General features: G+C 40.0%; 3 protein-coding genes and 1 long non-coding RNA gene across 7 annotated transcripts in view; 3 read left to right on the top strand and 1 right to left on the bottom strand.

The window, feature by feature from the left end:
* The window catches only part of LOC117661222 (dimethylaniline monooxygenase [N-oxide-forming] 2), a 23,983-nt gene extending 18,367 nt beyond the window's left edge, over positions 1-5,616 (top strand). For both annotated transcript variants that reach the window (XM_034409843.2, XM_034409841.2), the window contains exons 8-9: positions 3,699-3,771; positions 4,650-5,616. In XM_034409843.2, the coding sequence (XP_034265734.1) occupies positions 3,699-3,771; positions 4,650-5,001 (425 nt within the window). In that variant the 3' untranslated portion in view covers positions 5,002-5,616. The remainder of the gene's footprint in view (positions 1-3,698; positions 3,772-4,649) is intronic.
* A 42,281-nt stretch (positions 5,617-47,897) lies between these two features.
* LOC117661221 (flavin-containing monooxygenase 1) lies at positions 47,898-90,522 on the top strand. Of its 2 annotated transcripts, none has more exons than XM_034409839.3 (10): positions 47,898-48,327; positions 50,010-50,085; positions 59,116-59,252; positions 62,054-62,242; positions 62,521-62,683; positions 73,122-73,264; positions 79,998-80,197; positions 84,580-84,935; positions 86,370-86,442; positions 88,957-90,522. In XM_034409839.3, exons 3-10 carry the CDS (start codon positions 59,121-59,123, stop codon positions 89,297-89,299), a joined length of 1,599 nt encoding a protein of 532 aa, XP_034265730.1. In that variant the 5' UTR covers positions 47,898-48,327; positions 50,010-50,085; positions 59,116-59,120; the 3' UTR covers positions 89,300-90,522. The 2 variants fall into 2 exon arrangements, with proteins under 2 accessions (XP_034265730.1, XP_034265731.1); XM_034409840.3 differs by lacking the exon at positions 47,898-48,327 and adding an exon at positions 49,119-49,188 and having other exon boundaries at positions 88,957-89,495.
* Positions 55,300-61,066, bottom strand: LOC148114747 (uncharacterized). The gene is made up of 2 exons (XR_015733212.1): positions 59,628-61,066; positions 55,300-56,120 (listed from the first exon to the last, which is right to left on the bottom strand). It is a non-coding gene; the product is annotated as an uncharacterized LOC148114747 (long non-coding RNA).
* A 4,689-nt stretch (positions 90,523-95,211) lies between the features above and the next one.
* LOC117661220 (dimethylaniline monooxygenase [N-oxide-forming] 4-like) lies at positions 95,212-141,658 on the top strand. Of its 2 annotated transcripts, none has more exons than XM_034409837.3 (9): positions 95,212-95,690; positions 98,617-98,824; positions 102,376-102,564; positions 103,152-103,314; positions 109,311-109,453; positions 112,745-112,944; positions 114,347-114,699; positions 137,088-137,160; positions 140,818-141,658. In XM_034409837.3, the coding sequence occupies exons 2-9, from the start codon at positions 98,693-98,695 to the stop codon at positions 141,182-141,184; spliced, it is 1,620 nt and encodes a 539-aa protein (XP_034265728.2). In that variant the 5' UTR covers positions 95,212-95,690; positions 98,617-98,692; the 3' UTR covers positions 141,185-141,658. The 2 variants fall into 2 exon arrangements, with proteins under 2 accessions (XP_034265728.2, XP_034265727.2); XM_034409836.3 differs by having other exon boundaries at positions 95,425-95,690; positions 98,655-98,824.
* Positions 141,659-144,179: the final 2,521 nt, after the last annotated feature.

Raw genomic sequence — 144,179 nt, 5'->3', positions numbered from 1 at the left:
ATATGAACTCAGACACTAATCCTAAATTACTCAGTGAGCTTCATAATTTTCCCTGGTTCTCACCCAACAAGATTTTAGCCTAGGAAGCTAGTAATGACAGACTAGTGAATTTATGGCTGAAATCTGAAACATAATTATTGCTACTGTCAGGTGTGCTTCCTTCAAAGTCCAGGAAAGAATGACCCAAACTCCATTCTTTATAGAAAAAGGTACTTTTACTAGAAGATGAAGGGAACGCAACCAAAGGAAAGCAGAATCTAAGGCAATACGTGCGAAAATTGCATATAGAAAGCATCCCCTCCCACTGTCCACCGTAAATCATCCAATCCAAAGGTCTCCCAGGGGTCAGGTGGAAGCACACGTCTGGCAGCGTCATCAATCAGGAATGCCACGACCGTTGGCCCGACGGCAGCTTCAAAGATACAGTCCGGTGGCTTAACTATCGGTTTCGTTTTCCTCCAGCACGCTTCCCCCCCCCCCCATGCTACCCAGCTCTCCCCCTCCCGTTACTATGGCAGCCAAAGCAGAAAAGGTGGAGGCTGACAGCTACTATATGCCAGATTTTGGGTGATTTTGTATGTTCTAAAACAATAAGGGCAAAGAAGATAGAACAATAGGGATTCTTTCCATATTTTGATATCTTGGAAATAATTATCAGGAAAAAGAAAGGAAAAAGAAAGATACATAAACATATGACATACATAAAGAAGGAAAGGAAAAGGAAAGATATATAAACACAGAAACATATTAACTCCTTCCAATCATAAGCACTGAGTAGGTTTTAGCCAATAATAATGCAAGGCATGACAAAATTCTTGATAAGAAAGAGGCCTGTTTCTTTATAAAACAGTGTATACTGAAGCTTTGCAGAAGTTACCTTTATATATTCCTTAAATCAAGAAACATGAACTCTGGCTAAGATAAAAGAATAGCTGGTTAGAACAAGTGATGGCTTTTGCTTCCCTTTGTAGCCTGCCTACTTCACACAGAAGTCTATATTTCTCTCAGTTTTGTGCATCTTTAAAAATAAAAGAAGATGGAGAAAAAGAAAAGTATCACAATCTTCCAGGTCTACAACTTTTAAACTTTTTCAAGCTCTGGAACTTGTTAGATAAAAGAAAAAAACTTGATATGGTAGTAAACAAGGTACTAGTGATAGAAAACTGGCTGAATTTGAGTGAACTATTTTTTAAAATCCTTAGACTCACAGAATCCCAAGGTAATTTTGCACTAACACACTTTACATTTGCAAACAAGGGTTTGTGTACTGTGGAATACTTAACAATTAAGTATCCTATGGTTTCTATGTGAGTAATTCTTCAATATGCTCTTTCTTGACCAAATCAGAATAACTTATTCATTGATCTGATTGATTCTTCTAGTATCTTTTGCAACAATCCCAACTGTCATTTTTAGAAAATCCTGAGGTATAGCAATTTCAATACTCAGCATGTGGTCAATGGAATTACAGCCACTGCAATAGGGTATCCCAAGGTTCTGTCTTTGGCCCAGTTCTCTTCGACATCTTCATAAATGACCTAGATGAGAGAATTGAAAGGGAGATCATCAAATTTGTGGATGACACTAAGCTGAGGGAAATTGGTAACACTTTGGAAGAGAGACTCAAGATTTGGGATGATCTTGACAGACTTGGACTAACAAGTTGCAAAAAGTGAAAAAAGTAAGGGCCTGCACAGGTACAGAATAGGCAATATCTGGCTCAACTGTAGTACTTGTGAGAAGGATCAAGGAGTTCTAGTGGATCACCGCTTCAGTATGAGCCAGCAGTGTGCTGCAGCTGTCAAAAAAGTCAATTCAGTTCTAGGCTGCACCAACAGAGGGATAGCATCAAGGTCAAAAGAAGTGATAATAACTCTAAATAATAAGGCTACAGTTACTGTGTCCCGTTCTGGCCACAATATAAAAAAGATGCTGAGACCCAGAAAGAATGCAGAGAACAGTAACAAAGATGATAAGTTTGTCTAGAGCCGTGATGGCGAACCTATGGCACGCGTGCCACAGGTGGCATGCAGAGCCATATCTGTGGGCAGGCAAGCGTTGCCCTAGCTCAGCTCCAGCGCACAAGCGTGCTCTGGTCAGCTGATTTTCAGGCCTTCTGGGCCCACCGGAAGTCAGGAAACGGGGGTTGGGGAAGGCTGTTTTCGCCCTCCCCGGGCTCCAAGAAAGCCTCTGGAGCCTGGGGAGGGTGAAAAACGGGCCTATTGGGCCCACTGGGCCATTGTGTGCCAAAAGCGGGGGAAGCGCGGGGTGTGTGTGTGTCATCCGCGCATGCACGGGGACGGGGCACATCGAATTATGAATGGGGGCAGATGCATGTGTGACCCCCCCTGCATTCCCCCCCACACTTTTGGCATGTGACGGCAAAAAGGTCACTGGTCTAGAGCCTAAAGTGCAGGATGAACAGCTAAGGGTATGTTTAGCCCAACGAACAGAAGGATTAGGGTTGATAGCTGTCATCCAGTACTTGAGGGGCTGACATAGGGGCTGAACTTATGCTCCAACATATCTGAGGGTAGGACAAGAAGTAAAGGACAGAATCTCATTCAAGAGAGATCCAATCTAATTTCCTGATAGTGAGAACAGTTAATCAATGAAACAGCTTGCCTTCCAGAATTGTAGAATTGTGGATGCTCCATTGCTGCAGGTTTTCAATAAAAGATTGAACAATCAATCAGGATGGAATAAGGTCTCCTACCTTGGCCAAAAAGATACATTTAGGAAGCTCAAGAATGGATTGGACTCTTCTACTGTTGCTCCCTAATATTTATGGCTGTGAAATAGGAAGTTTAGGATTAGAAGCCATTGATAACCCAATCCATCACAAATCTGGTCCACTTTTAAAACCATCTAAACTGCTGACCACCACCCAATGCAAGTGAATTTGACAGGTTAATTGTATATAAGCTAAAATAATAAACCAATAAAGGAGAATATTTGTAACTCAGGGTTGAAATGAGGGGTCTTTAGTGCTCTCTAAACTTTGTTGTTTTCTTGCAGACTGATGATATTAACTAACTGGGTAATGAAACTTCTGCAAGAAAACAACAAAGTTCCGAGAGCATCAAGGATCCTTCAAAATAGTAAATGACAGCAAAGGAAAGAATAAAAATGCCTAGTGCAGCTATATAAATTGTATTCCTAATTGTCCATGAAGTGATGGCAATGTATGTATATAGGTTTGTGTATGTGTTCATTGTTAGAATATAAAAATATTGTATGCTTGCCCTTTTAATCCTCATTTCTCCCCCCAAAAATTTCATCATTGAAGCAGTGAATGACTTTTCCATTTTTTAATTCAGAAGTACATTTTAAGTAAACACAGACAAAGGCATTAATACAGAGAGTATGGGAAAACTGAAGAAATAGTAAGAGGAAGTGATATTAAAATTTTCCTCTGCTACTGTCACCCACTTTACATGCTCTAAAAACAATGACATATAATCTCTCTATATTAGTTATCAAAATTATAAGAAAAAGTAGATGACAGTGGTAATGATTATAAAAACAATAGCAACCACATCCAAGAGGCAAGAGTGAGTTATAAACCAATTAAGCTTATGCATGTGTATGCCTTATGTAAAATTGGAATGTACTATACTGAGATGACTATTCTGCTATGATGTCTTCTGAGAGGCTTAAATGACTTGTTCAGACTCAAACTCTCCCCCCTCCCCCAGGGTTAAGCCTTCTGCCTTCAGAGCGTTCCATGATGGCTGATACTATTAAAAGAAATGAGAAGAGGACTAAGTGGTAAGAGAACTCTCCTAGGCATTGGCATATGTGGAGATGGTAAGGGGCAGTAAGTAATGAAAGTTGTGTTGTAATGATTACAGTGCAAACATTGCCCATTATATATTTGCATGCAATATCATCATGCAAATAGAAGAAAACAGAAGTTGCCTTGTGACATCACAACACACATTTTGACATTTGGCCATCAGCATGGTTAGGACTGGATAGTTATATTCCTAAAGAACATTGATCTTCCTTATTTGGAGACACTTCTCCATCTTATAAAGTTTCCCAAATGGGAACAAATTTGAAGGGACTAAACATGATGATATGTTAATAATCTCTGCTATAGATCAGTGGCCTTTGATATTTTTAAATAGTTTAACTTGAGAGAAGTATCAGGAAACATGCTTTGGCATGGATTTATAACATTAAAATGTTATAATTATATTTATTTGCTAACCATGAAATAATTAAGAATGTTTTCATATCAATAATGTAAAACCAAATATCAGCAGCTTATCAATTGATTAGTAAGGAGAACTGGATAGTAGCATTATTAGTTGGTTTTCTTGTTTCAAGCTCTATTATCTAGACTTTTATTTAGTGACTATTTCTATTCGGACACAAAATGCTGCAGGGAAGAAAGCAAATACAAAATGTAGGATTGAGGGTTTTTACTTTTTAAAATAGGAATAGTCCAATCAAGTGATCAAAACATGGCATTTAAACATTATTTTTATTAACATTCCACAATATTTTAATTCACTTCGTACCAAGGATATGTGGTGAGTGGGAGGGATAGAATTGACAATCTGCTGTTGGAAGGGGAATAATTATTTCCATCACAGAAACTCCTCTCAACTACTGTCTCTTTATTTTCCTCACCCACAAAGGTTTGGCACCAGCCGCAGTCAGTCAATCCAAACTGATTTCATTGATTACCTGGACGAGCTTGCTGCAGCCTTGGGATCAAAGCCAGATCTATTCTCACTGCTGTTGTGGGATCCCATACTGGCTTGGGCCATGTTTTTTGGACCTTGCAACCCTTTTCAGTTCCGCTTGAAAGGGCCAGGAAAGTGGACTGGAGCCAGGGATGCCATCCTCACCCAGAGAGAGCGGATCATTAAACCCACAAAAACACGAGTTGTGAGCAGCTCTTCAAACCACACTCTGCTCTCCCTGCTCACAGCCATTGGTCTCCTTGGTATCTTGGCTGCATTTTTCCTTTTCCTTGTTCAGCACTGATGTCCATCCTAAAACATTAGTGACAATTGCTTATGCCAAAACCATGCTTTCTATTCCTCTAATGAGCACCATCACAGATTTATTATCTATTACACCTTATTTCTGTATGCTCACAAACATAAAAGAGGATCTTTTGAGCAATTTCCTGGGAAATTATGAACAAGGAAGAGATATGGAAAATGGGGGGATGCAAGAAAGAAAAAGCTATTTTTTTTTTTAAAGAAAGGGAAGTAAACATGCCAAGTGCAGCTTTGGCATGTAGATGCTCCTACAACATGCCTATTTTTCTGATTCCTTTTAACATTAGATAGCAGTGTGAATTGCAATTCATTCTTGAATTTAAAAAAAGGAGTAAATTTGGATTTCATACTTGAATCGTAAAATGCTATCCGGAACATGTCTGTTAATGTCTAAAGGCAGAAATATACAGTATATTTAATGAAATGCTGTGATATTCCTCTATGGGGCCTTGCTCAAGGAGCTTAGCTTTTATACAGAATTTGCCATCATGCTTGGTGTAGTATAAAGTGTGGCTTAATATTTTATGCAAATTCACCGAATTTGTCTTTATACAATAAATCATGGACCAATAAATAAAGATCTTTTACTTCTTAACTGAAAGAGTACAATATGTAGTGGGAACGAAAAGTTTAAAGAGGATGATTTTTCAATCACCTTCAGTAAGAGAATTTTCAGATTGTTGTGCAGATCAAAATGAGATGCGTGCACACCCCATCAGATGACATTGTAGGTTTAAGCTTAAGAAAACAAGAAAATCCTGTTTTCCTGTGTTTCTCCATCAATTGGTTTTATACAGATTTTGTTTCCCTGTGCTTAATAGGTAGTCTCTGCCCTACTAGGAGTGTCATAGCTGGTCTGCCTCCCAACCCAAATTCTCCGATTATAGCAACATTGACTAGACTGGACAAAGGAACCAAATATCAAGAATCTTAACATGACAACATAAATAATTTTAAGGAGGCTGAAATCAGGCGTTATAGTGAGCAAAAACATGGGTTCATCATATATTATTTCCTCTTCAGTTTCTCTAAAGAATTATTACTGGTCAGCAGCCAAATAGTAACTAGTTGCCAATTCTCTGGGCACAAGTATTGCTAAAAAGAATTACCAGTAGTACTTATTGACTGAAAGTTCATTACAAATAAATATGATCCATCCTCCCCGTTTCCCAATTTCCAAAAAGATCTGAAATACTCAGAACACCCCAGAATAGTTTTAAATGGAATAATTAAATTTAATCAAATCAAATCAAATCAGAGATTCTAGAAAAAGTGCAGAGAAGAGCAACAATGTTGCTAGGGGGCTGGAACTAAAACATATGATGAACAGCCATTCCCTGCAGGAACTGGGTATGTCTAATCTAATGAAAAGAAGAACGAGGGGTGACATAATAGCAGTGTTCCAATATTTGAAGGACTGTCACAGAGGAATCAACCTATTCTCCAAAGCACCAGAAAGAAGGACAAAAAGTAACAGATGGAAACCTATAAAGGAGAGATCCAATCTAGAACAAAGGAGAAATTTCCTGACAATGAGAACAATTAATCAGTGGAATGGCTTGCCTCCAGTGATTGTTAGTGCTCCATCACTGGAGGTTTTTAAAAAGAGATTGGACAGCCATTAGTCTGGAATGATATAGGGTCTCCTTCTTGAGCAGGGGGTTGACCTAGAGGGCCTCCAAGGCCCTTCCATCTCTGTTATTCAGTATTTTGTAGAAAAATCTTGCCATCATAAAATCCTTTCAATCTGAAAATATTCAGGGTTGTTTTATCTGTTAAAAAAAAACCCTCAGAACAAAGTTCATTGAATTATACAAAAGTATACAGCTTACTCCAAAACTTCAAAAAGATATAAAACGGTAAAGGAGGAAGGGATGGCCAAGAAACAGGAGATAGAAGAGAAACAATTGCAAGCTGAAGCTGACAATTAAGGATGGACAATCTTTGGAGGCTGTTCAGGTTTGCGAATCTCTGATACATTTGGAGGAAGTAAAAGAGCAAAGACAGACCCAAGCAATCACAAAACGTAAAGAATTGGAATTAAAAAGGCAACAAATTCAGGTGACAACCCAAGAAATTACTAAAACAGAAGCTGTGGGAGGAGCTAGGCCAAAGAGGCAGATGAAGGAAGACCTCCAGCTGATGCTCAAAAAGCTTCAAGGAGCCAAGAATGGTGACTAGATTTCTGACCTGGAATGTAAATGGATTAAATTCACCACAAAAAAGAAAGAAGATATTTCATTATCTCAAACAATTTAAAAATGATGTAATATGTTTGCAGGAACCACACATTAGAATATCAGACCAAAAATATTTGATAAATTCAAGATTAGGTATACATTTTGTTGCATCGGCTCCGGAAAAGAGAAATGGCATAGTTATCTACTTAAAGAAAGATTTATCTGCTAAATTAATTGAAGCGGATGTTCAAGGAAGATATATAGCAATTGAACTTTTAGCGGAAGGAAAGAAAACACTTGTGGTAGGAATATATGCTCCTAACCAGCAACAAGAAAAATTTTATAAACTTTTACACGCCAAAATGTTACAATGGGATTATAAATCATCTATATTAATGGGAGATTGGAATGGAGTTTTGAACAATCGAAAAGACAAGAAAAGTCTTTCTCAAAATACTTCAAACTCCCTAAAGCTTTTTTTGATATGATGGAAGATTTGGAGTTGAGAGACATTTGGCATGAGCGGAATAATGAAGAAAAAGATTTTACTTTCTTCTCTGACAGACACCAATCCTTCTCTAGGATTGATTTTATACTAATTACTAATGATTTCCTTCTTAGGGTAAAGAAGACAAAGATATGTTCAAGAATATTATCTGATCATAGCCTGGTTTGGGTGGAATTAGATCAGGAACAGAGAGATAGGCGATCATGGAGGTTAAATGAGAATTTGTTTAGATATGAAGAAAATGTGAAGGAGTGCAAAAGACATATGAAAGAATTTTTTGTTATGAATATGCATAAGGGCACACCTACAGAGATGGTATGGGATGCAAGTAAAGCATATATGAGGGGAATTTTAATATATATGAATAATAGACATAGACTTAGACAGCAGAAAAAGCAGAAAGATTTAGAGGAAGAAATAAAAAAGAAAGAGTAATTACTTGTTCTAAATCCACAAGACAAGAGACTAAAAGAAGCAATAAGTATATTACGAGGGCAGTTTAAAATGTTGATAGCAGACCAGGTGGCTATTAACCTACAATATGCTAAGCATAATACATTTTGCAATGCTAATAAGCCAGGTAGATGGTTGGCTTATTTAATAAGGAAAAAACAGAAATCACGATTAATTGCTAAGATTGAATATAGAGGTAAAGAAGCATATCAACAGAATTTGATCAAGAAAGCTTTTTTAGAGTTTTATACAAAGCTATATACTAGTGCAGTGGTTCTCAACCTTCCTAATGCCGCGACCCATTAATACAGTTCCTCATGTTGTGATGACCCCCAACCAGAGGTGGGTTCTAAATTTTTTTACTATCGGTTCTGTGGGCGTGGCTTGGTGGTCATGTGACTGGGTGGGCGTGGCTAGCTGGTCATGTGACCGGGTGGCCATGGCTATGTGTATAGGGACTACTCGGAGGACTGAAAAAGTTATTTTTGACTGGTCCTTGCACTTTTGACTGGTCCTCACACTTATGACCATCTTCACATTTATGCCCTTGCAGCATTCTTAACAACCATGTCACTCATTTCACAACTGCTTCTCTTCACCATGGTGATAAGATAGGGCAAAAAATGTAAAATGTGAGGACAGTCGTAAATTCAAGGACTGGTCAAAATTGCGAGGACCAGTCAAAAATAACTTTTTCAGTCCTCCGAGTAGTCCATGTGCACAAAAGGACTACCCAGAGGGCTGAAAAAAGTGATTTCTGACAGGTCCTCGCACTTTTGACCGGTCTTCGCACTTATGACTAGTTATCATGCCCATTGTAGCATTCTTAACAAACGTGTCACTCATTTCACAACTGCTTCTCTTCACCATGGTGACAAGATAGGGCAAAAACGTACAATGTGAGGACAGTCGTAAGTTTGAGGACTGGTCAAAAGTGCGAGGACCAGTCAAAAATAACTTTTTCAGCCCTCTGAGTAGTCCATATGCATAAAAGGATACAGCAATAGAGAGGGATGAAGGAAGGGAAGGGAAATTAGAGTAGGAGTGAGGGTAAGAGAGGGAGGAAGAGAGGAGGAGAAGGAGAAAGGAAGAGGAAGTAGGAAGGAGAAGAAGAGGGGGGGAGAGAAAGTAAGAAGGAAAGAAAAGAGAGAGGTGGTAGGTTTGAGGAGAAAGATTGCTGTACAATAAAAAAGATGAAAGGGAAGAAAACCAATCCCAAACAAATATAAAGATATTAAGATAAAGAATGAATTGTTAAACTTTAAAGAATAAAAGAGAACAAATATGAATAAATAGCAATAATTAGAAACACACATACAAACATACAATGTATTTTCTTTGAACAGAGTATTTGGCCAGTTCACAAATTTAACCAGTGTTTAGTCATTTCAATTAAATTTACAATTTCTATATTTTCTTATTGCCATATTTATTCCTCATCTATTTTTTTAAAAAACCAATATTACCCTTCATCCACATCTCTAATCTTAATCAAATTCAATTTTTCCCTTCTGTTCTATATTATACCCCTTCCCATTGTCATCTATTTTTATATCCATCCTCACATTGGTTAATTATGTAATTATGTAATATAGTTGTTTAATACAAATTCAACATTTTAATATAAATCAATTAGTTATATAACTATCTTTTTTGTATATCAATCAATATGAACATGAATATTCCAATTATTTCCATGCAATCCAATTTCTTACAAATAATTAATTATATTTACCAATAATAATAAACCAAATAATTTCCCCCATATATTCCTCCAAACCACAACTTAACCATTTCTGCTTTCAACACAATATACAATTAATAGTATCTCAATTATTACAATTCCCTAGTTAAATAGAGCTTTTTTCTTTTGTGTTTTAAAATCTTGAACCTCCTCTTTTGCCCTAAATTTCCCATTGTTTGAAGTTTTGCACCTACCTTTTTTGGTGAGGAAAAAGAAAAAGAAAAAGAAATCTCTCTCTGCCTCATTTTGTCACGTTGCAGCAAAGACCCTGCTTTACTTTCAGTTTCGTTTTTCAGCATAGCTAGGGGGAAAAAAATCTGCTCCTCTCTTTGCAGCTAGCAACAGAGCCCTCTGGAAAACAGCTGAGAGCAAACCAGCTGAGAGTCCAGAGGCTGATCAAATCAATTTATGGTAATTAACCTATGCTGAAGCTGAAAGGGGCTGTTTTTTTCTATTTTTGCAGGGACCGGTCTTCTCATTTGTTTTCTTTTTACACTGATCAGCTGTAGGGCGGCCCTTTGAAGCCCCACGGCAAGAATTTAAATGGTTTGTTTCCCTCTAGCCATCAGCTGGGACTCAGAAGGCAGCAATAGATTGGGAGTGGGCGGGGTAAGCAAATGGTGACTGGCGATCCAACAGAGGCAGAGAGTGAGGGTGAGTGAAGGCGTGGGGGGGGAGAGAGGGCTTTGGCGACCCCTGTGAAATGGCCGTTCGACCCCTAAAGGGGTCGCGACCCCCAGGTTGAGAACCGCTGTACTAGTGACTCAATTCAAGATATAGATATAGAGAGATATATACAGGAGCAGAATATTGTTGCACTTACATCAGAGCAACGGGAAGGATTTTATCAATTTATAACCTCTGAGGAAATTTTTTCAGTAATTAAAGAGTTAAATGGGCAAAGCCCCAGGGACAGATGGTTTGACAGCTGTTTATTATAAAAATCTACAAGCAGAAATGGTGGAACCGCTTAGGGATTTATTTAATAAAATTTTGTCTGGAGGGGAAGTGCCTCCCTCATGGAGAACAGCTTTCATTTCATTGATACTAAAGGAAGATCAAGATTGTAACAAACCAGAAAATTATAGGCCAATATCGCTTTTAAACATTGACTATAAGATTTTTGCTAAAATATTAGCAAATAGATTAATGATAGTTATGCAGCAAATAATTCATAATGATCAGTCAGGATTTATTAAAGGGAGACAAATGAGATGTAACATTAGACAAACTGTTGATTTATTGGAATATTTGGAGAGAAACAACCAGGTCCCTGCAGCACTTTTTTTCTTGGATGCCGAGAAAGCATTTGATCGATTGAATTGGAAATTTTTAGTTAAAGTAATAGAAAGGATGCAATTTGGGGAATATTTTACACAATCAATTAAGGCAATATATCAACAACAAACAGCCCAAATAATAGTTAATGGTAGTTTAACAGAAATTTTTAAAATTGAAAAAGGGACAAGGCAGGGGGTCCATTATCTCCATTATTGTTTATTTTAACTTTAGAACTATTATTGAATAAAATACGTAGTTCAAGAGAAATTAAGGGAATTAAAATAAAACAGCAAGATTATAGATTAAGAGCAGTAGCAGATGACCTGGTTGTTACTCTATCACAAGCAACACATTCAGTGATATATCTGTGGGATATACTTGATCAATATGGAAAAGTATCGGGATTTAAAGTAAATCAATGAAAGACAAAGATAATAATAAAAAATATGACTATACAGCAAAAAGAAGAGTTAGAAAGAATAACGGGCTTTGAAATAGTAAAAAAGGTGAGATATCTGGGAGTGTTTATTACAGCTACAAATGTGAAATTATATAAAAATAATTATGAAGTGTTATGGCATATAGTACAGAAAGAAATGGAAAATTGGAAAAAGCTACAATTATCTTTATTGGGAAGAATAGCAGCAATAAAGATGAATGTTTGGCCAAGATTTTTATCTTTGTTTCAAATGATACCAATATTTATAAAAGATGTAAATCTCAAGGAATGGCAGAAAGGTATTAATAATTTTGAATGGGTGGATAAAAGACCCAGGTTAAAGCTAAAAATAATACAGGATATACGTGAAAGAGGGGGTCTTACAATGCCTAATTTAAGATTATATTATGAGGTAGTTGCTCTTTCAATAATTAGTGATTGGTTTAATTTAACTGAAGAAAGAATATTGAATATAGAAGGATATGATTTGTTATACGGATGGCATGCTTATTTATTATATGATAAGAAAGTGGACAAGACATTTAAAAGTCATATATTTAGAAATGCTTTGTTGTATGTCTGGAAAAAGTATCAGTATAAGTTGAATTATAAAATACCTGTATGGGCAATTCCCAGACACGCGATAGAGAATATAAACTTAGAACCAAAACAAGAGATTATCGCTTATAAAGAACTCCTTTTTATGGAGAGGGGAAAATTACAATTGAAATCACTAAATATATTAAGAGAAGAAGGGAGAACCTTTACATGGTTTCAGTATGGGCAACTGCAAGTTAGATGGAAGGAAGATCAGAAATTTGGTATCATGCAAAATGAAGAAAACTTGGTAAAACAAATTAGAGATCAAGGGCATTCACATATTAAAAGATTATATAATGTTTTGATAGAAATAGATTCCGAAATGGAACTGGTTAAAAATTGCATGATTAAATGGGCACAGAATATTCAGGAACCTATAATGTTGGAAACTTGGGAAAAAATTTGGGTCAGAAATGTTAAATTTACACAAGCACAAAACTTAAGAGAAAATTTTTACAAAATATTTTATAGATGGCATTTAGACCCAAAAAAACTAGCGAGTATGTACCCAGATATGCAAGCTCAGTGTTGGAGATGTGAGTCGGAGGATGCAACGTATTTTCATATATGGTGGACTTGTAAAAAAGTTAAGGCATTTTGGATAAAAATTTGGTGGATTATGCAAAATATTATGAAAAAAAGGTTAAAATTTACTCCACAATTGTTTTTGCTGGGCATAATTACAGATTTTACAGCCATAGAGACTAAATTGATTTTAAACTTGATAACAGCAGCTAGGCTTTTGGTAGCACAATATTGGAAGAAGAAATGTTTACCTACTATTGAAGACTGGACATTAAAAGTGGCAAATTTTGCAGAGATGGTGAAAATCTCGGCGTACTTGAAGGACCATACACAAGAAAGATATATACTGGAGTGGAGAAGATGGATTGACTACATTCAAAATAAATATCAAACTAGGAAATACCAAATAGCTTATGAGTGATTAGAATGTTAGAAATGTATCTGTATTTTGTTAGTACAAGGGGAGTTAAGGTTCTGGGGGGTGGGTCTGGGAACTTATAGATGGTCAGTTTAGTTTAGCTTATGATTGATAAATGTTATACCCTGTATTTTGCTCTGGGAAGTCCGGGGGGGAGTGGGAGTGGTAGGGGGAGGGGGTAGAGGGAGAGGGGGAAATTTGTAAAAATGTTTTTTGTTTTGTAAAACTTTTTAATAAAAAAAAGATATAAAACGGTGTGACTGTTTTGTCAAATTTATTTTTCCTTTGATCATTTTATTTTGGGGTTCCTTCTGTAGATCAAATTCTTATTCTTTAAGCTCTTTTAACAGGTTATCTCGTGATTGTTGTTTGTCTTTATTTTTCTTCACTGTATATGCAATTGCCAGACCTCTTATGTACGCTTTTGCCGTGTCCCAAAGATTTTGAAGTGAGGTTTTCTCTTTTGTATTTATCTTGAAAAATATGTTCATTTCTTTTTCCATCATCTGTATGTATTCTTTATCTTTTAATATTTCCTTGTTCATCATCCATCTTTTCCTTCTCCATTGTGCTTTCCATATTACTTTTACCGGATTGTGATCTGCCCATGTATTTGTCATTATTTCTACCTCTTCAACATCTTTTCTGAGTTCTGTCGTCATCCAAGCCATGTCTATTTTAGACCATTGATGTGGACTAGAATAGAACGTGTACTGTTTTTTCTCTTTATTTACCTCCCTCCATGCATCTTGAAGATATAATTCCTGTATCATCTCTTAAACGTATCTGGAAGTGTCTTTTTCTTAGTTTTATTTTTCTTGTTGCTCTGATAGTCTTTTTTCATGTCCGTAATTGCGTTGAAGTCACCTATAATGCAAATATTTTCATATTCCAAATCTTTTATTTTATCATGTAAACTTTTATAGAATTCATTTTGGTTCCCGTTTGGTGCATATATCGAAATCAATAATATTATTTTTTGTTCTGTTTGTATCTCAATCATTAAGACCCTTCCCTCTTCATCTGTGTATATTTGTTTAGTTTTCAAATGTTTTTTTAATATAAACTGCAATTCCTCGGTTTTTTTGTTCTACTAATGAAGTATATAAATTTCCTAGTCTTGGATTCTCTAGCCTCTTTTTGTGTTGTTTCTTGATATGAACTTCTTGTAAATTTATAATGTCCATCTCCAATTTTTGTAACTTTGTGAATGTCTGAATTCTCTTGGCTGGTGTGTTTAACTCGTTTATGTTAATTGAAATCATTTTTATTTCTTGCTCCATTTTTATTCTTATCTATTCTTTGTCCTTAGTCTTCTTGTGTTTCTTGTTACTATTTGTGTTTTTTCCCTCGCTCCCTCTCTCTCTATTCTTTCTCTTTCCAATCTTCTCCTTTCCTCTTGTTCTCCTTCTGTTTCTTCTGTGACGCATTCTTCTTGGCTTTTACTCTCCGATTCCTCTCTACTTTCTTGGTCTTCCTCCAAGGTAAAATGATGTTCAGGAAACTCCTGAACTTTTTCCAAGTTATCTATCCTGTATTTTTTCTCTTGCCAAGAGATTAGAATGCCCTCCGGTATCAGCCATCGAAACATGACTTTATATTTGTTTAATTGTGATGTGAGAAAGTTGTAATTTTTCCTCTGGTCCCTTACTCATCTTGGAATTTGTTTGAGTGTTATTATCTCCTTCCCTTTGTACAGAATTGCCTCATCTCTCATCTTTTTGTAGATTTCTTCCTTTATTGTTTTTTTGGTGAATCTGACTTGAACTTCCTTTGGCAGTTTGTGCCTGCGTGCATAATTTGTATGCACTCTATAGACCTCGTCAATGTCTCTTCTCATATCCTCCTTGTCTCTCTGTGTTGTTTCTGCCAGAATCTCCGCCATTATCTCTCCTAAGTCTTCATCCTTACTTTCCGTAATATTCTGGAACCTAAGATAAAAAGATGCCTTCTCCATTTCCAGATGTGTGATCGACTCTTCCAGTTCCCTGTTAGTTGACATCTGCTTTTGTTCCAACGTCTCTATCTTCTTGTCTGTTTGTTCCATTTTTGATTCTACCTTTTGGATCCTTTGTTCATTCTTAATGATATTCTGTTGAATTTTTTCTATTTTGTCATCCATTTTCTTTATATTGTCTTTTATTTCTCCCACATCAGATTTCAAATCCTTATGGTTTCTTGTTTCCTCGTGATTATTTGCAATGGATTCTTGTGTCTTGTTCATTGCTTTTTGGATCATTGCCACACTGATTGAATATTTTGTATACTGAAAATGGAGCCTGCTTTTTCTTTATCTGTTCTCAGCATGGTTTCTTTTTTTTTTTTAATTGAAAAAGTTTTTCAAATACAAATTTTTCCCCCTTTTCCCCCCCTCCTCCCTAAACCCCCTCACCCCCCTTCCCCTTTGACTTCTTCATAATAAACCCAAATTCATAACAGATTATATCATACTTTGCTATCCACTTACTCCATCTCCATATACTGACCCTTTCTTTCTAATAAAATTATCATACCCCCCTTATACTATGCTGTAATATGCATTTCAAAGTGACATTCTATTATAACAATATCTAGTAACTCCTGATTTAACATAATGATATTATTATATCTCCCAATTTAACAATTTCGGCTCGTGATCTACCCTTTTACTACCCCCCATACAATATAACATTTCAAAGCATACTTCCGCTCTAAAACTATTCAATAAATCCTAATTTGACACTTATTCAATTCAACTAATTTCCTTCCCCCCCTTCATTACATACATTCAGATCTAAACATAATATCCCTTTTCTTTAAACTAAACAATCCGTAACCTATCCTATCTCCACCCACTTTCCTACAAAATCACCATAATTATTCTTAATATCTTTATTCTTCTGCCCACTCCCCTAGAAAAATATTCCCTTATGTAAATAAAATCCTAAAAGAAAAAAAAACTTTTTGCTTGTAATCCATATAACATCTTCTGTAATATCCTTCAATTGGATGATAAATTCCATCACCCATGTTAGGGTAACATCGCATCCTTATTCCAACAGTATTTTCAGAATCTTCAATTACCATCTGCCCCCATCAGTAACGAATATCTTCATATTGGAAGAAAGAAAAAAAAAGCCCCCAACAACCACCCGAGTGACTTTATAATTATATTCCGTATAATGTTTATGGAGGTATCTTTTATCCAGATTATTAATTCCAACCATCGTAATAGGGTAACAACCAGATCTTCTGCGTGCCCCAATCCAGTAAACCTCTTGCCATATAACTCGACATACACGTAATATATTTATCCGGAAATCCAAAAATCAAACAAGATGTTTCCAACCATTCAATTTAAGGCCTTTTTCACACCCCAAAATAATTCAGCACTGCAGAGATCTGTCCTTTCCTCAGGATAAAATAAACCAATGCTTTGCCAATTATCTTTTCATATATTCAGTACTGTCATAAGTAACTGGCATTACTGTTGTTTAGTTTAAAAGTTTTTATGTTTGTGAGACCTACTTCTTCTTTTCTTGACCTTTTGTGGGTTGGATCTCCATCCTAAATTCCTTCCTGTAGATTGTATATCAACTATTTGGTTTTGCTGATGTATAACTTGATCCTGTTGGGTTTGCTTTTGTGGCTGAGATCTTTCTGGTTCTGTAAATTGTATATCAACTAATTGACTTCCATGCTGGTTTGTGGTTTGACAAATCATTGCAATAGGATCCGGAACCGCCTCTCTTATATTAAATAATCCAGCTGAGACCTCTGAAAGAGAATCCAAAAGCGGCTCATCTGTGGAGACCTCTTTAACTTGTTGTTTCTTCATTGTCTCCATCTCCTTCTGCTTTTCTTGAATTTCTGTCTCTTGTTGATTTTGCTTTTTAAGTACCTTATGATAAAATTCTTCCGCTTTTTCAACAGTATTTATCTGATATCTTATTCCTTGATATCTCAGTATTATACCCACTGGGACATCCCACCTGAATAGAATATTTTGTCTTCTTAACTCAGTCACCAAAAAACCAAATTTCTTTCTATCTCTTACCATCTTAGGCGGCAATTCCTTAAATATCCAGATTTTTCTCCCATTCAGTTGTAAAGTAGAATTAAAAGATTTTTGCACAATATCATTCCTTATCTCTTTATCTGTAAAGTAAATCACCACATCTCTAGGCAGTTGCCTTTGTTTTGCAATCCAGGAATTCACTATATAAACCTTATTAATTTTACTGAATACCTCCTCGGGATGAACCTTTAAGATCCCAGCCAAAACTTGAGCAGATGTTTTTCTTAAATCATCACTATAATTTTCCTGTAAGCCTCTAATTCTGATCGCAAATTCTGTGATTCTGTATTGCAGCATTACAGCCTCTCTTTCAATTCCTTGCTTTATATCTTCTGCATTATAAGTCTCGTGACCAGCTTCCTTTTTACACTTTAATTCTGAGCTATTATCTCGAATATTTATTAAGTCCTTTTCAATTCTTAGTATTTTATTGTCCAAATTATCAATTTTCTCCATTTTAGACTCTAACAATTTAATATTTGTATCCAACTTTATAACAATTTCTGAAAAACCATTAGTCACTGTTACAATCTTTTGTTGCAAATTGTCATACTTTTGTTGTATCATTTCTTTAATTTCCTGCCTTAAATTTTTGAATTTCTGGTTCACAGTCTCATAACATTTTGCCATTTCCTCCTGAATAAATTCTTTTAAATTAAAACCATTCTGCAAAGTCTGTAGGCTCAGAGCTTGCTCAAGCAGTTGCGAGTGGGGGAGCACCCCACCCTTCTTGTCTATCAGATTTCATTAGTAACGCCATCCTTCCAGCAGGCTGTTCTTTTTTACCCCCCAAACAAGATCAAGTACAAATCTCCAAGAAGAGAGGAACTTAAAATAACTCTTTTTCTTTCAAATTGTAGCCAGCAGTATATATTCCGCTACTTTGTATCTGTTATGGAAGGACTCTTAGTTTCAGCTTTCTTCTACTTCTCAAGCCTCAGTGGCCATTTTAAAGCTTTTTTTTTTTTCCTCTTTCACTTTAAAATGCTTGTAAATTCATTAAGGATACTTGCGATTTAGGGTCCAAAATCCAAGTCTCATCTTTTTTAATAAGTCCATCTGTTAGTTTCGTTAGTTAATCCGGTTCCAGCGCCTAGCTCTGCAAAAAAAAAGCAGATTGCACTCGATGCCCGGAGCGGCGGCAAGGGACAATAGGGAGCTCCAATCCGCCCGTCCCCAAGAGTTAAAAAAAGACTCTGGGGACTTCGCAGAGGGCTCTACCCACCCCCGCCCGCTCAGACTCACATTTCCATCAGGAAATGGAGTTTTTCGAGCCGCCTTTCAGATGTAAAGGCGGCTCTTTTACAGGCAACGGGGCGGCGGTCACAGAGGACCGTCTGGCGGCGCCAGAAGCCAGACAGGAAGTCCCTCAGCATGGTTTCTATCGACCTTTGCTGGGCTGGGGACGCCGTAAGAGATGTCTGATTCGAGATTATTTTCTTATTTATTTTGGTTACAGTTGTTGTGCCTGTGCTTGTCATTTTTACTCTTTGTTGTAAATTTTCCCAAAATTTCACTCAATAGCTTACTTTTAATATCCTAAAGTTTGTTGTCTATAATAGTTTTTTAGCTTTAATCTATATTCTACAAATCCTTAAATAACAGTCTATATTTATAATATTATAAGTTTATCTGCATAAATACTCTTATCTCTCTAATAAATATGAAATCACTCTATAAAGTAATATATGTTACTATATATCTTTCTGAGTACTGTTTAGGATTCTATAAGTTTTAACTTGTATATACGCTTATAGAGAGGGAAAAAAATAAAAGGAGGGAAGTAAGGGAAAAAATTTAAAATTCTAAATGTTCATTAATTTGTTAATAATATAGTCAGCAAAATATATATAATCAACTATAAAGATAAGTAAATATAACTAGACATTACTGAAGTTAATATCAATATCAATAATCCAACTTGTCTCAATCGTTAAGCACTAATTATCAATTAATAATCAACAATCAGCAGTTATTAATAATTAATTCTACTCAGGTTAATCAATTTTATACACACACACACACATATACATATACATATACATATACATATACATATACATATACATATACATATACATATACATATATATATATATATATATATATATATATATATATATGCATATTCTTTCTAGCCAGGTTTTACCTACGTAAACTTAGTTGTTCTACAGCCCTAGGTTCTGTGAAATCTCATTCACAAGTTTCTGGGCCTTTTTTCTGCTGACAAAGTGCAACTCTGTGTTGCTCTCTGGGAGACGAAAAAGAAAAAGATACATATATATATATATATATATATATATATATATATATATATGCGATATTTTTGCAATCAGGGTTTTTTCCTATGTTGAAAGATGTTAAAATGGCCATGGTGGGATGAAATCTCTATTCATCGCTTTCAGGCTTGTCAGACATTTTATGTTGTTTCTTCTGTGACTTATGGGAGACTGGGATAGCACTATTTCGGCCTTTTTAGACCTCTTCAGCCAGACACACCCATATTTTGTGATTCCTCCCTGTAGAGGTCAAATATTTATTTCTTTTGATTCATAGGTATAAATGTGCGATATTTTTGCAATCAGGGTTTTTTCCTATGTTGAAAGATGTTAAAATGGCCATGGTGGGATGAAATCTCTATTCATCGCTTTCAGGCTTGTCAGACATTTTATGTTGTTTCTTCTGTGACTTATGGGAGACTGGGATAGCACTATTTCGGCCTTTTTAGACCTCTTTCAACATAGGAAAAAACCCTGATTGCAAAAATATCGCACATTTATACCTATGAATCAAAAGAAATAAATATTTGACCTCTACAGGGAGGAGTCACAAAATATGGGTGTGTCTGGCTGAAGAGGTCTAAAAAGGCCGAAATAGTGCTATCCCAGTCTCCCATAAGTCACAGAAGAAACAACATAAAATGTCTGACAAGCCTGAAAGCGATGAATAGAGATTTCATCCCACCATGGCCGTTTTAACATCTTTCAACATAGAAAAAACCCTGATTGCAAAAATATCGCACATTTATACCTATGAATCAAAAGAAATAAATATTTGACCTCTACAGGGAGGAGTCACAAAATATGGGTGTGTCTGGCTGAAGAGGTCTAAAAAGGCCGAAATAGTGCTATCCCAGTCTCCCATAAGTCACAGAAGAAACAACATAAAATGTCTGACAAGCCTGAAAGCGATGAATAGAGATTTCATCCCACCATGGCCATTTTAACATCTTTCAACATAGGAAAAAACCCTGATTGCAAAAATATCGCACATTTATACCTATGAATCAAAAGAAATAAATATTTGACCTCTACAGGGAGGAGTCACAAAATATGGGTGTGTCTGGCTGAAGAGGTCTAAAAAGGCCGAAATAGTGCTATCCCAGTCTCCCATAAGTCACAGAAGAAACAACATAAAATGTCTGACAAGCCTGAAAGCGATGAATAGAGATTTCATCCCACCATGGCCGTTTTAACATCTTTCAACATAGGAAAAAACCCTGATTGCAAAAATATCGCACATTTATACCTATGAATCAAAAGAAATAAATATTTGACCTCTACAGGGAGGAGTCACAAAATATGGGTGTGTCTGGCTGAAGAGGTCTAAAAAGGCCGAAATAGTGCTATCCCAGTCTCCCATAAGTCACAGAAGAAACAACATAAAATGTCTGACAAGCCTGAAAGCGATGAATAGAGATTTCATCCCACCATGGCCATTTTAACATCTTTCAACATAGGAAAAAACCCTGATTGCAAAAATATCGCACATTTATACCTATGAATCAAAAGAAATAAATATTTGACCTCTACAGGGAGGAGTCACAAAATATGGGTGTGTCTGGCTGAAGAGGTCTAAAAAGGCCGAAATAGTGCTATCCCAGTCTCCCATAAGTCACAGAAGAAACAACATAAAATGTCTGACAAGCCTGAAAGCGATGAATAGAGATTTCATCCCACCATGGCCGTTTGAACATCTTTCAACATAGGAAAAAACCCTGATTGCAAAAATATCGCACATTTATACCTATGAATCAAAAGAAATAAATATTTGACCTCTACAGGGAGGAGTCACAAAATATGGGTGTGTCTGGCTGAGGAGGTCTAAAAAGGCCGAAATAGTGCTATCCCAGTCTCCCATAAGTCACAGAAGAAACAACATAAAATGTCTGACAAGCCTGAAAGCGATGAATAGAGATTTCATCCCACCATGGCCGTTTTAACATCTTTCAACATAGGAAAAAACCCTGATTGCAAAAATATCGCACATTTATACCTATGAATCAAAAGAAATAAATATTTGACCTCTACAGGGAGGAGTCACAAAATATGGGTGTGTCTGGCTGAAGAGGTCTAAAAAGGCCGAAATAGTGCTATCCCAGTCTCCCATAAGTCACAGAAGAAACAACATAAAATGTCTGACAAGCCTGAAAGCGATGAATAGAGATTTCATCCCACCATGGCCATTTGAACATCTTTCAACATAGGAAAAAACCCTGATTGCAAAAATATCGCACATTTATACCTATGAATCAAAAGAAATAAATATTTGACCTCTACAGGGAGGAGTCACAAAATATGGGTGTGTCTGGCTGAAGAGGTCTAAAAAGGCCGAAATAGTGCTATCCCAGTCTCCCATAAGTCACAGAAGAAACAACATAAAATGTCTGACAAGCCTGAAAGCGATGAATAGAGATTTCATCCCACCATGGCCGTTTTAACATCTTTCAACATAGGAAAAAACCCTGATTGCAAAAATATCGCACATTTATACCTATGAATCAAAAGAAATAAATATTTGACCTCTACAGGGAGGAGTCACAAAATATGGGTGTGTCTGGCTGAAGAGGTCTAAAAAGGCCGAAATAGTGCTATCCCAGTCTCCCATAAGTCACAGAAGAAACAACATAAAATGTCTGACAAGCCTGAAAGCGATGAATAGAGATTTCATCCCACCATGGCCATTTTAACATCTTTCAACATAGGAAAAAACCCTGATTGCAAAAATATCGCACATTTATACCTATGAATCAAAAGAAATAAATATTTGACCTCTACAGGGAGGAGTCACAAAATATGGGTGTGTCTGGCTGAAGAGGTCTAAAAAGGCCGAAATAGTGCTATCCCAGTCTCCCATAAGTCACAGAAGAAACAACATAAAATGTCTGACAAGCCTGAAAGCGATGAATAGAGATTTCATCCCACCATGGCCGTTTTAACATCTTTCAACATAGGAAAAAACCCTGATTGCAAAAATATCGCACATTTATACCTATGAATCAAAAGAAATAAATATTTGACCTCTACAGGGAGGAGTCACAAAATATGGGTGAAGAGGTCTAAAAAGGCCGAAATAGTGCTATCCCAGTCTCCCATAAGTCACAGAAGAAACAACATAAAATGTCTGACAAGCCTGAAAGCGATGAATAGAGATTTCATCCCACCATGGCCATTTTAACATCTTTCAACATAGAAAAAACCCTGATTGCAAAAATATCGCACATTTATACCTATGAATCAAAAGAAATAAATATTTGACCTCTACAGGGAGGAGTCACAAAATATGGGTGTGTCTGGCTGAAGAGGTCTAAAAAGGCCGAAATAGTGCTATCCCAGTCTCCCATAAGTCACAGAAGAAACAACATAAAATGTCTGACAAGCCTGAAAGCGATGAATAGAGATTTCATCCCACCATGGCCGTTTTAACATCTTTCAACATAGGAAAAAACCCTGATTGCAAAAATATCGCACATTTATACCTATGAATCAAAAGAAATAAATATTTGACCTCTACAGGGAGGAGTCACAAAATATGGGTGTGTCTGGCTGAAGAGGTCTAAAAAGGCCGAAATAGTGCTATCCCAGTCTCCCATAAGTCACAGAAGAAACAACATAAAATGTCTGACAAGCCTGAAAGCGATGAATAGAGATTTCATCCCACCATGGACATTTTAACATCTTTCAACATAGGAAAAAACCCTGATTGCAAAAATATCGCACATTTATACCTATGAATCAAAAGAAATAAATATTTGACCTCTACAGGGAGGAGTCACAAAATATGGGTGTGTCTGGCTGAAGAGGTCTAAAAAGGCCGAAATAGTGCTATCCCAGTCTCCCATAAGTCACAGAAGAAACAACATAAAATGTCTGACAAGCCTGAAAGCGATGAATAGAGATTTCATCCCACCATGGCCATTTTAACATCTTTCAACATAGGAAAAAACCCTGATTGCAAAAATATCGCACATTTATACCTATGAATCAAAAGAAATAAATATTTGACCTCTACAGGGAGGAGTCACAAAATATGGGTGTGTCTGGCTGAAGAGGTCTAAAAAGGCCGAAATAGTGCTATCCCAGTCTCCCATAAGTCACAGAAGAAACAACATAAAATGTCTGACAAGCCTGAAAGCGATGAATAGAGATTTCATCCCACCATGGCCATTTTAACATCTTTCAACATAGGAAAAAACCCTGATTGCAAAAATATCGCACATTTATACCTATGAATCAAAAGAAATAAATATTTGACCTCTACAGGGAGGAGTCACAAAATATGGGTGTGTCTGGCTGAAGAGGTCTAAAAAGGCCGAAATAGTGCTATCCCAGTCTCCCATAAGTCACAGAAGAAACAACATAAAATGTCTGACAAGCCTGAAAGCGATGAATAGAGATTTCATCCCACCATGGCCGTTTTAACATCTTTCAACATAGGAAAAAACACTGATTGCAAAAATATCGCACATTTATACCTATGAATCAAAAGAAATAAATATTTGACCTCTACAGGGAGGAGTCACAAAATATGGGTGTGTCTGGCTGAAGAGGTCTAAAAAGGCCGAAATAGTGCTATCCCAGTCTCCCATAAGTCACAGAAGAAACAACATAAAATGTCTGACAAGCCTGAAAGCGATGAATAGAGATTTCATCCCACCATGGACATTTTAACATCTTTCAACATAGGAAAAAACCCTGATTGCAAAAATATCGCACATTTATACCTATGAATCAAAAGAAATAAATATTTGACCTCTACAGGGAGGAGTCACAAAATATGGGTGTGTCTGGCTGAAGAGGTCTAAAAAGGCCGAAATAGTGCTATCCCAGTCTCCCATAAGTCACAGAAGAAACAACATAAAATGTCTGACAAGCCTGAAAGCGATGAATAGAGATTTCATCCCACCATGGCCGTTTTAACATCTTTCAACATAGGAAAAAACCCTGATTGCAAAAATATCGCACATTTATACCTATGAATCAAAAGAAATAAATATTTGACCTCTACAGGGAGGAGTCACAAAATATGGGTGTGTCTGGCTGAAGAGGTCTAAAAAGGCCGAAATAGTGCTATCCCAGTCTCCCATAAGTCACAGAAGAAACAACATAAAATGTCTGACAAGCCTGAAAGCGATGAATAGAGATTTCATCCCACCATGGCCATTTTAACATCTTTCAACATAGGAAAAAACCCTGATTGCAAAAATATCGCACATTTATACCTATGAATCAAAAGAAATAAATATTTGACCTCTACAGGGAGGAGTCACAAAATATGGGTGTGTCTGGCTGAAGAGGTCTAAAAAGGCCGAAATAGTGCTATCCCAGTCTCCCATAAGTCACAGAAGAAACAACATAAAATGTCTGACAAGCCTGAAAGCGATGAATAGAGATTTCATCCCACCATGGCCATTTTAACATCTTTCAACATAGAAAAAACCCTGATTGCAAAAATATCGCACATTTATACCTATGAATCAAAAGAAATAAATATTTGACCTCTACAGGGAGGAGTCACAAAATATGGGTGTGTCTGGCTGAAGAGGTCTAAAAAGGCCGAAATAGTGCTATCCCAGTCTCCCATAAGTCACAGAAGAAACAACATAAAATGTCTGACAAGCCTGAAAGCGATGAATAGAGATTTCATCCCACCATGGCCATTTTAACATCTTTCAACATAGAAAAAACCCTGATTGCAAAAATATCGCACATTTATACCTATGAATCAAAAGAAATAAATATTTGACCTCTACAGGGAGGAGTCACAAAATATGGGTGTGTCTGGCTGAAGAGGTCTAAAAAGGCCGAAATAGTGCTATCCCAGTCTCCCATAAGTCACAGAAGAAACAACATAAAATGTCTGACAAGCCTGAAAGCGATGAATAGAGATTTCATCCCACCATGGCCGTTTTAACATCTTTCAACATAGGAAAAAACCCTGATTGCAAAAATATCGCACATTTATACCTATGAATCAAAAGAAATAAATATTTGACCTCTACAGGGAGGAGTCACAAAATATGGGTGTGTCTGGCTGAAGAGGTCTAAAAAGGCCGAAATAGTGCTATCCCAGTCTCCCATAAGTCACAGAAGAAACAACATAAAATGTCTGACAAGCCTGAAAGCGATGAATAGAGATTTCATCCCACCATGGACATTTTAACATCTTTCAACATAGGAAAAAACCCTGATTGCAAAAATATCGCACATTTATACCTATGAATCAAAAGAAATAAATATTTGACCTCTACAGGGAGGAGTCACAAAATATGGGTGTGTCTGGCTGAAGAGGTCTAAAAAGGCCGAAATAGTGCTATCCCAGTCTCCCATAAGTCACAGAAGAAACAACATAAAATGTCTGACAAGCCTGAAAGCGATGAATAGAGATTTCATCCCACCATGGACATTTTAACATCTTTCAACATAGGAAAAAACCCTGATTGCAAAAATATCGCACATTTATACCTATGAATCAAAAGAAATAAATATTTGACCTCTACAGGGAGGAGTCACAAAATATGGGTGTGTCTGGCTGAAGAGGTCTAAAAAGGCCGAAATAGTGCTATCCCAGTCTCCCATAAGTCACAGAAGAAACAACATAAAATGTCTGACAAGCCTGAAAGCGATGAATAGAGATTTCATCCCACCATGGCCGTTTTAACATCTTTCAACATAGGAAAAAACCCTGATTGCAAAAATATCGCACATTTATACCTATGAATCAAAAGAAATAAATATTTGACCTCTACAGGGAGGAGTCACAAAATATGGGTGTGTCTGGCTGAAGAGGTCTAAAAAGGCCGAAATAGTGCTATCCCAGTCTCCCATAAGTCACAGAAGAAACAACATAAAATGTCTGACAAGCCTGAAAGCGATGAATAGAGATTTCATCCCACCATGGCCATTTTAACATCTTTCAACATAGGAAAAAACCCTGATTGCAAAAATATCGCACATTTATACCTATGAATCAAAAGAAATAAATATTTGACCTCTACAGGGAGGAGTCACAAAATATGGGTGTGTCTGGCTGAAGAGGTCTAAAAAGGCCGAAATAGTGCTATCCCAGTCTCCCATAAGTCACAGAAGAAACAACATAAAATGTCTGACAAGCCTGAAAGCGATGAATAGAGATTTCATCCCACCATGGCCATTTTAACATCTTTCAACATAGAAAAAACCCTGATTGCAAAAATATCGCACATTTATACCTATGAATCAAAAGAAATAAATATTTGACCTCTACAGGGAGGAGTCACAAAATATGGGTGTGTCTGGCTGAAGAGGTCTAAAAAGGCCGAAATAGTGCTATCCCAGTCTCCCATAAGTCACAGAAGAAACAACATAAAATGTCTGACAAGCCTGAAAGCGATGAATAGAGATTTCATCCCACCATGGCCATTTTAACATCTTTCAACATAGAAAAAACCCTGATTGCAAAAATATCGCACATTTATACCTATGAATCAAAAGAAATAAATATTTGACCTCTACAGGGAGGAGTCACAAAATATGGGTGTGTCTGGCTGAAGAGGTCTAAAAAGGCCGAAATAGTGCTATCCCAGTCTCCCATAAGTCACAGAAGAAACAACATAAAATGTCTGACAAGCCTGAAAGCGATGAATAGAGATTTCATCCCACCATGGCCGTTTTAACATCTTTCAACATAGGAAAAAACCCTGATTGCAAAAATATCGCACATTTATACCTATGAATCAAAAGAAATAAATATTTGACCTCTACAGGGAGGAGTCACAAAATATGGGTGTGTCTGGCTGAAGAGGTCTAAAAAGGCCGAAATAGTGCTATCCCAGTCTCCCATAAGTCACAGAAGAAACAACATAAAATGTCTGACAAGCCTGAAAGCGATGAATAGAGATTTCATCCCACCATGGCCATTTTAACATCTTTCAACATAGAAAAAACCCTGATTGCAAAAATATCGCACATTTATACCTATGAATCAAAAGAAATAAATATTTGACCTCTACAGGGAGGAGTCACAAAATATGGGTGTGTCTGGCTGAAGAGGTCTAAAAAGGCCGAAATAGTGCTATCCCAGTCTCCCATAAGTCACAGAAGAAACAACATAAAATGTCTGACAAGCCTGAAAGCGATGAATAGAGATTTCATCCCACCATGGCCATTTTAACATCTTTCAACATAGAAAAAACCCTGATTGCAAAAATATCGCACATTTATACCTATGAATCAAAAGAAATAAATATTTGACCTCTACAGGGAGGAGTCACAAAATATGGGTGTGTCTGGCTGAAGAGGTCTAAAAAGGCCGAAATAGTGCTATCCCAGTCTCCCATAAGTCACAGAAGAAACAACATAAAATGTCTGACAAGCCTGAAAGCGATGAATAGAGATTTCATCCCACCATGGCCGTTTTAACATCTTTCAACATAGGAAAAAACCCTGATTGCAAAAATATCGCACATTTATACCTATGAATCAAAAGAAATAAATATTTGACCTCTACAGGGAGGAGTCACAAAATATGGGTGTGTCTGGCTGAAGAGGTCTAAAAAGGCCGAAATAGTGCTATCCCAGTCTCCCATAAGTCACAGAAGAAACAACATAAAATGTCTGACAAGCCTGAAAGCGATGAATAGAGATTTCATCCCACCATGGACATTGTAACATCTTTCAACATAGGAAAAAACCCTGATTGCAAAAATATCGCACATTTATACCTATGAATCAAAAGAAATAAATATTTGACCTCTACAGGGAGGAGTCACAAAATATGGGTGTGTCTGGCTGAAGAGGTCTAAAAAGGCCGAAATAGTGCTATCCCAGTCTCCCATAAGTCACAGAAGAAACAACATAAAATGTCTGACAAGCCTGAAAGCGATGAATAGAGATTTCATCCCACCATGGCCATTTTAACATCTTTCAACATAGGAAAAAACCCTGATTGCAAAAATATCGCACATTTATACCTATGAATCAAAAGAAATAAATATTTGACCTCTACAGGGAGGAGTCACAAAATATGGGTGTGTCTGGCTGAAGAGGTCTAAAAAGGCCGAAATAGTGCTATCCCAGTCTCCCATAAGTCACAGAAGAAACAACATAAAATGTCTGACAAGCCTGAAAGCGATGAATAGAGATTTCATCCCACCATGGCCATTTTAACATCTTTCAACATAGGAAAAAACCCTGATTGCAGAAATATATATATATATATATATATATATATCTTTGGTTATTCGGGTCTTCTATATATATCTTTTTCTTTTTCATAGGCTTTTATGTGCATATTCTTTCTAGCCAGGTTTTACCTACGTAAACTAAGTTGTTCTACAGCCCTGGTTCTGTGAAATCTCATTCACAAGTTTCTGGGCCTTTTTTCTGCTGACAAACTGCAACTCTGTGTTGCAGAGAGCAACATTATCAAATGCTCAAATCCCCCTGCAACTCAGACTAAGCTGAGCACAACCAAGCCCCCACCCAAACAGAACACACCCCCAGCCAATCAGAGCACAACCAACCCACCATCCAATCAGAGCACAGCCAAGCCCCTAACCAATCAGAACAAACCTCCACCCAATCAGAACACAGCCAAGTTCCCACCCAATCAGCTCACACCCCCACTAGCAGTTAAAAGGAAGAGACAGCTGCGATCTCACATTGCTCCTGGAAGCACGAAGCCGAGAACACCAGCCTGAAGATGATGAATGAGACTTCGTCGAAACATCGCCAAGACACTTCCAATTTTACGTGGGAGAAGACCCGAATAACCAAAGACCTACATACAAACACCCGCGAAAACCTGAGAAAACAAATATCGCACCTCTACGGGGAGGAAATCCACCATCTGACCAGGACCTATGAAAAACTTGAAGTCCAAAGAGCTTCCATTTTATGTGACCTTGCATTCCTACGCAACTGCCGAGATCAAAATTTAATCCCCACAGGCTTCCAACTGAAATTCCACTCCAACTCTGCAGCCACCAAACGCATTCTGAAAAGAACAGAACTAGCCCTAATCAGAAATGAACTCCACAGAAAAAGATTCCTCCTAGACTGAATCAACAAGGATCTCCTCACACTTCACCTCAAACTCAGCAACAAGATCCACCCCGCACTTTGGGACAAATCCAAACAACTTGCCGTCTGGAGAGCCGAAACACAGACCACCCTCAAGACAGACACACACACCAACAAACTCCGAAGACTACAAGAATGCCAGAAACAATCCCCTCCACCCTCACAGCCACACATGAAACAAACAGTGCATAACATCTCAGATAGGATCCTCACCAAAGCCGAAACCAATGTCCTTTCCAAAGGATTCAACTTTGCAGTCGCTCCCAAAAGCATCCCCACTGAAACCATTATATGCGGAGTTGAAACCAGCCTGACCAAAATCAACCCCGACGACGCAAACAGAATCAGACTCGAAATCACCAACATCCTCTGCACCAGCAAGCCACCCAAAAGTAACTTACCCAAAGAGGAACAGACAGCACTACTTAACCTGAAAGAAGACACCAGCATAATAATCCTACCAGCAGACAAGGGCAATGCCACGGTGATTATGAACACATCTGACTACCAAACCAAATTAACCAACTACTCCAAGACTCCATATACAAACCCCTAAACACAGACCCCACCACCTACCTGGAAAAAACCACCAGATCCAAAATAAAAGCCTCCCCCACCAGCGAAGAGATTCAGCAAAGAATCATTCCCAGAGAGAAATCATCCAGATGCCCTAAGCTTTATGGTCTCCCCAAGATACACAAAGAAGGAACCCCACTTAGACCCATAGTCAGCTCCATAGGCTCACCTCTACAAAACCTAACCAAATCTCTCGCCAAACAACTACAGCCCTATGCAGAATCCATCACCTCATACGTAAAAAACTCATTCCAGTTCATAGACATCATAAAGCAACAAAACTTACAGCCCAGTGACCTACTCATGAGCTTCGATGTCATATCCCTCTTCACCCAAGTACCAATCAAAGAAGCCTTGACAGTTATCCAAAACAAATATAACCCCCCCAAGCACATCTTAGATCTGACCAACCATTGCCTATCCAACACATACTTCATCATTAATGGACAGAAATACAAACAAATAGAAGGAGCACCCATGGGATCACCCCTCTCACCTGTCATTGCCAACCTCTATATGGAATACTTTGAAACCCAAGCTCTAGAAAAATCTGATCACAAATCCAAACTCTGGCTCAGATATGTAGACGACACCTTCATAATCTGGCCACATGGGAAAGAAAAACTGGACAACTTCCTCACACACCTCAACAGCCTACACCCCAAAATACAGTTCACCATGGAAACAGAAGCAAACAACCAACTTCCCTTCCTGGATGTCTTAGTCTACAGAAAATCCAATGGCTCCCTAGGACACACTATCTACCAGAAGAAAACACACACATACCGCTATCTGCACGCACTCTCACACCACCACCCTGCCCAGATCAACTCTGTAGCCAAGACACTCATTTCCAGAACAAAACGCTTAGCTGACGAACAACACCTAAAAACCGAACTACATACTCTCACTAACGTACTAACATCCAATGGATTCCAAAGAAATAAGATCACCAACCTAATCCAAAAAGAAACCCCCACTAAAATCCAAGACAGAGAACAAGAAAACGGCAAAGCCCTCCTCCCATACATAAAAGGCACCAGAGACAGAATAAGCAAAATCCTCCACAAACATAACATCAAGATAGCATTCTGCACAAACCGAAAAATATCCACCATCCTAAGGAACCCCAAAGACAAAATTGAGTTAGAAAATCAAGGAGTATATGAAATCCCATGCACCGCCTGCCCCACCACATACATCGGACAAACCAACAGACGAATAAGTGCACGCATAAAAGAACACAAGAACTCAGTCAGAAAAGAGGAACCAACTTCTTCCCTGGTCCAACACCTTAAAGCCACAGGACATGATATTGACTTTAAAAAGACCAGAACTATCGCCAAAACTGAACACTTTAACAACAGAATAATCAGAGAAGCCATCGAGATAGAAAAACGCCCACACAGCATGAACAAACGAGACGATACCTCCCGCCTACCAGCCATTTGGAAACCCGCCCTTATTGACAAGCGAGTCCCTAACACGACGAATGACACCAGACCCACACTCACGAGAGCCACACAAGATGTCACCACCACACATCCACGCAGAAAGCAGACTCAAACCCACACTGATAATGAGCCACGACCAAGGACCAGAAGCCAGACCGCAGCTGCATCATTAGCCACTTTAAACCCCTCCAATCCATACATGAAGCAGACTGACACCCACCATGAAGAGCTCGCACGGCCACAAACATGAAGCCAAACAACAACAACGCAGCTCACCAGCTCAAATCCCCCTGCAACTCAGACTAAGCTGAGCACAACCAAGCCCCCACCCAAACAGAACACACCCCCAGCCAATCAGAGCACAACCAACCCCCCATCCAATCAGAGCACAGCCAAGCCCCTAACCAATCAGAACACACCTCCACCCAATCAGAACACAGCCAAGTTCCCACCCAATCAGCTCACACCCCCACTAGCAGTTAAAAGGAAGAGACAGCTGCGATCTCACATTGCTCCTGGAAGCACGAAGCTGAGAACACCAGCCTGAAGATGACGAATGAGACTTCGTCGAAACATCGCCAAGACACTTCCAATTTTACGTGGGAGAAGACCCGAATAACCAAAGACCTACATACAAACACCCGCGAAAACCTGAGAAAACATATATATATATATGTTTTTCTTCTAGCCAGGTTTTCCCTACGTAGCCAAGGTTTTTTTGTAGAAAAACAACTTAGTTTACGTAGGTAAAACCTGGCTAGAAAGAATATGCACATAAAAGCCTACGAAAAAGAAAAAGACACATTATACCTTTACAGGGGGAATATCTGAGAAGTGGGTGTGGCTCACTGACGAAGCCTTATAAGGCAGAAATAGCTATCTGAGTCTCCCAGAGAGCAACACAGAGTTGCAGTTTGTCAACAGAGAAAAAAAGCCCTGAAGCTTGTGAATGAGATTTCACACAACCAGAGCTGAAAAACAACTTAGTTTACGTAGGTAAAACCTGGCTAGAAAGAATATGCACATAAAAGCCTACGAAAAAGAAAAAGACATATATATATTTCATTTGTCAGACTTCGATGCTATCTCAAAATAAATGAATTTCCAAACTGCCAATCTTTAAGGAAATCTTCTCTTTATTCGAGCACAGCAACCGGATCATGACTCGTGCGGACAAGACTGATCTTTTGCCCCCCAATCCCTCCCTTTCCGATCCCCAATTCTCTGCTTCTCATTGGCTATCTTCCAAGTCAATCTCCTGACATCTTGTCTCGTCATTTCACAGGAATGTTCCCCCCCCCTTCATTTCCACGGAGACCGAGCTTCAAAGGGATTTAGCAGGCAAAAGTCCAGGGCTTATCTCCCTTTCTATGTCAGCACTGAGGTGCTGACATCGTTATTCTTCTTCCATACAATCCTCTTTCACTCTTGCATCATTTTCTGCTCAGTCATCTGTACAGTCCTTTTTTCCAACTCTCTTGAAGTATAGTTTTTAATGCCACTCTCCAGGAGTGTCCAAATATCCAAATGTCTAGATTCAGCACTTTTAAATAAGTGAGGCCTGCCCGAGATAAACAACAAGTTTAGTACCTTACCCCGTCCGAGGGTGTACCCCACCCCCTCCCGGCTTATCTGGGTGATCTGCATGGAATTTAGCTATGAGGCAGTCAGCTTGGATGTTTGTGCTCTTCACCCAGGAAGATTCTGACAAGGGGTAACCCTTCCACTTAATTAAATACTAGAGGCACCCTCTGTGCCACCTCGAATCGTGAACTCGCTGTACTTCATAGTGGGTCTGGCCTCCAACAATCAAGGGCCCTGGGGGATCATGTGGCACCAGCCTTAAAGTTGACCCTACCACAGGCTTCAGGGGGCTACTGTGAAAAACGGGGTGTATCCTCCCTAGTAACCGGGGCAACTGCAATTGTACTGTGACCGGGTTGATTATTTTTACTATTGGAAATGGTCCTATGAATTTCGGCCCCAGTTTTCTGGTCGGGAGTCTGAGTCTTAAATACTTGGTGGAGAGGTAGACCTTCTCCCCTACTTGGAACAGCCTCTGGGGGACTCGGTGCTTATCTGCTTGTTTCTTATAAGACCGTGCTGCCTTGTCTAATGCCCTCTTGACGTTCTCCCAGGTTTCTCTCATCATTGCCATCCATTCGGTCAAGATAACTGAGGAAGGAGGCTCCCTTGGGTACTCTAGCATGGGGACGAAATCGATGCCGCTCACTATCTTAAATGGGGTTAGTCTTGTACTACTGTGGACAGCATTGTTATATGCGACCTCCGCAAATGATAAGAGGTCCCCCCAGTTTGATTGTTGGTAGTCAACGTAGCACCTCAGGTACTGCTCTATCATGGCATTCAACCTCTCTACCCCCCCATTGGTGCTCAGGTGAAACGCTGAGCTGAGGCCTTGGGATGATCCTATGGATCGAAGGAATTCCCTCCAGAACTTCGCTGTAAACTGGACACCTCGATCAGAGATGATTCTTCTGGGTACTCCGTGCAGGCGGTAGATGTGTTTTACAAACAGTTTGGCCAATTGACGGGCTGAGGATAGTCCGCTGCAGGGTATGAAATGTGCCTGTTTGAAGAATAAGTCTATTACAGTCCAGATCACTGTGCTTCCGTTGCTCCTCAAGCAGTTCGACTATGACAGCGGTTCTCAACCTGGGGGTCGCGACCCCTTTGGGGGTCGAACGGCCATTTCACAGGGGTCGCCAAAGCCCTCTCTCGCCCCCCCACCTTCACTCACCCTCACTCTCTGCCTCTGTTGGATCGCCGGTCACCGTTTGCTTACCCTGCCCACTCCCAATCTATTGCTGCCTTCTGAGTCCCAGCTGATGGCTAGAGGGAAACAAACTATTTAAATTCTTGCCGTGGGGCTTCAAAGGGCCACCCTACAGCTGATCAGTGTAAAAAGAAAACAAATGAGAAGACCGGTCCCTGCAAAAATAGAAAAAAACAGCCCCTTTCAGCTTCAGCATAGGTTAATTACCATAAGTTGATTTGATCAGCCTCCGGACTCTCAGCTGGTTTGCTCTCAGCTGTTTTCCAGAGGGCTCTGTTGCTAGCTGCAAAGAGAGGAGCAGATTTTTTTTCCCCCTAGCTATGCTGAAAAACGAAATATTGGTTTTTTAAAAAAATAGATGAGGAATAAATATGGCAAAAAGAAAATATAGAAATTGTAAATTTAATTGAAATGACTAAACACTGGTTAAATTTGTGAACCGACCAAATACTCTGTTCAAAAAAAATACATTGTATGTTTGTATGTGTGTTTCTAATTATTGCTATTTATTCATATTTGTTCTCTTTTATTCTTTAAAGTTTAACAATTCATTCTTTATCTTAATATCTTTATATTTGTTTGGGATTGGTTTTCTTCCCTTTCATCTTTTTTATTGTACAGCAATCTTTCTCCTCAAACCTACCACCTCTCTCTTTTCTTTCCTTCTTACTTTCTCCCCCCCCTTCTTCTCCTTCCTACTTCCTCTTCCTTTCTCCTTCTCCTCCTCTCTTCCTCCCTCTCTTACCCTCACTCCTACTCTAATTTCCCTTCCCTTCCTTCATCCCTCTCTATTGCTGTATCTTTTTATGCATATGGACTACTCAGAGGGCTGAAAAAGTTATTTTTGACTGGTCCTCGCAATTTTGACCAGTCCTCGAACTTACGACTGTCCTCACATTTTACATTTTTTGCCCTATCTTATCACCATGGTGAAGAGAAGCAGTTGTGAAATGAGTGACATGGTTGTTAAGAATGCTGCACGGGCATAAATGTGAAGATGGTCATAAGTGTGAGGACCAGTCAAAAGTGCGAGGATCTGTCAGAAATGACTTTTTTCAGCCCTCTGAGTAGTCCCTATACACATAGCCATGGCCACCCGGTCACATGACCAGCTAGCCACGCCCACCCGGTCACATGACTGCCAAGCCATGCCCACAAAATAAGCCACGCCCACAGAACTGATAGTAAAAAAATTTAGAACCCACCTCTGGTTGGGGGTCATCACAACATGAGGAACTGTATTAATGGGTCGCGGCATTAGGAAGGTTGAGAACCACTGGACTATGAAGTCCATAGCAATTTCCTCCCATGGCCTTGACGGTTCAGCTACTGTCTGCAGCAGCCCTGGTCGGGTTTTCATTGTGGCACAAATGGTACAACTTTTTACATAGCTGTCTACATCTTTTCTCATGTGGGGCCACCAAAACTGTCTCCATGCTAAGTGCAGAGTCTTTAGGAAGCCAAAATGTCCCGCTGGTTTGACATCGTGACTTCTCTTGAGGACCAAGGTGTGTAAGGCCTCTGGGACATAAAGTTTCATCCCTCTCCATGCTAGGCCATCTCTCTTTGTCAAGAGATGTTGATTGTCTCGGAACCAGGGGTCCGCCAACGTTTCTGCCTTGAGCCTTGTCGTTAGGTCACTCGCGGGTTGCCCCTGCTGATCTCGATGCTGCCGTCTGGTGGTTACTTGGCCCACTCCTTGGGCAGAAGGGATGATGGGATTCACTATCTGCTCATGTTCACTGTTGTATTGAGGAATTTGGGAGAGGGCATCGGCCAGAAAGTTCTTCCCCCCTGGGATGTGCTTCAGCTCGAAGTTGAAACGATTGAAGTATTGGGCCCACCGGACTTGCCTGGGCGATAACTTCCATGGGGTCTTGAGGGCCTCCAGGTTTTTGTGGTCAGTGCAAACCTCGAACGGTGTCTGGCCTCCTTCTAGCAGGTGTCGCCAGGTTAACGGCGCCCATCTCACCGCGAACGCTTCTTTTTCCCATGCCGCCCATCGTCTCTCTGTGTCGGTGAGTTTGCGGGATGTATAGCCACAAGGTTGCAGGTCCCCCTGGCTGTTCTTTTGGAGTAGGACTGCCCCTACTGCCACATTGCTGGCATCTGCTTGGATGACGAAGGGTTGTTCGGGGTCAGGATGCTTCAAGACCGGTTCTTTTGCAAACATTTGTTTTAGTCTCTCGAATGCCTGTTGGCAGGCCGGGTCCCACTGTAGAGGCTGTCCCGGGCGGGGTTTCGTTGTCGGACTCCTTGTCTTTAGGAGGTCCGTCAGAGGTTTGGCAATTCTTGCAAAGGAGTGGATGACTTGCCTGTAGAAATTTGCAAACCCCAGGAAGCTTTGTAGTTGCCTGCGGGTGCGAGGGGGTCGCCAGTCTAGGACTGATTGTACTTTAGCTGGGTCCATCTCTATCCCCTCGTTTGACACTCGGTAATCTAAATAGTCTAGACACGATCGGTGGAACTCGCATTTTGACAGTTTGACATAGAGGTTCGCTTTCAGCAGTTTTTCCAGCACTTTGCGTACGAGGAGTATGTGTTCATCTATGGTCTCCGTGTAAATGAGAATGTCATCTAGGTAGACGAGGACCCCTTTGTACAGGTGGTCATGTAGAACTTCGTTTATCAATTGCATGAACACGGCTGGGGCTCCCTGTAGCCCAAATGGCATCACCTTGAATTGGTAACTTCCCAGGGGGCAGTTGAACGCTGTCTTCCACTCGTCTCCTTCCCTGATGCATACTCGGTAGTAGGCTTCATGGAGGTCTAGTTTGGTGAAAATCTTCCCCTTGGCCAGGTGGGCTAGCATGTCTTTCATGAGGGGGAGGGGGTATAAGTTGTGTACACAGAATGCATTGATTCCACGAAAGTCAACTACCAGACGCATAGAGCCATCTTTCTTCTCTTTGAAAAGGACCGGTGCCGTGACCCGTGGTTTGACTGGCTCAATGAAACCCCTTCATAGGTTTTTGTCTATGTAGTTTCGCATTTCTTGCATTTCACGGGGCGTCATGGCATACAATTTAGGTTTAGGTAGTTTCGCCCCAGGGATGATTTCGATGATGCAGTTGGCATCGTGGTGGGGAGGTAGGACATCACACTCGGTCTCGCTAAATACCTCTGCTAGGTGTTGGTAGTCTTTTGGAATCTGCTCTGCTTCATGGGTGCTGTTGGATGTGGGTCCCAGCTGCTTCGCAGTGCCCTTCGGGAGGGGCCCTTGCGTCAGTGCCATCTTCTTTTGTTCAGGCGGGAGACGTTGGGGCTCGAGTGTGGGGGGTGTTTGTTCTGGTTGGAATGGCAGAGGTTGGGGCCCTTTGGCTATCCTCAATCTGCGGGTCCCCTCTTGCCACCAGATAATTGGACCCCACTTGTCTAGCCAGGAAAGTCCCAGTATGACTGGATCGGCCAGTCATATTGGGACTGGATCGGGGGCTATTATGAACTGTATCGTCTCCCAGTGATCCCCTAGTTCTAACTTCACTGGCTCGGTCAGGTGTGTGGCGTAAACTCCCCCTACTAGGGTCCCATCAACTTGCTCAAATCGAATTGGGTGGTTGAGCTTCTTAGCTCGGATCCCCAATTTTAGGACTGTGGGTAGATTAATCAGGCACCTGGTGCAGCCCGAATCTATCAGGGTCTGGAAAGTCTCTTGGATACCTGTTTTTGGGGCGTATGGGGAAAAGGAAAGGATGGATGGGTCCACTCACCATTGGGTCGTCTTCACCCTCATCCTTGCTGTCATACGAGTCGGGGGATTGGTCTCCATCATCCAGGACTCCCCTTGTCTCGGTCGGGTGGGCGAAGACCTCTGTGCCTGGGGGGAGACTTCGTGGCGCATCGGTGGCTCGCTTGGGGCACCGTTCCTATCGTGCCTTTGGCTGAGGGTTTGGCCTCGGGCCCGGGGTTCCACACGCTGTTGCTAGATGACCCATTCCTCCACATCTGTAGCATCTCATTGGGCTTTGTGGAATGAAAGGCCTTTGGGTAGGCCGTAGTGCTGTGGTTCCCCGTCTGGTATGTGGCCTCGGGTCCGATTGGTATCTCTCTCTGGCCTCTGGTTGCTTTAGCATGTCGTTGGCGCGCAGTCCCCTTTCAACTTGCATCGCCACGCAGAACCATTCTGAGAGGGATAGTTTGGGATGTCCCAATAAGCGGTCACTTGAGCGATCCGCTTATCTAGGCTTGTTCTGAAGAAATACACTAGCAGTCACTCTGGTAGGGGAGACAAGGTGCCCACAACTCTTTGGAACTCACGAATGTGCTCCTTGATGGGCTACCCTCTCTGCATTAGGCTTCTGAGTTCGTCTTCCACATATGGGTCCTCCCCTGCTTCCTCGAACCTCGCCCGCAGTAGCTGCAAGAAATCATCTGCGTCTTGCAGTTGGGGGGCTCTATTCTTGTAGAGGGCTGATGATCAAGTCTTTGCTTCTCCCTCCAGCCCTTCTGAAATGGCATTGACTAGGGCTCTGGGGAATGGGTAAAGGTGCCCATAGCGCTCGATATAGACCTCAGCTGCGTCGAGGAACTGCGCTACTTGGTCTGGATCCCCATCAAACTTCCCTCTGAACCAGGGTGGCTCTGTCCTCGGTGGCCCCTCTTCCCATAGTGGGGCTGTGTGCCTGTCTAGAGTGTCGTTGGGTTTCTTCCTCATCTCTCATTCGGGGGCGGGGGGGTGATGCCTTGCGTAGGCTGGTATGCTTGCTGGGCAGAGGAGGAACCCATGGATGCACACTGGGACTTTCTTTCCTTCTGGTGTGGGAGGGGGAAGGGCTGGGCCCCCGTCTATGGTGACTTAGTTCAACAGGGTCAGCTGGCCTCCTTCTATCTTTGGGCCTGCAGGATGGACTCTCTTCCAGGCTGACGGCACGTTCAAACTCTTGCTTTAACTCTTCCATGGGGCTTTCGAGTGGCAGCTTTGAAGTTTTCTGCTGTCTGGCCTGCTGCCAATCCCATAACCAGTCCGCCCTTCCCAATTCACTCAGGGGCTTCCCCTTACCTTTAGCGTCTGGAAAGGGGAATTCAGCTTCTGCAGATTTTGGCAAAGTCCACCAAGGTTCATCATTTTTTCTCCTCTTGGGCTGGAGCACGATCACCTGTCCTTGGTAATTCTGTGGCAGTGGGGGAGGGAAGGGGGGGTTGCAGCTTTGCTGCGGGAGGGGGTGGCCCCGTTGCATCCAAGCTGGCTGGAGTAGGGAGGGGGGGCTGGTTCACAGCCACTTGGAGTAGGCTTTCAGTAGAGAGCTGGCTTTCTGCCATGGCTTCGGAACCTTGCCGCCACTCCGTCCAAACATCTGGCAGGGAGCTGGAGGGCTGGAGGTTTGCCAGTTTGGCTTGGAAAGTTGTGAGTCTTGTCCGTCTGTCAGACTTCGATGCTATCTCAAAATAAATGAATTTCCAAACTGCCAATCTTTAAGGAAATCTTCTCTTTATTCGAGCACAGCAACCGGATCATGACTCATGCAGACAAGACTGATCTTTTGCCCCCCAATCACTCCCTTTCCGATCCCCAATTCTCTGTTTCTCATTGGCTATCTTCCAAGTCACTCTCCTGATTTCTTGTCTCGTCATTTCACAGGAATGTTCCCCCCCTTTCTTCATTTCCACGGAGACCGAGCTTCAAAGGGATTTAGCAGGCAAAAGTCCAGGGCTTATCTCCCTTTCTATGTCAGCACTGAGGTGCTGACATCATTATTCTTCTTCCATACAATCCTCTTTCACTCTTGCATCATTTTCTGCTCAGTCATCTGTACAGTCCTTTTTTCCAACTCTCTTGAAGTATAGTTTTTAATGTCAGTCTCCAAGAGTGTCCAAATATCCAAATGTCTAGATTCAGCACTTTTAAATAACAGGTTTAAAGTTCGTTATTTTCCAAGTCTATTCTGTCTATAGTTCTGTTAAAGTCACCACTTCTCCAATCACCATTCCGGTTCCACTGCTCACTTTCTCTCTCCGATCTTTAATGGCTTCCGTCGATCTCACAGTCCTAGTCCAAATCACTGTCTTCCAACAAGTCTATTTCTTTTGTAATCCACACCTTTTTCAAGTCAAAATCCAAATATATCTGGTAAAGTTTTCTTCCTTGTCTCCGCCACTCTCTCGCCTTTCACGCAGTCACTACCTGTCAAAGTTCCTTCTTTCTTCCGCCGTTCATTATCTCTTTCCAATCTTTAAGGGTTTCAGTCAGTCTCACAGTCATCCACTCAGTCTATTTGTTTTGTAATCCACACCTCTTTCAAATCAAAAACAAATTATAGCCGTTGGAGTCTTCTTCCTCATCTCCATCACTCTTTCTCCTTTCACGCAGTCACTACCTGTCAAAGTTCCTTCTTCCGCTCCTCTCCCTTTTCGTTCCCGTGTTTATCTGGCTACTGTTTTGCCGCTTGTTTTGGAGATTTGATCTCTCTGCTCTCTTCTCCCACTATATAGCTGTACCTTACTTGTTTTTTCTTTCCCGGCTTCTTGTACTGTTGCGATCTGTTGGTTTACTTTTCGCTTCCTACTCCTCGGCTGTCAGCGCTTCGGGCCAGCCAAAATGGCTGTTTTTTTCCCTATCAGAATTAAGAGGTTTCTCCTGAACCTTCGGGGTGATTGCTTTTCCCCCCGAGGTCCTTGAAAACTCCTCTTTTTTCTATTGATCTCTCCAGGATCAATAGTGCCTAATTCTGCTTCCTGGTTGGGAATATTGGAACTACAAGAACAGAGCCCCATTCTCTCGTTCCAAACACGCTGACATCACCGCCGGAAGTCTTTATGTTTATGTGTTTGTATGTTTCATTGTTGTTTGTTTGTTTGTTTATATTTTTAAAAAAAACTTTCCAGAGAGATAGCTGTGTTAGTCTGGCACTACAAAAACAGCAGGCTGATTGTAGGTTTCTTTTAATACCAATGTGGCTTGGCATGGACTTTGTGGATTTGTTTTATTAGGTTTATTAACTCGATAATAACGTGAGCGTTCTGTTCAGTAGACAATAAATAAATAAATAAATAAATAAATAAATAAATAAATAAATAAAATGGTGTGACTGTATTTGGGGGGGAGGAAAAGAACATAGAGTAGGAATTGCATCTGGCCTTACGTTTCAAATTTACAAAGTGATATTCTGAAATTTCACATTAAACATCATTGACTGGATGATAGATGTCTATTCAACATCAGTCCCTGAAGGGTAACTGCTGATTGACTGGTGGTTCTTGGCAACTCAATAGACTGACAAGCATATTAATGTGTCTATGCCCACAGCATATGTTATCTTAGTGGTAGAAGTTGTAAGAAATAGGAAATGTATTTTGTTTCAAGCTCAGAACAAAGTATGCTCTGATTTGGCTGTGTTCTGGTGGAATTAAAATGACATGAGAGTTATTGAAAACAAAGTATTCTAGCCATATTTTGGGGGGTGGGGGGGTAATGAAAATTGGCTTAATTTGTCTTTCATCCAAGGTGAAGTGGCAGTTCATGCTGACGTTTACTAGTTAGTCATCTTGTAGACAGAGAATAGAGTAGAGTAGAGTTCTTTTTTGAAGATGAGAACTACATCAGCTCTTTTCCAGTTCTCTGGCAGTTCCCCAATGCTCCAGGATCTTTGTAAAAGGAATAATTTTTAAAAGGTTGACAGTGCATATAAGCAAAAATAACTCAGACATTTCTAACTGACATGATACTGGTGCCCAACATTTAAGACAAAAAGCTAATTCTTTCATCAGTCAAACGCCATGATCCTAAATCCTTTACCCACACCAACACCAAACAGCACCAGTTTAAGGAGCCCTGGTGGCGCAGGAGACTAAAGCACTGTTATTAACATCAGCTGCCTGTAATTACTGCAAGTTCAAATCTCACCAGGCTCAAGGTTGACTCAGCCTTCCATCCTTTCTAAGGTAGGTAAAATGAGGACCCACACTGTGGGGGCAATAAGCTGACTTTGTATAAATATACAAAAGTATGAAGGCTATTGCTCAACGCATTGTAAGCCGCCCTGAGTCTCCAGAGAAGGGCGGCATATAAATCAAAACCCAACCCCCCCCCAAAAAAATTGGAGCAACACTATAATCATTGGCCATGCTACCACCCACCATGCTCATGAGTTCATCAAAGCCTGGCACTCCACAAGCAATTCCATCAACAGACACATTGACCTACAACCTGCTTACGAACCCCTCAGAATCCAAATCAACCACACAACTAAGCAGAGACAGCATTGACCCTCAACCAACCCATGCAAGCACTTCCACCAGCACTTCACCTTCTAATGACTTCACCTGATGTAATCTCTCCATCATAAGACCCATCAAAAGACTCCCACTGATGACTCCCACCTGACCCATCACAAGACCCATCATTACAAGACCCTCACTTGACACACCCACACCTGACCCCTACTGACCACATGACGCCCTTATAAACAGAAGAACACTGACACCCCCTAAATTCTGCTGAAAATGGTACCTAACCTGGTAACGAAATGTTTGGAAACTAACCCACAAGCTAGAAGAATGAACCTCCACCCTCATCTTTCATCAGTATTCTTCAACTGGCTATAAGTTATATTTTCCCAAACTAAATATACTGTCAAGCTTGTGGACTTAATTGCATTTCTATTATTTTTATAGAAACATTTTAAATGTTTTCAAACTTAACAGAGGAATGACTGCTGCTTAGCTGCATTTGTAAGTGTTAACATTACAAAAATGCAAGAGAGTATTGCTCCCTCTCACCCCATTATTATTTCGACAGACTCTATGACAATAAAAATCAGCATTTAAATATATGCTCCAGCAGCTGTTCAGTAAAACATAAAATCAAGTGCTAGCAACCAAACTAACAGGGATAATAATTTAGGTTTCTTAATACATCCTTAAGTTAATATTAACAAGACAGAGATTTATGCCAACATACAGCCTTTTCCCTTCCCACTTATCAGTAATCTATTACACCACACTCCTTTAATACTAAAATACAAATGTAGCATACTTGAACAAAATTGGGCTGGTACTGTGGAGTTGTCTAGAGGTGGTCAAGTAGATATATCACTAATTCCACCACAGCAATCTAATCGTAGGATTCTTACAAATGGCAGAGACAGAGCTAGAATGGCTCCTTGAGATACAATGTGCTTGGTTCTGCTTCCTGTGCCAGCATTCCACGCTTCCTTCCAGGTCATCCCATTCAACCTCAACCAGTAACAGCTGATATACAGGCCAACCAAGGATGTTTTTGCTTTTATTCAAAGGTCAAATGAATTTTCCAGAACAACAGAGAATGCTTAAACAGTACCACTCAAAAAGGTCATATTTTGTCCCAAATATGAAGCAAAACTACGTACTTTCTTCTAAACATTGTATTTGCAGAGGACACCCAAAGCAGCTGTTTTGAGCTCTAAGGACCTCACATTCAAACTATTTTGTACGTTTCTGTTAAAAGGAATAGAAAATAATCAGAACAGTTCCGCCAGCTCAAGCTACATTTTAATTATGGGATAGGCTATTTTTTGTGAGTAGCATATGGGCAGATGCAGATTGTAAATACCTTAATCATACAGACAATAGCCACATACCAGTAGTGGAATTCAATTTTTTTACTACTGGTTCTGTGGGTGTGGCTTGGTGAGTGTGGTGTGGCTTGGTGGACATGGCAGGGGAAGGATACTGCAAAATCTCCATTCCCACCCCACTCCAGGAGAAGGATACTGCAAAATCTCCATTCCCACCCCACTCTGGGGCCAGCCAGAGGTGGTATTTGCCGGTTCTTTGAACTACTCAAAATTTTCGCTACCAGTTCTCCAGAATCTGTCAGAACCTGCTGAATAGCATCCCTGCCACATAGTGGTTAAAGGCATTAGACCAGAAGCTGGGAGACTGTGAGTTCTAGTCCTGCCTTAGGCGCAAAACCAGATGGGTAACCTTAGATCTATTACCCTTACATAACCATAGGAAGAAGGCAATGAGGAACCACTTTGAAAATATGGTCATGAACTTGTCCAGGGACTTGTCAGGAGACAAGACAAAGTCATTTTTTTTTTAAAGTACTGAAGTGTTAAACTGTTTTAACTGCAGAAAGTTACAGTACAACTGATTATGCTGTAGTTACTCCTCATGGGAACAAGTTTCTGCAATATAAAAATACTCCGGTGAACTGTTTAGTTGTATTCTAAATAGCCTAGAAAAGTGAGCTATGCATCAAGAGTTCTACTGTATTTTGTTTTTATTTGAGAAGTGACGAGTGATCTTAAAGCACAGTTCCATTAAGTAATTCTTACCATCACATTGTTAAAATCTTCCAAGCTCCTATGAATGCAAAACTTGGTATTTATTGAAAAGAACTGCCAAGTAGAAAGTAGCACTTAATCCTTCCTGCACTCATCAGTATGCCGATATAAATGCCTCCAAACACCTGAAAGTTTATTTACAGTCACCTGATCCATTTGAAGGATAACAAAATGTATAGATTCAGGTTACCAATTCTCATCCAACTTTTCTTAAGGGGCCCTTACCCCCTTATCAGTGGTTTGAGAGCCAGCCTAACATCTCAGATATGTTAGGTATGAAACTTTCAAAATTCCTAACTAATATGGCCAATGACATTTGTAAAAACCTGATTGGAAAGGTTGTCCTAATTCTAGCTTTAGATTGCTGTATTGACATCCTTACTTTATTTTAAAAAATGCAAAAGCAAATACATTCCTCAGTAACTTAATCTCTATTAAAATTCAAAAATCAATCACCTTTGCACAATTATTACTTGATGTATAGCCCAAAAGTTAGACCAAATGAACTTTCTGACAGTTTAAATTCCATATCTTCACTTTTATTGCCAAAAATGAACCTATGACAATAAAACATAAGATTTTCCCACCCAGCTGGAAGTACCACAATTTGGCAATTTACTGTACATTTTATATGTAAAGAAAAAGTAAACCTGTACAGAAATTGAAGAACCAGGGCATAAAACATCACTACAGATTTCTTACTCACGAAACCATCTGCTAAGAATTAAGCAATGTTTCTTTAAGGAGCAACTTTCTGTGATCTCACCCCCCCCACCTCCCACCCCATCTTTACAATCATGCGGAGGAGATTCTAACACAGGAAGAAGCAAATTCCCCGGAGCTATGGATTACAAAAAAACAAAACAAACAGAGGAAATGGAGACAAGGTAAAAGGGTGGGAATTTTGAACAGGCTAAGGAATAGGGGAAATAGAACTGCTCTGCCTTCAATCTTCCTGACAAATTTACGTTCACTTGCTAAGAAGAACCACAAAACCAACAATTAAATCAGTGAAGACCTGGACTGAGGAGGCAAAGTTAAAGCTACAGGCCTGCCTTGACTGCACTGATTGGAATGTTTTCGAAAATACCTCTGCAGACTTAGATGAACTCACAGATACTGTAACATCATATGTCAGCTTTTGTGAAGACCTATGTGTATCGACCAGGAACTTGCAAATATACAGTAACAACAAACCTTGGTTCACAGCTAAATTTAAGCAGCTACGTCGTTCCAAATAGGAAGCCTACAGAAAAGGTGATAAAATGCTGTACAATCAGGCCAGAAATGTATTAACAAAGGAGATCAGAGCAGCAAAAAGAAGCTACTCTGAAAAGCTAAAGAATCAATTCTCAACAAATGAACCAGCAAACATGTGGAAAACTCTTAAAAATATCACCGGTTATGGCAAACCTCCTTCCCAGGTTGAAGGAAATGAACAACTGGCAGATGACCTGAACGTGTTGTACTGCAGGTTTGAAAGAAAACTACAGCCACCTATCTCCACAACCCCCATCTCAGACACACCAACAACAGCCAAGCCTCCTACAGCTGACCCATCCCATTGGGTTCACAACCCCTAGTGATCACAGAAAAGGAAGTACAAGACCTATTTCACAGACAAAAGCCAGGAAAAGCTCCAGGCCCAGACAAGATAACTCCTCCTTGCTTAAAAGTCTGTGCTGACCAATTGGCCCCCATCTTTACCCGTACCTTCAATAAATCACTAGAGATGTGCTATGTTCCTTCTTGCTTCAAACGCTCTACTATTATCCCAGTGCTGAAGAAGCCCACCATCAAGGAACTGAATGACTACAGACCAGTTGCTCTAACATCTGTAGTTATGAAAACCTTTGAAAGGCTAGTAATGTCCCCCAAAACCATCATGGCTCCCTGCAATTTGCATACCGAGCAAATAGATCAACAGATGATGCTGTTAATTTGGCTCTGCACTACATCCTACAACATCTTGAATCTCCAAAGACCTACGCAAGAGTCCTCTTTATAGACTTTAGTTCAGCATTCAATATTATCATACCGGACATTCTTCTAACTAAGCTAAACCAGCTAGCAGTACCTGACCACACTTGTAAGTGGATCACAGCTTCCTAACAGACAGGAAGCAGCAGGTGAAGCTAGGCAAAATCACATCAGATACCTGTACAATTAGCATAGGAGCCCCCCCCCAGAGCTATGTGCTCCCTCCACTTCTCTTCTCTCTATATATCAATGACTGCATCTCTAACGATCCATCTGTTAAACTACTGAAGTTTGAAGATGACACAACAGTTGAACAACTAGCCTCGTGGTGCAACCAGAACAATCTGGAACTGAACACACTCAAAACTGTAGAAATGGTGGTGGACTTTAGGAGAAACCCTCCCATACTACCACTTCTTACAATACTAGACAACACAGTATCAACAGTAGAGACCTTCAAATTTCTAGGTTCAACCATATCACAAGATCTAAAATGGACACCTAACATCAAAATCGTCATCAAAAAAGCACAACAAAGAATGTTCTTTCTGTGCCAACTCAGAAAGCTCAAACTGCTCAAGGAGCTACTGATCCAGTTCTACAGAGGAATTATTGAGTCTGTCATCTGCACCTCTATAACTGTCTGGTTTGGTTCTGCAACCCAACAAGACAGACACAGACTTCAGAGGATAATTAGAACTGCAGAAAAAACAATTACTACCAACCTGCCTTCCATTGAGGACTGTATATTGCACAAGTCAAAAAGAGGGCTGTGAAAATATTTACAGACCCCTCACATCCTGGACACAAATTGTTTCAACTCCTACCCTCAAAATGACGCTATAGAGCACTGCACACCAGAACAACTAGACACAAGAACAGTTTTTCCCAAACATCATCACTCTGCTAAACAAATAATTCCCTTAACATTGTCAAACTAGTTACTAGGTCTGCATTACTATTAATCTTCTCATCATTCCTATCACCCATCTCCTCCCACTTATGACTGTATGACTGTAACTTTGTTGCTGGTATCCTTAAGATTTATATTGACTGTTTCCCTATGATTATCATTAAGTGTTGTACCTTATGATTCTTGACGAATGTATCTTTTCTTTTATGTACACTGAGAGCATATGCACCAAGACAAATTCCTTGTGTGTCCAATCACACTTGGCCAATAAAGAACTTTATTCTATTATGCCTCCAGAAACAGCTGTTGCCCATTCTGTTGATGAGGCAACCTAGCAGTCCAGGTAAGTCCTTAATCATAATATTTAAGTGTGGAATGTTTTTGCTACTGTCTGCAACAAAACTTTCGGGTGTTAAACTCTAGCTAAATAGGTGTTTAATGCCTTTCACCAGGAAAAAAACTGAAGAAATGCCCATGCTTATCATTTTTTTCTTGGCTGAAATGTCAGAGATTCCTCTGATCATTTTGAATCTGATTAAACAGCTTCTTTCCACATGTGGATCATGTAAGTTTACAAAACTCTATTGTGTAATCCAATGCTAATCAAAAGAATGTTTGTTTTGTCCTCTCAGAAAAAGCAGTTCCACCCTTTCACACAGTCTTGCAACATATCCATTGCAGTACTGTGCTGTCTGCATTTCAAAGCAATTCCTTCAAAGCAATTTATGTAAGCCTGTGAAATTGAAGAAAATTTGAAGGGGACTTCTGAAATGAGGTAAGATTGTGACAATCTGTTAGTCTTCTGCTAGAGACATTCCAAAGTAGAAAAAAATATGCATAATGAGAATAAATAAAATTTTGCTGCTGAATGAGCTAGGGATTGATTTGTCACTGAAATCCTTTTCTATTGCTTTTTAGAATTACATAATACAGGGAGAATTAATTTTGCCAATTGACTAGAATAACTATAATTTGCCTTTACAACAGTTTTGAATACAGAAAGTACAGTAATCTTATATGTCTTTATGGTGATATACTGTATATTTTGTGATGATACTATATGGATTGTCAATCATTAATTTCAGCACATATTCATACCATGTTCTGCTTAGTTGCAGGCTTTTCTTGTTTTCCCACTGTACTCACCTAGTTCTTACAATGAAGCTTATGATGATTTTCCAGCCAGGAGGTCACAGAGCCTGAAACTAATTAGAGCTAAGAGGACAGAGCATGACCAAAATCACCTAACTGGTTTTCATGCCAAAATGGGGACTAAAACCAGGGTTTCTCACTCATTTTACAACTCATTAAACTATCTCACCATGTTGGCTGTCCAGAGATTTCTGTACATGAAACTAATAAAGGCTTTGCCTGAATATATTAGGCTGCAATAGGCGCAGTAGCTTAAATTTGTACCCAGAGGAAGTAGCCAATGAAGACCCCAAAAGAAATTCTGTGGGAACTCTAGGTGTCTATATGTGAACTGGTTCTTTACTTCTTTGCAAATCATTCACTTTTCACCTCCTAGGAGAAGTCTGGTACTTTAACCTACATATCCTTTTAAGGATAAATTTTGAAACCAGACTTAATTCTTAGGAGTGCTTGCTTATAGTTGGAGATACAAGCTAAGACAAAGGTAAGCAACCACTTAAGAATCATGACTCTTTCCCTTGAAGGTTTTATAATCTCTACCACACTTTTTAATGGATGGATAAATAATTGATATTTTAAACTGGTTTATAATATTTTTATGATAATTTTTCAATACAATAAAAATATAAAAAATAAAGAAAAAATAATGGAAAAAAGAAAAGAAAGAAGAAAGCATAGATTTATGACTTCCACCTTTCTATTAAGTAATTGCCTCTTACTCTTGCCCTTTCCTCTTCAGCCCTTTTTAATCCCCAAATCCATAAATCATCAGTTCAGTCTTTTTTTCTTTCAGCAAAACTTCTATATAAAGTTTCCAATCCTTTAAAAGTCTCTATTGTATTTTCCCTGATCAAGTTGGTCAGTTTGCCTTTCTGCAAACTTCATTTTATAATTCAATCTTCTAGTCTGGGCAATTTATTATTTTCCCAACTTTGTGTGTACAATAATCTTGCCACAATTGCTACACACAGTACTATTTTCTCATATTTCTTTTTTATCTTAACAAATATTTTAATTAAGAAAATAATTTGACACTACATACAACATACAACAAAATCTCTGGCAGCATCCTTATTTCTGAAATTTCACTTCATTCCTATCTTGTTCCTTCTGTAAAAAAAAAAAAAAGATTTATTTTAAGACTATTTGTATGTATTTGTGGATGAGCCCAGCTGTGGATAAGCCACTCCTTAAAATTTTAACCAGAATACCATAAAAATATGCCACCATACCATAAGTGTAGATTTATGTTTATCATCATTTTTTTTCTTCACTTTATCTACTAACCAATTGCTGTATTTACAGTCTTGCATGAAGAAAAGTACTGGAGAACTTGAAAGCTTGCATACTTTTTAAGACATCTGAAATTGTCATAATAAAGGTATTGTTTTATTTTTAAATTTATTAATTCATCTGTTCATGCTTACTTTTCATCTTTGATTTACTGTATTCACCATCTCAGTCTTCGAGTTCTGCTAATATTGTGTATAATTGTTATGATTTTCCCCTATACTTTCATATACGTCAATATATGTATGACAATATTCTGCTAATTGCTTCTTTTCCCATGTGTAAAAAACACTTACACTTTACATTGAAATGTTAGGATTATTACAATATTTGCTCTCTTTTCCTGCAGCTTATAATCAACCCTGTTTCTTCCCTATATGTTGTTTCGTCACAACGGGAGCTCTTACTGGGAAAAATTTGTACTATCAACTGTTTCTCTAAACTATTTTTTTCCAAACTTGGCTTTAAGATGTATGGACTCTCGATCCACACATATTAAAGTTGCCACATCTGTAAACCAAGGTTGTATATATTGCACTTTGCATTTAGAAAGCAAAATCTCTTTAAAGAATGGAAAAGAGATGTTATTCTACCTCAAACTGTACCTATAATTTTGTTATCAGCAGAATTCCTTTTAATTTCAATACAGAAAAATAGCCATATATTTCTAACAATTAGTACAACTTTCTAGCTACTATTTTTTTTTAAAATTTGATTTATATGCCGCCCTTCTCCGGAGACTCAGGGCGGCTTACAATGCGTTAAGCAATAGCCTTCATTCTTTTGTATATTTTATACAAAGTCAGCTACTATTTCTGATTGACAAGCTGATTGAACTCTAACTGAAAGTTGAAATGCCAACTCATTATCAGTTAAAAGTTAAGTGAGAGGATTTCCATTTCATGAGGACTATAGCTGATCCAAGTGATATTTTAAATGTACAGGTTTAAGTGCAGGAAAACCTCAAGATCCTGAAACTCAATTAATTTTGTAATGGAGGGATTTCCAAATGGCTGGGAACAATCCATTTTCAAAAAGTTATGCAATATTTTCAAGATAAGAATATGTGTTTCAGCAAAAAGAAGCAGTAAAGCAAACAGAAGGACTGCCAGCCAACACTACAGTCTTTTCAAGCTGAATGTTTTCTTTCACCATACTACCATATCATGTGAAGCAGTGCATCAGTTGCAAATAAGATGCCATCAGTGATATAGTAATTGGTGCCAAAGAGAAGGAATCCCCTATGCCTTATAGAGTTGTGAAGAGAATGTTGGCCACACTTATTATCTGGGAGACAGAAAGACTCTACTTTAATACTCTCAACTACGCATTTCTTAATAGGAGAGGAACTGACCACAGTTATCTTTCACCCTCTGACTCTTTATGCCTTTTGTCCTATCCATATCATTCCTCATGGTGGGGCTCTTGTGCTTTAAGGGTAGAAAACTATTAATACTGAACATTGGTGGAAATTTGCAGCCATGAGAATAGGAATAAGAATAGGAATAGAATAGTTGGAAGGGACGTTTGGGTCATCTAGTCCGACCTCCTGCTCAAGCAGGAGACCCTATACCCTATACAGGTGGCATGCGGAGCCATATTATTGGGCACGCCAGCTCAGTTCTGGGGTGCATGCGCACGTCAGCCAACTGATTTTCAGGCCTTCTGGGCCCACCAGAAGTAGGGAAACAGGCTGTTTCCTGCCTCTGGAGGGCCTGGGGGGGGGGGAGGCCCATTTTTCTTTCTTACCTGGCTCCAGATCCTCTCTATTTATCTGGGAAGGGCAAAAACAGCCTTTCCCACTCCCTTGGAGACCCTATGGAGGCTGAAAGGGCCCATTTCCCGACTCCCGGTGGGACAGGAAGTGACTTTCTTGCTGTCCCCAGCCTCCAGAGACTCCTAGAGAGGCTCCTAGAGACTCCTAGAGAGGCTCTGGAGGCTGGGGACAGCAAAAAATGTCACTTCCTGTCCCACTGGGAGTTGGGAAATGGGCTGTTTCAGGTCTTTGGAGGGCCTCCGAGAGAGTGAGAAAGGCTGTTTTCGCTCTTCCCAGATAAATAGAGAGGATCTTGAACCAAGTAAGAAAGAAAAACGGGCCTATCAGGCCATCATGTGCCAGGAGCAGGGGGGGGATTGCACGCGCATGTGCATGGGCATGTGCATGCATGACCCTCCCCCGCCCCCCTCTCCTGGCACGCAATGGCAAAAAGGTTAGCCATCACTGCCCTATACCATTTCTGACAGGTGGCTGTCCAGTCTCTTCTTGAAAGCTTCCAGAGATGAAGCATCAGTGGTGGGCTCCTGCCAGTTTGCACTGGTTCTCCCAAACAGTGTGTTAATTTTCTGAGCAGTTCAGAGAACCAGTTGTTGGAAGAAATATTTTCCCACTTTACAGGGCTAATCCTGCAAGGAACGCAGGAAGGAAAGATTCTAGTGTGCCTGTATTTCTAGCCTAATCCTTATCTTAATTGCCACTCTTGGTGCTTTAAGTGTTTTCAGAAACTGCCTCTGGGGTTAAGCTTTGTTACATTGTAACAGCCTTAACAGTTCTTGGCAGTATGCCCAGACTTTCTGTCTGTAGCTGAGTTTCTCTGGAGTCGTCCCCACCCACCCTTGAGTTTTTTGTGGTATTTTTATTCCTGGGGCTTGAACAGCTATTTACAGAACGGTTGGCATAGCCATAGAAGAAATGGCTGAGAGGCAGGATGCAAGCTTGGCATTCTGTCTAATTTTTTTACTGCCTTTCTGAGGGCATGTGATTTTCCTTAAATCTGGATGATTACCTTAGGATATCTTGTGAAATGAATAAGACCAGCTGGTATATTTAAGTACTGCAAATAGATCTAATGATTGCTTCTCCTAGGTGCTTTGTTAGTTCACTGAGCACAAGAATCACTTGTCTATGAGTATTCTTCAATCGCCCAGGTCATGGTTGTCCCAAAGGTGTTTTTTTTAAGAGGCAACTGGACTTTCTTGGTTTCCAGAAAGTCCAGTTGCCTCTTGAAAAAGCACCTTTAGGACAGGAGTCTCTTGCATTGCTTCAGAGTGGCCAAGCTACATGATTGTTCACTGATAATAAGTGGATCCTCCTTCCAATTTGTTATAGTTTGCTCTCATAATATTATGGTATAGTAACATGACACCATGTTTGTATAAAGTTAGCACCTACCCTTCTCCTAGAAGAATGAAATATTTTGAGAGATATTAAAAAGGAAGAATATATTTCCCTGGATGAGAAATGGAGAAACATGTTTTCTTAGAGGGAGAAAGCAGCCCCCACCTTCCTTAATAATCCACAGCAGATGTCAGCATTTAAGAGATAAAGAGATAGATAGCTATATTCATGGGCAAAAATTCCCTGCAGCAAGGTCTGAACAAAGACAGAATGGGATTAGCCCTCACTCAAGATGTTAATTTGTTAATTTGTCTCTTTAGCTAGGCATTTGGTAGCCCAAATATCTCACCCACTTTCTGGATAGCTTAAATGACCTCTCTGCTAAAGGGTTTCACTTTATGAGCAAGAGTTGGCTGTATTTTAACTATTTTAATTCCTCAATGTGCTCTGGCACACTGCCTGATTTGTAACTCTGGGTTGCAGGTATTGCTGAGGAAAAGGAACGTATTCAGACAGAATAGTATATCTTTCCATGACAGCTGTGACTCATTGATCTTCAGTGTGTATTCTGCTATTTCTAATCTAATGATTTGTATTTAGGGCAGCTTTTTGCAAGCAAAGCTTTTTGTATTTTTGTACAGGTAATCCTTGACTTACAACAGTTCATTTAGTGACCATTCAAAGTTACAATGGCACTGAAAAAAGTGACTTATGACTGTTTTTCACACTTACAACTGTTGCAGCATCCCCATGGTCACAAGAGGCCAGGCGAGGCTAAGTGCCCCTCGATATGAGTGACATCAAGTTGGCCACACCCACTCGGTCACATACCCCCCAACCACACCTACCCAGCCGGTCATTAGGGCAGAGAACTGGTTATTAAATTATTTGAAGTCCACCACTGTGAAGCACCCACAACTTCTGGAGGCAAGCTGTTCCATTGATTGATTGCTCTCACTGTCAGAAAATTTCTCCTTATTTCCAGGTTGAATCTCTCCTTGATCAGTTTCCATCCATTATTCCTTATCTGGCCTTCAGGTACTTTGGAAAATAGCTTGACCCCCTTCTTCTCTGTGGCAGCCCCTCAAATATTAGAACACTGCTATCATGTCATCCCTGGTCTTTCTCTTCACTAGACTGGCCATACCCAGTTTCTACAACCATTCTTCATATGTTTTAGCCTCCAGTCCCCTAATCATCCTTGTTCTCTGCATTCATTCTAGAGAATCAAAATCTTTTTTATAGTGTGGTGACCAAAACTGGATGCAGTATTCTAGGTGTGGTCTTACTAAGGCTTTATAGAGTGGTATTAGTACCTCATGTAATCTTGATTCAATCCCTCTGTTAATGCAATTTAGGATTACATTGGCTTTTTGGGCTGCCACTGCACACTGCTGGCTCATATTTAATTGATTGTCCACTAAGACTTTAAGATCTGTCTCACAGTTAGTGTCACAGTTACTCACATATAGATTCATCATTCACCCAATACTTTTGTGCCCTCCTTTATACTTACATAAAAAACAGAGTTTTTAGTCTTCAATAAATACTTAATGGCTAATTAAGATATTTTAGACTGTTAAGTTATAAGTATTTCCACACTAATCAAACCTGATTATGTGAAAGCATAGAGAGATTCTGGAGCCCTCAATATTACTCTGTCAAACTTTAAAGGCATGAAGTAAATCACCCTGGGCATTAGGAGGATAGTATCAATGCCTTTACAATTTTGGATACTTATATTGATGACTACTTTTGTATCTCGGGTAACTTTCTTTTTGAAAGGTTATTAAAGATAACATAACATTTATTCTTGGGACAAACTACTAGAAAATTCCTCCTTTTTTCTTTTTCTATATATCTCATCTTCTGCATTGTTTTTTCTAACTCACAAAACCTGAATACCTTAATCTGACTAATTTCAATCTTCCTATTGGCACAGATATGAATCTGTGTTTTCACCCTGTTAGCCATACAGTACATAATCATTTGCTATATACTAATTTATCATATCCTGTAACACTGTAATCTAACCCAAATAAAATCATTAGAACATTTTGATATTCTGTGAGTGTAATAAGTTAAATCACTTCTCACTTCCATTTCCAAGAAACTTGGGACTTAGTATAAAATTTGCCAAGATATATGACTATTGACATCTCTCCAATAATATGCACTGTTGTGCAGAAATTCTTTTTTAAAAAACTTTTTTAATTTTTTAAACAAACAAACATTTAATACATCAGTCATTCTTTCCGTGTGACATCTTGGTGTTGTCTCCAATTGTTCTTCCTTTTATTATTTCTTCTGTCTTAGTTCTCATCGAATCAATCACAACAATTCATCACTAACAAAATATTCTGATTATGGCATTTTTATACATAACTATTAATTTACTTATTTGTATCTCTTTTCTAACCAATAATAAAATTGATTCCATATCTTAAAGTATTCTGAATCTCCTCTTTCTTTAATCATCAAAGTCAATCTATTCATTTCTGCACAATCTAAATTTTGTTTAATTACTTTTCCTTCCAAAGGTATTTTCTCTGCTTTCCAGATGTGTGGATAAACAATCCTTGCAGCCGTTATTACATGTATAATCAAATAAATATTTTCTTTGCTAATTTTTTCTGGCAGGATACCCAACAGAAACAGTTCTGGTTTTAAATCAATACGTTGTTGTATCATTTCTTCCAGCCATATCTTAATTGTATTCCAATAATTTTTTGCTTCTGGACATATCCACCACATATGGTAATAAGAATCTGGTAACTGGTGACATTTCCAATATTTAGCTGATTTATCTTTAAACATTTTTGCCAGTTTCTCAGGTGGCATATGCCATCTATAAAACATTTTATATTGATTTTCCTTATATGCAGCGGACATTGTTAATTTATAATTCCTTTCCCATAACTGTTGCCATTTATCTAGATCTATTGAATGTCCAAAATTCTTTGCCCAGGCTATCATTGTTTTCTTTACTTGCTCCTCCTCCAGTTGAATGCCTAGTAAAAAAATATAGATTTTTAAAATTAATTTATCCACTGTTCCCATAAGTATCCCATCCAACTCTGTTTTTTCTAAGTGAAAACCATAAATTTAGCATCTTTTTCATATCTTGTTTGCATCTGCATCTACATATACCAATCCATCTCAATCCCCTGTTCTTCCAACTCTCATTTCCCTTTCAAATCCCCTTTATCTGTTAGTAAGTCCTTATATCTAACAATATTTCCAACATTAAAAACATTTGGGTGTATCAAAGCTTCCATTGTTCAAAGAATTCTTATGCACAAACTAAGACACTATTCTGTTTATATGTATCCTATACAAATCTGGATCCTATACAAATCTGGATGATAGTCCTGCTCTGCAAGATAGATATGCAGAGAGATTGAATAGCCCAAGCTGAGACCATCACCTAGCTGTATTAAAAAGATCCATGTATGAGCAATGTTCCTTCAGATACACACAATCATGCAACAAAGGAAGCTTTGCTTGGTAATATGGTGTCTTTCCCCAAGCCAGGCCTTTGAGGATGCACCTGCTGCCTCAAAAATGTTTGCTAATGTTGGTTAGATTGACTCTCCCTGGGAATCATACAATTGCTGCTTATATCTAGTTATCGCTTCCTTTCAGACTAGAGTCTCCTGGTCAGTTCTAATTTCAGCTTTTCAGTTAATTCTATTTATCTGCACAATTCCTTTATTTATATTTTCGTGACCTGTGACTTTTACCTGTTCTTCTGCCTCCTATAAATTTTCCTACTTATATTCCATTTATGCTCAAAAATGACTGTACTGCATTTAAGTTATACTAGAGGTAATCAAAATATGAATAATCAATACAATTAATCATAATATCTGAATGTCTGCATTGTTAGAAATAAGAATAAACAACCAGAATACATATACTACTATATCGTATGGGTGATTCACCACAGTTTGTCTCACAAGATCATGTACCAAGCTTGGGCATGGGTCTGCAGAGCAACCATGATAAAAGCATTTATCCTGTTCCGCATTTTTTTTTTTTGCAAGAATTCTAGTAAATGATCATCTATTAACAGGCCATGTGAAATTGATCAACAATCTATTGATGAAATGTAACCTTCTGCAAACCTCTTTTCAATTATGCACCCTTTTTATAACCTACATAGTGATATCAAGCTTAGAGATACTGGGGGGAATAGCCAACCCTCTAGAACACGGATGTTAAACTTGTGGTGTCACGTTGCTGTCATGTGACATTTTGTGATGTTTTTCCCCTTTGTGGAGCTGGGATGGGCATGGCCTGCGCATGATGCATGCAGGCTGTGGGCCGCCAGTTTGACACCCCTGCTCTAGAAGATAGGCTCAAGATCCAAAAGGATCTTGATAGACTTGAACATTCAACAAAATGCAGTTCAGTGGTGAGAAAAATAAGTTTTTTCACAGGCAAGAAAAACCAAATGCTTAGGTATAGAATAGGCAGTACCTGGTTCAACAGCAATAACTGAAAGAGGAATCTGGGTATTCTAATAGACAACAATGTGACCCAGCAGTATGCTGCAGTTGCCAAAAAGGCCAATACAGTCTTACGCTGCATCAAAGAGGGATAGTATTAATATCATGTGAAGTGTTAGCACTGTTTTATACTGCACTGATAAGGTCACACTTGGAATACTGCATCCAGTTTTGGTCACCATAATGCAGAAAAGATGTTGAGATTCTAGAAAGAGCACAGAAAGAACAACAAAGATAATTAGGCGACTGGAGGCTGAACAGTTGCAGAAACTGGGATTGTCTAGTTTAATGAAGAACTATGGATGACATGATAGCAGTGTTCCAGTATTTGAGGAGCTGTCACAAAGAGGAGGGGATGAACCTATTCTCAAAAGCACCTGAGGGCAGGAAAAGAAGTAAAGGATGGAAGCTTAAAAAAGAGAGATCCAACTTAGAATAAGGAGAAATTACCAGTCAATGAGAACAATTAATCAGTAGAATGGCTTGTCTTCAGAAGTTGTAGATACTCAACCACTGGAGGTTTTTAACAAGAAACTGGGCAACCATTTGTCTGAAATACTATGGAATCTCTGCTTGAGTAGGAGGGGTAGATTAAAAGACCTCCAAGATCCTTTCCAACTGTGCTATTCTTTATTCTACCCAGAGGATATTTGAAACAGACAGAGGTATTCTACTGAAAGGAAGCATCAAAGAGGGATAGTATTAATATCATGTGAAGTGTTAGCACTGTTTTATACTGCACTGATAAGGTCACACTTGGAATACTGCATCCAGTTTTGGTCACCATAATGCAGAAAAGATGTTGAGATTCTAGAAAGAGCACAGAAAGAGCAACAAAGATAATTAGGCGACTGGAGGCTGAACAGTTGCAGAAACTGGGATTGTCTAGTTTAATGAAGAACTATGGATGACATGATAGCAGTGTTCCAGTATTTGAGGAGCTGTCACAAAGAGGAGGGGATGAACCTATTCTCAAAAGCACCTGAGGGCAGGAAAAGAAGTAAAGGATGGAAGCTTAAAAAAGAGAGATCCAACTTAGAATAAGGAGAAATTACCAGTCAATGAGAACAATTAATCAGTAGAATGGCTTGTCTTCAGAAGTTGTAGATACTCAACCACTGGAGGTTTTTAACAAGAAACTGGGCAACCATTTGTCTGAAATACTATGGAATCTCTGCTTGAGTAGGAGGGGTAGATTAAAAGACCTCCAAGATCCTTTCCAACTGTGCTATTCTTTATTCTACCCAGAGGATATTTGAAACAGACAGAGGTATTCTACTGAAAGGAAGCTATAAACGTAAATTGGGAAATAAAAGTACCTTGAATGAAACTTTCTGTGTAAGAAAAGCAAATTTCAGAATTCAGACTTGAAAGTATAAGTTAAACACAATTTTTAAGAAAGGTCCAACCAGCTGTCATGACAAGTTGAAACAGGAAGCTACTTTCATTTTTTTAAAATAGTAACCCCATATATTTCTGCTCTTCTTATTGCAAGAAATCATGGTGAAAAAGGTAGCCATTGTTGGAGCCGGTGTGAGTGGACTGACCTCCATTAAGTGCTGCTTGGAAGAGGGACTAGAGCCAACCTGTTTTGAGCAAAGTGATGACATAGGGGGATTGTGGCGATTCACAGTAAGTTATGACAGTAGAGTGTAGACTCATCTCTACCATGCCCATGTGTTATGATGCTTAACTATGAAAAGAGACAACTGAATGTTCACACTGTGTGTATTATTACAAGTTTTATTATTTAAACCGCAAAGTAACTTTAAACCCAAAGCAGGTCCTGATGAAAAGTATTCAATATACAGTATTTACCCTACCAATAATTTCAAAATATTTTCAAAATATTTAATAATTGTACAACATCTATTTTCCCAATTCTTTATTTAAATAGCAATAGCACTTAGACTTATATACCACTTCATGGTGCTTTACAGACCTCTCTAAGAGGTTTACAGAGTTATCATATTGCCCCCAACAATCTGGGTCCTCATTTTTACTGACCTTGGAAGGATGGAAGACTGAGTCAGCCCTGAGCTGGTGAGAATTGAAACTGCTGAACTGTTGGCAGCTGGCAGTCAGCAGAAGTAGCCAGCAGTACTGCATTCTAACCACTGCACCTATGTAGATGGAAAAAAGAACAAACTGTATAATACACACCTACACACACACACACACACACACACACAGTTATACTTCATATAAGGAAAAAACATAATACTGCAAAATAATGGCAAAATCCCATAATTTTCTACATATTAACCTCAATGTTCTCCAAGCGTAAACTTATGAGGAGTTATGTCATGTACACAGTAATATCAATATCATTTCATTTGTTTCTTTTTACTGTTATCCCAGCGGTGGGATTCTACCAGTTCGCACCGATTCAGTAGAACCGGTTGTTAAGTAGTTAAGTAGTTAAGCAGTTCAGAGAACCGGTTCTTAAAAGAAATCTCCTTTTGTTTTTTTCCACTTTACAGGGTTAATCCTGTAAGGAATTACAACATTTGGTGTTGTTTCCTAGCCTAATCTTTACTGCCCTGCTTACAGAAACTGCCTCTCCAGCAGTATGCCTGCTGTTGCTTCCAGAGGTGTTTTTTTTTTTTTTTTGCTTGACTTTCTTAAAGGGGAAGGGTTGTTTTAAGCTTTTTACACCGCTGTTGGGAGGAAATACTCCCCTGTTGGAGTTCTTCCAGCCAGCGTGCAATGATCAGCACTTTGAAGAAATAATTGAATAACGAAGCAGAAGCTTTTAATGACAAAGAACCAAGATGAGTGACATTCAGCAAGACTTAAACAGATTGACATTCAAACGTGAGTTTACATACCCTTTCTGACTTTTGGTCTAAAACAGGTTTTTGGTGAAGTTTAATTCTGTGCTTGGTGATGTTTAATCCTGTGTTTAGTGATGAGATAATTTTCCCTATTCAGCTTTGTTTGGAAGGAAAAATGTTAATCTCTGTTCCTGAAAAGAAGCAGCTTTGGAAATCTGACTAGCTCTGTGTTTATTTGTTCTGGTAATTGGTTTAACAAGCAACAGATACTCTGTTTGCTCCTTTGCTTCATTCTGGAGAGCTTAAATGATCTTTCTGCTAAAGGGTTTCACTTTATGAGCAAGAGTTGGCTGCTGATAGTTATCATTGCATTTTAACTATTTTAATTCCTCAAGGTGCTCTGCCACCCTCCCTAATTTGTAACTCCAGTTTGCAGGTATTTCTAATCTAATGATTGGTATTTAGGGCAGCTTTTTGCAAGCAAAGAAGCTTTTTGTATTTTTGTACAGGTAATCCTTGACTTACAACAGTTACAATAGCACTGGAAAAAGTGACTTATGACCGTTTTTCACACTTATGACCATTGCAGCAAACTGTCATTAGGGCAACGAAGCGATGCCACATGACCACCTGGCCACGGCCATCCGGTCACATGAAGCACCGCAGTTGTGAAATGAGTGACACGGTTGTTAAGAATGCTGCAACGGGCATAAATGATGACCAGTCATAAGTGCGAGGACCGGTCAAAAGTGCGAGGACGGGTCAGAAATCACTTTTTCAGCCCTCTGGCTAGTCCTTTTGTGCATATGAACTACTCGGAGGGCTGAAAATGTTATTTTTGACTGGTCCTCACACTTTTGACCAGTCCTCGCACTTACGACTATCCTCACATTTTAGTTTTTTGCCCTATCTTGTCACCATGGTGAAGAGAAGCAGTTGTGAAATGAGTGACATGGTTGTTAAGAATGCTGCAACGGGCATAAATGTGAGGATGGTCATAAGTGTGAGGACCAGTCAAAAGTGCAAGGACCGGTCAGAAATGACTTTTTTCAGCCCTCTGAGTAGTCCCTATACACATAGCCACGGCCACCCAGTCACATGATCAGTTAGCCATGCCCACCTGGTCACATGACAACCAAGCCACACCCACCCAAATAAGCCATGCCCACAGAACCGGTTGTTAAAAAAATTGAATCCTACCACTGGTTATACCCTTTATTGTGCAAAATAAATTCCATATTTTATTCTCAGTGGGCAAATCATGAAAGAATGTACTCAGCTTCCAAGTATTTGATCTATCTGCCACCTTCCAGGTTTTTGGGTCTAAATCTTTGTATTTTAACAGATATTGCCTACAGGTAATAGAATTGCAGTTAGCCTTCTTTAATCACCTCACATATCCTTTTCATAACAAGTATTGTGCTTAATCTGAAAATGGCATAGTTTATGTCTATTAAATGGCAAATATGTCTGAAAGTGTTACCTGAATCTGTCTAAACTCAAGAAAATTGCACTTTACCCCTTTTTTAAATTAAGAAGCTTAGATTTCAAATTCCTTTTGGAACCCTGCCCAAGCATCACGGTCTCCTGGTTTCTAGTCTGATGCCTTAACAAACTGGCTTTTTAATACATAATCTTGTAATATTTTATGGATAGGACTATGTTGAAGATGGAAGACCCAGCATGTACAGGTCAATGGTCAGTAACAGCTCTAAGGAGATGTCTGCCTTCACAGATTTTCCATATCCAGAAAACTTTCCAGCCTTCTTGTCCCATCACCAACTCCTGGAATATCTGAGGATGTACACAAAATATTTTGATCTCCAGAAATACATTCAAATAAAGGTAAGCTTTAAAAATATTAGCTGAATGTTCACATTAAAAAGAAGTAGTACATTTATTTCTAGAGACTTTGGTTCAGTGAAACTCAAACACAGATTTTGCCTCTCCAAGTATAAACTTTCCAGAGCAAATATATGATTTTGCTTGTTCACTTTTGTTTATATTCGTACATTCATCTATTTCTAATCTAAAAAGATGCCTATGAACTCAAAGCCAGATGTATTTGCAAGTTCAGTCCTTTTTGGATCATCTCAACTGATTATTTTCTGGAAATGTTTCAGACAAAAGTGATCAGCATAACGAAGTGTCCTGATTTTTCTAACACTGGCCAGTGGGAAGTTGTTACAGAGGCCAATGGGAAGCAGAGCTCAACCATTTTTGATGCTGTGATGGTTTGTGTGGGCTATCTTACTGAGCCTTTATTGCCACTCAAGAGTTACCCAGGTATATTGATTTCCAAGCATATGTTTAATTTAGAAATGCATAATCAGGTACTCCAGGTTTAATATTTACTTTTGAAATGCATGGACAGAATTCTTAAGAAGTGATCAATTGTCACTTTGTTGAACTTGTATTCTCTAGAGTGCTTCATGAGCAAGGATTTTTGCCATTAATACATCTGTTTTATTTGTTAAATTACAGGTTGTAATACTTAAGGAAATGACAATATAATATGTATGTACATACACACTTAAGTATCTTTGTAAACATGATGATGATGATGATTTTATCCATTCAGTCAAGTCCGACTTGACAATTCTATTTTATTTCATTTCATTTTCATTTTATTTGATTTATATACCGCCCTACTCCCGAAGGACTCAGGGTGGTGAACAGGCACAAGATAAAACACATAGAATACAAAAATTTAAGAGCAGAAGTAAAATCGAATTAAATCAATTTAGCCCAAGACAAATTTAAAACCCCAGGTTAAGAACAAATTAAAATTTACATTAAAATTTACATTAAAAAAGAATGGGAGAAGTTAGGCCAGACCAGCCTGGTGAAATAAAAAGGTCTTGAGAGTGCGGTGGAAGGTGCATAGATCCGGGATCCTCCGTATCTCCGGGGGGAGCTCGTTCCAGATAGTACGTGCCCCCACAGAGAAGGCTCTCCCCCTGGGGGCCGCCAGCCAACATTGTTTGGCCGACGGCACCCAGAGGAGTCCCTCTCTGTGAGAGCGTACCAGCCGGTGGGAGGCCGTTTGCGGCAGGAGGCGGTCCCGTAAATAACCAGGCCCTAAGCCATGGAGCACTTTAAAGGTGGTAACCAAAATCTTGAAGCGCACCTGGAAGACCACCGGGAGCCAGTGCAGCTTGCGCAGGAGAGGTGTTACATGGGAACGCCACGTCACTCCCATAACCACCCGCGCAGCCGCACTCTGCGCCAGTTGGAGCCTCCGGGTGCTCCTCAAGGGGAGCCCCATGTAGATAGCGTTACAGTAGTCCAGGCAGGAAGTGACGAGGGCATAAGTGACCATGTTTAAGGAGTCCCAATCCAGAAAGGGACGCAACTGGCGAATCAGGTGGACCTGATGGAAAATCCTCCCGGTCACGGCTGTCAAGTGTTCTTCTAAAGACAGCCGTGAATCCAGGAGGACGCCCAAGTTGCGAGCCCTCTCCGTGGGGGCCAGCAATTCACCCCCAATAGTCAGCGATGGCATCAACTGACTATCGGGACATCGGAAACCACAGCCACTCAGTCTTGGACGGGTTGAGCCTGAGCCTGTTCCTTCCCATCCAGACCCGCACGGCCTCCAGGCACCGGGACATCACTTCAAGGGCATCGTTGGGGTGGTCTGGGGTGGAGATGTACAGCTGAGTATCGTCAGCGTACTGGTGGTACTTCACCCCGAAACCACGGATGATCTCACCCAGCGGCTTTACATAAATGTTGAACAGAAGGGGCGAGAGGACCGACCCTTGTGGCACCCAACATATGAGGCATCTCGGGGTCGACCTCTGCCCCCCTGCCAACACAGACTGCGACCGGTCGGAGAGAAAGGAGGAGAACCACCGCAACACGGTGCCTCCCACCCCCAACTCTTCCAAATTCCAATTCCAAATTCTATGGGCCAGGTCTCTCCACATCTTCCAATCTTGCACTATTTCTTTATGTTTTTCTATGCTATGGCTGGTGTCAGCTTTGATAGTGTCCAGCCACCATGTTCTTTGATGGCCTGGTTTCCTTTTACTGCTAACTCTTCCAAACATAATTGTTTTCTCCAGTGAAGTCCAGTGAAGTAAGTGAGACACAGTTTTGTGATTTTGCCTTATAATGACATGTCTGGTGTTATGTGCTCCAGTACTTGCTTGTTAATCGCCTTTGCTGTCCAAGGACTTTATAAACATAAGAGACCACATTTGCAATGTTAAGACAAGGAAGGGTGTAAGAGCTAGTTCTCAGACTGATCCAAATTCAAGCAACCTTGAATTTGGATCAGTCTGCAACAAACCTCCCCATTATTGGTAAAGATACCTATACCATAGGGCTGTGAGAAAAAGGTTCAGAAATTCTCCCCCTTAATAGACACTGAGAGATATTGGGTCTAAGTTGGACATTAATTCACTTCGTGAATTCTTGAAGCATTACACAATCATTTTAATAAACTGTGCTAAAGAAAAGTTTGAATTATCTTTTAATTTTAGCTTCTTGTAATCTGCATTTGTTGGAATAGTAGAGGAGTTTTGTTTGCATTTTGGTTTCTTAGTGAAGCAGAAAATGTAGGGAAGCAGCACTATCTGATGGGGAAGGAGAAGTGAATATTATTTGGGGCGAGGATTTACAGTATACTGATAAATTGTTATGCTAAACAATGTGCAGACTTAATACATTTTGGCCTTTTACAGGAGTCCCCTGACCCACCCAAAATTAATACCTTTGAAAATTGTCATTTTGCTGCAGTCATATGGGAGCTCTCTGTAGCGGCACAAAATGGAGTCTAAATCCTTCTCTAGTCCAGTTTCCACCTCTCAGTTACAATGTATTTATTTTATTTTTTTTATAGAAACTTTATTGAGGTTTTTTACAAAACAGAAAAAATAAAAAAAAATAAAAAAAAAGAGAAAAAGGAAAAACAAACATTCAAACAGAAACATAAAACACATAAGTATAATAACACTTTCAATTTGTATCGGATGTGCAGTGTTTTAACTATTTACATCAATAGTACTTGGTGACATTTCAACTCACTTTTAACCAATATTTAACACACCTTTAGATCTTTCTTTCATTTTGTCATGCAACCACTTGTACCACCTTTTCCATACCATATAGTAAACTGACTTCTCATCATTTAATTCATAAGTTAATTTAGTCATCTCTGCGCACTCGAGTATTTTCTTAATTGTAAGCTCTTCTGGTGGTTGAGTTTTCTCTTTCCAGTACTGTGCGTATGCCAATCTAGCGGCTGTAATTATGTGGATCATTAAATGTGTCATTTCCTTTCTATATGACTTCTTTATTATTCCCAGGAGGAAAATCTCTGGTGTTAGTTCAATATCTTCGTCAATTATTTCTTGTAACCACCTCCTAATTTTACTCCAGTATCCTTTCGCTTCAGGGCATGTCCACCACATGTGAAAGAAGGTGCCTTGACCATGGCCACATTTCCAACAGGTGGGATGTATATTGGGATATATTTTTGCAAGTCTGGCCGGGGCTAGGTACCATCTATGCAACATTTTGTAATGGTTTTCCTTATATGCCACCGCTCTAGTGAGTTTAAGATTTCTGTTCCATGCCTCCTCCCATTCCCCAAAATTTATATCACGTCCTATATTTTTCTCCCATGCAATTATTTGGTTCTTTGTGACATCTTCGAACTTATCGTCGCCTAATAGATAATTGTATAGTTTTGCCAGAATCTTTTTATTTGTTCCCATCAGGACTTTATCCAATCCATTTGGTCCAAGTTCTAAACCGTATTGTTCTTTGTCTCTCTGATATCTGGATTTTACTTGTGAGTAGGTCCACCAATCTAAAATTATTCCTTGCTTTCGTAAGGTGTCATTTGGCTTAAGCCTCCCTCCTTCGTCCAAAATATCTTTGTATCTGCCCATTTTCTCCCTCTCCCACCTATTTGGGTGGGTTAGGGCCTCCATCGTTGAGAGCCAATTTGGAATTTTTTTGTAATATTTCTGCCTAATCTGAGTCCATGTTTGTATCAGGGAGTCTCTAATTTTATGTCTATGGAAATGTGTCTTCCTTTTCTTCTCCGTGTCCCAAATGTGGGCATGCCAGCCTTTTTGCAAGTCATGGCCTTCTAAAGTGAGAATCCTCTCATTTTCCAGGGTGATCCAGTCTCTTAACCAAACTAGCTTAGCTGCCCTGTAGTATGTTTCCCAATCCGGGAGTCCAAATCCGCCTATATCTCTTTTGCCCCTTAAAATTTTAATGGAAAATCTCAATTTTTTCCCCTCCCATATAAATTCCCTGATGATTTTGTCTAATTCTAAAAAAAAATTTTTATCTAAATTTATCGGTATATTTTGGAATAAGAATAATATTCTGGGGAGGATGTTCATCTTAATTGTGGCTATCTTGCCCAAGAGTGATAATCTTATTTTTTTCCAGCTATCTAGGTCTTGTTTCATTTTTCTAATTAAGGGAATATAATTGTCATCTTTCAGGGTCGAACATCTTGATGTAATCCAAATTCCTAGGTATTTAATTTTTTTGGCAACCTGTAATCCTAATACTTCTTCTATCTCGTTTTTCTGGCTCTCGGTTGTGTTCTTGATCAATACTTTGGTTTTAGTTTTGTTCAGTATAAAGCCTGCCACCTCTCCATATTTACTTAATTCCTCTAATACTTTAGGTCCTGATTCTATGGGGTCTTCAAGGATTAGAGCTACGTCGTCCGCAAATGCTTGCGTCTTGTAGGTCTCCTTCCTAATCTTCAATCCTTTTATTTCCTCGTTAGTTCTAATTTTCCGGAGAAGAACTTCTAGGGCCAAAATAAACAATAAGGGGGATAGGGGACAACCTTGCCTTACTCCCTTACTAATTTGGAATGTTTTGGTCCTATCCCCATTCACCAGGATGCTCGCCTTTTGGTTATTATAAATAGATTTAATCATCATTTCAAAATTTGTTCCGAATTTCATAATCTCAATTTGTTTAATCATAAATTTCCAGTTTAGATTGTCAAATGCTTTTTGAGCATCGACAAAGATCAGAGCCATCTGTTTTCCGGGGTGTTCTTCATAATACTCTAATGTATCTAGCACGATTCTCAAATTATCCCTAATTTGTCTCCCCGGTAAAAATCCGTTCTGGTCTTTGTATATCCAATTATTTAAAATCTTTTTCATTCTTTCTGCCATTATACCCATGAATAATTTGTAGTCAGTATTTAGGAGCGAAATTGGTCTATAATTTTGGATTTGTTTTAGGTCGGCACCTTCTTTCGGCACAAGTGTAACATGCGCCTCTTTCCATGACTCTGGAATTTTATGGTCTAGCAATGCGTCATTGAAAATTTCTACTAATTTCGGTTGGAGTGTTTCTTCTAATTTTTTATATATTTCCCCTGGGAATCCGTCAGGTCCTGGCGCTTTATTATTTTTCAATTTGGAGAGGGCTGTTTTTAATTCTTCAATTGTAATCTTTCTGTTGAGCATTTCTTTCTCATCATCAGTTATTTGTGGGAGCTCTGCTTTTATCAGATATTGTTCTATTTTATCATCCGGTATCTCCTCTTCTTTGTATAGGGATTCGTAGTATTCTCTCACCCTATCCCGTTTTCCTTCCTTGTTAGTCAATAATTCGCCCTTAGAGTCTTCTAAGGTATGAATTATTCCCCTTTCATTTTCCTTTTTTAATTTATAGGCCAGCCACCTGCCTGATTTGTTAGTATTCTCAAAAAGATATTGTTTCGTTCTTTTCATTCTTTGTGCCAGCTCTTCTTGCTCCATGATATTTACTTTATGCTTCCACATCATCCAATTTTCTTTGGCAGCTTCATCTTCTGGGTTATCTTGGAGTTTTCTTTCTGATTCTCCTATATGATTTAAATAGTCTTCCAGGATCTTCCTTTCTTCTTTATTTTTATGTGCAGTATATGAAATCGCGACTCCTCTCAGATAGGCCTTCATTGTATCCCACACTATTGCGCGGGATGTGCCTTTGTTTTCATTTTCCTTAAAAAAGAGGTTTATTTCTTCTTTGAATTTTTGTATACAGTCTTTGTCGCCCAATAATTTAGCATTTAACCTCCACCTCCGTTGGTATTTTCTCTGAACAAGCTTCCATCTAATTTCTAGTGGATTATGATCTGCCCAGTCATTTGGGTTAATTACAGCTGTTCCAATTTCTAACCCCAAATTCCTACTAACCCATGCCATGTCAATTCTGGACCATGACTTTTGTGCATTTGAAAAGAAGGTATATTGCCTATCGTTTGGATGCAAGGTACGCCAAATGTCAATTAAATCTAATTCATCGACTAACTCGAAAAAGGCTCTCGGTAAATTTGTCCTTTTATTTTTTTTTTCTTTATTGCTCTTGTGGTCCTTCTCCGGATCCACAATGCCATTAAAATCCCCTATCATACAAATTTCGTTATATGCCATTTTCACTAATTGTTCATGGAGTTTCTTAAAAAATTCTCCCTGTTTTTTATTTGGGGCATAAATGCCCACTAATAATACCTTGGAATTCCCTCTCTTAATTTCAATCATGAGGATTCTACCTTTTGTATCTTTGAATTTCAATTCTGCTTCAATTCCTTTTTTTACGTAAATTACCACCCCCCTCTTCTTTTTCTCTGCTAGCGAATCGAATGTTTGACCGAATTTTTTATATTCTAAACATTTACTCTCTTCTTTTTTTATGTGTACCTCTTGTAAACACATTATATCAACATTTTGTTTGCCTAATTTTGTTAATATTCTTTTCCTCTTTTTGTAATCATTTAGTCCATTGACATTTACGGATATTAACTTCAGGTCATTCATCTCTATACCTCTATCTGATTATAGGTTCTTGTTTGTTTCTTACGGCCCTTACTGGTCTTGTTTTCTTCTCTTTGGCTTCTTCTTCTTCTTCTGTCTTCTCCTCTGCAGTTGCTTCGTTCGTATTCTGTTGGTGTGGGGCTTCCTCCTCCACTACTGCTGTTTCTAGTTCTTCCTTGCTACCCTGCTCTTCTTCCACACCTCTCAACTGATCAAGGAAATCTTGTGCTGTACTCAGGCTTTCTATTTTGATTTTTCTTCCTTGCCAGGTTATTAGCATCCCTTCTGGGAGAAGCCACCTGAATAGTATCTTTCTTTTATTCAACTGTATGGCTAGAAATCTGTATCCCTTCCTCATCTCCCGAACTCTTCTTGGTATCTGTTTTAGAATTATTATTTCTTTTCCTCGATATGTTATCTGTTCGTCTCTTGCCATGTTGTATAGAATATCTTTAACTTTTTTCCGTGCGAAGCGGATATGTACTTCTCTAGGGAGCTTGTTCCTTCTTGCGTAGTTGGTCTGGACCCTGTATACGTCGTCCAGTTCCCTGATTATCGCCTGTTTGTCTTGGTGAAGTGCATCCGCTATCAGCTCAGCCATCTTTTCACCTAGGTCTTCCTCTTTGTCCTCGACAACATTCTGAAATCGCAAATAGAAGGAAGCCTGGTCCATCTCCAATTGGATTATTGAGTCTTCTAACTCTTTATTTTGGCTTGTTAATGTTTGATCCACAATATCTAATTTCTTTTCAGTTTGGTCAATTCTTGTTTCAGCTTTTTGAATTCGTTGTTCATTATTGACTATTGATGTTTGGATTTCATTCATTTTCTGGTCCAATGCATGTATGTCTGATTTTAATTCGGCATGGTTATTTAACAGTTTTTCCTGCATTGCCATCATCGTTTCTTGGATCAAGGTTAATGATGCTTGCAGAGTTTGCATTGCCAGGCTTTCTGTTGATTTTAGTGTCGCCGGAGAGGTTGTCGTTATAGTGGGATTAGAGGGAGTCTTTTTTCCTGTTTTCCCCGCTGTGAGTGACATACTTGTCATTTCTTTCAAAATTTTCTTTTGCTCTCTAATTATCCTGTCGATGTTACTCCAAATTCTCATTCGCCAGTTAGCGCCTCTATTATCTTTTTTTTTTTAAGTATATATTTATATATATATATTCCTAAATCTAATTTTTCCTTCTAAATTTATAAACAAGTATAACCAGCTTAATAGATATGGGTTAAACAGTTCAATACTATACAATCAATATATCAGTTAATCAACAAGTCACAATCAATGTATCGATATAGCAATTAATTTGGCTAAATATTGTACTTTTAAATGCTTATAGTACTATAAATACTGTAAATGGAAATTTATGAATACTTGATTTTAAATACAATTACAATTTTAAATACTATAAAAATACTAATAAATACTGTAAATGCTAAGCAGCGGAATATAAATAGCAGATTTAAAATATCATAGCTTGAGAGTATATTATATATATCTAGACCAAGAAAATACTGAAATTCTTATATTACTAAATATTAATAAGTTGATATATAAAATATGTAAAGTTACTATAGATACAAGTGAGTATATTTAGATAATTAATTAAATGAATGCAAATCAAATAACACTGTATACTAGTATATCTTATAAGCAAGTCAAGTCAAGACTTAAATAGCCTAAAAATTAACAATTCTTATTAATGACACTATTACTATGTAGAAGGTCAGGGGGTTGAGGACAGCGTTATAAAAAGTAAAAAGATTAAAGAGGAAGGCTATCAAGATACAATAAGGGACAAATGGTATTTTCCACAAAGATAAATTTTTTTGATTTTGATTTTTTTTTTTCACTCAGTCATCAATCTCCTCCAATCTCCTCCAATTCTTCCTTAGCCACAGCCAAAGCTCTATGATAAATCTCGCAGCTAGATTGTCTCTATGCCTGTCCTTTTCAGCTTTTGCTCTGTCAGGCTTCTTTAATGGCTGCACTTCCTGTTCTCCGATACAGGCAAGTAAGATCCGATCTTCAGCTTAATTCACCTTCCCACTATGGCCAGCAAATGAGGAACAAAATTTTCCTGAGTTCTTATGTGTTCCTTGCTCCACCAAACCTCTTTTTACGCAGACAGTTTCAGCGCCCTCAGACTTTCCTTTTCTGCGCCGGCTAGACGAGCTCTGTGCCTTGGCAAACTGCTCTTTGATCTCCAGCGCCGCTCGTTTCCACTCTGAGCCCCTCGCTCTCGTCTACGCCGACCCCTTTTTGATGTTTAAATCCACATAGGCAGGGAAAGCAGGTTTCGATCACGCCACTGCCACCTCCGATCTTCCTTGCTTCCTTCTAGTTGTCAGCTCCCCACAGCTTCAAGTCAGCCATTAAAAGGCTGACTCACTCACGCTGGTTTGACAGAGCCGCCCGGATTTGCGAGAAGTGCTTGCGCTTCACTTTCTCGCTCGCCGGACTCCCTCTATTGTCCGCGGGGCTCTCCAGGTCCCGCGCCCCCGAAGGGATCCCCAAAACGTGGTGACAGGCGGTGTTGAGGAGTAGCGATCACTCACTCAGCACCATATCGCCGCAGCTCACCAACCGGAAGTCCAGTTACAATGTATTTAAGTATATTGATACATAATGGACATCAACAAAACAATTTCTTAAAAATATAAGAAAGTCAAGCATTATTAGAGAGCCTTGCTGTATCCCGTTTTACATCTTCATCATTATCTTTGGCTCTGGTTTCCCTGTAAGCTTGTACTCTTTATAATGAGATGGCTTCATTTCTGCCAGTTTAGTTTTTACTCTGTTTTTACAAAAGTCTTTATTGAATTTATTTATTGAATTATTGCTTTAAATTTACAAAGCAGGATCTCTTTAAAAATTAAGTCATCCTAATTATGCTGTCTTGCTTAAGAACTGGCACAGACAACTTGTGGCCTTCCAAATGTTGATCAATTGTTAATCCTACCAATTTTCATCTTGGTCATACTGCAACTGATAGGAACTGAAGCTTGAGAACAATTAAAATATTTGTCTATCAGGGGTGGATTCCAACCAGTGTTACCACTGGTTCTCTTCACGCACGTGCTTTGCGTGTGATCACCGAACAAGCGCGTTAGGTTTCTAGGCCAGCTGAGATGCGGCATGCCACTCTGCCGCGCCTATCAGCTGGGCTAAAAAACAAGAAATAAAAGTAGGAATAATGCGGGGGTGGGCAGGAAGGCCCAGCTCCCAGTCAAAGAGAACCGGTTCGGTGACGTCACATCGTCACCACTACTGGCTCGGCCGAACCAAGCCGAACCAGGAGCAACCCACCACTGTTGTCTACTTTAGAATTAGATAATAGTTTTTCTGGGTGACCAAGCTGTAGGTAGGCCAATACTCTTCACAAAAAACAAAGACATCTATGGCTACAAAGGTTGACCTTTTGCCCACTTCTAAAAAAACTTCACAAAAAACAAACAGAATTAGCTTACAGCAGAGAACAGCAATGGAAAACTATAAGATAATTTATGTGACAGTGTCCAGCAAAGACTGTTAGCATCAACTCTATTCCAGAAACATATTGTTGAATATTGTTTTATGAAACTCAGATATGGTCATCAAATGAAGGAATATCATCAACCCTTAAAATTCCCCCAAATGCTATTCATCTTTGTTTTTCTTACAGGAATATTGAGGAAAGTGCTTTATGAATTTCTTAGATAGTATCTAGTTAGCAAGCTACAGTTTAGATTTCTCACCAATAATAGGCTACAGTATACTTTGTTGGGCTCACGTAAGGGTGACTGGGATAATACATGTAAAGAACTTTGCATATTAGGGTTGCTCTATATAAATGCCACAATTGCAATCAAGATGGAATCTGCTATTATTTATTATAAGTTTTATTTGAAAGTTCATTGGATTTGTCTTTGTTTCCCCACAGATTTAGAAAAGTTTAATGGTCATTATTTTCACAGCCGGGAATACAAAACCCCAGAGGTATTCAGAGATAAAAAGGTACTTGTGATTGGCATGGGGAATTCTGGAGTTGATATTGCTGTAGAAGCCACTCAAACAGCAAAAAAGGTAAAGTACTTCAGAACAGCTTCACTTTTGGAAACCTGACTGGACTACATTTTAGCCTTGATTTTGGTAAAGAAGTTAGACTATTCTCTTATCACTATTGTTCTAATGTGTGAGGAACTTCTATGTAAATCTTCCTCAAAAACATGCCACTCAGCTAATATGAGTGTGAGAATAATAAAATGAGAATTAGCTTTTGTAATTTATTCAGTAAAAGGTGCTCATTATTACTGTACTGAATAAGTTCAGAATTTAAGATTGGTAATGCTTGTTCCACACCAAATTTATAATGCTAACAGATGAGGTCTTCCAAGTGAAGGCATAATGCCTGTGACTAAGTGAGCCAATCACATTTTATATGGCTTAAACCAGTAGTTCTTTTTTTGGCCATGCTCCACCTAAGCATCTTGAATAGCCTGATGCTCCCACCCCCCAACATATAATTCTTATTATTCAAAAAGTGAATTCCTACTCACAGGAGGAAGCCTAAAAGGCCATTAACTTGGTTTAAACAAGGTTCCAATTGCCCCCATTAAAATGTAGTTTCAAAGCAGCAAATATCGTTTTATAAATGACAGCCTATCACTGCCTTTTGCTTGACTATGTGAGCTACAATCTTACTGGAACCAAACTTCTTGGTTCATTCTTGAATTTCCCTTTGGTAGCATGATGAGGGAAAGGAGCTCAAATACAAATTACTTGCCACCCCAGCTTTAGCAATACAGCTGACCTGGGGATTTTGATCTTTCTTCCTCCGATAAGAAATAAACAAAAGCATATTTAACAAGAAAAAAGGTTCGAATATGAGTGTGCAACCATTTATGTTGAAGACAAAGGCAAAGTTGCCTCAACAAAGTAGCTTTTTCCAAATAAGTTTTAAAAAGCAACAAAGATGGAGCATTCCTGGCAGATTCTAGTCCACTATGCATTACTCAGCTTAGAAATTTACAGAGGTTCAAGCTTGTCAAAGAAAAAGTATGACTTAAGGACTATAACAGAATGTTTAACTTCACTGTTAGGAATTTGTTAGGCAGAGAAGGTGGGGTTTGGTTTTTTTTTTTTTGTTTTTTGCCATAAGAAATGCAGCAACATGGGAAAATGCAATTCTTTTGTTTTTATGGAAAGATGGAATTTGGTATCTTTATGCATAGATTTGAGCAGGGAAGATATGGCACTCAGTTATTGGCCTGCAAATGAGCATTGACTGATTGCTATGGTCTTTCTGCTTGACTATTGGTCAGAAGGGGCTGTTAACTTTTTTGGGCTCCAGATTCATAAAGATGAGTTATCCAAGTATGCACACAGCCTTGATCAGTCATCCCCAATCAATATAGCTCACCCTGAGGATGCCAGGTATTTAAGGCCTTGCAAAACACCAAAGGTCAGAATGAGTTTGTTCTCCAAAGAGATGATGTTCTAGAGGTGAGCACTGTGACAGAAAAGGCCATCCTCCTGGGTCCCACAAGCTAACATTCTGTCACAGAAAGGACCTGGAGCAGCTTCTACTCCTGCTGGATCCAACAGGATGGATAGATACCACTGGGGAGAAATGGTGTTGTAAGTAACATGTCCCTCATACAATCCCTTGCTATTGTCCACATTGATTGAACGTTACTACCATATTTCTCCAAAATTACGACCTACCCTGAAAAAAAGCTCTAGCCGGATTTTCACACCTGCACCTAAATTAAGCCCTACCCCAAAAATAAGCCTTAGTTAAGCCCCACCCACCATCTGGTTGTACAAGGTGGGGCAAGGGGCAGGTGTAAAAATCAAACTAGGGCAAGTGGGGGTGATGGAGGTGCCCCATACGTCCTGCATTGTGCCGGTGGAGCTGCTCGTGGCAGAAAGCCATTCACGACAGAACTTTTCACCCAGACAGAGAAATGATGGAGACTCAAAGCTTCGTGTGCTTGCTAGGGGGACAGTTTGAAACAGAGCAATTAGCTCTGTTTCAAAGTGTCCCCTTTGCAAGCAGACAAAGCCTAGTCTCCCTCTGGACAAAAAGTGTTTGGGCAGCTACCACCGACCTCGCCCTCTCTGTCCCACTGTCTGCTTGCCCACGGCCTCAATCAGGGCCAAGCTCTCAGCATGTCCCAGGCTCCATTCACCCTGCGAGGACAAAGAGCCCCCATGAGGCACTATGGCCAATAAGTGTCCCAGCAGCATCTGGGCCAGCAGGTAGGGTGAATGGAGGCTGGGGCATGCTGAGAGCTTGGCCCGTTGCAGCTGTGGACAAGCAGACAGTGGGACAGAGAGGGTGGGGCAGCGGTAGCTGTGCTCCCACTCCCATCGGCCCCCACACTTAAAAAAATAAGACCTCCTCAAAAATAAGCTCAAGTGCGTATTTTCAAGCCCAAAAGAAAATAAGACCGGATCTTATTTTCAGGGAAACATGGTAGAACCTAAATCTGAAATATTTGGACAGTATTACATTTCCTGTCCTTCATACAAAAGCAAGGGCATGTTTTATTTGCAGACCATATGTTCTGCATGCAAAAAATTATAAGGCATCCTTTCCCAGGTTGGGTTTGGTAAATCATGTCAAAACATTGATCAACAACTATAAATAATAACTGGATGTACATGACATACAGCTGTTCGATCTGGAAAAATCCTCATTTTTCTACATGCAGTATGCCTCAAAACAAGATACAGAGGAATTTATTGAAATAAGGTTTAGGCAAAATTATGATTTTCCATATTATTGTTGGAAGCCTTAAGTGGAATGGTAGCTCCATCTTGTGTGAAAAACTATGTCCTGAATATTTTTTTTCTATAGCCAATGGAGAGATTCTTCATATGCTAATAAAGTACATTAACTATATTCAGATTTTCCCACAACCGGATTTTGTACAAATTAGCAGAAGAATTTTGCCCCATATAACCTTGACTGTACAGTTAAGATCATTTATGGAGGCCTTCTTCTGATAATACTTGTCAATGATGTCACTGGAGCTTATTCACACAAAGGAAAGGGGCACATAAGGAGTATGAATTAACCTCCCATTTAAATTGTATTTTTAAATTTATTCTTATTAAATTTTAATAAGAGATTTATAGAGATTTATGCAGGGGTGAAATGCTCCCAGTTTGGACCAGATCACCCGATCCGGTAGCGATGGAGGCAGATGGTTCAGAGAACCGATAGCAAAAATCCCTGCCCCCGCCCCCATGCCCAGCTGAGCCGCACAATCATCAAAGGCTTTTTTAATTTTTAAAAGCATTTTTTCTACAACCTCTTCAACCGAAAAAATGCTTTTAAAAGTAAAAAAAAAAAGCCTCTGATGATCCCAGCTCGGCAGAGGCTTTTTTTTCCTTTTAAAAGCCTCTGACGATCCAAGCTGAGTTGACTGATTGGCAGAGGCTTGTTTTCTTTTAAATGCCTCTGACGATCCAAGCTGAGTTGCCTGATTGGCAGAGGCTTTTTTTTCTTTTAAATGCCTCTGACGATCCAGGCTGAGTTGCCTGATCGGCGGAGACTTTTAAAAGAAAAAAAGCCTCTACCAATCAGGCAACTCATCTGGGATCGTCAGAGCCTTTTGAAAACATTTTTTTACAACCTCTTTGCTGAAGAGGTTGTAGAAAAAATGGTTTTAAAAGTAAAAAAAAAAAAATTGGCCACGCCCACCCAGTCACATTACCCCACCACCACCAAGCCACGCCCACAGAACCGGTAGTAACAAATTTTAAATTTCACCACTGGATTTATGTATGTGTGTATGTGGGCGCGTGCATGCATGTGTGTGTATTGGCTGCAGGAGGCAGGACAGCTGTGGCATCAGGAGGCAGGGTGGCAGTGGTGGAGCAGGGGCTGTGGTGGTGGCCCTTCAGAATATTTCCGGTTTCTCATGTGGCCCCTTGGGAAAATGTATTGCCCATCAACTGTTCTAGTGAATAGTTACAATCTTATTTTTTCCCCTCTGTTTTAAATTTCAAAAGACAAAACAATGGAATGGAAAATATTCAAAAAGTAGCAAAATATATATGAGTAATAGTGAAAACTCTCAAAATTAGACCAGATGAAAATTGAAAGGAGAAGGCTAAGAAAAAAATAAATATATTCGGATGCCAACTACACACAGTAGTAATTGCAAGCTTCCCCCCAAAACAACCCATAATCTGAACACTTCCATTTTTTCTGAGAATACCACCATATATCTTACATAGCAGCAAAATGAGGGACCTCTGATGACCGACTTGGTTTATGGGTAAACTCAAGACCCTTCAGATATTGTATTACAAGACTGCAGTGCTCCAATATATAAATGAAACTGCTGGGTGTATCATCAGGATCCTAAAGGCATTGAGTTATTCATCTCTGCCCAGGCTGTCCAAGTGATGAAACTGAAATATTCTCCCTGTGCCTAGAGACTTTCTAGACTGATTGGGGAAGAACCAGCTTTGGCTCAACCCAGTAGTGGGTTCCACTTACTTTCGCTACTGGTTAGGAACTGTGAGTACGCGTGCGGGGCGCTTCTGCATGTGCGCAGAGCATTCGTGATGATGTCCAGGTGGGTGGGTGGAGCCTCCCACCACCACCATTACCGGTTCACCCGAACCGGGGTGAGCTGGTAGAAACCCACCACTGGCTCAACCCTGACAAGGCTTTAGGAACCTTGGTATCTAATGATTTTCTACAGTTAACTCTGCATGGAGTTACAATCGCCCAGGTAGAGTTGATGCATCTAGGGATGCTCCTGGACTCATAGCTTTTGCTCACAGGACAGCCTTTGCAGAAATACATCTTGTGTGATTACAGCCATTCCTGGGCTGGGAGGCACTGCACTCTGTCATTTGTGTCTTAATCAACTCCCACTTCCACTACTGCAACAGGGCTGCCCTGAACAGTTTTTGGAAACAGTGACTGGTCTAAAAGGCAGAAGCACATACAGTTCAGAGGGCATCACAGCACACTCATGTAACACCACTATTGCATCAGCTGCACTGGCTCCCAGTGGGCTTCCAGTACTATTCAAGGTGCTAACTGTCAATTTTTAAACTATTCATGGCATGGGGCTAGGATGCTTGTGGGACTGCCTATCTCTGATGTTTTCTACATATCTCACTACATCTGCCACAAAGGGAACATTCTGGGTCCTCTTGATGAGTGTATCAACTTACACTAGCTCATTTGGTGACTATTCAAAGTTACAGCAGCATTAAAAAAGTGACTGATGATCGCTTTTCACACTTATACAATCATTGCAGCATCCCGGTGGTCATGTGATAAAAATTCACATGCTTGGTAACTGGCTCTTATTTATGACAGTTGCAGTGTCCCAAGGTCATGTGATCCCCTTTTGTGATCTTCTGACAAGCAAAGTCAATGGGGAAGCCAGATTCATTTAACAGCTATGTTACTAACAGCTATGTTACTAACTTAACAACTGCAGTGATTCATTTAACAACTGTGGCAAGAAAGGTCATAAAATGGGGCAACTGTCTCGCTTAGCAACAGAAATTTTAGACTCTATTGTGGTCATAAGTCGAGGACTACCTATAGTATTATCTGGTCGGTCCTGGGAAGATGCCTTCTCTGTCACAGCCTTTGCTTTATGGAACAGCCACCTCCTAGAGCAGGGCTGTCAAACTCACGGCCCACAGGCCAGATGCATCACATGCTGGCCACACCCATGCCCGGTTTAGTGAAGGGGGAAAAAGTCCCAATATGTCACATGACCCGCTGTGACGCCACGAGTTTGACACCCCTGTCCTAGAGATATGAACATCCTCTAGTTATTTCTTCCTGACCGCTGAGATCAGGCAGAGTAAGTGCCCTCTGAGTCCCATTGATTAAACATTATCATCTTGCAGGATACAAGAAAGATGCCTTCTCCATCACACTGCCTGTGCCCTGCAATGCCACTCACCCCTAAAATCCAATGACCCCAATGACATTCAGAAAATCCTTTAAAAGTTGGTTGTTCTCCCAAACATTGTGATGCAGCAGTTGTGGAATCCCCATAAGTTGGATTTTTTAAATTGGTACCGAGTTAATCTTCCTTTCATGTATATTTATATGTCACTTTTTCTATATATGTTATTTCTCTTTTGTAATTATAAGCTGCCCAGAGTTGTTAAGTTGGCAGCCTCAAAACTGAAATCCATCAATCAAAATATTGGCCTTTCAGAAAACCATGATGTTTTGGCTCATCTCCCAGGCAATAGAACCTGGATGTTAATTTACTGTAGTTTTGACATGTATATATAAATTACATGAGGAAAATTGATATTTTACTGGGGTCTCAGCTTTGTGTGTGTGTGTGTGTGTGTGTATTGGACATTTCTTTTACTTAGTGGGCACAGTTAGATGGATATTGGCAGGCCACAATATAGCCAGCAGAATTAAAAGAACCAAGTGGGCACTTAGAAGAAGTACTGCAAGCAGTTCCCGGATCTGTCTCAACCCAGCATGAAGTTTGGAATTAATTTACATAACTAATGACTTTCAAGAGGGCCAGCACTACATGGGTTAATGTTATTTATGAAGCTTTATATCACCTCAATTACAATTGGCATTAAGCAGTTCACAGCCTAACATTATATTGTACATAATATGGGGGGAGGGGGGAGAGAGAGAGAGTGAATGAATGAATACAGGTTCTCATCGTAAGAGTCCCAAACCTAGACTGAGATAATCTATTAAATATTTTTGTGTGAGATATAGATATGACTTGAGATTGTTCATTATTATCAGGCTGCTGCTCTCTTTTCATTGTCTTCTATTTTTTAGGTGATGATCAGCACAGAAAGAGGTGCTTGGGTAATAAGCCGTGTTTTTGATAATGGATACCCCTGGGACATGGTGTTTCTAAGTCGTTTTTTGAATATTATCCGAAATAGCCTTCCTGGACGTATCACAACATGGATGATTGCAAACAGAGTGAACCAGTGGTTTAACCATGCAAACTATGGCTTAATTCCCCAAGACAGGTACTGGGAATAAATTAGAGGTTAAAGATGGGAAGATAATAAATTTTATTTATTTGTTTATTTATTTACAAAATTTATATTGTAACTATATTGAATTCTACTGTATAGTGCAATATTAATGCAATATCGGGTTTTCAATTTAATTGTGTTTTATTTTTATAGTTATAATGTACACTGAAGATGGCATTTAATTTCATTGTACGAGGTGCAATGACAATAAACTAAACTAAACTAAACTCAACTCAACTAAACTAAACTATTGCTGCCTATTAAAACATGGCGACTCAAGGCAGCTTACAAGAATATAAAAACCTCATATAAAAAAACAATAAAACTAATAAAAGAGAGAATCCTATAATAAATTAATAAAATAGTATAAATAACCTGCCACCCCCACCCCACCCCGGCAACAACACATCACATGAGCAATTTAATGGGCTCCATCCCGCTCTGCATTTTCCAGGCCCACTGGCAGAACCAGGTCTTCAGCGCCTTCCGGAAGAGTGTTAGAGTGGGGGCCATTCTAATCTCTGGGAGAATGATGTTCCAGAGAGAGGGAACTACCACAGAGAAGGCACTTCTTCTGGGTCCCACCAGGTGTATCCCCCTAGGACAGTGGTATCAAACTCAAGGCCCAGGGCTGGATCTGGCCTGTGGGGTGCTTAGATCTGGCCCACGGGGCCGCCCTAGAAACAGTAAAGGACTGGCCCATGGTGCCTGTGCCAGCGAAAACAGAGTTTGCTGCGTTTGGCTGCAATGGCCTCCTGCCCCTCTCTCCAAGCGAAAATGGAGCTCGGGGGGGCGTGTACGGCCCCCCCAAGCTCAGTTTTCACTGGCAGAGGGCGGCAGGAGGCCATCACAGCTGAAAATTGAGCTCTGGAGCCCGTTTTCACTGGAAGACAGGTTGGGCCACCACAGACACCCCTGACATGAGTGACATCAAGCTGGCCTTGCCCACCTTGGCCACGCACACCCCAGCCCCTCAGGTCAAACACAACCCTGATGCGGCCCTCAATGAAATCGAGTTTGACATCCCTGCCCTAAGGGATGGGTTCTGCAACATTCCTTGCCTCCCCCGCTCAGGTGGGTTGGGTAGATGTGACCGGCAAGAGACAGTCCCTCAGATAACCTGGTCCCAGGCCATGAAGGGCTTTAAAGGTGACAGCCAGCACTTTGAATTGCACCTGGAAGCAAATGAACAACCACTGCAGCTCCTGCAGGAGAGGTGATACATGTGCACACTGAGGTCTGCATAAAACCATGCAGGCCACTGCATTTTGCACCAACTGGAGCTTCCAGATGCTCTTCAAGGGCAGCCCCATGTAGAGCGTGTTGTAAAAGTCAAGATGGGAAGTGACTAGGGCATGAGTGACCATGAGTAGGGATTGTTGATCCAGGAAAGCGTGTAACTGGCGCACAAACTGCAATTGCACAAAGGCAGTGGTGGGATTCAGCCAGTTCGCACCACTTCGGGAGAACCGGTTGTTAACTTTCTGAGCAGTTTGGCAAATTAGTTGTTGGAAGAAATCATTAGGGCACAGAACCGGTTGTTAAATTACTTGAATCCCATCACTGCACAAAGGCCCTCCTGGCCACGACTGCAACCTGCTCTTTGAGCAGGAGTCACAAATCCAGGAGAACCCCCAAATTATACACAGGGTCTGTTTGGGTAGTGCCACTCCACCCAAGACCAAAGGTGGCAATTCTCCCTGGGCCAAGGAATTCCAAACCCAGAACCAGGGTTGGTCAGTCTTGCCAGGGTTTAGTTTCAACTCGTTGCTCCCCATTCAGCCCTAACAGCCTCCAGGCACTGTGAGAAGGAGGATATGGCATCGCTTAATTTACCACGGGCTGAGACATACAGCTGAGTATCATCATCTTATTGATAATATCTGAGTCCATGGTGATGGATGATCTCTCCCAGTGGCTTCATATAAATGTTGAACAGGAGCGGAGAGAGTACCAAGCCCTGCGGAACTATGCAAAGCAGTGGGGGAGGGCTGGATCTCTCCCCTCCTATTAACACTGACTGAGTTGACAAATACCTCAAACCTCTTCCTCCCCTCCAGAATTCTTGTTAAGTCTTCACATCCTGATCCTTTCCCCTGCATTAGTTATTGATGCCTAATATAGTGCCACTTGCTGGCCATTTATCCTGGCCACCTACCGGTAGTCTAGCATTTTGACTAACCAGTTCTGTATTTATTTTTTCCTCTTGAGAGATAAACCAATCTCATTGCAAATAAAGTAGTGTTGTGTTGTGTTTTGTTATGTTATGTTATATAGAAAACACTTTTTAACTTCATGTATTAAAAAATCAGTTTCATGTAGTGATTAAGGTATCACACTAGAAACTGGGAGATTATGAGTTCTAGTCTTGCCATAGATTAGAGTCCAGCTGGGCGATCTTGTCATTTTTCCTCAATCCTAGGAAGCAGGCAATGGCAAACTACTTCCAAAAACTCTTGCCAAGAAAACTTCAGGCACTGATTTTAAAAACCTGCAAAACCCTGATTCAAAGCTGTGTGCACATACACATTAAAATACAAGCATTCAACAGAGAAAGAGATAACAATAGAACTGTCAAGATCACATTACTTGGAAAGTAGTTTAAAAAGAACAAAGGAAAATAGAACAGACCACGGTGTGGCATGTTCTATCACAAATGAAGAGCTTGCAAGACAAATTCTGGTAAAGAAATTAGGGATTCAAATGATTACCAAGCATAATGTTCCCAAAACATTTTATATTTTCACGCAGAGCCTAAATTGGCATTAAATGCTAATTCTGTAATTTGTGCAGAGATGAAAAACAGAGATTTAGCACCACCAAAAACCAAATAAAAAGCCTAGTGCAAATTAATAATAATAATAATAATAATAATAATAATAATAATAATAATAATAATAATAATAATAATTTTATTTCTATACCGCCCTTCTCCCGAAGGACTCAGGGCGGTGTACAGCCTATTTAAAAACACAGACAAAACAACAATATAAAATTTAAAATAATTAAATAAATTGGCTCAGATTTAAAACCCAAAAAAATTTAAATACCCCAATTTAAAACTATTGTGTTGATAGTCCGGCCTGGCGGAACAACAGGGTCTTCAATGCGCAGCGAAACACCCGGAGGTCGGAGATCTTACGAATTTCCGGGGGCAGTTCATTCCACAGGGCTGGGGCTCCCACAGAGAAGGCCCTCCCCCTGGGTGTCGCCAGCCGACATAACTTGGCTGATGGCACCCTGAGGAGACCCTCTCTGTGGGAACGGACTGGTCGGTGAGAGGCTATTGGTGGCAGAAGACTGTCTCGGAGGTACCCGGGTCCTATGCCATGGAGCGCTTTAAAGGTGGTAACCAACACCTCATGGCTATACATATATCATATTTCTATAAAATTAGCAGGATTCTCAAAACAAATATTCTCTGCTTCCTTTCTGCATTTTTTACAGCTTCCCAAGATCCCAAACATTAATCAGAGATTGCTGGGCAGATGATAGTTGTACTCCTTCCCAATTTCCTTCTTCAGATTTTTGCCCTTTGTTTTAAAAAGATCAAGCAATTTCTTTATCTGAAGGAGAGAGTGGCTGCTGACCTGTATGTGACAAAGAGCCATTCCTCACGTAAGGGGTTATGGATTGTACATATACAATATGACATATAATCTCCATTCAAACCATGAACATTAAAGGGAACTCAAAGGTATAAAATTATTTTGTTCTATAGCTGATTTTGTTACCTCCTGAATAATAGGCATTCCTTGCCTTGAGCAGATTCATTTCAGTCTTTCAGCACAAGGCAACACTCTTGGAGACAAAGTTGAAAGCAGAGCAATTTGCTAATTAGAGATGTATTGTACAAATCTATCTGTAATTGACAGGAAAGCAAGCATTTTAAATTCTAGGTTTGAGAGGTTTTTCTTACTTTCTCTCTGAGTCTACAGAAGAAGTTTTTCTAAACTATGCTAGAGAAGAGCGGAGGTTTGCAAACTTCACTTCTTGTTTAAGAGAGAGATAAATGAATTTTCCCCCTCACCATATTACTAGATCTCTAGGTCATCTAATGGAAGTTTGAAAAACTTCAAAGAAAATGCATCTTTACATCATGATAATGGACTTCACTTGTACAAGTGGTGAGAATTGCCATTAGTTTAGCCAGCCTAGAACATGCACAAACATATACATAGGTATTCTTTATTAGCCACTATATATTCATAGTTAAATGAATGAAAACTCCAGGCTGAGAGTCAAAGGGAGAATTTCTTTCTCATAACTTTCTCCAATAAGAATGACCTATAAAAATGCTGAAAAGAAAGGATAATCCAGGGGGTATCTCCTTTGCCTGCAATTTACTAATTGCATTTATTTTTTTTCCCTAGGAGTGTGATGAGAGAACCTATATTAAATGATTTACTTCCTTCATGCATTATCACTGGAAAGATCTCTATTATGCCTGCAGTCAAAGAGTTCAAAGAGAATGCTGTTGTGTTTGTAAATGCTCCCACTGCAGAGGAAGTAGATATTGTTGTCTTTGCCACTGGATACAAAGCTTCTTTTCCCTTCATTGATGAATCAATTCTCAAGGTTGAAAACCATCATGCTTCCTTGTACAAATACATCTTTCTTCCTCAACTAGAGAAACCAACACTAGCCATTATAGGCTTCATCAGGCCATTTGGTGCAATCATACCAGTTGTGGAAATCCAAGCACGTTGGGTCACACGTGTCTTTAATGGTATGTAGATTGAGTTGCAACTCTCTAATGCAGGGGTGTCAAACTTGTGGCCTGTGAGCCAGATGCTTATGTGTTGACCACGCCCCGCTCAGTTTAGTGAAGGGGAGAAAAGTCCCAATATGTCACGTGACGATGCCGTGATGACGCGAGTTTGACACCCCTGCTCTAATGAGTCCTTGAGCATATCTATTTTATATGCAAAATGCTGCTGGACAACAGAGTGATGACAACTAAACTAGGTATTCTTTGATAGTAGCTTCCCAGCAAGAGTTACCAGCCTGCTTTCAGATATATCCCTGCTCAGTACCATCATAGATAAACTGTAGATAACCAGTTCAGCCAAGGCTATTACTGACAATGGTATTACTATCATATCTCAGATCTTAATAACTAACTCCAGGTAACCCCCTTCTGAAACACTAACTAGATCCATACTTGTTTGTCCTTAGCAGAGTGGTTACATCCTATACCTTCTTATATTTTTGACTTAGAGCAGGGGTGTTAAACTCAAGGCCCGGGGGCCGGAACTGGGCCATGGGGTGCTTAGATCTGGCCCGAGGGGACACCCTGGAATCAGCAAAGGAGTGGTCTTCGATGCCTCTGCCAAAGAAAACGGAGCTTAGGAGGGCCACGTGCGTCTCTCCCGAGCTTCGTTTTTTGCTGGCAGAGGAGTGCAATCGAGTTTGACACCACTGACTTAGAGGATTTCCCCTTGTTGTTTAGTTTTTGAAACTATCCTACTTTATTAATCTGATTCATTACAAACTTTTTATTTTGTTTGTTCATCTTGTGTGCTACTTGGCTCTGCTTACTCAAATGAGTCCGCATTTTTCTGCCTACTAAAATAGAAGTACTTGGAGATTCAAGGGGCCTATTCTAATTTCATAGTATTTCCATTCAATTTCCAGAATAATTTCCTTTCCAAAGATTGCATCCATTACGTGCTTCAGATGAATTGAGGCACAAACCCCTTCTCACTCCTACTCTTTAAAGTAGAAGTTTATTATTTATTTACTTTATCTCTTCACTCTTGTTTACAGAGTTGAGATGCAGGAGGGGGAAGCCAATTCCCCAAATCAGAGGATGCAACTTGTTTCACTTGTCAGTGTTTTGATGGTGGGGGCTGTTATTAAGATTAAGGTGAAATTAGTAGTAGGAAGCCTTGGGGTAGCAATTTACATCCATTACAATTCTCAGAATATATCTCTAAGAAAAACAAATATACCTTCAAGCGTAATTTGAATCCAATTACATGATAATCTCATGATCATTTCCATTTGGGCATTTTTTTATTTGCTACATCTTCTTTGAAAGACAGTCAGACAGGTTTTTTGTTTGGTAATAATCCTCCATTAAAGCTATCATTTACTTGCTTTGGTGCAAAACACCCACCAACTTTCTGAAATATTGCTGAAATATTCTCTTTCCTTTCAGGTTTGTGTAAATTGCCTCCAGCCAAAACCATGATGGAAGAAATCAATGAAAAGAAAAAAAACAAAGTCAACTGGTAAGTCTTTTTATGTAATGAAGACTATATTGGACCAAGTCTCCTTGGCTGGAAAAAAAATGCACTGCAATTATTAGCTGACCAGCTTCCAGCACATGTTTGATCTTCGGAAAACACTAAAAAATTTATACAATGTAAACATTGATTGCTGATATTTTTGTACTGCATGGCAGATAAACAATCTAATCCAATAAACCATGGTGGCGCAGTGGTTAGAGTGCAGTACTGTAGTACTGCAGGCTACTTCTGCTGCCTGCTGCCTGCCTGCAATTTGGCTGTTCAAATCTCACTAGGCTCAAGGTTGACTCAGCCTTCCATCCTTCCAAGGTCAGTAAAATGAGGACTCAGATTGTTGGGGGAATATGCTGACTCTGACTCTATGCTCATAAACCAAAGCTGCTTCAAATGAGACAAGAAGGAACTAATATTTTTGTCCTGAACTATGAGGAATTGGTGTGACATGGATAAAATTCTCAGCTAATTGCCTACTAGCTCAGGTCACATGGCTAAGTACTAGCAATATAGTAAAAAAAATTATTTCCATAAATGTTTATTGACTTAAACCAGATTTAATCAAGCTTCAGTTCTATTAGAGGGCTATTTCAATGTTGCAGATGGAATCCTTGAAGTTGCATCCTATATTTATGTGTGTTTGTCTGGTGGCATCTGTAGTTGTGGAGAACTACATCATCTTCATTTCATGGTGGCACCTAAACCTAGTAGATGAAAGATACTTGCCTTGCAAAGCTTGCAAAATGCTGTATGATTGCTGATTTTCATGTTAGCATTACAAGGCTCAAATGGAACAAAATTAGTTTTAAAATCAAGGATAATGTCAGGCAGTATTTCCAATCAGTAAACAGAAGCTGTCATAGCTCAGAAGAATGCAGGATAGACCTCACTTAGCAACATTCATATCATTCAAAGTTACAGCAATGTAAAATAAATTAGCTTTGTGACCAATCCTTGCATTCATGATTGTTGTTAATGTGCTCCACAACTGATTTCTGACAAGCACAGTTAATGGAGAACTTAGAAATAAAATCACAAGTAACAGTCATGTGATATCTCATTTATCAATCACAGTGATTTGCCAAACAACTGAATCGGAAGTGACATCATAAGCCTGTTGCAGTCACTTGATTTTTCACTTAGCAACCACAGTGGTTAGTGACAGAATTGCCAGTCCCTATTGTGATCATTAAGCATGGGCTATGTCAGGGGTGTCAAACTCGCGTTATCATGTTGTCGTCACAGGACATATAGTGACTTTATTCCCTTTTGCTAAAATGGGAATGGGCGTGGCCAACAAGTGACAAATCCAGCCCACCGGCTGCGAGTTTGACACTACTGGTCTATGGAAATACAAGCTTTACAATAGATCTTGTTTAATGACCACAATTGGGACCAGCAAATTTGTCATTAAGTGAAGTGACTGTTAATCACAACCATGCTTATAATCTTACTTCAGCTTTCCATTGCTTTACAGAACTGCAAAGTCATATAGGCAGGTATTGGTCATGAAGTTATTTTTTTCATCCTCATTGCAATTGCAAGCAGATGCTAAATAAATCAGTCATTAAATGAAGACTACATTTTCTTCCAGTGAGATCTCAAATTTTGCATGCAGATTTTGTCCATTTTCTGGAGCAATCAATCTATGGACTAATTTCCTGATGAGAATTACAGTATGCTTGTAGCTCAGAAAAGCGATTAAATAATAAATAAAACTGGCTCTCCTGGGGCCACTGCAAATCTTTTGATTTTCTAGGCTAGCGCAAATGATCATAATTAAATCACAAAGCACTTGTTTTGCATGATCACATACAAAAATTGATAGCATGTCCAGCTTTTAATGTATCTTAAATGGAAGGAATAAGTCTGCTTGAGCCATAATATTGCACAAAATATTAGGACAATTGAACTGATGGATTGATTCAGTTTTCACTGGCCAGCATTACAGGCTGAATGTCTAGTAGCCTTTACAAAGCTGACTTTCACTATGTCAAGGGGCATACAAATCCTTCTTTAAAAAGGTTTTCAAAGGAGCACAGTAGTCTTCACTTCTAACACAGAAGCAGCCTCTCTTCTTCATTTGGAGGTGCTCCAGGGCCTCCCTCACAATCTGGACTAACATTTTTATTCCTTGAAGATGTTCTATGTGTGCATAAGAGCCCCTTTCAGATACTGGAAATGCTGGTTGAAATTGTGCTGCCTAGTGAGGTGAATTGTGTCGCCTCTGCGGTATGAGGTAAATAATAGTATTTCACAGGTTGCTAAGTTATTTTTTTTTTAATCAGAAAAGCAAATAAATGGTATTTCTGTTCATCTAAATTAAATCATAACAATATATTGTCTCCAAAGAGATTTGTAGACATTTTAAGTTTTGGAGGAAGCTAAATATTAAAGATCCAGGGTCCCCAAGAAAAAGGACAGAATTTTCAGTGCCAGGTGGTGTATTTAATTTACTAACTGTACTATTTCCTGTCTCTTTCTTTGTGCTATTTGATTAAGGTTTGGCCTGTCCTTTGATGAAGTCCTGAAAACAGATTGCCTTGTTTACTGTGATGAACTTGGTTCCTTCATTGGTATAAAGCCTAGTGTGCCAGCTCTACTTCTCAAAGATCCCATACTAGCAGTCAAGATTTTCTTTGGCCCCTGCTCTCCCTACCAGTATCGTCTGACTGGACCAGGAAAGTGGAATGGGGCCAGAAATGCCATCCTGAACCAGTGGGAACGAGTCCTGAAGCCCACAAGAACCCGAGTTGTGGAAGATTCCTTGAATTGCTTCTCTTGCTTATTGAAAGGGCTTGCCATATTTGTTATCTTGGTTGGAATTTACCTTAGTTTCAATTAGTTTTTGCAGACCACTTTGGGACAACCAAGGTGCAAATTTCTCTTTTTAAAAAGGATGTGCCACTCCAGGTACCTCTTCAAAAAGTTAGAGTTCTCTAAACATTACAAAATATTAATTTTGAATTTATTATTTGACCAAATAGTAATCAGTTAATTATGTTTGATTTTACTTAAAAGTAAAAGAAGATGTAAATGTTGACCTGACCCAGTTAACTATTTTTTTGAAGGGCAGCCTTGGTATGCCACCCAAAAGGCATTATCCGGCCTTCAGCTTTAGCCATGACATTTTCTTGAGTTTGTTATAGTCATTTGGGTAATATAAAAAGTCCTACTAGAATATATAAAAGTTTCAACTAATTGATCTTTCTGTGGCCAGAAAAGTAGGACATGATTAAAGTTCCTGTTCCCCAAAAGCCAGTTCTCAGACCCACTGTGATTAATATTTATTGATAGACATACTTTTCTACTCCCCTTCAAAATCATTCAGATTCAACTCCACATTGTTTGAGTAAATTCCATATTTCATGTGAAGGATCCCACTCTTCTTTCTGAAAGCAAAACAATTACATTGCTTTGCTTTGCTTTGCATTGCTCTTATTTCATCTGGCAATTCTAGTTGCCTAAGAGGTTCCTATGCTTGTGCAGACATCACTTCCTGCCTGTAAACCTTTCAAGGTAATCCAGGTAGGAAACCAAAATATGAGTACTCATGCTACCTTTATTGTAAGATTACAATAAGAGAATCTTGCAAGTCTAAAAGCATTTCCCCCCTCCCTTGCTTTTACTTTCCACAGAATTAGGAAGAGTCCTTTCTGATATGTTTTTTCCACCTGCATTTGCTGTTTGGCCTCAAATTTTGTTCATCAGACCATTGTTTAGACTGCAGCGCTTCCTTCTGTCTTGCAAGGTTATTTTCACAGCCAATTACATCACCCTTCTAGTCAACACCTGAAAGAATCAGAGGCTTTGGTGCATATATATTACAGGTAGTCCTTGATTTACAAACATTTGTTTAGCGACCATTCAAAGTTATGACGTCACAGAAAATAGTGATTTATGACCGTTTTTCACCCTTATGACTGTTACAGCATCCCCATAATTACATGATCAAAATTAGGTCACTTGGCAATTGGCATGTACTGTATTTATGACCGTTGCAGTGTCCCGAAGTCATGTGATCACTTTTTGCAACTTCTGACAAGTAAAGTGAATGGGGAAGCCAGATTCACTTATCAATTGTGTTATTAACTTAACAACTGCAAAGTTTCACTTAACAACTGTGGCAAGAAAGGGTGTAAAATGGGGCAAAACTCATTTAACAACTGTCTTGCTTAGCAACAGAAATTTTGGGCTAATTGTGGTCGTAAGTCGAGGGCTACATGTATTGGAACTGCCAGATGAAACTTCAAGTCAGTATGAAACATTCTGATATGAGTTACTGCCATGTCACTATGGCATCAAGCACCTCTTCAAGGGCAAACATAGCCATTTCACAAAGTTTATTAACTATAGTAGTTAATGGCTTGAACTTACTGTTATCCTTTGTCTCTCTGCTAAATGTCTCATAATTCTGGATCCTCTAAGCCAGGGGTGAAATGCTCCTGGTTCGGACCGGATCGCCCAATCTGGTAGCGATGGAGGCGGGTGGTTCGGAGAACCGGTAGCAAAAATCCCTGCCCCTCCACCCATGCCCAGCTAAGCCGCGCAGAGGCTTTTTTTTTTAATTTTTAAAAGCATTTTTTCTACAACCTCTTCGGCCGAAAAAATGCTTTTAAAAGTAAAAAAAAAGCCTCTGATGATCGCACGGCTCAGCTGGGATCATCAAAGGCTTTTAAAAGCATTTTTTCTACAATCTGTTCAGAGATTGTAGAAAAAATGGTTTTAAAGGCCTCTGATGATCCCAGCTGAGTTGCCTGATTGGCAGAGGCTTTTAAAAGAAAAAAACCCTCTGCCGATCAGGCAACTCAGCTGGGATGGTCAGAGCCTTTTGAAAGCATTTTTTTACAACCTCTTTGCCGAAGAGGTTGTAGAAAAAATGGTTTTAAAAGTAAAAAAAAAAAATTGGCCACACCCACCAAGTCACATTACCCCCCCCCCACCAAGCCACGCCCACAGAACCGGTAGTAACAAATTTTAGATTTCACCACTGCTCTAAGCATTGACTTTCAACTTTTTTTTAATCCATTCATTGGTACCCTCATGATTTTAAGTGGGTTAGGACAGTGGTGGGATTCAAGTAATTTAACAACCGGTTCTCTGCCCTAATGATTTCTTCCAACAACCAGTTTGCCAAACTGCTCAGAAAGTTAACAACCGGTTCTCCCGAAGTGGTGCGAACTGGCTGAATCCCACCACTGGGTTAGGACTTGGAGATGAGAGATATACAATCAGTCAGATGTAAAACTGGTAATTTCCTCTTAATAACAAGAACAAAACAGCTCTGTGACATCAGGCTATAGTGCAGCATTATCAGGCACTTAGTGGCCAACTGGATGCATTTGCAAAGGTAAAAAGGTAACATCCAAAGGAGGTTCAAACCAATCTACAGTATCTTTGGTGTTCAAAGAGAGGTTAGAGTTCCATGCCAGTGTTGCAGATTTAAACCAATCAACTTGTTTTCATTTGGAAGGTTCCCATGCAGGAATTAACTTTTTCTTCAGAATCTGTGACCAATAACTGTACAAACCTCCCCTCACCATTGATAAGATGTCTTGTTTTGACTGCAAACACAAGAAAACTAGGCTAAGAGATTTGTTTGAATGTTGCCTTCATTTTAATTTTGCTTTAATGAACATAATGGTGTCTGTTTACAGAGCTGATTAGAGAACAAGTATATTAAAAAGTTAATTGTGTGACTGGACATGCACTAACCAAGTCAGCCTCCCCAATCTACTACTCCCCAGATGTTTTAGATGATACAGTAGAACCTCGGGTCACGAACGCTTCTGACCACGACCAAACTGAGTGCTGACCAAAGAAATCTGTTAATGTTTCACTCTGGTCACAAACACATCCTTGGGTGGCGATCAAACACAGCCGCGGCAATTTTCCCTTCCGTGCCATTTTTTTTTTCTGTATGCGCATGCGCAGTCAGTCTTACGTCTGGTTATAACCAAGTCAGGTTGCGGACCAAAGTCCTGGAAAGGATTACAGTCATGACCGGAGGTTCCACTGTGCCCCAAATCATCTTATATGGCAAGAAGCAAAGGATTGTAATCATTTAGCATTTGTGGTAACAATATCATCCTATTTTAAGTAGCATATTTACACACAAAGTGGTTTCATATGTTTGGCTACCATATACATATATGGTAATAGATACATATATATTAACACATATATTTTTTATTCCTACCAGATAGGATTGCAATGCCAGGACATTAATTTACTCCATAGGATATTGTGTTATCTTTTAAAATAATGCAAATTTTTAGAGAATATAGGATGACTCAGAACTTTGCTTTCAGCATTGCTTAGCCTGATCCCTTGGGAAATGGGATATGAAAGCAATATGATTCCTTAAGCTGGCAACTAAGTTCAGAGTTTCATTTTACTATGATGAGTAATGGATATTGGCATATGCATTTTTATGCTATAATTCTCTTAAGGCTCAGTCATAATTGTTAGTAATCAGATATAATGGGAACTATAATCTAAAATATTGTGAAAGAAAATTGACAAAAATATCAAGTTTCAGAACAGTTAACTGAAGTTACATAATCATATCTTAGATAAACAAATGTTCATATCAGTTTTAATAGTCATGCCTATTAAAACCTCTTTTTCTATTTCCTTCTATGTTACCATATATTGGTGCCTTCGCCAAACAAATTTGCATTACATTAAAAATATTTAAACTTTAACTTCATTACTAGTGCTTGCAGTGAGCAGTATGATTTTACTTCAATTTTGGTACTGAAAAATGTATTCTTCTTAGAGTCAAAGGTATTCTCAAAAACTTTCTCCACTGTCACAATTCAAAGGCATTGATCCATTATCCTTTTTAATTGTTAACTTAGTTCTGATATGTTAAATTAATAAGACTATGGCTTTGACAATAGGTATCTTTGTTGTCAAGATATTATGCTTTGCAAATTGCACTAAAATACTTTAAATAATATCATAAAATATATGTTTAATACCATTGATATTTTGCTGTCAGATATGCTATAATAAACAAATTCTACTTTAACACTTTAAATAATTTTACATTAACTACATTAACAATTTTAAATGTCATTGCATAATAATTAGGAAGAATTCATTATAACAATTATGGAGTGAAATAGATGGCAAATTTCAAAAGGAAAAAATGTTACACCAGAACACAAAATGGGAGTGATCAGAACCGAGGCTGAAAGTTTGCCTACCAGCAAAGAGAGAAAAGAAAAACTAAAACAAATCTTCCAGGTGTTATTTATTTCTACTTTTTCCCCCTTTGCCTTATCATTACTTCCCAAGGTTACAGTAGTTTAGTATATATTCCATTCACCAGTAGATGGCGCCTTCAGCTTAAATTTCAACGTTGCACAAAATCTGACAAATATTTATTTCAGGTTTTTTGCAAATAGTCAATATTGAGACAAATAATTCCAGCATTTTAAAATGCCTTACCAAAATGGCTGTTGGTCCTACCTGAACGCCATTTCTTGTAGAGATGGAAGAGAGCATCCAGAGTGGGTAGTAGCTCTATGTTCTGCATGTAGACTGAGCACGTGATCTTCATTTGCATCTCAGGTCACTCCTCCCTCGCCTGGTGCTTCCCCAGTTTGGCGAAGGTCAATTGATGCATAGACTTGTGTCCTGTAAAAGAGGAGCCCCTCCCAGACTGTGGACCAGAACCTAGTAAGGGTGGGGCTGGTGTCCACTTTGTTAACCCTATGGGGTGACTTTAGCCTCTTAGGGGGCCTTCCAACGAGGAGGATTTGGCACGAGTTTGCGGAGCCCCACTCCTCATGTCCGATCTTGCCGCAACATCAAACCACTATAGTAACATTTCTTCTTAAGGGGGAGATATTGGGGAGCAGAAGAGAGGTTATATCAAAAGTCTTCCATTGTGTTGCACCATAGAGTCAACTCTGACACCCTTATTTAGCATTTAATATGAAGTTAATTGGTATCATTGGTAAGCAGATAATATCCAGTTGAATATCACAACCTTGGACCAAGAAAAAGAATGCATACAGTAAATGTCCTATTCTGGTGTCTGGAAGCAATTCATTTCTAGACTGGGAAGAAAGGCTCAGATTTAATCCCAACACTACAGAATCCCACTAATTCTGCGTCTACAGAAATCTTGCTGTTCCCGGGATCTTTCTTTTTAAGTAATGTGGGAAGCCCCCACCCCAAAGAATGAAATATTTTGGGGGATATTAAAAAGGCAGGGTAGAGTATTTCCCCTAAAGGAGAAATGGGAAAAAACCTTAAGGGAGGCAGAAACCAGACCCAGTTTCCCTGCCCCAAGCAGTTTATAGAAATGCAGAAAGACTGAGTCAGGCAGAAACTTCAGATAAGCAACACAATCAGCAACACAATCAAGCCAAAGTTTGACAAAATTAGCTCAGACAAACAAATAGGATTTGCATTTCCCATTTTGCATATAGAGCCAGCTATGACCCCTACATGACCCACCCACTCTAAACTCATTTTGTCAGCTGTCCCAGAATCACATGTGCTTGGTGGTTCTGCTTCATCAATCAAGGGAACCTTTCTTTCCAATCAACCTCCAGGCTCCATTTTATTTCCAGTGCCTTTCTCCCAGCTTGGAACTGGACCTGGGATTTTTCTTCCAACAGTAGCATTGCCCTTCTTTGTATGAAATGTTCATAATCTGGGACTTGCTCTGGAAACAACCACTGGAAAGACTGAGCACAACCACTTATTTCCCATGCACCATCTCAACCTTTTCCAGGTGTCACAGTATCTGGAGGGTTCAATATCTGAGGCTTGCAAATAAGACGACTGCTACTACTCAGATAATATCTGCCTGCCGTAAATATTTGCAAGAGAAAAGCCTTTTGTGGGTAGGGAAAAGCCTGAATCATATCTTTACTTGGGGCTATTAGACAAATCAAATGCAAGTTACGATTTGTGTAGTTCTCAAGGGGAAAAACAGTGTGTGTAGACACTACTGGAATATTTGTTTTAAGGTAAAGTTGAAAGGGGGAAAGATGAAGCAGGTACAAAGTGCTTCCTGTTAAAATGAGAGTTTTGGATTAATGGAAACACTGCAAAATTTAATAAACCTCTCTACAAACTTTCGCCATAATGGTGGTGGATTATGCAATACTGTCTTCTATAAAGCTGTTTGAAGAGAATCTGCTGTTTACAGTAGTTTGTGGATTAAATAGAAAAGGAGAAAACATTACTCTTGGTTATCTCACCTATTTAAGGTATGTATAATAATTTTCTCCCCCCCCCAAATGCTCTGTGAAAGCAAATACTGGAGGGAACATTTTTACCCTCTTCTCTACCCCCTCCCCATTTCTTTTCTCTTTCTTTCTGTTCTTAATTCCTGCCAGATGAGTCAAAATGGTTTGGACAGCATACATACAATTGATTTCTCTTTTCCCCCTTAGCCCTTCCTCCACACTTAAACTTCTGGAAATGCTGCATTTATGCTGCTGCAGAGAAAGAAATCTGAAACATTTTTGTTTCTTAATCACAGTTTTAACAACAAATTTTAATTCTTGTTCCTTTGTTTGCCCTGTGATTGTGATTTTTGCCCAAAGTCAGATAAATTTGCACAGATAGATTCTGCAAACATTCATTAATCAACAACTGAGTTACATGAATTTTGCACAGAGATATCCTGCAGAATGTATTTAAAGATATCCTTGTGATCACAGAACAATGTGAGCAAAAACTTTTTAGGAAGCAAAATAAATGAGCCCAGACTGTTACAAAAACAGGAAGTAGTATCATATGATTTTATTTGCAAAAAGTATGCTAAGAAAGCAACTTCAGAAATAAGTTATGGGAAAACGTACTTTAGCCCTAAGACAAATCCACATGAGGGTTTTATACACTCTTTCAGCTGGTTTTGAGAGGCAAGAGGCAATTTCCTTGCACTGTAGATTTTAGCTGCAATACTGTATTGAAGGGTATTGAAAACAAGTCCAAACATGGATGTTTTAGCAGCAGAGAAAAAGAAAGTTTGTTTGCAAAACAAAAGTTAGAGTTGCAAAAAAGTAAAAATCAAATTTTATGCAGTTTGTTGTAGAGGAAACAAAAATGAAATTGTTTCTGTAGAACACAGAATATTTGTGATAGTCTGCAATTTACTTCATGGTCAGCATTTAATCTCTACAGATTAAATACAAAAAATTTAACCATTCTATAGTTGTTAGGGGAAGGGAAATGTTCTACTGAGAAATGAATTCTGCATTTTTTAGCTTCACCCTTTCCTAGTTCTGTTTGATTTTATTTTGCAAAATTCAAAATAAGTTCACCATACTTCTAAATGTGCACAGATACATGTAGATTAGTGTACATAAATGTAAGACATGTAATTAAATCTGCCTTTCTTGAAATGTGCAGGCTGCAGTTTCATTATGAACTCCCCTACTCAAAAAGGCAGAGAAATGTACAAAAGAAGGAACTTATCAGTGCTTTGCTTTCATAATTATTAGAATCAAAACTAAGAAACCACTTTTTGTCTTTGAGCATATCAATTACCTCTTAGGTTAGTTGACACATCATACTAAGTGAAATATAATTTGTTTGATGTGGCTCATCTAGAACTGTTGTGCCTTCCTCTGACATATCCTCAAATGAAGAACTACTGAACTGAAGAAATAATCAAGGTACAGTTCCCAATTCAAGCTGAGGCTGGACTATGCAATGTTCCTCTAGGTCAAGGAACTTAATCCAGAATCTACTAAAGTGCTGTCTGGATTTCTCCCCAGAGAATACTGATGCTTGCAGAGAATTCACAGGAATGGGAGAAAGACTAATGCTTAGAAGTGCAGGAAAAGTCATGCAGATCTTCTAGGAGTAGGTCTGCTGCAAATTCACACACAAATAACAGAGGAACTATGCTGCCATCAGCATTTACCTCTCTGCCTTCCTTTCAGTCTATATTACCAGCAACTGTCTGCTAATGCTAAATGGCTTTTAACCCTTCTTGGATGGAGCTTTGCTCACCCCAATACAAAAAAGATATTGAGACTTTGGAAAGAGTTCAGAGAAGAGCGACAAAAATGATTAGGGGCCTAAAACATATGAAGAACAATTGCAGGAACTGGGTATAGTCTAGTGAAAACAAGGAGCATGGGTGACATGATAGTAGTATTCTCATACTTGAACAGTTGCCATAAGGGAGGGCCAACTTATTTACCAAAACACCTGAAGACAGGAAAAGTAACAATGGATGGAAACTAAGCAAGAAAAGAGACAACCTAGAACTAAGGAGAAAATTCCCAAGAGTGAGAACAATTAACCAATGGAACAAATTGCCTTCAGAAATTGTGGGTGCCCCATTAATGGAAGCTTTTAAGAACAGAGTGGACAACCATCTTATCAGAAATAGTATAGGTCTCCTACGAGAGCAGGGATTAGACTAGATGACCTCTGAGGTCCCTTCCAACTCTATTATTGTTACATCATGTGATGAAGCTAGTTCCTGTTACTCTTGGTCACCTTTTGAGTTTCTCTGTGGTAGTTCTGACAAACTACATTCATTGCTATTGACCCTGCTTTTACTGTGGAGTTTCACCTTTGCTACAGCTCCACCTCCTCTAGAAATAAAGAAATAAAACTGCCATGGTAAGGCAAAATACCAACTATATTATGGAGTTTGGCAAGTTGTGCCAAAACAGCAAGTGTTGACTTATTCACCACTTAAACCAGTGGTATAAATAAATATAGTATGACCTGGCAATGAAACCACTTTCATTAACTTGATTTAAAATGCTATATTGTAGCACAATTCACTTTTTTAAATTTTTACTTTCCTTTTTTCATAACTGAGCACCCCCACCCCACAACCAATAGAATCTGGAGTCCCTGTATTCTCCATATTTATTTTTACCATTATTATGAGTATCTCTGACACTGCATAGATTGAAGAATGTTGTTTAGGAATGGTGAGTATTAACAAAGCTCTAGTGTTAAAAGAGGCAAGAGGGCCTCCCTGAGAAAAGAACAGTAATTTGCATTCCAATATACAATATAAACAGTGCTTGAATTTACCAGATATTTACTGGCAAAGATGTATACTTAAGGGAAGAGAAAAATGCTTCCTGCTTATGAAACTTCACAAGGAAATAATAAAAGTATTGCTACAGAATTATAACCTTTGCACTTTGTGTCCAACAGATAGTAGTGTGTTAATTAATACCAGTGCAACTTTCTAGCTGCCTCTTCAGAAAAGCCTCTATCCTGACACCAAGGTATGGAACGAAAAGTGGCCATTATTGGGGCAGGAGTGAGTGGGCTGGCCTCTATCAAGTGTTGCCTAGAGGAAGGACTGGAACCTACCTGCTTTGAAAAAAATGATGTCATTGGAGGACTTTGGCAATTCACAGTGAGTAGCACTAATTCAAATTTAAAATTCTGGGGGAAAAAAACCCTATCAAATTGTAGTAATTCTACAAGCAACAACAGAGAAGAACTTTACTTGAATCCAAAGATTCTGGAGTTTGGGATTTTTTTCTCTATGTTGTGAGGTCTCTTTTGCTTGTGCCATCAAAGAAAATTTGGGGCCATTAAACTAAAATACAGGTAATCCTTGACTTACAACAGTTCATTTAGTGACGTTCAAAATTACAATGGCATTGAAAAATGCAACTTATGACCTTTTTTCATAGTTACAACCTTTGTAGCATCCCCATGATCATGTGATCAAAATTCAGATGCTTGGCAACTGGTTCATATTTATGACGGTTGCTGTGCCCCAGGATTATATGATCACCTTTTGTGACCTTTTGTCAAGCAAAGTCAATGGGAAAGCCACGTTCACTTAACAACCAGTTACTAACTTATCAAGTGCAGTGATTCTCTTAACAACTCAAAGTGGTAAAATGGGGCAAAACTTAACAAATGTCTCACTTAACAACATAAATTTTGAGGTCAATTGAGGTCGTAAATTGAGGACTACCTATAACTGTTTTGCCCTCCAGAGATTATGTTGCAATCATTAAAGTATTTTTTAAAACAACACCCATGAAATAATAGGAAGATTCTATAGACCAAAAAGAAAGCAAGAGATAATCTTGCTCTGAGCAACTATAAGCTGCTGTTGTTAAGTTATAAGATAACTTGACTGTGGAGGAAATATATATACAAGAAGCAATATCTAACTACTGACACTGATGTCAGAAGGGTCCAAGGGTAGTACCAAGACAGGCAGACTAAAGAAAAGGAAAATAATTAAAAGATGAAGCTACGGGAGGTACGGAGACAAAAGATGGAGGAAGCATTATAAGCAACTCTTTGAGAAAGCTGCCCTGCTGCCAAATGCAATCAAGATTTCTATATGTCTTTCTTGGATGGGAAGTAAAACATATGAACCTTGTCCAAAAAGCAGATATCTATCACTTCCACCTGGAGACTGGCCCAGTCCTGCCAGTTCAACCAGAGAAGAAAATAATAAATGGTCCAGCCCTTCGGGAGATTCTCATCCCTACAGGCAGTTTGCCATGGATTTTGTTTACCTCAGTAATCACAAGTTCAGAGGCAGCAGTCAGAGATTGTGGGGCTCTTAGTGGGAGGGTTCAAGTGAAAGCTGGTTGAGAAGCTGACTATTTCCAAAGTTGGCAGGGAGATAAAAACCCTGAATTTCCTACAGGCAGTCTGTAAAAAATTAGGAGACCTTTAATTAAGCATTGTTGAGAAACAATGAGAAAAACTGCTCTTCATATTGATAATTCCCATAGACTTTAGCACCTTCATATACTAAGATTTGTTCATATGTGGGTTGGACATATAAAAAATTAAATTAAAATTAAAAAATAATTAATTAATTAAAAAAACAAAAACATCCAAAAGGCAGATTAAATGGACCACTAGGTCTTTTTCGGCTGTCTGTTTTCTTGTTTCTATAATGAAGTTCAGATTATACGCATTTAAGTGGTTGTATACACATTGACTTCACCACATAGCTGTTTTTTGATAAATTGAGTGCCACACACATATGAAGCTATACATGTACAATATATATCCTCAGATGATGGTGCATAAGTAGGAGGTGTTAAACCTTCCTACTATCATATTTTACTAGCATAGCTTAGATATATTAAAACTCCTTGGTAACCTTTCCTGTTTGATGAAAGACAAAGAAACCAGGCATTCTCTGCTTTCAGAGAAGCCAGATATTCCCAGGATTAATTACATAGACTCCAATGCTCATCCCCAAACTACCTCATTCTGGGAATCACTAAAATGACATTCTCAACACATTTTCACAGATAGGAAGCATGTCTACAGATATCAGTGTGTCACAGATACCATGTTTGTGTTCTCAAGTCTCCCTGCAGCAAAAAGTGTCCTTTGGAATGATGAACACACAAACACATGTCTAATTAAAATTTGATTGTAGAACAGGGGTGTCAAACTCAATTTCATTGAGGTCCGCATTAGGGTTGTGTTTGACCTCCGGGGTCTAGGGTGGGTGTGGCTAGGGTGGGCCAGCTCGATGTCATTCATGTCGGGGACACCTGTGGTTGCCCAAGTGCTCTGCCAGTGAAAACGGGCTTCCAAGCTCTGTTTTTGGCTGCCATGGCCTCGTGCAAACCTCTGCCAGTGAAAATGGAGCTTGGGAGGGCCGCATGCTCCCAAGCTCCGTTTTCGCTGGCAGAAGCACCACGGGCTGGTCCTTTGCTGTTTCCAGGACAGCCCTGCAGGCCAGATCTGGCCCCTGGGCCTTGAGTTTGACACCCCTGATCTAAAATAACCTGAATGGTTCCAATGAAAAAACAGAGCAACTTTGGCCTCCTTAACGGGCTCTTGCTAGAATACAGAAGCTGATCTCAATCCAGTTTCTCAGGGATATATTCACTTAGAGAGTTTGTAAATGAAAAATACATAGGCTTTTCATGTTGTTCCTTGAATTATTTATGATATAGCATAGTGGAGCTCAGGTGGGCTGCAAGCTCCATTTTCTCTGGCAGAGGATTGCAGGATGCTGTGGCAGCCAAAAATGGAGTTCAGGAGCCTGTTTTCACTGGCAGAAGCACCACGGGCCAGTCCTTTGCTGTTTCCAGGGTGGACCTGTGGGCCAGATCTAAAAAGAGCCTTGGTACTACAGGGGTTTAAGGCACCCTGTTATTAAGCTTATTAAGACCAGCTGCCTGCAATTACTGCAGGGTTCGAATCTCGCCAAGGCTCAAGGTTGACTCAGCCTTCCATCCTTTCTAAGGTAGGTGAAATGAGGACCCAGTTTGTGGGGGCAATAAGCTGACTTTGTATAAATATACAAAAGGATGAAGGCTATTGCTGAGCACATTGTAAGCCGCCCTGAGTCTTCGGAGAAGGGCGGCATATAAATCAAATTTAAAAAAAAAAAAAAAAGTACCCCACGGGCTGGATCTAGCCCCTGGGCCTTGTGTTTGACACCCCTGTTGTAGAATAAGATGAAAATGTAATGTTGTTTTATTTATTTCTTTAATATTTACATTTATATACTACTCATTTTGTTGTCCAAAGCTGAACAGCTAAGATCATTAAAATAAAGGTAGCTATATATCAGTGGTCAGCAGAATTAAATAAAACCAGATTTATCCAGAGGTGAAATTCATGTACCTTCCCTATTGGTTTGCAAATGTGTGCGCACTGCGCATGTGCTTGCTTTGCTCCCATGCGTCATCTGCACATGCGCAAAGCATTCTGTGCATGCACAGAGGCTTAAAATGTCACAAAAAGTGACATCATGACATCTGCATGGTTGGGTGGAGCGTCCCACAGCCGCTGCTACAGGTTCGCCTGAGCTGGATAGATCCGGCTGAATTTCACCCCTGGATTTATTCCATGGCTAAAGCAGATTACATATAAATAGTAGGTTGCATTGCAAAGCACTTTCAAAAATGATTTTTAAAGGCTCATAAACATTTTACTATATTATATACAACCATTGTACAGGACATTCCTGAAAAGGGAAGGACCAATGTATACAGATCTGTGGTGAGCAATACATCCAAGGAAATGACCTGCTTCAGTGACTTCCCATTTCCAGAAAGCTGTCCTAACTACCTACATCACTCCTTAGTCCTGGAGTACCTCAAGGATTATGCTAAACATTTTCACCTTCTGGACTGCATTCAGTTTAAGGTGAGGGGGGAGTAGATATTTCTGCAATTCGGAATAGGAAAGGACTGTAAATTTTAAGTGAAATTTCAACCATTATGGTATGTTAAAAATATAGAATTCCACTACATTATTCCATAGAACCATAGAATCATATGGCTGGAAGGGATCTGTTTTAACATCTAAGCAGCTGCCTCTGGAAAGCTTTTTGCAGTCTGCCTCCTACTCGTATACAGTATTTATTTATTAGAATTTTATTCCATTGTTATACCCAGAAATATAGTGTTTCTGATCATGTGTACAACACTCTTTGAGTGGGTTATACCACATCTTGTAAAAACCTGGTGTTTACACTTTAGATTGGCTTAGATAGAAAAGGGGACACACAGCCCCTGCTAGATATGGATAGCAGTGAGAGATTTATTACTAAACCAAAAATTTCCTCTGAGTGCTTAATGCTCTTATTAACTGTTATGCCTTTTGAGTAGTTCTATCCTTTTATCTAGTAATCCTCAAAAATCTCAACAGAACACAAAATAACAGCAAAATTGGAGATGTTATCACTCTATAATGATGCCGAGTTGTTTTCATTTGTTTGGGGGTTATACAAGACTACAGTATACAGCATCAGAAAACATCCAGATTTCACAACTACTGGACAATGGGTGGTCTACACAGAGACTAACGGAAAACAGGCATCAACTGTCTTTGACGCAGTTATGATTTGCAGTGGCCATTATACAGAAGTTAATCTACCCTTAGATTCTTTTCCTGGTGAGTTTTGCTTAATACAAATAAGCTAATGTGATTATGGTTCCAGCTATTTAAAAAAAATGGTCTTGCTGTTTTATAATACCAGGTTGATTCAAAATAAAATAGATAATCCATGATTTGATCATGGGTGAAAAAGCCAAATGCATTCTTTGGGGGAGGGGATGACAAAAATGACCTTAAAATAGTACAGGACACATGCAGGTAACTTCTAAGATTAACAAAGGTAACATGCATGTTGGTCTACCTTTGTGTCTAGTCTAGAAACTTCAGTTTCTGTAAAAATCAAGAGCCAAACTGGTTTGGGGATAAATGCAAACAGCCCGTATCATATGGGTGCTCAAATTATTGCACCAGCTGCTTGTTCATTTCCTGTCAAAATGCTGGTTGTAAGTACTACAAAACTTTGGTCCAGGTTGGTTGAGAGAATGTTTCTTTCTATAGGAACTTCTACAGTTGCCGAGAGCAGTGATGACATTTACCTACAAGGGGTTGATCTGGCATTGACTCAGGTCAAGCCTTCTTGGCTGACACTTCAATTCTGTGGAATGTTTTTCCTGCAGAGTTCAGGGTCCTGATGTTTCCATTAACTTTTTAAAAAAGTCCTTAAAACACATTTTGGTTTATAACTGTTGTTTAATTGTTAATTATTGATTTTACTTGCCTAACTTGTCTTCTGGCTTTTAATTGTTACTGAGACTTCAGTGGCCAGCTATACACCAACTTAAAATAATAATACAGGCAGTCCTCAACTTATAACACTTCATTGAGTTTACAATGGCACTAAAAAAAGTGACTTATGACAGTTTTTCACAGTTATAACCTTTCCCCTCAATAAAAATTCAGATGCTTGGCAACTGGTTCATATTTATAACCATTGTTGTATCCCAAGGTCATGTGACCACCTTTTGTGACCTACTGAAAAGCATAGTCAATGTGGAAAACCACTTAACAACCAGATTACTAATTTATCAACTGCAGTAATTCACTTAACAACTGTGGCAAGAAAGGTCGTAAAATGGGGCAAAACTCACTTAACAAATGTCTCACTTAACAACAGAAATTTGGGGTTCAATCAATCAGAATAGAGCTGGAAGGGAACTTGGGAGGTCTTCCAATTCAACCCCCTGCTCAAGCAGGAGACCCTGGCCTATACCATTTCAGATAGGTGGCTATCCAGTCTTTTCTTAAAAACCTCCAGTTATGAAGAACCCACAACTTCTGAAGGCAAGCTATTCCACTAGTAGTTAATTGACCTCACTGTTAGGAAGTTTCTCCTTAATTCCAGGTTGCTTCTCTCCTTGATTGGTTTCCATTCATTGTTTCTTGTCCTGAACTCTGGTGCTTTGGAAAATAAGTTGACCCCCTCTTCTTTGTGGTAGCCCCTCAAATACTGGAATACTGCTATCATGTCATCCCTAGTTCTTCTTTTCTCTAGAAATTCAATTCTTGCAACCATTCTTCATAGGTTTTTGTTTCCAGGCCCTTAATTATCTTAGTTGCGCTTCTCTCCACTTTTTCCAAAGTCTCAACATCTTTTTTGTAATGTGGTGACCAAAACTAGATGCAATATTCCAGGTATGATTTTACTAAGGATTTATAAAGTGATACTAATACTTCACATGATTTTGATTCTGTGCCTCTGTTTATACCATCAAGGATAGTATTAGCTTTTTTGGCTGTTGCCGCATACTGCTGACTCATGCTTAAGTGATTGTCCACTAGGATTCCAAGATCCTTCTCACAGTTAGTGTTTTTGAGCCAGGTTTCACCTCATCTGTATTTATACCTTTGGTTTTTCCTGCTTTTCTCCACATTGAATTTCATGTTGTTAGATAAGGACCATTGTTCAAGTCTGTCAAGATCTTTTTGGATCCTGAGCTTGTCTTCTGGGGTGTTGGCTATTCCTGTCAGCTTAGTGTCATCTGCAAATTTGAAGAGTTCCCCTCCTATTCCTGGATCTAAGTCATTTATGAAGATATTGAAGAGTACTGGCCTAATACCGAACCTACTGGTACCCCATTGCTTACTTCCCTTCATATAGATGTGGTACCATTAAGGACTATTCATTGAGTATGGTTTGTCAGTAACCATTTTTGGGGCTATCCTGGATCACACTAAAATCACCTTTCTAGTCTTGGCATGTATAATTTGAATAATAAATAGCCAGTGGGGAAAGATGCAGTGTTATGGGGTCTGGGGGAAAAGCAATTTTATTACATTTACTTGTAGTGTAATTTACATTACAGAAATATGAGAATTGCTGTCCTCCACATGTGCTTGCTTATTTTCAATGGGAAGAATGATTCCAAAAGAAGATTTTTCTCCCATGAAGAACAGCAGATCCAGAAAGCAGAGAGGCAATTATAATGGGAATTACAGTAGGGATAAAGACCTAAAGCCACCTTATCTCACCTGTTGTCTTAGTCAACCCCATTTCTACCCATGGTAGCTATTATGTTCTCAAAATTACACAATTCCTGTCATATCTTTTTGGATTTCAATATTTTCATTCATGAGAGATGAATCATTACAATCACTACTTGAGGCAGAAGAATTAAATGGTATTAGAGACAATGAAACAAGTTTCCCTGTTACATGGAAAGAAAACAGAAGGAAATCAGTTCCATTTACAGTTGAATAAATCTGATAATGTCAGAGCTTCAGCAGACCAGGACTAATTTAGTCCAGCATAATATTGCCAGTAGACCAGTAGTGGGTTTCAAATCCTGTCGCTACTGGTTCGCTTGTCAGCGTGCATGCGCTTGCACTCATGCGATACTTCTGGGCAGGTGGGTGGAGCTTGCCGCTGCCGCCACTACCAGTTCACCTGATCTGGGGTGAATGGGTAGCAACCCACCACTGCAGTAGATCCAACCAAGTGCTTCTAAAAAACTCATGTAGAATATCAAGGGAATCAATATAGAAAAGGACATTTTAAGGTGTTGCAGAGAAGTACTATATTTGCACTCACAGATGCTTTTTTTTAAAGAGGAATTTATCAATTTATTTAAGATATTTAAAGAATCAACCATAAACATAGCATTCAAATATGTATTGGTTTTGAAGCAAAATTATTTACACAACTCTTAGTATTCTCTTTCATCTTAGATCTTTTGGAATGTTTTTATTGACTAAACTGGATATTTTCCTAGAAAAAATAATCCCCAAGTATTTAATAGCTTCTAGATAATACAAAAACCCTAATTTGTTTCTTTTTCTCCTTTGAACCTTCTCTCTCTCTCTCTCTCTCTCTCTCTCTCTCTCTCTCTCTCTCTCTCTCTCTATATATATATATATATATATATATATATATATATATATATATATATATATATATATATATATAAAATTATTTTTTATATATATAAAATTATTTTATAAACACGCATACATACAATATATAATCAATCAGTGTATCATCTAAATACATCTTTTTTCCTGATATCATTTCATTTGTTGTAACATTTTCCCCACATTTATCAACAATTTTGTCCCAACCCGACCCTCCCCCCCTCCCCACCCACCCCCACCCCCAACTTCCCAGAGCAAAAACAGGGTATAACATTTAACAAGCAAAAGCTAAAATATACTAACCTACTATAAAGTTTAAAACTCCCTCACGCTCTTTAACTCCTCTTTTGCAAATTCATCAACCTCCCTTTTGTAAATTCTCAAAATCAGTTAGATTAAATTCTTTCTTCCTGAATATAAGAGCCTTTTTCTTGGTATGTAATCCAATAGCTTTAACAATATTACAAGCATTAACAAACATTGATAAATTTCATTTTCATCCCTCAAACACCTTTCTTTTTCAACATTGCTCCCTAATAAGATTCTAAATTAAACATTTATCCTCTTTATTCCTTCATAAATTATCAATTTCTAACTATTCAGCATTAAAAATTCTAAATTAAACATTTTAAAACTTTAAACATTTTATCACCTATACCTTTTAAAATAATATAATCTTATATTAAACATTTTAAAAAACCTCTTAATACATACAATAAGACATTCTCAGTTCATTCCTCAAAAATATAAATTTCAAAACCTTCAGGAAACTATCCCTTAAATTTTTAATTAACCATTTCTATATTTTTTCCAGTCCTTCTTCCTCAATCAACATTGCTCCCTAATAAAGTTCCAAATTAGACATTTATCCTCTTTAATCCTTCATAAAATTAAACATTTAATCTCATATACCTTCTTAAAATACTATAATCTCATGTTAAACATTTTAGAAATCTCTTAATACATCAATAGGACATTAAGTCATTTCTCAAAATATAAATTTCAAACCCTTCAGAAAGGTGTCCCTCAAATTTTTAATTAGCCATTTTAATACCTCGATAACTCTTTAAAAGCTATCATTTTTATCTTGATAACTCTTAAGAAGCTATCATTTTTATATCCAGAACCAATTGTAATAACCCACTTCCTTTATATTATTATCTTAGAATAAACTTTAAAAATACAAATTTAATTAAGCCTCTCAACCTATTGCCCAAATGCTCCCCAAAAAAGATTAATCTTCAATTCTTCCCTTCTTTCTCTATTTTTTCCAGTCCTTTTTCTTCGATAATTCTTTCTTCTTCAGCATTGCTCCTCCTCCTGCTTTTATTTTCGAGAATTTTAAAATTTGGATTTGAGGTTGATGTCTGTTTGAAAGTTTTTGTCTTCTTAAAGTTATTTCATTTAATTTGAAACCCCCATAAATCTCTCTCAAGTCCTCCTGATTAAACTCTTCCAGATTCCTTTGCTTTCCCCTCTTGGTCTGGAAAGCATCCTTTTTGTCCAAAGTCACATTAAACTGAATTTCTGCCCCATCTTGTTCCAACAGCTCACTACTGTCTAACAAGCCTTGAAATGATACTATATTCTCCTTTGTCTCCATGTTTTGAGTCAAAACAGTTTCTTCTTCCTGAGACCTTTCATCAAAAAAACCTTTAAGACTTTCCAGTAAAGCAGTGGTTTGTGACTCAAAAATTTCATGTATTATAGCTCTTATTTGTGTATTTGCTGGTGTGTGTAATAATAGTCCTTCAGCACTTTCAAAGGTGCCAGCCATTTTCTTTTTTTTTTCAAAGTCCAATTATTTTTAAATTTGTTCAGCTATCAGGTCAATAAATCCAATAATTTTCCACACAATTTAGAAGTATAGAGTAGTTAAGATCAATACCATAGTCTTTTTCATTTCACTAGCACTTTAAATCTTTTTCTTGCCACGTTTACAATATTGCAGCTTTAACGATCACTTTCACTTGTAACTTTCATTTTAAACGCCCTTAAGCGCCATCTTTTTTCCTTTTTCTTTTAAACGGAGTTAAAGTTTAATACTTGCATTTCCTGTTCTCCTGATTTGCTCTGCCAGCATCCAGATTCGAATTTTCTCATAATCCTTAAAATTGCGCTGCTGGTGTCGCGACCCCTTGTTCTGCTTAAAGCAGAATTGTCCCGGATCCAGAGCACTGAAGGGCTTTCAGGGAGCTCTCACCCTGCAAACCCCAGGCTTAAAAAAAAAAAGCCTGGGGGTCTAGGGGAGCTCTACCCAGACCCTTCTGCTCTTCTCTCCCCCTTTTTCCCTGGGGGAGAGTTTTGAGCTGCTAGAACAGCTGATTTTCACTGTTCTAGCGGCAAACGGAATCACGGGGCTGGAGCTCCTGAAGGAGTGTCCATTCAGGGAATGCGGAGCCACCGGACCTCCACTCACAGATGCTTTGAAGCCCATTTGAGAGGATTAAATCCAAAGTTTTGGGCAGCCATTTTGCATACAATTAAAAAATGGGGCCATGTCGCCGCCTCTTGCTATGGTACAGTATTTCCCCTAACTTTCTTGGCAGATAGCCTCTGATATATATAAAAATCAATACTGTAAAGTTTAATAAAGAACCTTTGGCACTGTATTGAGTAGCTGGTAATAATGGAAAAAAACCTGTTTTATTGTCAGGGAGAAATATCTCATGAAACATGACATTGTCTTCTCTGTCATTTTACAGGATTTGAAAACTTTAAAGGTCAATACATGCATAGCTGGGAATACAGAGATCCAAAAGGGTTGGAGGGTAAAAAAGTTCTGATACTTGGTGCTGGGAACACTGGAGGCGATGTTGCCGTGGAAGTGAGTCGCACAGCTGCCAAGGTATTGTTTGCTGAATCAATGACTGCTATGCTTCTACTCTCCAGTAGGAATAAGTGGTCATCTTGGAGTCGTCGTCGTCATCATCATCACACAATATCAATTTTAAAAGAGCAGAGTCAGAAGCAGTGAATCATGGTTTTGTCATATCTTTAGTGCAAAGACAGGGCCTACTTGGTGCTCTTTCACTCTTTCTTTCATGAGGAGTCATATGCTAAGTGCATGGCAAATAAACATTAAGTACAACTTTTATTACTACAATATTTTCTTCTGAGTCGCTGACTCTGACTGGCATAGCTATTTCAACAAAGCTGGTCTAAGCACATGCATCTCCTGAAAGCTTCCATTTTATCTGTTTTAATGGTGTTACTTTAGTTGTTTTCTATTTTCTCCAAGTATAGGTCTAAAGGCTTTGTTCAGAAAACTATTTCTGGGTCGCTAACAAAAAGTCTGGTGGTTGATAGACATCACCAAAATGTTCCTGTTTTAAGACAACATAATGATGCAATCAAATGTTCCTTGACTACAGGTATTCCTTGATTTACAACCAGTGGTGGGATTCAATTTTTTTAACAACTGGTTCTGTGGGCGTGGCTTAGTTGGGGGGGGTGGCTTGGTGGTCATGTGACTGGGTAGGTGTGGCTAACTGGTCATGTGACCGGTGAGCGTGGCTATCTGCATAGGGATTATAGAGGGCTGAAAAAAGTCATTTCTGACTGGTCCTCGCACTTTTGACCGGTCCTCGCACTTATGACCATCCTCACATTTATGCCTGTTGCGGCATTCTTAACAACCGTGTCACTCATTTCACAACTGCTTCTCTTCATCATGGTGACAAGATAGGGCAAAAACGTAAAATGTGAGGACAGTCGTAAATTTGAGGACTGGTCAAAAGTGCGAGGACCAGTCAAAAATAACTTTTTCAGCCCTCTGAGTAGTCCATATGCACAAAAGGACTACCCAGAGGGCTGAAAGAAGTCATTTCTGACAGGTCCTCGCACTTTTGACCGGTCTTCGCACTTATGACTGGTCATCATTTATGCCCATTGTAGCATTTTTAACAACCGTGTCACTCATTTCACAACTGCTTCTCTTCACCATGGTGACAAGATAGGGCAAAAACGTAAAATGTGAGGACAGTCGTAAGTTTGAGGACTGGTCAAAGTGCGAGGACTAGTCAGAAATAACTTTTTCAGCCCTCTGAGTAATCCATATGCATAAAAGGATACAGCAATAGAGAGGGATGAAGGAAGGGAAGGGAAATTAGAGTAGGAGTGAAGGTAAGAGAGGGAGGAAGAGAGGAGGAGAAGGAGAAAGGAAGAGGAAGTAGGGAGGAGAAGAAGAGGGGGAGGAAGAGAAAGTAAGAAGGAAAGAAAAGAGAGAGGTGGTAGGTTTGAGGAGAAAGATTGCTGTACAATAAAAAAGATGAAAGGGAAGAAAGCCAACCCCAAACAAATATAAAAATATTAAGATAAAGAATGAATTGTTAAACTTTAAAGAATAAAAGAGAACAAATATGAAGAAATAACAATAATTAGAAACACACATACAAACATACAATGTATTTTCTTTGAACAGAGTATTTGGCCGGTTCACAAATTTAAACAGTGTTTAGTCATTTCAATTAAATTTAAAATTTCTATATTTCCTTTTTGCCATATTTATTCCTCATCTATTTTTGTAAAAAACCAATATTACCCTTCATCCTCATCTCTAATCTTAATCAAATTCAATTTTTCCCTTCTATTCTATATTATACCCCTTCCCATTGTCATCTATTTTTATATCCATCCTCACATTCGTTAATTATGTAATATTACAGTTGTTTAATATAAATTCAACATTTTAATATAAATCAATTAGTTATATAACTACCTTTTTGTATATTAATCAATATGAACATAAATATTCCAATTATTTCCATGCAATCCAATTTCTTACAAATCAATTAATTATATTTACCAATAATAATAAACCAAATAATTTCCCCCATATATTCCTCCAAACCACAACTTAACCATTTCTGCTTTCAACACAATATACAATTAATAGTATCTCAATTATTACAATTCCCTAGTTAAATAGAGCTTTTTTTCTTTTGTGTTTTAAAATCTTGAACTCTCCTCTTTTTCCCTAAATTTCCCATTGTTTGCACCTACCTTTTTTGGTGAGCAAAAAGAAAAAGAAATCTCTCCCTGCCTAATTTTCCAACGTTGCAACAACAGCAAAGCCAACAGCCTGCTTTACTTTCTGTTTCGTTTTTCAGCATAGATAGGGGAAAGAAAATCAGCATTCTTTGCAAGCAAGCAGCAGAGCCCTGAACAAAACAGCTGAGAGCAAATCAGCTGAGATTCGGGAGCCGATCTAAGCAAGGGCTAATTAGCCTATGCTGAAGCTCCGCGGGCCAATAACATTACAAAAAAACACCGAACCCTTTGTTAAATTGCTGGCTCGCCCACCCCTCGCCCACCACTATTTATTGGCAATAAATAGTGGTGCGGAGGGGCGGGGCGAGCCAGCAATTTAACAAAGGGTTCGGCCGAACCCCCTAGAACCGGCAGAATCCCACCACTGCTTACAACCATTTGTTTAGTGACCATTCATTTACAATGACATTGAAAAAAGTGACTTATGACCATTTTTCACACTTATGACTATTGCATCATCCCCATGGTCAGGTGATCAGAATTTGGATGCTTGAGAACTGGTTCATATTTATGACGGTTGCAATGTCCTGGGCTCATGTGATCAACTTTTGCAACCTTCTGACAAGCAAAATCAATGGAGAAGCCAGATTCACTTAACAACCATGTTACTAATTTAACAACTGCAGTGATTCATTTAATAACTATAGCAAGAAAGATTGTAAAATGGGACAAAACTCACTTGAGAGCTGTCTTGCTTAACAACAGAAATTTGGTCGTAAGTCGAGAACTACCTGTAATGTATTTCGGAATTATTGCCCCTCTTGCACTGCTTTCTAATTCTTTCTTGAAAATATTGCCAAAAGTTTTTAGCTTGCCATATTCTGTAGCCTCTTATCGGTTATGCATTATTAGGTCATATTATTCTCACATCCTTAGTTGTAAGCCTGATATAATATTGCTCTTCCATACTATGTGCCTCCATTGGATACTGTTTTAATGTTTTTATTTTGAATGTATTAATAATGCTGTCTATCTTACCAAAGGATTTAACCTCCTTTTTGCCTTTTACTGCTAGACTAGATCACTTCCCATTCACCAGTAGTTGGAGAGTTCCTAGGAATGCTCTTTTCAGTTTTTCGCCCCTTAGGTCTTTCTCAGCACCAGAAATGGAGCCTGGGTACTAAGTCGGATGTCAAAAGCCGGCTGGCCTAATGATATGGTCTTCCAAACTCGATTTCTATCCTTCATTCAAGGACTTCTTCCTGTCAGCATTAGGGACAAGTTATTGGCAAAGAAATTCAATCAATGGTTTAACCATAAGAATTATGGATTGATCCCTATTAAAAGGTAATCTCTTTTACTATGCATTACATTGTATTTGCCAAAATGCTGAGCTTAGAAAAGATGAAGTCTGCTAGTAAGTAAAAACTAATTTGCTATTTGCAAGTCTGTTGCCAAAAAATTTTTCCCAGTGCATTGTTAACAAACTTCCCCTCCTCAAGGGAAATATATACTGTTAAAATCGCTAGTTAGACTATTTACTGATTCTTGAGCCTTTTCCCAAAGCGATCTGTGAACTATGTTTCTGGAGAATTCTCAAATCCATATTGGGCAACTTGTTGCTTACGATACACACAATTATTTTTGCTTTCTCAGAAAAACAGATTGTTGAACTGAACACTAGCTCAGTTACAAGAGACATTAAAAGCAGAGTATCATTTGCACATTGATGATTAAAAGAAATGAATTTAGAAATTTTAGAACTGAAGAGATTATACCTATAGGCTCCTGTACCAAATCTATCACCCAGGCTGATTCAGGCTGATCAATTGTTGGAAGAAATGTCCATCTGCGTTCAGTTTCAAGTGGGGAAGAAAGACACTGGAAACAAGGAGACTGCTTGGAAATATGGTTTTTAATCGTGGACAGGAGCACATGGTTTGAGGTCCTGGGGGGAAAAAGGGAAGAGATACTGAGAGTGCCCCAGTTTTATGCCCTCTCTGGGCTTTTGAATTTGAGCTTGTATTCTGATTGGTTGTCAGACTCCCATGGGGCCATGCAGGGGCAACTCTGTAGGCTATCCTGAGTCCCTAATTTGGTTGACTCTTGCTCGGTTATGATGTAATATGAAAGGGCTTTGGGATTCCTATTATAGCTCTGCCTGAAGGAGGTAGATCTTTGTTATGTAGAATAGACTGGCCCAGGCCTTAATGGCCCATTAACAAAGGTGGGGGGCTGGGTTTCTGCCTCCCATTCTGCCCTTTTAATATTTCCTAAAATATCTCATTTTCCTAGGAGAGGGGTGGGTGCTAACTTCCTACACTGTTAACAACTTGATTGCCCATCTGCTGATTAACTAGCCAGACAACTACTTAACTAGGGTCACTTCTCACATCTCATTTGGAGGATAATCTATGCCTAGCCATACTGAAATCTGAGATAAAAATAGGAGGAGAAAGAGATTTCTGTAGCAGTTGATGGCAAGCCAGACTAGGATCAAAATCCTGCTATCTTCTATCTAATTCTACCAATTGAAGAACTAGCCAACATTTGAAATTATTTAATATCCAGGCAAGTAGTTAAGGAAGGTGGTGGAAGTAAAAAGGTATGCTGACATTTTTTTTGTCTGTGCAGTGTGAGTCAATATAAGTCTTTCAGAAGCAAAATAGGGTAGTACCTGAAAATGGACTAGGCTAATGGGGATAGTTGACCTAACAGTGCTTCTTTCTACTTTTGTTCTTTCCATCAGCTCATTGACATATGTCATTATAAATGACGAACTGCCCAGCTGCATCCTCTGTGGTTCAGTGGTTGTAAAGCCAAATGTGAAGAAGTTTACTGAGACTTCTGCCATATTTGAAGATGGAACTGTAGAAGAAAATATAGATGTGGTCATTTTTACTACAGGCTATGCTGCTTCATTTCTCTTCCTGGAAGAATCGGTTCGCAATGTTTGTAAAAGTAGTACATTCCTTTATAAACAAGTATTCCCTCCTCACTTGCAAAAGCCCACACTTGCCTTCATAGGTTTTATATCAGTAACGGGATCTATTCTACCAGCAGTGGAACTTCAGGCTCGATGGGTTACAAGAGTGTTTAATGGTAAGGCTAATCTAAATATGTATATTTCATGTATATTTATATTTCAACTTTAAGTTGCTTTCCAGTTTAATATTAATATTACATTTAATACTAAAATATTCTCATGTTTGTCTGCACCCATGTAAGCTTTAAATTTTATGAAGCCAAAAATCATAGAAATCTCATCACAATGCTACATTGTAATTAAATGGCATATTAGTTTCTAGAATGCCAGCTAAGCATCTGGCCTCTTTATTATGAGATCCATAAAAATACAACTAGGGAGATCTTGCAAATGCAATTTTGGGGCTCATACCTTTCATAAATTCAGCCCTCATTTTCAAGTTGGTCTGAAATATTTAGATACTGCATTATATTATATTGTATTATATGTTATGGTGATTGCTGAGTCCCACAGGGTGGAATATCCCATCTCTTCTGGCCAAAACTTCTGTGTCCTCATAACCTGGTTCCATATCCTGCTCTGATATAGTAGCTTGGAAATTTCTGGGGTTGTTGCCTATCTTCCAAGTAGCATCTAGAAAGGAGACATCTTTCCAGTAACATTAATATGCAAGAAAGATGGGACTCTCACATCACTCAGTACTGTCTTTCTGGCAATTAATAGTCAAAATGAAAAGGTTGAATTTCTATAATCTCATTTCCTGGCTTTGCTGCAAAATAAAGTAGCTACCAGACGATTAAGCTCTTTCCAATTTGAAAGATGACTCAATCTCACAGGAAATGAATACATCAAAAAGAAACAAAGATAACATATAGGCACACTTTTTTTTTTTTAAATGCTTTATTGAGTTTTCTAAAACAAAAAAGAAAATATACAATCTATCTCTCCTTTCGGAGGTGCAGTGTTTATACAATATAGTGAAACAAAAGTTAAAAAAAGACTTCATCCTTAACTATACATTATTTTATACAATACAACTATAATACATGTGCCAAGTCAAATTCTATAGTCATGTTTTCGTCTTATTGTTCAACCAGTGATACCAAATACCCCATACGTCATAATATTTTGAGTTGTCCTCGTTTTTTAACTCACTTGTCAGTTTCGCCATTTCTGCGCACTCTAGGATCTTATTTATTAGAGTTTCTTCTGAGGGCATAAATTTGTTTTTCCAGCATTTTGCAAAAACTAATCTAGCCGCAGTTATAATCTGGATTATCAGTTGGGTTTTGTTGTTATTAAAGCCTTCTTCGGTTATGCCTAGGAGGAAAAGCTCTGGGGCTAGGTCTACCTCCTGTCCCGTTATTTCACAGAGCCAGTGTCAGATTTTGGACCAGAACTTTTTAGTCTCAGGGCAGGTCCACCATAGGTGGTAGAAGGTGCCGACCGTTTTTCCACATTTCCAACATGTGGGAGAGAGATTTGGAAACATCTTGGCTAGCCTCGCTGGGGCTAGATACCACCTGTGTAACAATTTGTAATGATTTTCCCTAAACATTGTCGATTTAGTTATTTTGTAGTTTCTATTCCAAGCTATCTCCCAATCATTAAAATTTAGTCTATGTCCTAGATTTATTTCCCAGATGTTCAGTTGATTTCTTGCTATGGACTCTGCCCTATCTTCATCTAATAGAAAGTTATAGATTTTCGATAACATTTTCTTATCTGTTCCCCAAATAATTTTGTCAAAGTTCCCAAATTTCGCTGCCATACCAAATTTGTCTCTGTCTTTTTGGAATCTTGAGTTGATCTGAAAATAGTTCCACCAATCCAAGTTTAGGCCCTGATCTCTCAATAGATCCAATGATTTAAGTTTCCCTTCTTCATCGAGGATATCCTTGTATGTACCCCATTTGTACTCATCTCTCCTGTTTGGTGCCGCCAACGCTTCCATGATGGAAAGCCAGTTGGGTACTTTCGTATAGATCTTCTGTCTAATTTCGACACACGTGTGAATAAGGGTCTCCCTAATTTTATGTTTATGAAAATAGGATTTTTTCTTGTTCTTTATATCCCAAAGGTAGGAGTGCCATCCTTCTAGAAGGTCATGTCCTTCCAAGGTCAGGGTTCTCCTATCTTGTAACTTGATCCACTCCTTAATCCAGATTATTTTTGCCGCCTTTTGATATAGTTCCCAGTCAGGGAGCCCAAAACCTCCCAAATTCCTTTTCCCTTGGAGTATCTTAAAAGAAATCCGCGATTTCTTGCCCTCCCACAGAAAATTCCTGATATGTTTGTTCAGGTCCAAGAAGAATATTTTATCTAAAGATAACGGAATATTTTGGAATAGGAACAAAATTTTTGGTAGGATATTCATTTTAATCGCTGCAATTTTACCAATCAGAGACAATTTGAGCTTTTTCCATCTTTCAAGATCTTGGTGTGTTTTCTGCAGAAGGGGGATATAGTTATCATCTTTTAATGAGGAGAATCTTGCGGTGATCCATATTCCCAAGTATTTTATTTACCTAACTGTCTGGAAGCCTAATAAATCTTCCAATTCTTCCTTTTGAAGGTCTGTCATGTTTTTCACTAATAGTTTAGTTTTATCCTTATTGAGTTTAAGGCCCGCCACCTCTCCATATTCCTGTATTTCCTGCATTAATTTTCCACCGGATTCTAATGGGTCTTCCATTATGAGGGCTACATCGTCAGCAAAAGCTTGGGTTTTGAATAATTCGTTCCTAATCTTTAATCCTTTGATATCATTGTTAGCTCTTATTTTTCTAAGTAGCACCTCTAGCGCCAAAATATATAATAAGGGAGACAGGGGGCATCCCTGCCTCACTCCTTTTTGAATCTGGAACAATTGGGTTCTGTCTCCATTCACTAGTATATTTGCCCTCTGGTTTTTATAGATATTCTCAATCATCTTCCTAAAGTTAGTACCGAATCCCATTAGGTCAATTTGATTTATCATAAACGTCCAATTCAAGTTGTCGAATGCCTTTTGGGCATCGACAAACATTAAGGCCAGCTGTTTTTCAGGATGTTGTTCGTAGTATTCAAAGGTGTTTAAAACTATTCTCAGATTATCTCTGATCTGTCTCCCTGGGAGAAAGCCATTTTGATCTTTGTGTATCCACCGATTTAAAATGTTTTTGAACCTTTCCGCAATTATATTCAGGAACAGTTTATAATCTGCGTTCAACAATGAGATAGGTCTGTAGTTGGATATCTGTTTCGGGTCGGCACCCTCTTTCAAAATAAGCGTCAAATACGCTTCCCTCCACGAATCTGGAATTGTGATACCCGCCAGGGCCTCATTCAGTATTTCTAGTAACTCTAATTTTAGGGCGTCATCAAATTTTTGGTATAATTCCCCGGGAAGACCATCTGGGCCTGGAGTTTTATTCTTCTTTATTTTAGAAAGGGCCATTTTTAATTCCTCTATAGTGATCTTTTCATTTAACCTTTCCTTTTCTTCTTCCGGGATTAACGGTAGATTAGCATCCAAGAGGTACTGTTCTACCTTTCTTGACGCAATTCCTTCACTTTTATATAAGCCTTCATAAAACTTTCTTATACTCTCCAATTTATCTTCTTCCTTCGTCAGCAAATTACCCTGGGAGTCTTCTAATACTAATATTTGATTTTTTTCCTTCTCTTTTTTTAGTTTATATGCCAGCCATCTCCCTGACTTGTTAGCGTTCTCAAAACAATAATGCTTGGTTCTTTTTATTTTTTGCGCCATTTCCTCTTGGTCCAGTAAGTTCAATCTATGTCTCGTCATCGACCACTGTTGTTTAATCGCCTCATCTCCTGGGCATTGCTGGAGTTTATCTTCAGCTTGCGATAACTTATTAGTGAGCTCTTCTCTAGCCTTTCTTTTTTCCTTGTTTTTGAAGGCGGCATATGAGATGGCAACCCCTCTCACATATGCCTTCATAGTGTCCCACACAATTTCTTTGGCTGTCTCTCGGTTTCCATTTTCTATGAAGAAGCGTTTGACTTCTTCATTCAACTTCAGTATAAACTCTTCTTCATATAGCAGCTTAGTCCTTAGGCTCCATCTCTGTTGTATTTTCTTTGTATCGTGGTGCCAGCTAATTTCAAGGAACTTATGGTCTGCCCAAGCATTTATGCACATGTTGACCTTTTTAATTTCTAGGCCCAGTTTTCTGGTAGCCCAGACCATATCTATTCTAGACCAAGAGTTTTGTGGCATTGAATAGAAAGTAAATTGTCTGTCATGGGGGTATAGGATATGCCACATATCGACTAGATTTATCTCGTCCACTAAATCAAAAAAGGACTTTGGTAAGGGAGATCTTTTATTCTTTTTAGTTATATCACATTTGTAATCGTATTTTGGATCTATTATTCCATTAAAGTCCCCTAACATACATATTTTGTAATTTGCCCAATTTGCCAGCTGTTCATGTAATTTCCGGTAAAATTTCCCTTGTTTTTTATTCGGGGCATAAACCCCAACCAATAACACCTTAGAATTACCTCTCGTTATTTCTACTATAAGTATTCTCCCTTTTTCATCTTTATATTTACATTCTGCCTCTATTCCTTTCTTAACATAGATAGCCACCCCCCTTTTTCTTTTCTCAGCTAATGAAAAGAATACTTTACCAAATTTAGTATAATTTAAATAGTTGGCTTCTTCTTTTTTTATGTGGACCTCTTGGATACAAATTATGTCGGGATTTTGTTTCGCCAATTTCGACAATACTATCCTCCTTTTTTTGTAATCATTTAAACCGTTCACATTTAACGATAAGATCTTAGTATCGTTCATTCCTGTAACTGTTCTCTAGTCTCTGGTTCTTATTTACCTTTTAAAGTTACTGCTCTCACTGGTCTATTTTTTCCCCCCTTTCTTCTGTGTCTTCCTTTTTCTTCTCCTCTTCTATATCTTCTGTTGTGATTTGTTCTTGAGATGTCTCTTCTTCCGTATTTACTATTTCGTTTTCCTCCTTACTAATTTGTTCCTCTTCACCTCCCCTTAATTGCTCTAGGAAGTCTTGGGCATCGCTTACACAATCGATTTTGATTTTCCTCCCTTGCCAGGAAATAAGCATTCCTTCTGGCAAAAGCCACTTAAATATTATACTTCTCCTGTTTAGTTGGTTTGTCAAAAATCTATAGTTTTTCCTCCTCTCCCTCACTCTCCTTGGAATTTGTTTTAAGATGTTCACTTCTTTTCCCCCAAAGATAATTTTTTCCTCCCTGGCAATATTATACAAAATGTCTCTCACTTTTTTCCTAGCGAACCGAACATGGACTTCTCTAGGGAGCCTATTCCTTCTCACGTAATTTGTTTGGACTCTATAGATTTCGTCAATCTCTTGAATTATTTCTTGCTTATCCTGTTGGAGAGTCACTGCAATCAACTCAGCCATCTTATCTCCTAAGTCCTCTTCTTTGTCTTCCACTATGTTTTGGAATCGCAAGTAAAATGAGGCCTTGTCCATCTCGAGTTGAATTAGGGCATCTTCCATTTCTTTATTCTGCGCCAACAGGGTTTGATCAACCATGTCCAGTTTCTTCTCATTTTTTTCTATTCTTTGTTCCGCTTTTTGAATTCTGTTCTCGTTACTAGCGATCGAAATTTGAATCTCATTCATTTTAGCATCAAGTCCATGTATATCCAGTTTCAATTCAGAATGGCTATTCAAAAGTTTTTCTTGCATCGCAAGCATGGTTTCTTGTATTGTTAACAGAGACGATTGTACCGTCTGCAGTGTTGGAGTTGCTGGGGGTTTGTCTGTTTTCTGTAGACCTTCTACTAATTTCTGGGTGGCTGGAGATGACATTGCTAACATGGGGATGGATGGCACTTTTTTATTGGTTTTTGCGATTGTTGATGTCAAACTTGCCATTTCTTTCAAAAGTGCTTTTTGATCTCTAATTATATTTTCTATCTTTCTCCAAATAATCATCCAATGGCGCTTGCCACCTTTTACTCCGGGGCACTATCTTAAGTCCCAAACTCCTTAATTAGTTCCCACTAATCTCTTAGTATGATTCAGGTAGAACTTGATTTAAAGATTACTATGATACGATAATTCTACGTTGCAGCTAACCGCAATATGTAAAAGTAGGGTTCTTATAAGGCTAAGAGCAGTCTTAATATAATTTGTTAATGTAAATGAATTAATAAGTTAATAAGTTGAGCAGTTAATAAATTACGTTAATAGATTGATTAATAAAATTTATCAATTCTATCAATAATTCTTATATATCTAAGTTTAGCCCTTAATATAGAATACAATATTACTATAAAGTGAATATCAATGAAATAACTATTACCAATAGGAATAAATATTTAAGATTAAATAGATTAAATAGATAAAATAAATATACTTAGATAAATATATATAAAATATCAATATTATATCAAATCAATTCAATAAATACAAGTCTATATCCTAATATAAAGTTTTATCCAATAACTATTAAATAAGGTCAATACTTAATTAATTAATCAATTTTATGGGTTCAATATTTCTTAACACAACGGAAATCTACTTGATAGATAGTCTCCTTGATAGTATAGTGTAGATTTTTTTTTTTTTTTTTTTTGGTAATTTTAAAAGTACTTATCAGGGACAGAATCAAAGTTCTGAGTATTAAAGTCCCAAATACTCGAAAGAGCAGGAAGGGAAATGAATAAAAGTATATCTATGATGTAAAACGGTGATCGCCCAGCTTTAAATCTTCGCCTCTCAGCTCGACTAGGTTCCAACGCTTCTCAGTGGTAAACACTCACGACTAGAGCGTCTCCTTACCAGTCCTCCACTGTTTCAGTCTTCCACTTCAATGGACGCACTTCCTGTTTCTCCAACACTCTCTAGAGCTCTCAAAGGCAGGTCGCAAATTTCTCCTTCTTCTTTTTCACTTTGATCGCCAAACAAAACCCAACCGCCCCAATAGACTTTCCCTTTGCTTTTCCTTTCTCACCGCACCATCTGGAGCTCTTTAAAAAGACAATCTGCTCCCTCTGTGACTCTCGTCAGCTCGTCGGGTTGTCGGGTCTCTGTAGTTATAATCCGCTTTACCCTCTCCGTCGCCGCCTCACATCGGATCAAAGCGCTCCTCTCCCGACAGCACCGACCTCCTCTTTCGGCGCTAGATCACTCCAGGGTATGGGAATAAGGTTTTAGAGCTAACACCGCACCTCCGATCTCCTTCTTAACTCCCCGTCACTTGCCGGCTATTGCAGCTTCGGGCCGGCCATTAGCGGCCAGCTCACCACATTGGATTGACAGAGCCGCCGGGTCCAGCGAGAAGTGGTTGCGCCCCACTTTCCCACTCGCCTGGCTTCCCCTCTTGTCCGCAGGGCTCTCCAGGTCCTGCGCCCCCCAAGGGATCCCCAAAACGTGATGAAAAGAGGTGAAGAGGAGCAGCGAGCACTCACTCCACACCCTGTCGCTGCAAGTCACCAACCGGAAGTCATAAGCACACTTTTTAATGTTAAGTATTAAAATGCAAATATTCAGTACTGAAGTAGATAATTACAGAGCTGCCCCAATTAAGCAATATAGCTGCTTGCAAAATAGCGGATAAAGAAAATTTCACCAAAAAATGCAGTATATAGACAAACAAGATGATAGTCGTCTGTTTCGTTTGTAGCAGAGAGAGTTTCAAATTATTGTTACAAATCAAAGAGATTTTAAAAGATATAGGTATTAATTAGTAGCACAGAAGAGATATGATTGATGTATAATCCAACATAACAGTGGTGGGTTCCTCCCGGTTTGGCCCGGTTCTCCCGAGCCGGTAGCAGTGAAGATATGATGTCACCGAACCGGTTCTGGCCCCCCTGCGCCCCCCCTACCCACCCCACCCACCCCCACATTATCCTTACCTTTTATTTGGCCCCACCCCCAATCTATTGCTGTCTCCTGAGTCCCAGCTGCTGGCTAGAGGGGAAAAAACTGTTTAAACTCTTGCGGGGGGCTTCAAAGGGCCACCCTACAGCTGATCAGTGTTAAAAGAAAACAAATGAGTAGACCAGTGCCTGCAAAAATACATGAGTAGATCAGTGCCTGCAAAAATAAATGGGTAGACCAGTGCCTGCAAAAAATAAATGGGTAGATCGGTACAGCTCTGCAGGCAGTTAAAAGCCTGGTAGACCAGTACCTCTGCTAAATCCTAAAGAATTGTCACATGACCATCAAGCCACGCCCACAAAATAAGCCACGCCCATAGAACCGGTAGTAAAAAAATTTAGAACCCACCCCTGCAACATAAGTATTAACCAATACTGTACATATGAATTGAACTCATATGTATCCCTAGAAAGATTAAGTGGTTTCTGGATGTTTACTATTGCTGTTTTTTAATCTCCTACAAATCGGTGCAAGGTAACAGAAAAACAGCACTTAGTTAAAACGTTCAGTTCGCACAGCATTGTTTTTCACATACATATCTTATGTGCTTGATTTGAAAACAATGGGAATGAGAAACTGATTAATTTGTATTTCACATATAGTGGCATATGAATAAAACTTCAGAGTTGCTGGGATGGATGGATGGGACAGACCGACTTGCTCTCTACAGCAAAGTAAACAGAGGCTGTGAACACTCTCACCTGTAACATGATTAATAAAATGGACGTTGTCTTACCTGAACGTCCATTTTCGGAGTGCTGCGGATACACTCCATAGATGGGATCAATCCTCCTTTCTGACAGCAACTGAGAGAACTTAAACAAAAAAATTTAACACCCACTCTGTGCTCTAGCCACGCCCTCCTTACCCAAACTTCCCCAGTCTTGAATAAAGGCGCAACACAGGTATCAAACCAACAAACTTTATTAGGAACAAACACAACCAACAACAGCAAAAGAAATAAAGCAGGAAGCTTATCAACAACCAAGGGAGGGAATGGAGTGTATCCGCAGCGCTCCAAAAATGGACGTTCAGGTAAGACAACGTCCGTTTTCCAGAGCGCTGCGTCTCCACTCCATAGATGGGATATACCCAAGCCTAAACCTCATGGGCGGGAAGCTGACTGCTCCCAGAGGAATCCGAAACCACACTCTGCAAAACATGCCTCCCAAAGGAGGCCTCAGCTGAAGCATAAGCGTCAATTCTGTAATGTCTAATGAAAGGAGACAAGGAAGTCCAAGTAGCTGCTCGACAAATATCCAACACGGAGGCCTGCATCGCCCAAGCAGCAGAAGTGGCCGCACTTCTCATGGAATGAGGTAAAATCCGTGCCGGAAGAGGACGCACTTGACGCTCGTAGGCAGACGAAATGCAGGCTTTAATCCAGCGACCCACCGTGGTCGATGACACTTTCTGACCCATGGGTGGAAAGACACAAGGAGGGCCTCCGTCTTACGAAAGGACGCCGTCCGACGTATATAAGGTCACAGAGCCCTGCGGACATCCAGAGTGTGCCAGAGAACCTCACGGTGATGTCTAGGCGACAGACAGAAATCCGGTAACACAACCTCCTGCGAACGGTGAAACGAAGAATTCACCTTGGGTGTGAACGCCGGATCGAGTCTAAGCACCACCGTGTTAGCATGAAAAATGCATAAGTCTTTCCTGACCGAAAGCGCTGCAAGCTCAGAAACCCTTCTGGCCGAAGTGATGGCCAGAAGAAAAGCCACCTTGAAAGAGAGAAACTTTAAAGAGATGGAACCAAGGGGTTCAAACGGTGGCCCGGTGAGGGCTTGCAACACAAGAGGCAAGTCCCATGAAGGATATCGATGTACCGTAGTTGGTCTTAAATTCGTGGCGCCGTGTAGAAACCCCCGCACCCATGGGTGGTGAGAAAGCAACTGGTAAGGGGGAAAAGACAATACCGTTGAAAGAGCAGCAACCTGCCGTCTCAAGGTGGCTGAAGCTAAACCTCGGTCCAACCCCGACTGGAGAAAATCAAGAACGTCCTGGACCACAGCCGAAGTCAGGTCCACATGTCGACTGGAGCACCATCTGCAGAAGGCCTTCCAGGTCGCTTCATAAATCCTTGTTGTGGATGGTCGACAAGCCGCCTGGATAGTGCCAATCACGTTGTCTGACAGTCGACCTTTCTTCAGGATGACCCTTTCAAATGCCAAATGGCCAACTGGAGCCACTGAGGCTCTGGATGGTGGATGGCCCCTTGGTGAAGCGATATTCGATGTGGCGGGATCACCCACGGACTGCTCACTGAGAACTCCACTAGGTCGGCAAACCAGGGTCTGCGTGGCCAGTTTGGGGCTACCAACAATAGTTCTGCTCCCTCTGCCACCATCTTGCAGATTACGAGTGGAATCAGCTTGACTGGAGGAAAGGCGTACAACCGCCCGGTTGGCCACCGGCATCTTAGTGCGTCCGTGTCCTCCGCCTGAGGATTCGGGTACCTGGAAACGAACCGAGGGAGTTGGGCGTTGGCAGGACTGGTGAAGAGGTCGACCACTGGAGCTCCGAACCAGAGCGACAGTTCCTGAAATAGTCGCGGATGTAGTTGCCATTCTGCCGGGTCAATCTGTTCTCTGCTGAGCCAGTCTGCCTGAACATTGGCCGTGCCCGATATGTGGTCCGCCCGCACAGAGAGTAGATGACATTCTACCCAACGGAAAAGCTTCTCCGACTCCAGCATCAGGACACGAGACTTCGTGACCCCCTCCCGGTTCACATGAGCCTTGGCGGATGTATTTATTTATTTATTTATTTATTTATTTATTTATTTATTTATTTATTTATTTATTTATTTATTTCATGTATTTATATGCCGCCATTCTCCTGAAGGACTCAGGGCGGCGAACACAAGTTAAGAAACAAGTACAATAAAATCATAATTTAATCCAAATAATTAATTAGTAGTAAATAATAAAGCCCGGAATCAGTCTCAGCCTATTTGTTTGAAAAGCCAAGTCTTCAAGTCCCGACGGAAGGAGCGGAGATCAGGAGTCATCTGGAGCTCAGTAGGTAATTCATTCCAGAGGGTGGGAGCACCCACAGAGAACGCCCTACCCCTGAGCACAGCAAGGTGACATTGCCTCGCCGTCGGAACCCTGAGGAGAGCGGCCCTATGTGAGCAAACAGGACGGTGAGAGGCAGGCAGGAGAAGGTCATGCAAATATCCCGGACCTAAGTCATGAAGGGCCTTATAGGTGAGGACTAGAACCTTGAAGCGGACCCGGAGAACCACTGGTAACCAGTGCAGCTCACACAGGAGGGGTGTTATATGGGAGTAACGAGGGGCTCCCATAACAAGCAGTGCAGCTGCATTCTGGATCAGCTGGAGTCTCCGGGTGCATCTCAGGGGCAGGCCCATGTAGAGGGAATTGCAGTAATCCAAGCGGGAAGTAACCAGGGCATGAGTGACTGTGCGAAGGTCATCTCGGTCCAGGAAAGGGCGCAACTGGTACACCAGGCGAACCTGTGCGAAGGCCCCCCTGGTCACGGCTATTAGATGGTCTTCTAGGGATAGCCGAGCATCCAGGAGGACACCCAAGTTGCGAGCCCTATCAACGGGTGCAAGTTTTTCCCCATCTATCAGAAGTGATGGAGCCTCTGAAACCTGAGATGCCGGCATCCACAACCACTCAGTCTTAGAGGGATTGAGTTTGAGTCTGTTTCTGCCCATCCAGTTTCGTACCTCCTCCAGGCAATGGGACATCACGTAAAGGGCATCTCTGGGGTGGTCTGGGGTGGAGATGTATAATTGGGTATCATCAGCATATTGATGATATCTCACCCCAAAGCCACGAATGATCTCACCCAGTGGCTTCATATAGATGTTAAAGAGCAGGGGGAAGAGAACCGACCCCTGAGACACCCCACAATTAAGGGGCCTCGGGGTGGATCTCTGCCCTCCCGCCCATACAAACTGAAAGCGACCCGAGAGGTAGGAAAACCACCCTAAGACAGTGCCTCCCACCCCTAACCCCACAAGTCGCTGCAGTAGGATACCATGGTCGATGGTATCAAAAGCCGCTGAGAGGTCAAGTAGGACCAGGAGGAAGGAACAACCCCCATCCTGAGCCCGCCAGAGATCATTCACCAGAGCGACCAATGCCGTTTCCGTGCTGTGACCGTGTCGGAAGCCTGATTGGTACGGGTCTGAAGCAAAGGTTGGAGATGGGACGATAGTTATTAAGTGAGTCTGGATCCAGGGAAGGCTTCTTGAGGAGAGGTCGAACCACAGCCTCCTTAAGAGAGGCGGGGAAGTTCCCCTCTCTCAACGAAGCATTGACAATTGCCTGGATCCAGTCTCTAGTCACCTCTCTGGCAGCCGAAACCAACCAGGAGGGACAAGGGTCCAATAAGCAAGTGGAGGAACTAAGTTTGCCCACAATCCTGTCCACTTCCTTGACAGAAACAGGGTCAAACTCAATCCAGATATTATTCTCAAGACCCACCCTAGTCTCCCGATTGGATTCTGCCCAGTCAGAGTCCAATCCGATCCAGATCTGAGCGATTTTATCATGCAGAAACTGTACAAAATCCTCAGCTCTGCCCTGCAAAGGGTCTTCCCTCGCTCCCTGATTGAGGAGGGAGCGGGTCACACGAAACAGGGCCACTGGGCGGTTTTCTGCAGATGCAATGAGGGCGGCGAAGTAGTATTGTCCGTGAGGATCAATAAGTGATGTCCGTGTACTGTCGCAGAGAAATGAAGCAGAGCAAGACGAATCGCCCTCAGCTCGAGCAAATTGATGCTGTGAAGTCTCTCCGATTTTGACCACAGTCCTTGAGCTACTTGGTTGTCCAAGTGGGCACCCCAGCCTTGCAGACTGGCATCTGTGGTCAGAACGATCCACTTCTGGTCCAGAAAGTGACAGCCCTGCCGAAGTGCTGGTGACTTCCACCAACGTAGGGACAATCTCATCTGCGGAGGGACGAACACAGTCCTGGAGGTGCTGGAAACTCCCCTCCGCTGGAAGGGGAGGAGAAACCATTGTAATGGGCGAGAGTGTCTGCGCGCCCAAGGGACAATGTGGAAACACGAGACCAGTATCCTGAGTAGCTGCGAGAGGGTCCGTAGAGGCACCGACCTCTGGGCCAGAACCTGGTCTAACAAACTCCTGATGCTCCGCATCCTTTCTGGGGACAAAAAGACCTGCCCCTTGGCCGAGTCTATCACCTATCCAAGATGCAGAATGGAGGTGGACGGAATGAACAGACTCTTGTCCAAGTTTATGGTGAACCCGTGCCACCGGAAGGCCGAAAGGACCCGGTCCATGTCTTGTGCTGCTTGATCCCAGGATGACGAGAGGACTAGGATGTCGTCTAGATAACACAATAGTCTCACCGGAACCGGCCTGAGAGTCGCAACCACCGCTACCACCAGCTTGGTGAATGTCCTGGGTGCCGAGGAAAGTCCAAATGGCATGGCACAGTACTGATAATGCCTGCCCACATACTCGAACCGCAGAAACCTGTGATGGGAGGGATGCACTGGCACATGGAGATAAGCCTCGCGTAAGTCCACTGATTGCATGAGGTTTCCCTGCCGAACTGAAGCCAGTATTGACCGCAGCGAGTGCATTTTGAATTGGCGGTAATGAACCGCCCGATTCAGGTCTTTCAAGTTGAGAATCCCTCTGACGCCCCCCGAGCTTTTGGGGACCAGGAAGAGAATCGAGTAAAACCCTGTCCCTAACAAGTCCTCGGGAACCGGTTCTATCGCCTTGATATCCAACAGGTGAGTTATTTCTGCTGACATGAGACGACGGAGCTCGGCTGATCGAGGCACAGGGCACCCGACGAAATGACTCGGAGGACGATCTACGAATTCAATCAAGAGTCCTTGGGCCACAGTGCGATGAACCCACATGTCCGACATTGACGCTGCCCACTGACGATGAAAGGCTTGCAGCCGACCACCAACGGGACCGGATGGCGGTGAGTCATTTTCCCTGATGATAGGGCTTGGAACCGGAGCCATGAAAGGGGCGCTTCGACGCGGACTGCTGCCTGCCACGGTCCCGGAATCTTTGCCTGTCTGAAAAACGGTCGGATGATTGGAAAGGTTGTCGGTAAGAGGAGGACCCACCAGCCCCCGAGTAAGGCCGAAAGGGCTGCCGCTGTGTGTAAGGTGTATAGCGCCACTCTGCCTACGAAAGGCCGATGGAAGGACCTTTCGCTTATCCTTGTCCTCAACGAGAACAGGGTCGAGAGCAGCACCGAAGAGGTTGGGCGATTTGTAAGCGGCAGCAGCTAGCTTCCATTTTGTCTTGACGTCGGCCTTCCAAGGTCGCAGCCAGAAGAGATGCCAAGATGTGATGGAAGACACCAAGGCACGTGATGCAAACTTAACAGAATTCAAGGACGTATCAGCAGAATATTCCGTGGCCGCAATAATCTTGTTAACGTCTTGGTGCAAATGGGTTTCCTCGGGAGGAAGGCGTTCCTGCAACTGTTTCAGCCAAATCAAGGAGGCGCGATTAAAAAATGACGTGGCAGTTGCGGTCCTGATGGTCTAGGCCACAGCCTGGTGTGATTTCCGAAAGGCCAGTTCCATGCACCTGTCCTCCGCCTTCAGGCCGTCCAGTGGGTCTGCCGAAATCATCGACTGAGATGTGAGACCCGCCACCGGAGCGTCAACGGCCGGTAAGTCCAACAACGCTTCCAACTCAGGTGCAGGACAGTAAAGTTTCCTGTCCTGATTGTTTGGTGCCGTCGACGATCCAGGCTGACCCCAAGGGGCTTGAAGAACATCCATGAACAGCTGGGGACATGGAATGAAGTCCTTCTCTTGCTTAGCTTGCTTGAACAAGGCATCATGCGGACCTGACTCAGATTGGGAAGTAGAAGGTTGCGCCCCTACCGAACCCAGATTAGTTGTCAAGCGCGCCTTGTGGAGAAGGGACTTGAATAACGCAGGTCAAAAAAGGCCCGTGAAAGCCGGGGAGTCAGGCAACAAACCCTCGTCCTCCGAGAATGCGAGATCTTCCGGGTAGTCCTCCCCATGGTCCGAATCAGCAGAAGAGTCAGTCTCACGTTGATGAGGAGAGCGGGTCCTGCGATGGGTTGAAGCGGAGGATGCAGCTTGGCTAGGTGCAGGAGGGGCCCCCTGGGCTGAGTGCTGAGCTCCAGCGGCCATGATAGATGCCAAGGCCATGGACAGCATGGTTTGAAAGTCCATTTGTGTGCCCGCAGAAGGCGGGTCCACAGGTCGAAGCCCTGCTGCCATGGGCGTAAAGGTTGCCGAAGGAACCTGTCTGCGAGGCGGAGGGGATGAGGCCAAACCCACAGCTGACACATCAGGTAGGATTGCGAGACCCTTTTTGACAAGGCCCGGGGGACTGGTACATGGGACTCCTTGCTAGCAGTCTCAGGAGTAGAAAGAGCTGCTGAAGTGTCAGCGGCCCGCTTGGCCTTTTCATACTGGTACTCAAATGCCTTATGGCGCCTGAGGGCATCCCTGTCAGAAGCAACAGACGACCTGGAGCGATGAGACATGCGGCTGCCAGACACAGACCGCTTGCCCCCTTTGGATTTATGTGATCTGACTGACCTAGGAGGGCTAGTCTCCTGTTTGAGGTCAGAAGACAGCGAGGAATCTGCCATTGTATATATTTGAAGGATAAATGTTTACGAGTATATAATATATATATATATATATATATATAATATAAATATGAAACTAAGAACTCGTAAGGCAAAAGGACCCCCAAAGGCTCAGTCACCCAAGAGGGGGTTATTAATAGGCAGATATGGCACCCAAACAGCACACCTGCAGTAAGGGAGGCAAACTTGGTTCCAGGCTATCAAGGAAGGCAAGAGTGACAGGGCCTTATAACGATATGATCCCTTCGTGTGGGGGGGAGAAACGCCCCTCCCAACCAGCGTGGGAGGGCCAGAAGCGTTTTGTTGCGTGCCACGCTAACTTCCCTCAACAAAATGGCGGGCGCGATGGTGAGCGGCTCCAAAAATGGTGGCCGTAGTGAGCCAGCAAATTCCGCCCCAAACAACTACTGGGAGCAAGGCCCAACCAAAGGAAACACAGCTCCGGAGACTGGCGGCCCAGGAAATGGCTGCGCAGTTCCTCCCAACAACTCACAGCAGCCGACGATCTTCCAAAGTGCTTTCTGGCCCCACGAGGACCACGCTGCCCGCAGAAACCTGACAGGACCGCAGCCACTCGTTCTGATGATTCAGCTCCAAAGGCACGAAATTCATGCGCCCGCACCGCTGCCTCCTATCTAACACCGGAGAGCCATGCTGGAAACAAACAACCTCGTGGTGGAGGAGATGAGACAGAAGAAACCGCCCAGCACCCACTCCACCGGCGGCAAAATGTTGGCCGGATCCGCCCCGCGGGGTCGGAATCCGGCTGCTGAGAGCGCTGCAAGCGCGAAGCTCAGAACGGCCTGGGTCGTTCAGGCACGTTACTGGCGACTACAGCTGACTGGCGGGTAAGCTAATCTCCAATCTTCCGCTCTCCACCGCAAGGAAGAAAAAAATATAATAAAAAATAAATAAAAAGCCTATTCGCACTACCTAACCAGAGCACAGAGCTAAAAATTCACCTCAGTCTGTCAGCAACTGAGAGAAAGACTGGGGAAGTTTGGGTAAGGAGGGCGTGGCTAGAGCACAGAGTGAGTGTTAAATTTTTTTGTTTAAGTTGTATTGTATTTGTTTATTGAATAGCCCGAAGGCCTTTTCAAACAAAACAGAAAAGAAAAAGGCAAAAAGGCAAAACAGTTACAGAAATAACAATCTAAAAATATATGATATATGACATTAAAATTTTACAATATCAGATTTCAATAGCTAAGTTGCCAAGACTAGATAACCCAAATAAGATAGCTCCTCTCTAACTCAGCTCATCTTTCTTACAATCAATGAAATTCTTTTCGATATAACTGGCTCGTATTGCTGTCATCCTTTTAAGATAGCGAGTGATAGCCCTTACCATGGGAGGAGAGTCAGCTTTCAACAGAAATGCTAATTTATGCCTTATATTCCAGTGGGGAAATTTATTTATAATTGGGGACAGATATTGTTTTCTTACTTCCTCATACAGCCTACATTTGAATATTATATGTGCCGTGTCCTCCACGACGTTTACCCCACATATACATGTTCTTTTGTCATACGGGATTTTCCGGTAACGGCCAAATTTAACGTTGGTATCTAAAAGTTTGAATCTAAACTTAACAAATAACTGTCTCTCCACTGATGGCATTTCTAAATGTAAATACTTTCCAGGGTGAAAGTTGTTTTAACTGCTGTCAGCAGTTTAAGGGAGTGATTAGTTGAAAGAGTTGCCATGTCCATTTGCCCATGTATATCTTTAATCCGTTGTTTAACTTGCTTCAGTGTGTCACACAACGGGAACTCTACGCCATATCGGTTCAATATTTCTGACAGCCGGGCTAGCCAGGAATACCTTTGAGGCTTTGAAATCTGCTGTTCCTCTAGGCAGATTTTGGGGAGTCTGCTGGCTTCCATCTGAGTCATTTTTAGCCAGTAGGCTACCGCCCTAGTGATTGTATAGGTGTACAGTGAGAAATGTCCCAATTCAGCTCTGACGGCTGCAGCTGAAGTGGAATTGTTTACCCTGAGCATCCTTCTTAACAAATTATTTTGAGTTCTCTCCAATATGGGGGCCTCTGTAAGACCCCAAATTTCGGCACCATAGAGCATGATCGGAACAAGTTTAGCCTGAAAGACTTTACGAAGAGGTAAAATGGAGGTTGGTTGGATACGTTTACTTAATTTGGATACAAGGCTTGCTCCTGCTCTGACCTTTTGAGAAAGGTATTGATGGTGCGGAGTCCAACCTCCTGCCCTGGAAAAAACAATTCCAAGATAAGTATATTGGGTAACTTGCTCAATCTTTGTGTCATTAATCTGCCAATTGTGCTTTTCATTCTTATTGCCAAAGACTAAAACTTTTGATTTAGCTACATTTATAGTCAAGTGGTTTGTAGTACAATAACGTGTGAGCTTGGCAAGAAGTCTCCTCATTCCTATTTGGGTTCTAGAAAACAGCACTAAGTCATCGGCGTACATTAATACGTTAATAAATCTAGAGCCTATTTGGGGGCTATGCGTCAGAAGATCTTCCAGCTGCACTGGGATATCATTTATATAAAGGTTAAAAAGAGTAGGGCCCAGCAGGCAGCCCTGCCTCACTCCTCTAGTTGTTGGTATGCTGTTTGTTGAGGCCCCATTTGCTGCATATCTGACTCTAATTGCCATATTAGTATAGAGAGTCCTGATCAACAAAATAAGTCTGGGGTCCATCCCCATGACTTGTAGTTTCCTCCACAAATGGTTCCTATCTATAGAATCAAAAGCAGCGGTAAGGTCAATAAAGGCGGTATACAGCTTTTTCCCCTGGGTCTTGTATTTATTAATTAAGTGGGAAAGGACAAAACAATTGTCAATGGTAGACCTACCTGATCTAAAACCTGCCTGCTCATTTGCCAGAATTTCCTTATCCAAGCACCAGTCCTCTATTTTATTTAGCAGATGTTTCGTATACATTTTTGAAATTATATTAAGAAGACTGATGGGGCGGTAGTTGGATGGGGCGGCTCTGTCACCTTTCTTGAAAATTGGAAAAACTATAGCTAACCTCCATCCTTCAGGGATTATCCCTACTTTATCGATATAAGTAAACAGTGCTACCAGCACCGGTACCCAAAAGTCAATGTTGGACCTAAAGAGTTCAGGAGGCAGCAAGTCCTCTCCAGGGGCCTTCCCGGCTTTTAAGGATTGAATTATATGTTTAACTTCGGTAGAGGTAACTGGTGTCCATTCCGGACATTTCCTTAATTCCTGCTGGAGAATATCCAGTTGCAAGACATTTGTTGTATTATTACCATCAAATAAAGCAAGATAGTGCTTCTCCCATTTTGCTGCTGATATATCAGTGTCCATAAATGGGGAACGTTGTTTTAATATGCCGGCTATCTTATGCCAAAAGATCATAGGGAATTGGGATTTCGCTGCCATTTCTACCTCTTTCCACATCCTGGTATTATAGCTACTTTTCTTGTTTTTCAGGAGGGATTTGTATGCTCTCCTGAGTTGAACCATATTTGAATAATCCCCATCCTGCCTGGACCGGTTAACTTTCCTAACTGCGGCTCTTAGATTTGACCTCAAGCTATGACAATCATCATCAAACCACTTTCTAGAGATCCCATCTACTTTTCTATCATTCTGGATCATTAAGTTCTTAAGAGTAGAAGTTAGCTCTATATAAGCTGGCATTGGGGTGTTGTCTCCGGGCTTAGATTGGGAGATTTCCCTTGCTAGCTGCCTGGCTTCGTCTGAGCCCAAATAAGTGGTCACAGATTTGACATCAAGTCTGTGCCAATTTAACCTTTTGTAGTTATAAACCCGGGCGTTTACTAAGGTGTCAATTTCCTCTCTTGAATGAGGCCTAACTTCTGAAGAGAGTGAAACCAGAGCCGTGATGGGAAAGTGGTCACTTTCCTCTCTAAATATAGCTCTTACATCTGAAAAATGGTGTACTACACTAGAGGAAGTGCAGATATAATCGATAGAGGTTGATGTTTTGTTGGACAAGAAAGTATAGGGATATATATACCCATCACTCAAGCCACTAAGTACTTGCATATCATTCATAAACAGCAGGGAAATTAATCTCTGGGCATATTTATTGGTCCTCTTGTCCATTGAGGACCAGGTGAACTCATTATAAAAGTATCCAGTTGGTACCAGGCCTCGGTTAGCATAGCTCTTCATTGAGGGGCCTAGTCTTGCATTAGTATCTCCAGCTAATATAATTTTTGCTTGGGGAAAGCGCCCCTTTAAGGTAGCTAATACTGAATCTAATTCATCCCACAAATCCCTTCCTAGAAGGTGGAATGAAAAAGGAGCGATATATACATTAATTAAGATTAAGTCCATCCCCCTGAACGAAAATCTAATAGGCAGAATATATTGGAATTGAGGGTCTAAAGAAATTTCTTCACCCTTCCATCCTGTATCCCTTTTGACCATCGTGGTTAAGCCCCCAATTGCCCTCCCTCTTAAATTGACTTTGCCTGCCGGTTTATGCCATGAGGCAAAGCCCGGTAAGCTGATCTGTGGATCATTAGTAGTCAGCCAGGTTTCTTGAAGGAGGATGAGATGATGTGTTGAAATCAGTTTTATAAAATCCATCCAGTTTGCAATGCCTTTCCAGCCCGCTATATTCCAGGACAGGAGGGAAAGGCTAGGGATATAAGATACCCTAGTTATTGGCCATTTGTTGTCTAGTCAATCACCCCGAGGCACTACTCCTTGTGTCTCTTCCTCCACCCTTCTGGTGGAGGGGTCCGGAATTACTACCACCGCCTTCTCTGGAGTGCCAAAGGAGTCAAAAGTGGCCTCTGATTGTTGCGGAAGTGCCTCCCCCGTTCTTAAGGAAGATGAGACAGGTGAGAGCAATTGCACAGTTGGGGGAGGGTGAACTTCTGCCACTACATTCATGGTCTTTGTTTCTTTGAACAGTCTTTTGCCTTCCCTTCTATCCCTCTGGACGGACTTAACAACTTTAGGCCTTGTCTGAACATGCTTTCCCTGTTCTTCCAACTTGGATAGCCTTCTCGTTGAACTGCAGGCTTCTGCTAGCGAAGATCTTAATAAGTCAAATTCAATTAACATCGACCTTTGCTCCTTTGGAGACAAGGAGACAAATTAGCTGATTATAACATCCTCTGGCTTGTCGGTGCTTGCCTTCATATGTGGGACCTCCCTGGTCTGGCCTGCCTCCATAGGTTCTCCGGATTCTAGAGGAAAGACCCTGGAGGTAGCAGAGTGGTTCCTAGGTACCATTTTTGATGTTTGGTTAAGTCCTTGTAAAAGCGGTTTAATAGGCCCACTCGAGAAGACTCTTGTAGGAATGACTTCAAATCTGAGCAGGGATCCTTTTCTTTTCATTACAGCATTCGGAATAGTATTGCTGTCAAAATGCAGTATTAGTCGAACACAATTGCTATGCTGGGGAAGTTTTTGGTATCTGAGTAGATCTATTAATAAAGGATCAGATTTCAATAGCTGTGCAAGTGAGAGGATTATCCTTTCCTTTGAAGTCCATCGTCCTCTATTGCATGGGATTTTCCTTATCCTTAAAGCAATTTGTTTCTTTAACAACCTTCTTCCTTGATGAGGGTTAGCGTCAGTACTTGCAATGCTTTGTTGTTTGGGTTGAGGTCTTAAACCCTTCCACTCTCTCCGCGTGTCAGGACGGTGTGCAGTCTCACCCTCCTTAGCTGCAGGGTGAGGGCCATTTAAGAATTGGAAGATCCTCTCGACGTCTCTTTTGATCGATGTCAGTAAGTCATATATTGAATCTACTATGTGCGCAGTTAACATACTCTGAGTACAGACCATCTCTCTGAGGTCTGAATATGTCGGAACTTCTTTTAAACAGCTAGAAGTAGGAGAGGGGATAAAGCTTGAAAAGTCACCCATTCTATCAGGCGAGTTTAAATCTGAAATCCGGGAAGAAAGCTCCCTTTCTGTATCTCCCTCTCCCAATGATACAGTCGACAGAGACAAAGTTCGAAGTTCAGATTGGGGTTCTGGATTACACCTCTCCATAAAGTCATCCAATTTAAGCTGTTTAAGAGGCTTGGAGTAATTAAGTTCTGTCATAGATTTTGGGGAGAGAGAGTAAGCTCTCTGCCTCTTACTCTTCTTCACCATTCTGGTAGATAGTTGATCCAGTATCTCCCAGCGAAATTAAATATCGCAACAATTTATCCTCCCTCGGCAATCGTAGTTAAGGTAGGCCTTAATGATGGTCTCAGCCAAGGCACCACGGAGGTAAAAACCAATCTCCTTTCCAAACAACGGCTTGTCTTTTACTCCCACTTCTTTGCTATCATCTATTTTCAGAATTGTTTAAATTGTTTAAATTATTTCACAGGGGAAATATGTGGGAGAAAGAGACTAAAAAGCTGATAGAGTTTCATTAAAAGCAGGCCTACCGGGAGCGTCTGCAGCCAGCCAGTTCCTTACTGTACTCGTTCCAAATACAAACAGCTCAAAATCCCCTCCGATGTTAAGGGCCTCCACTGAGGTTTGTCAACAAGTCCAATAATCTGAATTTCAGGCCTTGCAAGGAGAAGTCACAGGAGTAGCCTAAGCCAGGAATGCAGGTTGTAGTATTGTTAAAATATGTCTAAAACAAACAGTAGCCACACTATATGTGCTTTGTAAAAGTCCAGTATAAATTAAAAATAGATTAAAAATGAATTAAAAATATAAAAATACTTTAAAAACGTTAAAAAAGAAAAACCTAATTTGGGAGAGCTCCTTACAGCCGTTGCTCACCTCCAACCAGCTCCTCCCCCATTTCTGTTTAAGTTCTCTCAGTTGCTGTCAGAAAGGAGGATTGATCCCATCTATGGAGTGGAGACACAGCGCTCTGGAAAATGACCATTTTATAGTTAACATTGTGACTAGCCACAGAGTGTGGCCTAACAGGCCATTTTGCCTAAAGAAACTCAAAGCAACAGCTGAGGTTGTCATGGTCAAAACTCATCCATGTTGTTTCCTTTTTTTTTCCTTACCAGGATCTAATAAGCTGCCTCCAATGAACAGAATGATGAATGAAATTGCTAAGCAGAAGAAAAGGCTCCTTAAAAAGTATGAAATGTTATATATTATTTTAAAAGCTGTAGTTAGTACTTTTTGCCTCTCAGCTTCAGTGAATTAGAAAAGAAAATGTTAACCCAGGGAGTAAACAAATATTAATTCAAGGTATCATTCTGGCAAAATTCCCTGAAAAGTGTATGCAAAGTTCCTGGGAAGAAGTTAACAGACAGGAACTCTTTAAAGAGAAGACATGATACTCCTAAAATAAGATGAGGCAAAACATATCACAAAGAATGAAGTAAATTGGAAAGGGCATAACAAAGTTCCACACTGTTTTTTTAAATGTAAAAAAATAATCTCTAATTCTACTCAGATCAACTCCTGGTAATTTCTTGGGCATGTTTATGTGCATTTTAGCAACTGGTCCTCTATTGACATTGACTGGTTTAGAAAGAAAAATTGAGCCTAAGGTCTTACCTTCATATCCCCCTAACCACAGGATAAACATGTTCCAGTTTTTAAATACCATGTCCTGATGACATTGCCTTCATCTCATCCCCAAACCCTAGCTGAATCAGTTTAACTAATCTTTATCTGTTCCAGTTTTAAAGTAATTTTTCTCTTTTCTCCTGATAGCTCATTACATCAATGATATGGTAACTCAGAATTAGGATATGCCATTTGATCATGGAAAGATTGGACATCTACCCATATAATGCCTCACAAATGGTTTTCAAATGTCTTATTCAATCTTGTTTGTCAAATCAATTCAAATCTTTATTATAGTAGACCAGCATATCTAGTAGACCATCACATAAGTATGAGCCAGCAATGTGCTACAGCTGCCAAAAAAGTTAATGAAGTCCTGGATTGCATCAACAGAAGAATAGTTTCAAGAGGTAGTACCGCTTTATACAGCACTTGTGAGACCACAGTGGGAATATTGGATCCAATTCTGGTCACCACCATACAGAAAAGATGTTGAGATCCTAGAAAAGAGTGCAGAGAAGAGCAACAAAGATGACAAGGGGTCTGGAGGCTAAACCATATGATGAATGATTGAGGAAGCTAGGTATGTCTAGTCCTGTGATGGCAAACCTATGGCATGCATGGCAGAGGTGATACGGTGAGCCCTCTCTATGGGCACGCGCGCCGTCTCCAGCTGCTCTTCTGGTTTCCAGCGTGCATGCGCGCTGGCCAGCTGGTCTTTGCGCGTGCCGGAGCACCGGAAGCCCAAAGACCAGGTGGCCGGTGCACATGCACACGCCAGCCACCTGGTCTTCAGGTTTCCAACGCTCCGGCGTGCATTCTGGTTTGGGCACTTGGTGCCAAAAAGGTTCGTCATCACTGGCCTAGTCTAATGAAGAGACAGACTAGGAGTGATAGGATAACTGTCTTCCAATACTTGAACAGCTGTCAAAGAGAAGAGGGAATCAACTTACTCTCCACCTCAGAGCAGGACAAGAATTAATGGGTGGAAGAACAGTAAAGAGAGCTCCAACTTAGAAGTTAGGGAGAAATTTCTTGACAGTGAGACCAATTAATCACTGGAATGGTTTGCCTCTGGAAGTTGTGGTTGCTCCATCATTGTAGTTTTCCGAACGTCTGGATAACCATCTATCCAGAATAATCTAGGATCTGCTGCTATAGGCAGGAGGTTGCACTAGAAGACCTCCAAGATCCTGTCCAACCCTATTCTTCTATATAGTTCTCTGTGTCATGTTAGGTAACTTGACAGATTGCTAAATCAGGCATTCTAAGCAGCTGCCTCTGCTTCCTACCCATTCCTACATTAGGGACTACAATTGAAGGTTGCTTTTTCCTGCCTATAGGGGTACATAGCTGAGAGAATTTACCAAGAACTTTTTTTTAATTTGTCCTGCATTGAAACAATAAGGCTAGAACATACCACTTTCTTGCTACTGCAGCATTGAAAAGATCAACAATTGGGACAAAACATTTTATCTTGGCATACTGCTTGTGGATATTACTGCTATATAACTGTGGCCTAAGAGTTGCTGCTTCAAGTATATAGGTAAAAAAGCTAACTGGTACAGAAGTGTGTGTAACTTTTCCTGGCTGTTTTAATATTCTTTATCAAGGTTTTTTTTTTATCTAAATAGATGCTGAATGCTATTTTCAGAGTTACCCAATGTACCCTCTGAATAGAAAGGTGATCTATACTAAACATAAAAGGAAATATTTTAGGATCCTTGAGGCAGAAGGGCTAGGTATGGTGACCTGTAATACTGGCCCCAGTCCTTTTAATGGCATTAGAGAACATAGAACATGTTTGAAAATCCTTAAACCATAGAAGAAAATATTATATATATTGTGCAGTTTGTAGTTGTCAACCGTCCATATGGTGCCATCATGTGGCCATAGAAAATAACTTGCACTACACCTTGACTCATGAAATATTTCCAGGCTTAATGCCATTAAAAAAAAGATATTGTGTAGCCACAGTATTCTCTCTTTTCCTTTGGGTTTTGAGTGGGATAAGGAGGATATAGGAGAGTTACAGGGAGAAGGTCATTCTTTTTTATGTAAAATTCTTTGGATGAGACACCATACAAATCTGACCTAGAAGCATCTGAATTATTCAATTGTGGCTTTTCTGTGTAGTTAGACACTTCTAATTACGGTAGATACTTTTGATTCCAGGTAACCCTTGTTATATGTTTGGTTTGGCTATATATGACAATAGTAGGGTTTTTCGTTGTTTTTATTTTAATCAGATATAACATTAAGAAAAGCAAATAATATGCTATTGAGTTTTTCTTGTGCTAGAGAAGAGAGGTAAACAGATCCCAGGACAAGGCAAAACGTAGGAGATCTGAGCAATTTACTGCTCTGGGTGGAAGATAATTTGCTGTGACATACATTCAACTGATTTACAAATGAATGGGTCACATTTAACTTCAGAAAGGAAGGAAACCTTTCTGTATTTCAAACATTTCTATTGTTTCTGATGTTTCAGATATTGCATGTTTCTTTTTAGTTTCAAAAAGAAAACTCAAACTATTACTCAATATGCCATGGTTTAATGCAGGAATAGAGGCTTTTATTCATTATGATATTGGGCTGTAAATTGCATGCACAAAATTCTACTCCCAAAGTATATAAATCTGATCAAGGATATTTTATTTAATTTCATGTACATTTAACTAAATTAAATTTGCAATATAGCATCTTTAATTCGTTCTCTACTATATCCTACTATGTATTTTGCCATTTGTTGCTGTTTTATTTTAACAAATTTCACTTTCACTAATGCTTGGATCTAGGATGTACTTCTTTCAGTCAAATTTATCACATCAAAGTTCACAATAAATGTCCCTCTGAATGTTGCTGAACTAGAGTTCCCAGTGCCAAAGTCAGTATGGTGACAAGCATGAACAACAGATCCACACATGAAGAGTTCAATTAGCTACTTAACTGCTCATGCCTATTTCACAGCAATCTTCCAGACTAACGGTTTGCACTTGGGCCAGACTAGATAATGTTCAATGGCATTCAATGGGGGGGGGGGGGGGGAGGTTCACTTTGCCTTCTTGTGCCCATGTAAAGATTCCAGACTAATTCCCCACTTTACAGACCAGGCTGTCTCCAACAAATGGCATGACAATTGCCCCAAAGTTCCATGTCTTTCTCACCATCTATAGCTACAGAATACTTATTATTATTTCCATTTGTCTTCTGCTCCAGGGGTATTTCCAACACAGAGAAAAAAAAGGAATCATTTGTTCACTACATGGATGAAATTGCTGTTTGCATAGGGGTTAAGCCCAATGTGCCATTACTTTTACTACAGGACCCCAAACTAGCTTTGAAGATATTATTTGGTCCTTGTACCTCTTACCAGTATCGCCTTTGTGGACCTGGAAAGTGGGAGAAAGCTAGAAATGCAATTCTGACCCAGTGGGATCGTGTTCTCAAGCCCCTGAAGACTCGGGTCATAGACAATTCTTCAAAACATATCAAACCACCCCTTTGGAAAAAAATATTCCACTTCACTGCATTCCTTGGAACTACTATATTCATCATACTTCTGTACTCATTTTATACCAGCTAAGGAAAACATCTAATCTTAGAACTTTATTTCATAATTTTACAGCAGGAATCAAAACCTAATCTGGCATCAAAGCAGCATACAAAATGCATATATATCCTGGACTTTGAAAAATAATCTTGCAAAATACAATATTTTTGCTCAGAAATATTTATGTCCAATGGAACGTATTACCTGATATGTTCATCCCATGAAACCTGAGTGGTTGTTTCACAGGTTATGCAGAATAGCACCCTGACCTTATGCAAAACTGCAACTTTTGTCTTCCATTTACTTTTCCATGATCTTCCTCATTTTCATCAGATTCAGGCAACCTGTAGACAACTGCCCTATAATCCTTCCTTATTGATTGATTGTTTTTTCCAATATTGTTTTCTAAGCTGTATCAATTGTTTTAAAATTAAAATGCAATGAAGTATATAGCTTAAAATGCTCCAAGCAAACTCTAATCAAAAATAAACATTTACATTCACTAAATGTATCAGCCAGTATCTCTACAAAATATATTCCACGTGAGCCTATTTATTTATTTATTTATTTATTCATTTATTTATTGGTTCCATTTATATGCCTTCTCAGGGACTCAGACTCAGGGCGGTTTACAATGCATTAAGCAATAGCCTTCATACTTTTTTATATACCTGCTTAGTAGGGCTTTTGGCCCTAAGCAGTGTTCTTTTTTATACAAAGTCAGCTTATTGCCCCCCACAATCCGGGTCCTCATTTTACCTACCTCGAAAGGATGGAAGGCTGAGTCAACCTTGAGCCTGGTGAGATTTGAACTTGCAGTAATTGCAGGCAGCTGGTGCTAGTTAACAGCACTTTAGTCTGCTGCGCCACCAAGACTGTGTTATGAAACACAGTCATCTCACTCTATGGAATGAGGGATCTTTCAATAGGAGACCTCTCCTGGAATCAAATCACAAAATGCATATTCCCATTTTTAAAAGGGGCAATTAAATTTTTAAAGCAGGGGTGTCAAATCTATTTCATTGAGGGCCACATCAGGGTAGTGTTTGTCCTTGGGGGGCCAAGGTTGGACGTGGCCAGGGTAGATGTGGCCAGCTCAACGTCACTTGTGTCAGGGGCGCCTATGGTGGCCCAAGCATTCTGCCAATGAAAACGGGTTCCCAAGCTCCATTTCCAGCTGTGACGGCCTCCTGCAACCCTCTGCCAGTGAAAACAGAGCTCGGGAGGACCATATACAGCCCTCGCAAGCTCTGTTTCCAGCTGCAATGGCCTCCTGCAACCCTCCTGCGGCCTGCCTGAGCTCTGTTTTCACTGGCAGAGGCACTGCGGACTGGTCCTTTGCTATTTCCAAGGCACCCCCATGGGCCAGATCTAAGCACCCCGCAGGCCGGATGTGACCCCTGGGCCTTGAGTTTGACATCCCTGCTTTAAAGCTTTCGGAGACCTTGAGTTGCTGCTGACTGACCAAAATAATACTGGTCTAAAAATAACCTCATGTCCTCCCAACCCCATCAGGAATTTATCCCAGTAACAATGTCATCCCCAGTCCTCAGCTAAGGCAGCCTTGAACTCATTTTTACCTGTTCTGGTTTTCAGGTATCGATTTTCTTTTTCCCTAGACAGTCTTTGCTGTTGACATGCTCTAGGAAGTTAAATGAAGTGGACAGCAATGCAGCCAAGGATTGGCATTTGCAAACTCTGAGTAGTTCCCTTAGGCTGCTGTGACCAGGCAGCTTTTCCCCCTAGTTGCTGGGACCTACTCCCTATGACCATTTTGGCTGGACACCTGGCTTCTATGAAAGCATATGCTCACGCAATGCCTGACTGGGGCTTTCAAGTCACTTTTCAAGGCTTGCGCTGATGCTTAATATGCACAGGCTTAGCACATTTGTTTTTTTAAAAAAGTGTCCTGTCTTGCATTTAAATTTAAAAGTTGATTTAAATGGAGCCTGAGTGGCGTTGGAGGCTAATGCCTCCTAAGGCAGCATTTAACATCCAGCTGCCTGCAATTATTACGAGTTCAATTCTCACCAGGCTCAAGGTTGACTCAGCCTTCCATCCTTTCTAAGGTGGGTAAATTGAGGACCCAGTTTGTGGGGGCAATAAGCTGACGTCGTATAAATATACAAAAGTATGAAGGCTATTGCTTAACGCATTGTAAGTCGCCCTGAGTCTCCGGAGAATGGCGGCATATAAATCAAATTAAAATAAATAAATAAATAAAAAATAAGGAAAGTGCTGGGTTTCCCCAGCTTTATTTTAGTGGTTTGGTCATCCATGGGTATATTATACACTTTGCACTTCTTCTGTCCACAAGGGTTTTTTTATGGAAGTCTGTTTTGATCTGGTGATAGCAATGGCCTCTTGTTGCAAGTACTATCATTTCTTTGAAGCACAACTCAAAGAGTTTGTCCATTATCGATTACTCCTTCCTGCTTCACCACATGCTCTGCTTGTTAGCTAAACTAATAGGTGAAGCATAGGGAGCATCCTCATTGCATTTTGCAGCCTTGCCTCCAAACTTGTGATCTGATATTCAGATTATTTCTAAACAGTTGTCTAACAATCTCTTTAAAGTGTGGTGACCCTGTGACCAAAATTAGCCCGGCTGAGAAGTCTCAGGCCTAGAGAAATGAAGTACCTCAGCCTGCTAGCTGAGTAACTTAACATGCACCATTTTTTTTAAAAAATTTGATTTATATGCCGCCCTTCTCCGGAGACTCAGGGCGGCTTACAATGCGTTAAGCAATAAAATTAAGCAAAAAAAATCACCATTCAAAGCATCCTCCTACACTTCCTCCACCCTGCCACAGATGTAGAGTTAGGGGACAAGCAAACCTCCTAAAACCATACTAGTAAAATACTAAAACAAGCTTCAAGCCCATTCCACTATGAGGCAAAAGAAAGGAGAACAAGAATGTGTAATTCTATTTCAGTATAATTAGGGTTTGCATTTGATACATAGCAGTCACTAAAATTGTTTTATAATGACTTTGTTATCTTTTCTTTACTAAATTTACTTATTAAA

Source organism: Pantherophis guttatus, chromosome 3 (genome assembly GCF_059756535.1).
Source record: "Pantherophis guttatus breed Tessera chromosome 3, ASM5975653v1, whole genome shotgun sequence".
Taxonomy (NCBI): Eukaryota; Metazoa; Chordata; class Lepidosauria; order Squamata; family Colubridae; genus Pantherophis; species Pantherophis guttatus.
Note: the sequence above shows the minus strand (reverse complement) of the source record. Positions and strands in the feature narration are given on the sequence as shown.

Excerpts from the sequence above, each read along its gene's own strand:
- LOC117661221 (XM_034409839.3), top strand. The coding sequence starts at position 59,121 with ATGGTGAAAAAGGTAGCCATTGTTGGAGCCGGTGTGAGTGGACTGACC. Across the intron at positions 62,684-73,121 it reads GCCACTCAAGAGTTACCCAG|ATTTAGAAAAGTTTAATGGT; the intron begins GTATATTGATTT and ends GTTTCCCCACAG. Across the intron at positions 73,265-79,997 it reads CCACTCAAACAGCAAAAAAG|GTGATGATCAGCACAGAAAG; the intron begins GTAAAGTACTTC and ends TCTATTTTTTAG.
- LOC117661220 (XM_034409837.3), top strand. The coding sequence starts at position 98,693 with ATGGAACGAAAAGTGGCCATTATTGGGGCAGGAGTGAGTGGGCTGGCC. Across the intron at positions 103,315-109,310 it reads ACCCTTAGATTCTTTTCCTG|GATTTGAAAACTTTAAAGGT; the intron begins GTGAGTTTTGCT and ends GTCATTTTACAG. Across the intron at positions 114,700-137,087 it reads GGTTACAAGAGTGTTTAATG|GATCTAATAAGCTGCCTCCA; the intron begins GTAAGGCTAATC and ends TTTCCTTACCAG.